Here is a 138,892-nt window from a genome sequence, read left to right on the forward strand (position 1 = left end):
GGTTGCAGTGCCCCCGTGTCATGCATCTGCTGGTTCACTGCTCGGAGGTCATGCAATAATCGATATTTACCAGATTTCTTTTTGATAACAAAGATTAGGGTATTCCATGGGCTTGTTGAAAGCCTTAAATGTCCTTGGTTGAACTGTTCCTGCACCAGGGCATGTGCTTGTTCCAGACTTTCCCTTTTTAAGGGCCACTGCTCCACCTTTACCGGCTTGTCTGTCTTCCACCGGATCGGGATTGGGAAAGTCCAAGCAATGGCCACTCCTAAAAATGTGCATCGGTTGTGAGCACCATGCCCATCTGGGCTAGAATGTCCCGTCCCACCAGGGCTGCGACACCGATTGGCAGTGGGATGATAGATACACAGCAACTGATCACTTGCTCAGCTATAGTCCATTGCAGGAGAGGGGATTTGCGAGCAGTGGTGAGTCCCCCGACTCCTGTCACTGTAGCTCCGGAGTCAAAGGTGGGCCAGTGCTGAGGCCAGTGGTGGCTGCTGATGATGGAGACGTCAGCACCTGTATCCAGCAATGCTGTGATAGAAATGCTCTGTCCCTGGTATGATACTGCCACCGTGCAGCGTGGTCTGTGTTGCAGGCTGACTGTGAGCATTGCTGCAGGCCCTGTGGAACCGAAACCTCCCTCCCCCCTCGGGGTGGAGCTTTTTGGTTCTAGTTCTCTGGTAAGCGCAGGCAATGGGATTAATTGTGCAAATCGGGTGCCCTTTTCAATGAACATTGGTGGGAAAAGGGTCTGCACCATCATGTGTATTTCTCCGGTATAGTCCGCATCGATAACTCCGGTAAGTATTTGTAATCCGTTCATAGTGGCAGATGAACATCCAATCAAGAGTGCTCCAACTGCCTTCCCCTTTATAGTCAAAGGTCCTTTAATTCCTGTGGGGAGGCGTTGTGGCCGATTGTCTATAAGGGTACAGTCTATTGTGGTTGCCAGGTCCAAGCCGAGGCTCCCTCGGGTTGCAGGCTGGAGAAGAAAGGGTTGTTCAGCGGAGCGAGTGGCGAGTGGGCGTGGCTCCTCTGTGCTGCTGGATATGCTGCCGCTTTTGGTGTCATCGCGGGGCGGGCTTTCCCGCTCGGTTTCCCGTTTCCCGACTTTGCAGCGCGGCAGGCAGCAGTGGCATGGGTATCAGAGCGGCAATTCTGGCACCAGACTTTGCCAGAGTTACAGTCTCTTCTCATGTGGCCAGAAACGCCACAACGAAAGCACCGTAGCCGGGTGGCTTGTCGCAGGAGCCGCTGGCTTTGCAAAGGGGCAAGAGCAGCTAGAACCTGATTCTGGGACGCTTCAGCCTGCTTCTGGGATGCCTCAGCCTGCTTTTGAATCCCTGTCCCTAGTTCTTTTATGGCATTGACAAGCATTGCTTGTGGGCCTGCAGGGACTTGTGACATTCTCTCTAGGGCTTCTTCGATAGTCCAAGTCCCAGGTAAAGTGACTGGTATGCTACGCGCGGAGGAGTTGCAGTTTTGGATGGCACATTGTTTTAGCAAGGCACCATGCAGAGCTTCTGGAACCCCAGCTGCGATAATAGCGCTTGCTACTCGATCGATAAAGGTACCAAATGGTTCTTCCCGCCCTTGTCTAATGCCCATATATGATGGTATTCCCCCTGGTGGCTTTATCTGGCCTAACGCTAGCCGAGCTAGTCGCATTGCTTCCCGTACCTTGTCAGGTCCCATGCAAGCTTGTGCCTTTGTACGAGTATACGCTCCCAGCCCCATTAGCTCATCTAAAGTAACTCCATGCAGCGGGTCTCCTGCTCCTCGCTGAACTGCTACCGATTGTTGGCAAGCAGCCTGCCAATATGTTCCAAACAACATACACTGATGTTGCGTTAGTATCAGCTTGGTGATACTGCGAATATCGTTTGGCAACAGCAGCGTGGAGCCCCACATAAAGTCTAGCATTTGGCGAGTTGGTTCCCCCTTTATTCCCGACTCATTAACAGTGGCACGAAGTTGCGTGAGCAGTTTCCAACCTAAGGGTTGAACTGTAACAGTAACTTGACCTTGGGCAATAGGGGCTGAGTATGTAACCGGGAAGGCTTGTGCAAGCTCTCTAGCGGTATCTGGGTCTCCCTCAGTGGCAATATTTTTTGCAACTTCTCGCCAGAAGTCATCTCGCTCTTTTGCAAATCTTTGACCCTTCTGCAAAAACGGATTAGTCTCTGCACGGAGCTCAGCATTAGAATGCTCCGTTTGGGGTACAGGCAGCCAGCCTTCCTCCTGAGACTGTTGCTCTGATTGCTCTGGGGGGGCAGATGGCACTGGGTCAGGCTCTGGCGATGGAGGTCGCGCACGAACCACACTGGGGGAGGGGGGATGGTGTGCGGTTTCCAGTGGGGTAAAGCTCGATGTGGAGTTTCCTGTTTGCATTGTAAACGAGGTCACGGAAGGGGGCAGCGGGCAGCTGCTCTCTTCCCTGTCCCGTTCCCTATCCCGTGGCGCACCCAAACGCTATGAAGCTGCAACGGCAGCTTTTTGCTCTGCTTCATGCTGTGCTAAGGCATTTATGACCGCTCGCCACGGTTTCATTAGCTTTTTGGCTGTTTTATCATCTTGGACAACTGCGTCAAAAAGCTTATCCCCAAATGCTCTCCACTTCTCCTTCTCAAAGACTTCATTAGCATCAATAAAGCAACTCTTAGCAACTGCATATGTTAATAGTCCAGGGAGATCCTTTTTGCAATCTATCCCTGGCGTGCTCCGCTTTTCTAAAAAGCATTTGAGCAAATCATACACCGCTTGTCTATTAGCCATACCTAAACGTCAGCGCTGTTGCAGCCTTTGCAAGACCTCGGCGGTGCGTGACCAGCAGGACCCTCTGTAGGTGCTCCTGGGCTCGGAGAAACAGCCTCTTTCAGCCTCCCAAGCTGCTCTGGGACCAACGCGGGATCCGTCGCGCCGTGGCCGCAGGATTTCCCTCTTTAGGGTCCCTGTTGTTCAGGCACCATTATGTCGTGACCGAGGGAAGGCCCGGACGCTCAATATGAGTGATCAACAAGCTTCCGTTTATTGATCAGTCGTGGATTACAGATGTAGTGTGACTAATGAGGCTTATGCATATTCCAAAAGGCGCAAGCTGAGTGGTTTACGGCACTGCCGCCGACCCCTCCCTCTAGTTCTACCTTTGTGGTCAGCAAGTTCCTCTTTCCCATGCCTAAGTCCCTCTTTTTCCCATGCCCCGACCATAAGCTGTCTATTGTTAACTGTACTGCTCACCAAGGCCAGCATGTCCTCGCTGTATCAGCATAAGGCCTTGGTCAGCTGCAGAGGGTCTATGCATCCTTTCTCACGTAGCTCAGCTATTATACAAGATGAGTGCGATATTCTGCTAAATCATGCTCTGTAAGCTGCAAAGGGTCTACGTGTCCTCGGTCACGTAGCCAATTCTCCACATCCTCTGTCCTCGTCCCACACTGGGAGATGTCTGTCCTCCTTGTCCCGTGCTGCTGGAGCCTCGCTGTCCTCGTCCCACACCGGGTGATGTCCACCATCCTCGCCCCACACCACAGGAGCTTCACCGTTGTATTCCCAAACCGTGGGATGTTTGCCCTCATCTCCCGGGACAGAGGGAGGTTCACCATCATCCCCTAGAAGAGCGGAATTTCACTGCTGTCTTCCTCCTCTTTGGCCTCCTCTTTGGAAGCAGAGGGAGCCAGAGGAGGAGCTGATGCTGCTTTTGTGCCCTGTGGACAGATGGTAGCGTGAGGGACGGGAAGTTCTCTCTCAGTTATTGCCTTATTTATCCTCAGCTACACATCCAGCTGCACTAAGCAGGAATGGGATTCGGAGCTGTTCAAACTAGGAATGGGCTAAAGTCGACATTGCCACTTATTGCTGGGCATTCCATATTCCACCGTGGCTAAAGCCAGCAAGCAATCTTCTGCCTGCAAAACCAGACCTGCAGCTCTTCACAAGCTCTTCAGCAGAGAAGGAGAAAAGTGCCAGGGATCCCTTTGCTGCTGCTGCTGCTGCAAAGACACTGGCAGGAACTTTCCTTCAGCCTCCCAGGCTGGCGCTCGACTGCCACACGCCAAGCTCACAACTCTCTGCACAATTCCGACCACCAAAGGTTCCTTTCCCACTCACTGAAGGAGGAGCTGCTCGGGATCCACGCGTGAGGTGCCCTGCAACGGGACAGGGAACACGAACCAGATGCTGTTAGGAAAAACCTGCCCGTGGTGGGAACTCCCACGGAGCAAGGCAACCCCGAGAGAGCATTTTGCTTCCACAACATCCCTCCAGGAGCCACAGTCCCTTTGCACAGCAAGCAAGAGAACAGCACAGAATCCTGGGCTGTGTCAGCTCTTGGCTGGAGCAGCCACCGGAGGGAGTTGCAGGCTCCGCTGGCACAGACTCTGCGCTTGAGGGAACAGAACCCCCCCGGCTCCATTGCAAATGCTGTGCACGCCCCGCTGGCTGCAGACACCCCCTTTTTCAGCTGCAGCTGCTGGCAGGAGCTCTCCCAAACCAACGGTGTCTTAATGGCAATTTGGTTACAAAGGCAGCTCAGTTCCAGTGGGAGAACAGAAAGCACCCAGCAAGCCCGAAGGCACCGATGCTGCACCCAGGGAAAACCTCGACTTACGTGCCAAGTGGGCTAAAAAATAGCCCGAATAAGCCACAGAGTACAGAGTGCAAACTGCAGCAACCGCTTGCTGGATCATTTTGGCCGTGCTGCACACGTCGCAGACTGTACCCCTGCAGGCACAGAAGGACACCCGTCAGGGGCTGGGCTGGCTGCTGAGAATGCCTCGGGCAGGAGGATCCTCCGGCAACCAGCGGGCGCCCAGAGCCGCTCTGGACACTGAGGGCTCCGTGCCCCGCAGCAACGGGAACACGGCGAGGACGCGGCAGCGTTCCCGTGACATCACAGCAGCAGCTCACGCAAGAACCGCCTGGAAGGTTCTCCTCTGTCCCAAAGGAGCACAAAGGATCCTCCCGGGGCACAGCCTGTTGCTCAAAGGATCCAAGAGGAACCCAGAAAATCCAGCACACAAGGACAGCCCATAGCCAAGCCTGAACACTGAGGAGGAACGAGGACAGGACCAAACCAAAGGAATCACGGCCTTTAGTCACTGATGCTGCTGACTAAAACCAGCAAGGATTGTTCCGTCTGGGATCTCTGTTCTAGTTCTAGAAACAAGCAAAGTTCTCCACTCTAAATATACAGAAAGCAGGAACTGGGGAGGAGGCGGGATGAGGAAGGAGGAGAACAGCAGGAGGTGGAGGAGAGAGGAAAAGGAGGAGCAGGAGGAGGAGGAGCAGGAACAGGAATGGAAGGAGAAGCAGGAGGTTCCAGTGCCCGCTGTGTCCGCAGCACTCCCGGCCCCGGGAGCGTCCCCCCACGGCATCCTGCAGGTGGCTGGGGAGGGGGAGCTCGTCCCGAATCTATCAGGGGGTCCCTGAGAGGGTTTTTTTACTGGGGAGTGTTTGGAGCTGGCAGATTCCAGAACCCAAATATCTTTTAGTGTCCTGGGAGAGTTTTTTTGTGTGTGTGTGTATGTTTGGATCTTTCAGGACCCCAAAGCTGAGCCCCTTGGGGGGATCATGTCCCCTTACATCAGCCAATACACACAGAGGAGAGGCCCTTCCGCTGCCCTGAGTGTGGGAAGGGTTTCAACCACAGCTCAACACCACCGGAGGCACCGCTAAGGGAAGCCCTGCGAGTGCCCCGAGTGCGGGAAGAGCTTCGTGTGCTGCTCCAGCTCCATCCCCCGTGGGAGGATCGGCGTTGGATGATCCCCAGTGACCCCCGTTGGGCAGAGCCCTGGTGACCCCCGTTCCGGGTGATCCGCGCTGGGTGGGGGGAAGGTGTTGGAGAGATTTCTTTGCCTTCTCCTTGTGCTGCTGGGATTTGGTTGGGAATAAATTCCCTCCCTGTGCCCAGGCTGGCTCTGTTGTGCCCGTGCCGGTGCTCGGGGCGGGATCTCTCCCGGTCCTTCTCTCAGCTCCTGGGCCTTTCCTTGTATTTCCTGTCCCTGTGCAGTAGCAGAGGGCAGGGACAGAGCGGTTTTGGTGTCTCCCGGCATCCAGGCAGGGCCAGCCCAGCCCCGGGGGTTGGGAGGAGCTTGTGGGGGTCCCCCGTTTTTGGGACATTCCCGCTCGAGGAGGTAGAACTGGGAGGAGGGAGGCCTGGAGGGAAGTTGTTTTTAAGGGTCTTCTTCTCATTTTTCTGCTCGGAGTTTGTTAGCAATAAATTCAATTCATATCTCCAGTTTCGAGCCTGTTTTGCCTGTAACTGTGTTTGATGAGGGATCTCTCCCGGTCCTCATCTCAGCTCATGAGCCCTTGGTTAAATTTTCTGTCCCCTGTCCAGCTGTGGAGGGCAGGGAGAGAGCGGCTGTGGTGGGTACCTGACATCGGGCCAGCATCACCCCACTCCAATGGGACATGTTCCTGTGTGGCCCTGGGCTATGGTGCCACTGTTGCTGTTGCTTTTGTCTTCCTTATGATTTTATCTTTTGCATGAAATGCTTGTGAAGTGCCCCCGCTGTCCCTTGTGTCCCCTGGGCACCGACAGCCCCGGCCCTTGCCCTGCTCCCCCTCCCACGTTCCATCCCGGCTGGCGGAGCCCTGGAGCTGCCGTGGGGCCGTGGGGCTGCCCCGGGGGCTGCGGCCCGAGCCGGGGCCCCTTCCCAGTGCTCCCAGTCTGCCCATCCAGCCTGGAGCAGCCAGCGAGGGCTTCAGCTGGGGCGGCAGAGAGGCGCTGCTGGGGGGTCCCAGCTCCGCTTGGCTTGGGCTGTTCTTCCCAAGCTGGGCATAAACGACTTTGGGAGTTTTCTGCCACAAGTCTCTCCCCTCGTGCACTCAGCCAAAGGGGTTTGGGGCGGTTTTCCCTTTCTCGGGGAAATCAAAGCCATGCACTGATGCTCCGAATTAGGGGCGGCAGTAGCGAGGCTGCAGGGCTTCCCAAGGAGCCGGAGGCACCCGACACGCAGGGCTGGGCAGGTCGGGCCGGGAGCAGCGGAGAGCTTTGTTTCTCTTCTCAGCTGAATGGCGGCTCGGGCCGGGCCCGTTCCAGGGCTGCTCCTCAGCTGCGGCTTTCCCCTCACGCAGCCCGGGGGGCGCTGGGAGCGCGGGGCGGGGCTGGGCCGTGTGCAGAGCCCGCCCCTCGCTCCGATTGGGCGGTGCTGCCGTCAGTCGTGGTTCTGGCGCGCTGATTGGTCGGAGCGGGGAGCAGCCCGGGCCCGGAGCCGCCGGCAGGGCGGCCGTGGCGCAGCAGAGGCGCCATTGGCGGAGCGTCTGTGCGGGCCCGGGAGCGGCGGCGGCGGCCGGAGCCCGGTGAGGCGGCGGCGGAGCTCGGAGGCGGCCCCAGCGCAGGTGGGAGCCGCGCTCGGTTCTGGCGGGGCTCGGGGCTGGCTGCGGGCGGAGGGGGCGGCAGGGGGCTGTGGCGGGTTCGTTGTGCCGTGTGGGCGCCGTGTTCGCCCTGGCGTGAGGGCGCTGCGGGAGCGGCTGCCCGCGGTCTCCTTCCCGCTGCTGCCTCGGCAGGAGCCGGTGCCGGAGCAGCGCTGGCTCGTCCCGGCTGCTGTGGGTAGGACAGAGGTGGCTGCCCCGTGGCCGGCAGTGTGCGGGAAAGTTCCCGTGGCCAGAGGTTTGTGTCCCCAGAGGAGCCGGAGGAGTCGTGTAAAAGTAACGTTATTCCCGGACAAAGGGAGAGGCCACGGGGCATTTCCCGTGGGGTCTGTCCAAGTGTTGGAGGACGCAGCCTCCTTTTTATGCCGATTTGCCCGGCCGCATCTCCGTGTCCCTTTCCGCAGTGGCTGAGGTCCTTGGAAGGTACAGACTTCCCGATCCGCCTGCTGCATGTGCCCCTTAATGTGCACCCCCACTTTGTATAACATCCGATATTCATGGCTCTGTGAAGTCTTTGTTCTTCTTCGGGAAGTTCAGGAATTCAGCAGGACCTCGGCTGAGCAGCAGTTCGTGTCAATTAGTAACATTTTCTAAAACTGATGGTTTTCTGTTTTCTTTCTTTACTTCCTTATCTCCAAGTTCCTTTCCCTATCTCCAATGGGATTCACACCATCTGTTTGTAAAGACTCGTTCATTTTTTTCCTTTTAATCCCCCCTTTTCTTATTTTTTCAGTACTTCTCTTTAGAATCTTTAAAAATGCCTTCATCTATTCTTTCTGGGCCTTCTTTGGTTTTGGGGTTATTCTCAGTGACCTCATTCTGTGTCCTTTTGTAGCCGTTTCTGGGTCAGGAGGCCTGGCTGCCACCTGCATGCCCTTGATCCCCTGCTGAATGAGCTGCACTGAGCAAGGTGTGGTGCATGGTAAAAAGATGAGAGTTGCTGCAGCACCTGAGAGGAGAAACAGCATTGGTTTAACCCATGGTCTGCCAGGGAACCATGAAAACGTGTCCCATTCCCATCCTTTCCACATTTGGACCGGTACATGAGCTGCTTTCTTATTTCCTTTGTTCTCTGTTTCACCACTTTGCCATCTCTTTGCCAAGAACACTTTGAGTCATTTAATTTTCCACAACCTCCTGGTCCTTCTGCTGGAAGAGAATCTGATGGCATCCCAGGGTGAAATGTGGCGCTGCTCATGGGAGTGGATTGGTGGGTGAGAAGGTCAGGAGCTGGAGCTGTGTGCTTGGTTATGATTTGGAGGACAGCTTGTAATCTAATGATGCATTGAAATGATCAGTGGGTTCTCTGGCACCTGGTATGAATTTGTTTGGGTTCCCAGGGGCTGCTCCATGGTGTTGTAGGATTTGTTCTGGTGGCCGTTCATCTTGTCCCCATTTTTGGGCGCTCCCAAAAAGGCCAGGGATGCATCACTTGGCCGCTTTTCTCTGATTAAATCATCACATCCTTGGATTCCCAAGTGATTTCGCTGACCTTGTGTCAGCAAAAGCAGCCCAGTGGTCAAACCCACCCTGTATAACACAGAGAGTGCCAGCAGATGTTGGAGTGGGGAGAGGGATGATTCCCCCCCGCTTTTTGGAGTGAAGTTCTCCCAACATTCTCCGTTTGCTGTTTTCCTTTGCAGCTTCAGGGATTTCTGTGTCAGAGTCAGAGATGCTCAGTGTGGGCTCTGCCTTTAGCGATGCAAATTCCGTCAGTGCAGGGAGGCAGAGCTTGGGGTGAGGGGCAGAGGGAATCAGCCCAATTCCTGTGGCAGGCAAGGAGAGCCTGGGACATTGTGCACACTTCCCCCGGCAGAGTTAATTTGCATTTCTAAAGCTCCTCTGCTGGCTGCCTGGAAGGAAGCTTCTCTTGCAGGGCAGCCATCCCAGGAGGTGCATGTGCCCCTCCCCCCTCCGCTCCCTTTTTTTTTCCCCCTTTTTTAAAATGGTGTTTCATTAACTCTTTATGAGTTAAAGGGTCACCTTTAAAGCTCTTCCAGTTTTGCAAAACGCAACCTAAATGTGAACCTCGAAAAACCCATTCTAAAATTCTGCCATCATTAACAGCCACGCACACACACACACACAAAAATCCAAACCAATAAAGATTTTTCTACTTCTTCCCCTATGACAAAAAATATATTCTCACACCCCTGGCCCAAACCCAGCTGACAGTGTCACAGTAGGATTATGAAAAAAACATTTTAATTGTGTAGTCTTGTCACTGAAACTGTAGGAAGAACAAAAACTCTCCAGTGACCTTTTTAGTGTTAAGGGTCAAGGCATTACTTTATTCTGGCCAGGATGTGCAACAGAAATCATTTCATGCACACAGAGCCCGGGTGTGCAGAGAAAATCATTCCATGGCACACGAGTTGTACCAGATTTTTCCTCAACTTTATACAGTCTAAACCCATAGAAATCCGTCGGTTTAATGTTCATTGGTTCCAAGTTGGGTAGTTCTTAGTATTTGGTTTCCTATTGGCCCCGGATTGTTTGGCCTCTGATGTTAATTAGGTGCACACTCCTTGATTTCCTTCTCAGCCTTTTCCAGAGCAGGGGTCTCCAGCTGTGCCGGGGGCAGTGTCTGGGGTAGCTGTTCCTTGATGTTTGCTGATGGGCGTTGATGTTTTGTTGATGGGCGTTATCTTTTGGGTATCTTTTGGGCTGTTCCCAGTCTGTTGAGATGTTAAGCTCATCTCTGTTGAGTGGTGTAACATCCCTTAACAAACACTTTCAAATTCCTTTCCCCAAGGCAGAGGCAAACCAAGCCTGAGTAGAGAAATAAAATTTTAAAGCAATTCTGAACTTGGTATATTTTCCATCAATCGAATCCCGCCCAGCCCAGAGTGTGAGTGTAACTGAGAGCCAGAGTGGAATTCTCCCGCTGTCTCGCGCAGCAGCTGTGGCGAGTGCAGGCACAGAAAGCTCTGAAGGTCGCCCGGTGCCAGCGAGGATTGGCCCCCAGTGCCTGGAGATGCCAGAGGAGGTGCCCAGCCAGACTATTTCAGCAGAGGATCTGTGGGCAGCCCCCGGGGCTTCCCCCGCTGTGGAGCCCTGGCTGCTGCTGCGGCCCCTTCTGTGCAGGGTCAGTGGCGGCCTCGCATGGTCCTCCTGCAGCCGGGGAGTGCAAATCCGCGGGGCTTCAGAGAGCTTGAGGCGAGGGTGAGGGGTCCCCCCGTGTTCAGCTGTGCTGGCGGCTGTTTCTGTGCTCGGGGACACTTGGAATGGGCCACGCCCTTGGCCACCAGTGGTGCTTCTTTGCGCTCCTCAGGCAGGACCCGATGTCCTGGTTGGATGTTGTGGGCAGCAAAGTGCCAAGGCAGGGTCTGTGCCAGCCGAGCTTCCTGTGGAAGAGATTTCACAAGAGACAGGATTGTGGCCACAGACTGCTTGAAACAGACATCCCTGGTCTCCACCCCCCACTAGGTCGGGAACTCCCAGTTTGAGGAATTGAAAACCTCAATTCCAGGGGAGGTAATTGAATATCTGCCCTGGGTCTGGCTCTTCTTCTTGCCAAAGCCAATGGCAGCAGCCGTAGCCGTGGCATCTTGGTTTCTCTCAGCAGCTTCAGAAGGTGTTTCTTTAATTCCCCATTTATTCTTTCTACCCGACCTGAGCTCTGGGGTTGCCAGGGTGTTTGGAGGTGCCACTGTGTTCCTAAAGCAGCCAGAACGGCCTGAAGGATCTTTCCTGTAAAATGAGTTCCCCTGTCTGAGTCTATTTTCTGAGAGGGCCAGGGCAGGAGGCTCAGTTAATCTGCTTTTGAAGCCTTGAAACTTGTGCTTTCCTTCTGGTGTCCATGATGGGGTTTCTTGGCTGGCAGGAGAGGAGTGTTGTAGGGAGAGATGCCTGGCTCCAGAAGCGCTGCCTTTAGCAGGGCCTCAGTAAGAGGCTGTAACCCCTTCCTTGCCTCCCTTGGAACAGGGTATTGCTTTTAGACACCACTTGTCCTGGATGCTTCAGAGGAATTTGGAGAGGCTCCATATCTAATTTTCCCTGTTTCCCTGGGGCTGCCCACACTTCTGGGTTCCCCTCAGCAGAGGCCTTGGCAGACATTTGACACCAAGGTACAGCAGCATTAGCCTGTGTATCTCCTTTTACAATATGAATTTGTATTCCCACTTCAGCCACCAAATCCCTTCCCAGTAAATTACAATCACAATTAGGAACAAACTGAAATTGATGGGTTTCAAACCGATCTCCCACAGCTACTAGTAGTGGTTGAATAAAACACCCCTGCTCCTCTTTCCCACTTATTGCCTGAATAATCAAGGAACTTCTTGACAATTTCCCCCCTTAGGTCTCAGATTCGGAGTGGATCGAGAGGCCCCTGTGTCCATCAGGAGCGGCCTCGTCTCGATGCAGAGGCGCCCTGAATGTTCTCAAGGGCTCTGGTGCGGTGGGTCCCTGGTGTGCTGGGAGCTCTGAGAGCCCTGCCAATCCATGTCCATCAGGGGTGGACTTGCTGGTGCTGAGGGTGCTGCTGTCTGTGCTTGCAGTGTCCTTGTGGCCTGCAGCTGGAGCCCTGATTCCTTGGCAGGGGCTGTTTGGGTGGGCTCTGCCGTGCCGAGGAGGGCAATGCCTGTGCCAGGTGCTTGTGGCCGCCGCCGTCCCCTGGGTGCTGGGGCCCCCTTGGGCCCTGCGGTTCATCCCTGGGGGGCTGTAGAAACTCTGCCATGGCCTTTGCCTTCACCTTGGCCTTTTGCTCATCCCTTCTTGCATTCCCCTGCTGAGCCTTTCTGGCCAAGTGCTGCAGGGGCTTCTTGTGCCTCTCCTGCAGCCCCCTCAGTGCCTGTGGGTGCTCATCCTCTGACAGCTGCTGAGCTTTCTGCACAATCATTCGTTTCTCCAGTGACCCAAACAAGATCGATGAAAGAAAATCCTGATCCTTCCACATCCCGCAGCCTCCTGGGGGCCGGGGGCCAGTGCCGGCCCTGCCCGGGGGGTGTTGGGGTCAGGCAGTGCCCGGCGCTGAGCCCCGGCTGCCCCACAGCCCCGGCCCGGCCCCGCAGCTCCCCACAGGCCCCCAGCCCGTGCTGCCCTGTCCTGCTGCTCCCCACCACAGAGAAACACCCTGAAATCCTGACCTCCTTGTTTTCCTGTCCTGGAAAGCAGGGATACAAAGGAGGTGGAGCTGGCCCTGAGGATAAGAGGGTTTTGGCCCCTTTTGAGGATAAGATTGTGGAAGGTGCTGGGAAACATAGCAATTCTCACTATTTTTCTCTTCCTCCTCTTTTCCATCTTCCTTTTCCTTTCTTCCCACATAGATTCCTCCTGCTGCTGTTTGCCTTAACCATATTCCTGCACACTCCCTTCAACCAATCCTTTCCCAGCACACCAACACCATCCATCCCCTGCTGCTGAGACCCCTTGTCGACTTCCCTTTTTACCCCTGCTGGGTGTCCATGTCCTTAATTAGCTCTGGGAGAATGTGCAAACTGCCTCCACCTTGTCCCCTTTTGCATGGGAAACGATGTCCATGGTTGTGTTCCGGCTTTGTTGTTGTTCTGGAAGTTGAGGAATTGAGCAGGAGCTTGGCTGAGCAGCAGTGTGTGTCAGTCAGTACCATTTTGTGGAGCTGATGGTTTGTGGTGTCACTTGCTGGTGTCCAAGTCGGTGTGGCTGTGTCCGAGCAGATTGAGAGCATGTGTTTGTAGGGAGGCGTTGCTGTTGTTCCTTGGCTGGGGGTGCCCGGTTTTCGGGCCATCCCCCCTGGAGCAGGGTGTCCCCCCTTGGTGCAGGCGCGGCCCTCAGGCAGCGCTCAGCCAATCAGAAGGCGCGGCGCTGGTGAGTCAGCAGTTGCCAGGCAGAGCCGCAGCGCCCGGCGCTCCCCAGCTGGAGCCCCCGTGTGGCCCGGCCTTGGCGCCCCCCGCGAGGGGAATTTGGGGAGGTGGGAGGGGGGGAGCGCCAAGGCCGGGCCGGCCCGTGCTGTGCTGGCAGAAGTGGCTGCGGCGGGGGCCGAGTGCGGGCAGGAGCGGCCGAGAGCCCAGCGCTGCCGCAGCCCGAGCTGCCGCAGCTGCATCCCTGCTGGTGCTGTGGGATGCGAGAGCTCTGGGGGGCAGAGCGAGCCAGGGGTGGGTGCTGGGCCTGGGGGGAGGAGGAGAAAGGCTGGAGGAGCAGGGCTGGAGACCAGAATGGTGAAAGGATGGACGTGGGAGCAGCAGGTGGGATTCTGCAGGAGAAGGAGTAGTGTGAGGAAGAGGAGTGTGAGGAAGAATAGGGATACAGGAGGAGGAGGAGGAGGAGCAGGAAGAGGAGGCACCGCAGGGTTCCAGCACTCGCTGTATCTGCAGCCTCCCCCCAGCCCCAGGAGCGTTGCCCCCCCCATCCAGCCGGTGATCAGGGAGGGGGATCCACGATTTTCCCGGGGGTGAATCTTGGTGTTTCTGAGGTTTCTTGGGCTCCATGTTGGTGGTTTGGTTTTTTTGTGGGGGCTGAATTTTTATATTTTGGAGGGGGTTTTGTCTGAAACTTGATGTTTTGGGAGTTTTGGGTCTGTGTCTTGATGTTTGTGGTACTTTTGGGCTGAATCTTGGTGTTTTGGAGTTTTTTACAGACACAAGATGCCTGGTGATGGCCTTGGGCAGGAGAAACCACAAGCCCAAGGCGCTCACCCCTTGTTTCTCCCCCCAAACCAGGATTTGTCATTCCCAAGGCGTGGCCGGATGGAGGAGGAGGAAAAGCCCCGGAGATGCCGCACGAGGAGGGGCTGCAAACGCAGCCCAGAGAGATCCAAGGAGGAAAGAGCCCCCCTGTGCCGGGAAGGCGGCCGGAGATCCAGGGGGAGCTCGGAGCTGGGGGAGAAGCCTCAGGGTGGGGAGAAGCCCCACAAGTGCTTGGAATGTGGGAAGGGCTTCAGGTGGAACTCCAGCCTTAGGGTACATGAGAGGATTCACACTGGGGAAAAGCCCTATGAGTGTGGGGAATGTGGGAAGGGCTTCAGTCGGAGCTCCCACCTGATCCAGCACCAGGTGGTCCACACCCGGGAACAGCCCTATGGGTGTAGGGAATGTGGGAAGAAATTCAAGCAGAACTCCACCCTGAGGGTACACCAGCGCACCCACACTGGGGAGAGGCCCTATGAGTGTTCTGAGTGTGGGAAGAGGTTTCACAGGAGCTCCGATCTCCTCGTACATCAGCGCATTCACACGGATGAGAGGCCCTTCTGCTGCTCCGACTGTGGGAACGGCTTCAAACGCAACTCCAACCTCATCAGCCACCAGCGCATCCACACCAGGGAGAGGCCCTATGAGTGTGGGGAGTGTGGGAAGAGCTTCTCACACAGCTCTAACTTGACCAAACACCACCGGAGGCACCGCTAAGGGAAGCCCTGCGAGTGCCCCGAGTGCGGGAAGAGCTTCGTGCGCTGCTCCAGCTCCATCCCCCGTGGGAGGATCGGCGTTGGATGATCCCCAGTGACCCCCATGGGGCAGAGCCCTGGTGATCCGTGGTCCTGGTGATCCATGTTGGGAAGATGCATGGTTGAGGGGCTCCACATCTTCCTGGCTCCCCGTGGGCACCTGGATGAACCTAGGGGCAGGAATTTCTCTCGGGACGCAGACTGACATTGGGAATTCATTGGGGAGAGTGGATTTGTTGACTTTTGACCCCCAAAAATCTTTTCCATTCAATCCTATCTTCTGGTGGCATCCAGGAATACTGGACTGTCTTGGAAGTCTTTTCCAACCTCAGTAATTCCACGATTACAATTTTCCTTGGGTGTCTTCCACAGCCAAATGGTGATGGATTGGGGCAAGGACCAAGATTTTTGAGAAAATGGGGTGGAAACCCCTCCAAAAAATGTTCTTTGCTCCAACCCAAGCACGAGGATCCTCAGCCGGCACGGAAACAAAAATCCTTTTCTTTTGGCCTTGGTTTTCTTTTCATTTATCTTCATCACTTCAATACACTTGAAACAACGGAAAAAATAAGGGCATTGAACCAAGAGATGGGTGGAGACGTGGGGGACAATGACATGGATTGAAAAGTGGTGGGGACACAGCCATGGGTGAGGACATGGTGGGACAGGGCCAGGGACATGTGGGGATGTGGCCATGGCCGGTGCCATGGGGGGAACTTGCAGGGGATGTGGGGGGATGCTGGGTTTGAGGGAGTTGAGGGTTCCTGGGAGGGATTTGGGGCTTGCTGAGGGCTTTGGGGCCCCCAGGCCGAGCGGCTCCGGCTGCGCTGGGAGACCCTGGCAGAGGTTCTGGGGCAGCTGCTCAAGGACCCCCTGAGCTGGACCCCCAGCCAGCATTGGGCTCCTGGAAGGGAATGAAGGTCCTTGTCCCCAGGAAGGAAAACCCAGCACCCCCAGGGTGTCAGGGGCAGCTGAGAGGCCACAAGAGGGAGGAGAAGGCGAGACACAGCTGTCCACCTCCGAAGCTAAACCTCAAAAATTCCGAAAATCAGCAATTCCTCCCAGAAAAAGCTGCCAGGAGCTGCCCAAACTGAGGGAAAGAGGGGTCTGGGACTCTTAAATTGAGTTGGGAGGGATCCCACTCCTCCTCCTTCGTCATCCTGCCTGCTTCTCTCTGGCCCTTCTCCTGCTTCTTCCTCTTAGGGGATTCCTGATGCCTTTTGGGGTTCGCTGGGGGCTGTGTTGGGGTTCAGGTGCCCACCACCCCCCCCAGAGCGGGGTGACATGGGGGGTACACACAGGGATCCCCATTCCCAATCCATCCCCACGTTCTTTCCCCCCCCAATTGCGGTGCTCCCAAGTCCATCCCCAGTGCCCCCCAATAAACGGGACCGGGGTGAACTGGGAAGCTTTATTGGGAACACTGGGAGCAGCCGGGCAGGGGCAGAGTGACAGCGGGGCTGGGGGGGACACACGACCCCCCAAAATCAGCGTGGGGATGGAGTGGGGGGTCCCGGCCGGGCCCGAGGCCACGGGGAGGGGCTGCGGCCGCCGGCGGCTCAGGAGCTCTGTGGGCAGAGCAAAGGGGGTGACACCGGGCTGGGGGCCCGGGGGGGAACACACGCTCTGGGGGAGGGGGGACACGACCCCCGGCCCCTCCCGTCACCTGCTTGCGCAGGTAGAAGCCGAGCCCCAGCGCCAGGAAGATGAAGCCCCCGATCCTCGTCAGCATCCCTCTGCAGGCAGCGTCCAGCGGCATGTCTGGGGGTCTGCAGGGGTCAGCACCCCCAAAATCTTCTCAAAACACCCCAAGCCCCTCGAAGCACCCTCCCAGTCACCCCCAGCCCACCCAGGCCCCCCTGAAACCTCCTCGCAATCCCTTCCCAACCTCCACAGGACCCACCAAAGCCCCTCCCATCACTCCCAGTTGCCCCCCACTGCCCCAGGACCCCCAGACACTCTCCCAGTCCCACCAGGACTCACCAAGACCCCTCCCAGTCTCCTCCCAGAGAATCACCCAGACCGGGCCAAGAGACACTTCAGAGGCAGAGGCAGAGCAGTGAGTTTCTGCTTTATTCAGCGCCGGGTGCGTGGGGGATCTCTCCTCGTAACACACACACCCAGCACTCCATACATTCCAGCATTGTGGGTGAAATGCATGAATATTCATCACATTCCTTGGGATAGGAGTGGTTATACAAATTAGTTCTCCGAAATCATTAATATCATTAGCATATGTGTCACACATGAGTGGTGTGTGCTGGTGGTCGCACTGAGGAAGGCTCCTCTTCTTCCTCGCGGGTCTTTCCAATGAAGATCCGTACTCTTCATCACAATGCCCTTTTCACCTTTCTTTCTGGAGCACGGGCAGTCCTTTGTGGGGTGACTCAGCAGTTTCTGTGCTGGTTTCAAACAGATTCTTGTTCCTCTTATCTTGACAAGATTAGGGCGAGTCCTGCTTCTCAGGTTTTGTGATTAACATTTGCTGTCTCCCAATAGTTAACTGTGCTTACATGAGTTAAGTATTGATCACCCGTTTCTCAATCCCCCCTTTTTCTTTGGTCATTTGTAATTCTTTACAAATCTCGCATGTCTTGAAAGTAAGTACCCTTTTCTGCCTTGCTTCCGGGTTTGTGCTTTTGCCACTGAGCATAAGCACGGCGATTCCAAGTACATAACTGTCGCTGCTGGAGCTGCCCGGTCACTCGCAGTGACGGGTCTGATGCGCTCCGAAGACCAAGATGAAGCTGGTCTCGCCGCAAGAGGCAAAGCTCTCAGGGTGCTGAATGGTTTGCACTCGCAGGCAGAGGCAAGAAGGAAGGAGGGGACTCCAGTAGAGTATCCAGAGCTTTGTTGTCCTCAGGGGGACCAGGGACCGAAGACCCCAGAAAAGGGGTTGCACAGCTTTTTAAAGGGGGGTTGGACAAAGGGCGGCAACAACCTCAGGACCAGTCGGGAAGGAGAAGGGGAGGGTTCACAGGTGGAGTGACATACAATTAGCCAATGAGGGAAAACAAGGGGAGGGGAGAAATTCAAAGGGACCAAGGGGGTATCGAGGGGAGAAGAACTTTCTAGCAGGGCGAGGGGAAAGGGGTGGTGTACATCAAGGATTGGCAGCTAAGGCAAGGCGTATACAATGCAGCAAGGGGAGGGGAAACTACAAACTGATTGACAATGAAATGAACTGGGACAGACCAAGTATGGGGGGAAAGGTTCACAGCAACATCTCCCCCGTTTTTGTTTAAAAAAATAAAGGAAACTTAAACCTTAAACTGGGGGGCTTTGGGTATCATCCCAGCAAGATGTTTCTCTGGTAGCCACGGCTACGGCTGCCTGGGTAGATCTTGTACCACTGGTACTCTTTAACGAGAAGGTTTTCTCTACTGCTGTGAGTAGGAGTCTTTTGATGCACCCAAAGAGTAAGAATAGAAGAAAGATGTTGTTAAGACCTTGAGGTTTATAAATATAAGGGGGAGTAATTGCAAGGCGCTGTACTGTATGTATGTTGGTGTTCTAATAAGTAATAAGTCATTTAATAAGTAATAAAGTAATAAAATTACAGATGGACCATGACAGGAAAATAACTTGCTGCCGGAAAAATTCCTCAGGACAGCTGGTTATTCCCAATATCTACCGCTGTAACTGAGTAAGGAGAAATGGACAACAAGCCATGTCTTATTACCAACATGCTGATGTTGTGCTCTCTTCCCCAGTCTGCTCTCCAAAGATCTGGGACTGACAAAGATGAAGGAATTTGAAGAGCTATTCTGGTTATTTCAGAGAAAGTTTAAAATGGAGAAGGGATTGGGGTGATTAGGAGGCTCTCATTACCCATCATTTTCAGTGCTGCCTTTTGTAGCAAAAGTGACAAATGTGCCCTGTTGGTGTTGTGTTGGTGTTTAGATTTTCTGAGTCCCTCAGCCCTGAGCTGGGTTCCCATCCTGGTGGAACTGTCCTGCCTGGTGCTTGCAGGATGCCCTGGAACAAACCCTCTGCCCCATCATCCACAACGAGCAGAAGGGCATGAGGACAGTGCTGCGAGGATGGGCAAGGAGGGGCACTTTGCTTGGAGAGAGTGGGGCAGGAGAGGCCTTCAGTGGCCTGGCAGAGATACTCCGAGTTTTTGTTGGTTTCCATACAACAAAAGGTTTCCCCTTCCCTCAGAGATCCGGAGTGATGCTCTTGGCCGGGTCCTCCTTTCTCTCCTGCCTTCCTTTGCCTGCTCTTTTTCCCTCCCAGTGTCTCCCTTTGCCCAGGGCAGCTCCCAGCCAAAGACCCTCCCCTGATGGTTTTTTTTCCCCAATCCAGGAGCTAAAGCAGCCCTGGATGAAGTTATGGAGGCTGGCAGTGAAATGTCACTGTAAGATCTTGCTCCACTTGGGTTTCAGCCCCTTCAGAGCTTTGCCTTGAAGGGCAGGAACATCTTTTCCTCACTGGGAACTGGAATTCCAGCTCATTGCAGTGTGTGCCATGGATCCCAGAGGGGCATTCCCGAGGCTCCCACGCTGCTGGTCCTGCTGTGCCTCCCAAGGGAGCTGTGCAGGGCCAGGGGACAAGGTCCAGCAGCTGGGAGGGCTCCCAGAGCAGACAGCAAAGGCTGCTTTGCTGCACATTTTCCAGCTGGAAGCAGAGGGAAGAAGAGAAGGGAGTCCCTGACAGAATCCTGGCATGCTTGTGGTGGGAAGGGACCCTGCCCATGGGTTAGGATGCCAAGAGGGAGAGACGCCTGTGCCCCAGGGAAGGTGCAAGTGAGACCATATGAGGACAACAAACGGATTTTATTGGACATGCATTTTATTGTAACAACAAATGGGAGGGATGGGATTCTAGAGGATGTGTGGATGTGTATTTTAATTTGATATTCTTATTATTATTACTATTTCCTATTTCTTCTTCTTCATCTAAGTCTTCTTTGCCTTCTTCTTTTTAATTACTTCTACTACTCCTGCTTCTTCTTCTTCATCTTACTCTTATTCTTCTTATTCCTATTTTAATTTTTCTTCTTATTTACTACTACTGTTTTTTCTTCTTTATCATATTCTTCTTATTCTAATTAATCTTATTCACTTGTTATGCTTATTCTTTTCTTTTTCATATTCTTATTACTTACTACTATTTCTTCTTCTTCTTCTTCTTATTCCTATGTTCTTCTTATTCAACTTACTATTTTTATTAATATTCTATTCCTTTTTCTTCTTCCTCCTATTTAGTACTGCTATTTCTTCATCATCACAATATTCCTATTCCTATTCCTATTCCTACTCCTATTCTTTTTTCCTGTATGAGGAGGTTTTTTTTAATTTCTGGTTTTTTTTTTTAAACTATTACTATTTCTTAAAGTCAGCTTCCACTTGTTGAGTCAAAGTCCTGCAGTCATGTCCGTGGCCTTTGATGCCACCAGGGGAGGTTCAGATTCAAGATCTGAAGCAGTTTTTCCTTGGCAGAGGCGTGAGGCACTGGAAGAAGTTGCCCAGGGCAGTGGTGGAGTCCTTGTCTCTGCAGCGTTCAGGAGCTGTGCAGATGTGGCCCTTGGGGACGTGGTTTCGGGGCGACGCTGGCGCTGCCCGGGTGCCAGTGGCACCGGGTGCCCGGCAGGGTCTCTGGGCACCTCGGTGACTCTCTGGGCTTCCCCGCCGAGCGCGCCGGCACCGAGCGCGCTCCACGGGCGCTGTTTGGGGCCGGCCACGCCGGTGACTTTGGGCGTCGGGGAGACGCCCCCGGCACGGCCCAAAGCAGCCGGGGCAGCTCAGGCTGCGGGGCCCGGCCAGGCCGAGGCCGCCCGTGCGGCTCCCGGGGGCCCGCGCAGGCCCCGGCCCGGCCGCCATCGGCAGCCCCGGGCCGGGCGGGCGCTACTCCCGCGTCCGCGGCGCCAGGCAGCGGCAGCGGAACAGCGCCCGCAGCGCCCGCAGCGCCCGCCTGAGGCGGCCGGGCCGCTTGCTGGGGGCAGCCGGCTGGGCAGCCGAGGGGCCGCGGGGGCTGTGCGGGGCAGGCCCCGGCTCCTGCCAGGCCAGCACAGGAGAAGCTGCGGGTCCCGTGGCGGCTCGGCCTCGCACGGGGGGAAGCGAGGCCCAGAGCGGCTCCCGTGCCGGGCGCTCGGCCCAGGCCTCCCGAGGGACGGGCGCCGGGAGCCCGTCTGCCGCAAGAGCTGCCAGGCTTCGGCGCCCGCCTTCTTCGCGCAGCTCGAGGACGCTGAGTGCGTCCCAGGCGGCATCCTTCGGCAGCGAGGGCGGGACCCCGAAGCTGAAGATGCACGTGTATTGCCAGGTGCTCTGTGTGAGGTCTCTGTCGCTGCCATCTTCCTCTATGCAAACCTCTCGGTAGATGTACTCTTCCCCCTCATTGAGCTCTGCGTGGCACGGCTCTGGCTCGATGCTGTTATCCCTGTCAGAGGGGTCTTGGGAGCTGCTGACCTCTCCTTGGGACAGCTCTGGCTTTGCCGCACCTTGGCACTCTTGGGACAGCTCAAGCTGGGTGTGGTATTGGCAGTCTTCATTGTCTCCAGCTGAGGTGCCCTCCTCGCTCCCTTTCTCTGCCAGGAGTGACCCCCTGTCTGCCTCCTGGCCCCTCACCCTTCCTTCGACCTGCTGGAACAGCTTTGGGTCATTCCCCTCTTCTTCCCCTTGGGGCAGCTCCTGGACTTTCACTCTTTGTTCCCTCTGGTAGAGCTGTTGCTGTGCCCCGTCTCCCCACTGCACACTCACACCCATCTTCCACGGGTTCAGCCCTTGGTGACTCCACACTCCACACAGGGACACTTCCTGCACTGGCACTGCTGGTACCCACTGGGACAACTCACGGCCTGTTGCCTCTTCCCACAGGCGAATCTCTTGGGGCCGAGTGTCTCTCCCCTGGCAACGCTCCTCATCCATGCCAGGTTTCCTCTCTGCCTCCTTGATGACAAAGGGCCCCTGCTCCTCTTCAGTGTCTGTCTGTGGCCTGACTGAGGCACTCTCTGCCCCCACCAAGTGCCAGCTGAGGGTCTGGTCTTGCAGCTCGCTGCGCACAGGGGTGGGTGGCTGGGAGGAGCTGGGGTTTGCCTTGTCCTCTTCCATCTCTGAGGTCCTGTAGCACAGAAGGATTGCGGGAGCTGCTTCCTTCTGCGACAGTGGCTCTCAGCGGACTGGGCACTCCAAGGTTCTGCGCCCCTTAGATACCCTCGGCCAGGGCGGGGCTCTCTGATGTCACAAGGGTCTCTGGGCACCCCCAGGTCCCACATGGCCAAGGGCCCTGACACCACGCGCCTGTGTCACAAAGGGCCGTAGCCGGTGCCCCTTCAGCAGCCGAGCCTGCTGGAAGTAGCACTGAGCAGGCCCTGGACTTGGGCACTTGTAGCCCTTGGCCTCTGTGAGGCTTTGGCCACAGTCCCACTCAACAGCCCAATCTCCACACACTGGCTTTGGCGGGTGGGCTACTCAGGGCACGAGCCATTGGCCAGATGGCCGCAGTCAGGGACTTGGGGGCATTGGCTCCATGTGCAGCTGCAGGCCGGGGACGAGGGGTGTCCCTCAGGGCTCTGCCTTGGCCCTGGGGCTCTTTAGTGGCGTCCCCAATGACACAGGCAGGGGCTCGAGCTCCCCCTCAGCATGTTTGCAGGGGACAGGCAGCTGAGCGTGGCAGGGGCACCATGGCAGGATTTGGCTGTGCACAGGGGCCTGGGCAAGCTTGAGAAGTGGCACGACAAGAACCTTACGAGGCCTCACAAGGCCAAGTGCCAGGTGCTGCACCTGGCCCGGGGTGATCCCCGAGTCCTGGATTCATCCAGGCCGGAAGAGACCTTCCTATCCCTCAGTTTGGGGCTGCCTCCCTGGCCGCTCCCAGCACCTCCAGAAGCAGCACTGGCTGGGCCTTGGGGTTTCTGGTGCCCTTGCCCACTTCCAGCAGAGCTGGTGGAGTGGGTTGACCCTGAGTTGATGGACAGTCTTTTAGACTAATGATGCTTCTCACAGTTTACACATTTAAACCACTCGGAAACGCAGGAATTCCTTTTGTTCCAGCTCTCCTGCCGGAAGGTGGGGGGGCCTTGGAGCCTCCGGGCCCCGCCGGGCCAGGGCCCCTGCACCCCCTCCTTTCCCAACGCCGCGGCACAGAGCCTGTGTCACTGCTGGGGGGAACTGTCCCAGAGCCGCAGGCAGCTAAAGCCAGCCATGGACTGCTCACAGCTAAACCCATCCGGCGCGGCTCCCTGGGACCGGCGGGTCCCTCTCCTCTCCACGCGGAGCCGGCGGAGCCAGCGGGAGCCGGCGGAGCCTCCTGTCTGCAGCCAGCACACTCCGCGCTGAACTGAAGAGGACACCACGCAGCCAGCAGCACAAAGGGAGCGAGGCTTTCTCCACCGTAAAGCCCGAACAAGAACACTCTTCAACGTGGCGGCTTCGGAGTCAGAGAGAAGAGAAAGCGAGTCCTGTGGGACGGAGCTGGAAATGGAGATGGGAGAAAAGAGGGCGGTGCCGCGATTCTCGTGCGTATCTTAAAAAACTTCTGCAGGCCGTGGTAAGAAACTGTAATATCACAAACTGTTTGTCTCTTGGATCCATTTGGAGTACATGGCGGGATGAAAAGTTCACCCGTGGCCCGTGAAAATTATGAAAAGTGCCTATGCCGGGCTATATAGAAGTATTGAAAGGCTTTTAGAGACTTCCTTTCACAAAAAACCCCAAAACCCTTTGTGTTCAGGCCAAAGTAATTAATCCTTAAAAAGATTAATAACCCCATGTGATGGCCCCTGTCTGGCAGTGTGAAGGAACTCTGAGATTTTTCAGGGCAGAGATTATTACAGCTGGTGATGGGGTCAGTGGCTCTGACCCAGGAAGAGGTGCCCGGTCCGGGGAGATGGTCCCGAAAGGAATCGCCTTCCCGAGGCTCGATGTCTTACCTCAGCTGCTGGCAGGAGGGCCTGTGCAGAGACTGTCAGCTCTTTAGTGATTATCAGCTCGTGATTCCAGCTCAGCTCTGCAGGGCAGCCTCCAGGCCAAGCCAGACCAGAGAGAGAGACAAGACACTCGTGTGGCTGGTTCCGCACAGAGTAGCTTTATTGCTGGTCCGTACTCGAGCGAAGGGGAAAGCCAGGGACGGCAGCAGCTCTCTCTCCTCGCAGGGGCAGAGGGCTGGCTTTATAGGGATACAGGGGATCGGTAAAGGCCAATGGGTTACAAAGGATCTGCATAGGGTCTCCTAAAGGACTGTGGGTCTGTCTTTTCTCGCTGTGACCAAAGAAGTGGTTGCCTTTCCAGCGAGTCCTGCTGGGCGATTACAAAATCTCTTCTCTCAGCAGAGATCCCTCCAGGGCAGGGGCTGGGCACGCCCAAGAGATGTTTTACACCACAGCAGATTGTTTCTTTCTGGGCGGGTCTGCTGTTGGTGGCACTTTGGGAACCACGTGATGCAGAAGAAAACCCTTTTTTCCTTAAGCATAACAAAGAGACTTTTCAAGAACTGCAGCACTGACTAAAATCCCATGTTCTGCTTCCTTTGTGTGAGTTGGGTAAAAGGAGGGAAGTGCTGGAAGAGAGGGGAGGTTTGCTTGAATTTCTTGTTATTTCCTTTAATTCTGTTGGTAATAAACTTTTTCTTTGTACAGCAACTGTTTAAGTTTGAACCTGTTTTGCCTCGCAGCTCTCCAGTTTTCCTCAATATTTTCTTATTTTCCCCTTATGAAAAATAACAGATTTCGTGTGCTTGACGCTCAGCTGCGTCAAAGCACGACAGGCAGAGCCCTGGTGCCCCCCGTCTGAGTGATCCATGTTTGGATCCAGTGTCCTGGGTTTGCATGGCCAGGCTTTGGAAATAGGGGGCCTCCAGGGGTGGCTTCCTTGAGCAGCTTCCAGAAGCTTCCCCCATGTCCCGCTCCTGTTCCAACCCGCCCCTGAAGGCGAGGGTAACCCAGGGTCTGGTTCATGGCTCCCCTGGGGCAGATTAGAGTGAAACAACACTGAAAGATCTGTGTTTATAAATATATCTCTGTAGGGTTTATTTCAGAACAGTTTGGTTGCTGTGTCTGGGGGGGGTTTGGAGCCCTTTTGGTTACCATCTCCAGTAATATTAAAAGCATAAAAGTAACACTTAGGAAATGTATAAGGGCAAAGAAAGTATGAGAGTAGAAGGATACAGAGTCAGCAGCCCTGGATCAGCAACAAAACTTTTGGTTTGGGTTGTTCCAATGTCCCTGTCCTTGGTGTAAGTGATGGTCCCAGGCTGGATCCCGTGGGGGCTGGGGAAGCGCAGGAAACTCCAAGTTCCATGGGTTAATACAGGTTCAGGTTTGGGTGAACACCCAGGCATCTCCCCCGGGGGAGTTTTGCAGTGTCCGATGTCACACTGTGGATCCCGGGGCACTTTGGGGGCTCTGATGGTTTATGGCCCCTTCTAAGACATGGCCCTGCCCCTCCCGGCAGCGCAGCTGAGCCAGGCATGGCCCATGCGAAGGGATGGAAACCTCCAGCCCTCTGTGTGCATGTCCCGGGCCTGCCCCGGGCGGGTTCCCAGAGCTGGGCCAGCTGTGTAAGGGAGGGCGCTGCCCTGCTCCAAAGCCCTGTCCCACCTGGCCGGATCTGCTTCCCATCGGCCTCTGCCCTTCCCTGGCTCCAGGCCTGGCTCGTCCCCTCCGGGCTGGGTGTTCCCCCCTGTGCCCCCAGGCGCTCCCTGTGCCCACGGCCAGCAAAGGCCCCGCTGCTGTTGCCGGTGGCCAATGGTTTGAGCCATTAACCATGAGGAACATTTCAGTCCCTCACAGCTCTGCACCCCAAAAGCCGAGAGGGATCAAAGGCGCCTCACAGCGACTCCATCCCACTGCAAACGGCTCAATTCCACCTCAGAACAACTCCATCTCACCTCCAAATTTTGGGGTATCCTCTGTGCCCAAATTGCTCCCAGTTGTAGATGTTCCTGTCCGTGAACTTCACCCAGTTGTTGTCATCAAGGAAGTGCCAGTGGGCTTTTCCCCAGGAATGGAACACACCTGTGTGCGAGACAGGTCAGGGGGTGCCCCCTCCAGCAGCCCCCAGCACCCCACAGCAGGTTGGGAGCTCAAGGGACCCCCCTGGACACCCCTTTCCCACCCCTCTCTGCCCCACGGCCGCCTCAGCACCGGGCGAGCCCCCCATGAGACCCCCAGGGAGGGACAGGGGTTTGGGGACCCCCCCTGTGAGATTCTGCTCCCCCAAGAGCCCCAGGGAACAGCTCAAGAGATCAAGTGATGGGGAAACAAAGGGACTCTCATGGGAAGCCCTTTCCCGCTGTCCCCCCAGCCCTTATCCCCCTCTCAGACACCTTTCCCATCGTCCCCGCGCCCCTCCCCACTCACCCAAGAGCTCCTCACCCGCAGCCGGGGGCTCCCAGCAGCCAGAGCGGGGTGACACGGGGGGGACACACGGGGGTCCCCATTCCTGATCCATCCCAGGGCCGGTTTTGCCCCCCAATCTCAGCTCCCCCGCGGGGTTCCCCAGAGTCCCTCCCACTGCCCCCCAATAAACGGCACTGGGCCGAACTGGGAAGTCTTACTGGGAGCACTGGGAGCAGCCGGCTGGGGGCAGAGTGACAGCGGGGCTGGGGGGACACACGACCCCCCCAAAATCAGCGCGGGGATGGAGCGGGGGGTCCCGGCCGGGCCCGAGGCCACGGGGGAGGGGCTGCGGCCGCCGGCGGCTCAGGAGCTCTGTGGGCAGAGCAAAGGGGGTGACACCGGGCTGGGGGCCCGGGGGGGCACACACGCTCTGGGGGAGGGGGGATGCGATCCCCAGGACCCCCCGTCACCTCCTCGAGCAAGTGAAAGCCGAGCCCCAGCGCCAGGAAGATGAAGCCCAACACGAAGTCCCCGATCCCCGTCAGAATCTGGCTGTGGGCAGTGTCCGTTGGCATCTGTGGGGGGTCCGCAGGGGTCAGGACTGCCTAATAAAACCCCCCAGAGAGCCATCAGGACCCCCCAAACCCCTCTTTTTTTCCTCCCAGATCTGTCCAGAACACCGTTAAACCTTCCAGCACATGCCAAACCCACTCTCATCTCCTCCAGGACTCCACAAACCCCATCCCAGTGTCTCCCTGCCTTCCGAGGATCCCCCAAACCCTCTCCCAGCCCCTTTGCCCAGGCTAAAAAGAAGGGTGGCTCTTGATGGAATGCCCAACACCGAGAAACAGGACAAGAGATCGGCCTAGAAGCATAGACAGCTTTGGGTCGGGATGTTCTGAGAGAAGTGAGCTGCCCTCGTGAGAGGGGAGTGGATTGAGGGCACTGGGGAGGCACTGGGAGGGCACTGGGGAGGCACTGGGAGGGCACTGGGAGCGACTGGGAACGGAGCGCGCGGCACTGGGAGGCCGAGTCCAGCACGGGGCAGTCGGCGCTGCGGGTCTGCCTGGCAACTGATGAGTCATCAGAGAGACGCGCTCTCATTGGCTGAGGGGCGCCAGCGCCACGCACGGCTGGGATGGACACGCGCGGGGACACTGGGACACACTGGGATGGACTGGGAGGGACTGGGAGAGACTGGGAGAGCTCAGGGGAACCTGGGAGGACAAGAGGCCCCGGGGATGGGCTCCAGGGGGGCTGAGGGGCTCCAGGCTCATCCCCAGGGCAGGGCCCGAGGGGACTCGCTCTGCCCGACGTTCTGCACCTCTGCGCTCCGCCAGCAACGGGGCAACGATCTCGCGGTTGTGCCGGCAGAGCCTGTCCGCCAGAGCCCCTTTGTACCCCACTCTTGCTGCATGGCTGTTCCAGCACTGCGCCTGTTTCTCCCCACACGGGGTGTCCCCCACCAACAGCCCCACATCGCTGGCGAGTGCAGTTGCTGCTCCCGGTGTCAGATGCTCCTCTGCACCAACCTCACCCGCTCGCTGCCCTTCATGAAGTGACACTCGGACTTCATCATCCCCTGGAACACCCCTGTGTGTGCGGGACACAGCTCAGGGGGTGCCCCCCTGCAGCCCCCAGCACGCCCAGAGCTCCGGGAGCCACCCCGGATCCCCGCTCCGCACCCCCTGTGCCCCACGGCCGCCATGGGACCCTCCTGCCCGTGCTCCCACTTCCTCTTTTCCACCCTTCTCCCTATTTCACATCCCCTCCCCCGCCATTTCCAGCCGCTCCCCAGAGGAGTTTTGGAGTCCCATTCCCCCCTTTTCACCCTTGCCACCCTTTTCCCCCACAATCCCCCAATCCCCAGCCCACTCCCGCTCACTTTTAGGGTCCCATCCTCCACTTTTCCCCACCCCCTCCCACCCATTTCTCCCCCACTCTTCAGCCCCCTCCTGCTCTTCCTTTGAGGGTCCCCTCCACCTCTCACTCATTTTAGGGGTCCCATCACCCCTTCTTCCCCTTCTCCCCCCTTTCCCACCACCAGTGCCACCAGTACGGCCCCAGCTGCCACCACTCGCCCCATGGCCAGTGCTGGCCATGATTTTGATTGGCTGAGGGGCTTTAGGGACGCTGCAGCCTCGCGGTGGAGTTTTTTGGAGGGGGAACCTCGAGGTGCTGGGCAGGTGGGAGCTCAGCTGTGCCCAGAAATGTGTCCCCAGGGACGCGGGATCTCAGGGGTGCCCATGGCCTGGGGTGACGCTGGCCCGGTGCCAGGCACCCACCAAAGCCACTCTGTCCCTGCCCCCCGCAGCCGCACAGGGGAGAGAAAATGGAACCGAGGCTTCCCGGGTGGGGATAAGGACTGGGAGAGATCCCTCAGCAAACACCAGCACGGGCACAACAGGCTCTAATTAGAGATATTAATTAAATTGATGACACCGAAAAAATAAGAGCAGGAGAATGAGAAGGAAAAGAAGACCCTTAAAAACACCCTCCCCCCACCCCTCCCTCCTTCCCAGGGGCTGTGGGGGCATCTCTGCATCCAGCACTTCCATCTCTGGAGCCGCCAGGGATTGGCTCTGCCAGACATGGAGGAAGCTTCCAGATCCTTCTCTCAGAAGCCACCTCTGAACCAACCCCGCTACCAAAACCAGGCTGTGCAAGCCAAATAGAGCCCCAAAACTGGGAACCCAGGTATCCAGGAGCTCAGCTGCACCCCAAAATAGGGATGGAGATATCCAGGGCCTCAGTTGTGCCCAAAAACGAGGCCCCAGCTGAGGGTGTTCTCTGCTTGGCTGAGCGCTGCCTGAGGGCTGGGGCTGCAGCAAGGGGGGACACCCTCCTCCAGCGGGGATATCCCAAAAACAGGGGACCCCCACAAGCCCCTCACAACCCCCGGGGCTGGGCTGGCCCTGCCTGGATGCCGGGAGACACCAAAACCGCTCTGTCCCTGCCCTCTGCAGCTGCACAGGAAAGGCCCAGGAGCTGAGAGAAGGACTGGGAGAGATCCCGCCCTGAGCACTGGCACGGGCACAACAGAGCCAGCCTTGGCACTGGGAGGGAATTTATTACCAACCAAATCCCAGCAGCACAAGGAGAAGGCAAAGAAATCTCTCCAACACCTTCCCCCCACCCGGCACAGATCACCCGGAACGGGGGTCACCAGGGCTCTGCCCAACGGGGGTCACTGGGGATCATCCAATGCCGATCCTCCCACGGGGGATGGAGCTGGAGCAGCGCACGAAGCTCTTCCCGCACTCGGGGCACTCGCAGGGCTTCCCTTAGTGGTGCCTCCGTTGGTGTCGGGTCAAGTGAGAGCTGCTGGAGAAGCTCTTCCCACACTGGGGACACTCGTAGGGCCTCTCCCCGGTGTGGATGCGCCGGTGCTTGGTAAGGCTGGAGTTGCATTTGAAGCCCTTCTCGCAGTCGGGGCAGCGGAAGGGCCTCTCATCCGTGTGAATGCGCTGATGTACGAGGAGGTGGGAGCTCCTCTGAAACCTCTTCCCACACTCAGAACACTCATAGGGCCTCTCCCCAGTGTGGGTGCGCTGGTGTACCTTCAGTTCGGAGCTCTGGCCGAAGCTCTTCCAGCAATCCAAGCACTCGTAGGGCCGTTCCCTGGTGTGGACCACCTGGTGCCGGATCAGGTGGGAGATGCTGGAGAAGCCCTTCCCACATTCCCCACACTCATAGGGCCTCTCCCCAGTGTGGATCCTCTGGTGTTTAATCAGGCTGGAGTTCCACCTGAAGCCCTTCCCACATTCCAAGCACTTGTGGGGCTTCTCCCCACCCTGAGGCTTCTCCCCCAGCTCCGAGCTCCCCCTGGATCTCCGGCCGCCTTCCCGGCACAGGGGGGCTCTTTCCTCCTTGGATCTCTCTGGGCTGCGTTTGCAGCCCCTCCTCGTGCGGCATCTCCGGGGCTTTTCCTCCTCCTCCATCCGGCCACGCCTTGGGAATGACAAATCCTGGTTTGGGGGGAGAAACAAGGGGTGAGCGCCTTGGGCTTGTGGTTTCTCCTGCCCAAGGCCATCACCAGGCATCTTGTGTCTGTAAAAAACTCCAAAACACCAAGATTCAGCCCAAAAGTACCACAAACATCAAGACACAGACCCAAAACTCCCAAAACATCAAGTTTCAGACAAAACCCCCTCCAAAATATAAAAATTCAGCCCCCACAAAAAAACCAAACCACCAACATGGAGCCCAAGAAACCTCAGAAACACCAAGATTCACCCCCGGGAAAATCGTGGATCCCCCTCCCTGATCACCGGCTGGATGGGGGGGGCAACGCTCCTGGGGCTGGGGGGAGGCTGCAGATACAGCGAGTGCTGGAACCCTGCGGTGCCTCCTCTTCCTGCTCCTCCTCCTCCTCCTCCTGTATCCCTATTCTTCCTCACACTCCTCTTCCTCACACTACTCCTTCTCCTGCAGAATCCCACCTGCTGCTCCCACGTCCATCCTTTCACCATTCTGGTCTCCAGCCCTGCTCCTCCAGCCTTTCTCCTCCTCCCCCCAGGCCCAGCACCCACCCCTGGCTCGCTCTGCCCCCCAGAGCTCTCGCATCCCACAGCACCAGCAGGGATGCAGCTGCGGCAGCTCGGGCTGCGGCAGCGCTGGGCTCTCGGCCGCTCCTGCCCGCACTCGGCCCCCGCCGCAGCCACTTCTGCCAGCACAGCACGGGCCGGCCCGGCCTTGGCGCTCCCCCCTTCCCACCTCCCCAAATTCCCCTCGCGGGGGGCGCCAAGGCCGGGCCACACGGGGGCTCCAGCTGGGGAGCGCCGGGCGCTGCGGCTCTGCCTGGCAACTGCTGACTCACCAGCGCCGCGCCTTCTGATTGGCTGAGCGCTGCCTGAGGGCCGCGCCTGCACCAAGAGGGGACACCCTGCTCCAGGGGGGATGGCCCGAAAACCGGGCACCCCCAGCCAAGGAACAACAGCAACGCCTCCCTACAAACACATGCTCTCAATCTGCTCGGACACAGCCACACCGACTTGGACACAAGCAAGTGACACCACAAACCATCAGCTCCACAAAATGGCACTGATTGACACACACTGCTGCTCAGCCAAGCTCCTGCTCAATTCCTCAACTTCCAGAACAACAACAAAGCCTCAACACAACCATGGACATCGTGTCCTATACAAAAGGGGACAATGTTGAGGTAGTTTGCACATTCTCCCAGAGGTAATTAAGGACATGGACACCCAGCGGGGGTAAAAAGAGAAGTCGACAAGGGGTCTCAGCAACAGGGGATGGATGGTGTTGGTGTGCTGGGAAGGGATTGGTTGAAGGGAGGGTGCAGGAATATGGTTAAGGCAAACAGCAGCAGGAGGAATCTATGTGGGAAGAAAGGAAAAGGAAGATGGAAAAGAGGAGGAAGAGAAAAAAGTGAGGACTGGGATGTTTTTCAGCACCATCTTATCCTCAGAATTTGCCAGCTGATCCAGATCTTTTGTATCCCTGGTCTCCAGGACAGGAAAACAAAGAAGTTCAGGATTTCAGGGTGTTTCTCTGTGGGGGGGAGCAGCAGGACAGGGCAGCACGGGCTGGGGCCTGCGGGGAGCTGCGGGGCCGGGCCGGGGCTGTGGGGCAGCCGGGGCTCAGCGCCGGGCACTGCCTGACCCCAACACCCCCCGGGCAGGGCCGGCACTGGCCCCCGGCCCCCAGGAGGCTGCGGGATGTGGAAGGATCAGGATTTTCTTTCATCGATCTTGTTTGGGTCACTGGAGAAACGAATGATTGTGCAGAAAGCTCAGCAGCTGTCAGAGGATGAGCACCCACAGGCACTGAGGGGGCTGCAGGAGAGGCACAAGAAGCCCCTGCAGCACTTGGCCAGAAAGGCTCAGCAGGGGAATGCAAGAAGGGATGAGCAAAAGGCCAAGGTGAAGGCAAAGGCCATGGCAGAGTTTCTACAGCCCCCCAGGGATGAACCGCAGGGCCCAAGGGGGCCCCAGCACCCAGGGGACGGCGGCGGCCACAAGCACCTGGCACAGGCATTGCCCTCCTCGGCACGGCAGAGCCCACCCAAACAGCCCCTGCCAAGGAATCAGGGCTCCAGCTGCAGGCCACAAGGACACTGCAAGCACAGGCAGCAGCACCCTCAGCACCAGCAAGTCCACCCCTGATGGACATGGATTGTCAGGGCTCTCAGAGCTCCCAGCACACCAGGGACCCACCGCACCAGAGCCCTTGAGAACATTCAGGGTGCCTCTGGATCGAGACGAGGCTGCTCCTGATAGACACAGGGGCCTCTCGATCCACTCCGAATCTGAGACCTAAGGGGGGAAATTGTCAAGAAGTTCTTTCATCATTCAGGCAATAAGTGGGAAAGAGGAGCAGGGGTGTTTTATTCAACCACTATCAGTAGCTGTGGGGGATGGGTTTGAAATGCATCAATTTCTGTTTGTTCCTATTTTGTGATTTACTGGGAAGGGATTTGGTGGCTGAAGTGGGAATGCAAATTCATATTGTCAAAGGAGATACAGAGGCTAATGCTGCTGGACCTTGGTGTCAAATGTCTGCCAAGGCCTCTGCTGAAGGGAACCCAGAAGTGTGGGCAGCCCCAGGGAAATAGGCAAAATTAGATATGGAGCCTCTCCAAATTCCTCTGAAGCATCCAGGACAAGTGGTGTCTAAAAGCAATACCCTGTTCCAAGGGAGGCAAGGAAGGGGTTACAGCCTCTTACTGAGGCCCTGCTAAAGGCAGCGCTTCTGGAGCCAGGCATCTCTCCCTACAACACTCCTCTCCTGCCAGCCAAGAAACCCCATCATGGACACCAGAAGGAAAGCACAATTTTCAAGGCTTCAAAAGCAGATTAACTGAGCCTCCTGCCCTGGCCCTCCCAGACAGGGAAAAACCATTTGAATTGCATGGGGATGTTCATCGGGGCCATGCCAAAGGAATTCCTGGGCTCAAATGTTTAACCCAGTGGCCAGAGAGTGGCCTCATTGTCTGCAGAATTGTGCAGCCCCGGCTTTAATGGGAACTGAGGCCTGAAAACTGACAGCAGCACAATCTCTGATTGTTCCAGCCTGGCATCAAGGTAAAGCTTTGTTAACCAAAGGAGCCTCTAAATGGATGAGCAGCGCTCGGTTCTTACAGAATGAAACTTGTTGGATGGAACAGGAGGATTCAGAGTTGAGCACAGGGCAAGGGTTGAACCCAGCCTCCTGTTTGAACGGCCCTGGACACGGGGCTGGCAAGAAACCCATGGCTGCAGCCAAGTGACAGAGCTCCAGACCCGGGCTAGCAGAGATTTACCAGACATTCCCTGGCCTGAGGGAGAAAAGGTGTTTAGGGATGGCTCTGCAAGGGCAGCAGAAGGGAAAAGAGTGACAAGACACGCTACTCTGAAGGAAAGGGAATGAGACAAAGCGCAGCTCAGCACCCGCATGCTCAGCTCAAAGGGCCGAGCTGGGGGTGCTTGGAAGAGCCTGGCACTGAAATGCCCTGAGCAGGAAGGCTTCAATATCTTCTGCTAACAGCATGGCAGCTCACAGCGGGGCAGAAGCATTTCCAAATGCTTCAGCAATCCCTGCATCAGTTCTTAAGGCATGTTTGGAACAAACAATTCCAAGATATGGATTGTGGAAGCAATAGACTCAGACAGGGGAACTCATTTTACAGGAAAGATCCTTCAGGCCGCTCTGGCTGCTTTAGGAACACAGTGGCACCTCCAAATGCCCCAGCACCCCCAGAGTTCGGGTCGGGTGGAAAGAATGAATGGGGAAATAAAGAAACACCTTCTGAAGCTGCTGAGAGAAACCAAGATGCCACGGGTACGGCTGCTGCCATTGGCTTTGGCAAGAAGAAGAGCCAGACCCAGGGCAGATATTCAATTATCTCCCCTGGAATCCATGTCTGCAATTCCTTACCCTGGTGTGATAAATGAGTGAATGATAAATGTTGTCTTTCACATATATGATTCAAACATTTAGAAGTGATGATGGATTGTGTAGAAATAGTGTTAAGGTAAAATGTAGTTAAGTGGAAACGAGATTAAGGTAAATTGTAACTTCAAAATAGTTGTAATATGTTAAGAAATGTCTTAATAAACACAGGGTAATAAATGTCTTTTGAGCTGAGAAACTACAGAGCCAGGAACCAAGACATCTTAGAGAAACAAAGAAGATAAACCGCATGCATCCCAGGAAGATTGTTACCTCATCAGAACTCACACCGCCCAAGGGAACTGGCAGCTGCCAGTGAGGCTGGAGACTGCGGAGGCACCGGAGAGAGGGGGCCTGTCTGCAGTTCTGAAGCGATCCAGAGGACTGAGGCGGTGTCCTGCTGGGGGAAGGGGCAGAAACCGGAGAGGGGGAAAGGGGAGTGAAGTGTAAATTCCTTTCTGGGTTAATGAATATGTAACAGTTCAGGAGAGTACTTCAGTCCACAGTAAAATGAATGGAGGGCGCCTCTGGCAATATTGCCAAGCGCCCCAGAGCTGTGATTTGCCTTTGTTCTACTAATAAATGTTCAATATTATATTGCTAAAAATTTAGCTTTTGTATTCTTTTTCTTCAGCCTTAATCCTCTAACACTAAAAAGGTTGTTGGGGAGTTTTTGTCCTCCCCACAGTTTTGATAAGATTACAACATTAGAAGGCTTTTTCTTAATAATCCTACTTTGATATTGTCAGATGGGTCTGGGCCAGGGTGTGAGAGTCAATTTTTAGTCTTAGGACAAGAAGCAGCAAAAATCTTTATTGCTTTGGGGGTTTATTGTGTATGCATGTGGGTGTCTGTTAGTGATGGCAGAATTTTGGAATGGGTTTTTCAATGTTCACCTGTAGGTTGCATTTTGCAAAACTGGAAGAGCTTTAAAGGAGACCCTTTAACTCATAAACAGTTAAAAAAACATTAAAAAAAAAAAAGAAAGCTGCTTGTTGGGGGCCACTTGTGAGTCACCTGATGGCTGCCCTGCAAGAGAAGCTTCCTTCCAGGCAGCCAGCAGAGGAGCTTTAGAAATGCAAATTAACTCTGCTGCGGGAAGTGTGCACAATGTCCCAGGCTCTCCTTGCCTGCCACAGGAATTGGGCTGATTCCCTCTGCCCCTCACCCCAAGCTCTGCCTCCCTGCACTGACGGAATTTGCATCGCTAAAGGCAGAGCCCACACTGAGCATCTCTGACTCTGCAACAGAAATCCCCGAAGCTGCAAAGGAAAACAGCAAACGGAGAATGTTGGGAGAACTTCACTCACAAAAGCGGGGGGGAATCATCCCTCTCCCCACTCCAACATCTGCTGGCACTCTCTGTGTTATACAGGGTGGGTTTGACCACTGGGCTGCTTTTGCTGCCACAAGGTCAGTGAAATCACTTGGGAATGCAAGGATGTGATGATTTAATCAGAGAAAAGCAGTCAATTGATGCTTCCCTGGCCTTTCTGGGAGCGCCCAAAAATGGGGAAAAGATGAACGGCCACCAGAACAAATCCTACAACACCATGGAGCAGCCCCTGGGAACCCAAACAAATTCATACCAGGTGCCAGAGAACCCACTGATCATTTCAATGCATCATTAGATTACAAGCTGTCCTCCAAATCATAACCAAGCACACAGCTCCAGCTCCTGACCTTCTCACCCACCAATCCACTCCCATGAGCAGCGCCACATTTCACCCTGGGATGCCATCAGATTCTCTTCCAGCAGAAGGACCAGGAGGTTGTGGAAAATTAAATGACTCAAAGTGCTCTTGGCAAAGAGATGGCAAAGTGGGGAAACAGAGAACAAACAAAATAAGAAAGCAGCTCATGTACCGCTCCAAATGTGGAAAGGATGGGAATAGGACACGTTTCCGTGGTTCCCTGGCAGACCATGGGTTAAACCAATGCTGTTTCTCCTCTCAGGTGCTGCAGCAACTCTCATCTTTTTACCATGCACCACACCTTGCTCAGTGCAGCTCATTCAGCAGGGGATCAAGGGCATGCAGGTGGCAGCCAGGCCTCCTGACCCAGAAACGGCTGCAAAAGGACACAGAATGAGGTCACTGAGAATAACCCCAAAACTAAAGAAGGCCCAGGAAGTACAGATTAAGGCATTTTTAAAGTTTGCAAAGAGAAGTACTCAGAAAAGAAGAAGAGGAGGATTAAAAGGAAAAAAATGAACGTGTCTTTACAAATAGATGCTGTGAATCCCATTGGAGATAGGGCCAGGGACTTGGAGATAAGGAAGTAATGGGAGAAACCACATATTTCAGAAAATGTTACTAATTGACACGAACTGCTGCTCAGCCAAAGTCCTGCTAAATTCCTGAACTTCCAGAAGAACAAAGACTTCACAGAGCCATGAATATCGGATATTATACAAAGTGGGGGTGCACATTAACGGGCACATGCATCCCCCCCGAGCCGCCATTCAGCTGAGAAGAGAAACAAAGCTCTCCGCTGCTCCCGGCCCGACAGAGCATCAGTGCCTCGCTTTGTTTTCCCCGAAAAAGGGAAAACCGCCCCAAACCCCTTTGGCTGAGTGCACGGGGGGAGAGATTTGTGGCAGAAAACTCCCAAAGTCGTTTATGCCCAGCTTGGGAAGAACAGCCCAAGCCAAGCGGAGCTGGGACCCCCCCAGCAGCGCCTCTCTGCCGCCCCAGCTGAAGCCCTCGCTGGCTGCTCCAGGCTGGATGGGCAGACTGGGAGCACTGGGAAGGGGCCCCGGCTCGGGCCGCAGCCCCCGGCGCAGCCCCACGGCCCCACGGCAGCTCCAAGGCTCCGCCAGCCGGGATGGAACGTGGGAGGCGGAGCAGGGCAAGGCCCGGGGCTGTCGGTGCCCAGGGGACACAAGGGACAGCGGGGGCACTTCACAAGCATTTCATGCAAAAGATAAAATCATAACGAAGACAAAAGCAAGACCATCAGTGAGTCAAGATTATGAAGTTAAACTTTAGCTGGGAGTTAGAAGCAATTTGTACTGATTGAACCAAAAGACAAGTCAACGAAGAGTTAGAAATTTAGCCAAGAAGTTCAGTGCTATTCACCATTATGCACCTGTCTGCAACTTTGCTTATAGTAAATGAACTGCCATAAGGACAAAAGAAGCAGAATTATAGCCAGCACCTAGATTGCATGATCAAATACAGGCAGGAGGTACGGACCGTCTCCAGAAGGCTTCCCGAGGCTTGCCCACAATAGAAGGTAGAAAGTTCATGGTGATGAAGAGATCCTCGACTTCATCTTTCAAGACCACTGACTCAAGTCAAGACCACCGACCCAAATCAAGAAAAGAATTGCGCACGCGCAAAGGACTAATAACCGCATTTTAATAGGAAGCGGGGAATGGGAGGTGCTGGAGATATGTATAGGATTAATATCTAACACTTTGTGAAATCAATAGAGGGCAAATAAGCGGGTAAGTGGCTGGCACGTCCCTAGGAGGCGACTCCCGTGCCGCCCGCCGGCGTAATCAACACACCACTTTCTAACTTTAATTAGTTAGAGAGTTTCTGTCCGTGAATACCGGCTTTTTAATCATTCACTGGAAACGTCGAGCAGACGGAGATCTAGGAAGCAAAGGCAACACTGAGTCGCTTCCAGCGTGCCCTCAGCCCCGCCAGAGCCTCAGCACCCCCACAGCCTCCCCAGTCGCTCCAAAGCCTTCTCAGCCTTTGCAGCCCTTCCATCAGCCGCTCCCTCTCGCGGCGCTCCGCGGCCTCCCCTGCGCAGGGAGCAGCGGCGCAGGAAGCGGAGCAGCCGCGCCTCTGGGGCTCGGCGCGGGGCAGCGCTCAGGCACAGAGCCCGCAGCGCAGAGACACTCCCTGCACGGCGCCCGTTCGGCTCCGCGCCCAGAGCTTCGATGCCGGGCAGGCGGCTCGCTCGGGCTCCCTGGAGCCGGCACTGGGGCACGGCCCGGCCCCCACAGCGCCGGGAGGGGCTGGGAGGACAGGGACGGCATTTGGGGGTCCTGGGGTTCACTGGGAGACCCTCACTGGGAACCCCCTTCCCGCTGTCCCACCTCCCCTCATCCGCCCTCTCCCGCCCCTTTCCCACCGTCCCCCGAACCCCAGCTCCCCCCAGCTCGGTTTGGGGGGGACCCACCCCTTTCCCACCGTGTCCCGTCCCCGCCCCGCTCACCCGAGAGCTCCTCGCCAGCAGCCGGGGGGACGGAGGAGGAGGAGGAGGAGGAGCGGGAGGAAGAGGAGGGGCAGAGGAGGAGCGGGAGCAGGAAGGGGAGCAGCGAGAGGAGGCGCCGCGTGCGTCCAGCGCTCTCTGGATCTGCAGCCCCTTCGCGCCGGGAGCATCGCTGCCCCCGCATGCCGCAGGTGACCGGGAAGGGGGACCTCGCTCCGGATATCGTGGGCGGTCCTGGGAGGGTTTCTTTTGAAGGGGGGAGGGATATTTGGAGTTCAGCCGAAGTACCTTGGGGCTCCCTGATTCTTTTCTTCGGGTGGAGCGAGGTTTGGATCTCGCAGGACTCCAAAGCTGACCCGAAATGCCCTTTGGGTGGATACTGCGGGGTCCCCGGGAGGTGTTTTTTGGGGATGTCGCGGTGGCGGCTGCCGGCAGAGCGCCGGCGGTGGGTGGCGGGTGCGGGGTCCCGGGAGCCACGTGGCGATCGCCCGGTACCGGCGGGGGAGGAGGGGAGGAGCCTTGAGAGGGGGGAGAGAGAAAAGCGGGGAGCCCCGGGAGTCCCGGACCCTGAAATGGGGGCCTGGAGAGGGGGGACCCCGGCAGCCGGGAGTGGGGTGAGCTTGGAGAAGGGGGAACCCCGAGAAGGGATGAGCCTGGAGAGGGGGAACCCGTGGGACACCAAAGAGGGAACCCCAGAGAGGGGGGATCCCCGGCACCCCGAAGCAGAGAGCCAGGGGAGGAGGGACCCCTGGGACCCCAAAACCCTCGGCATCCCTTAGTGCAGCCCCAGAGAAGGGGGACTCCCTGAACCCCAGAGTGGGGAGACCAAAGAGGGGGCACCCCTGGGATTCCCTGGAAGTCTGGAGCGGGCAGAGACCCTGCAGAGGAGGGACCTCCAATATATGCAGGGCCCGCAGCATCCAGGACAAGGGGGACCCCCAGAACCCCGTAGTGGAGAGACCAGAGAGGGGGAACCTCAGTGAGGGATATTTTCCTCTGAGTCTTGATGTTTTGGAGGTTTTCATGGACACAAGATATGTGGTGACTCCTAGAGATGGACTTGGGCAGGAGAAACCCCCAAGCCAATGCGCTCACCCCTTGGTTTTCCCCCCAAAACAGGACTTCTCATTCCCAAGCCTTGGCCAAATGGAGGAGGCAGAGGCAGTGAGGAAGATGCCCCAGGAGCCCCAGGCAGGTGAGGAGGAAGTCAGTGCCCCTTTCCCTTCTCTCCTGCTCCATCTCCCAGCCCAGCATCGCCCCTGGCTGCAGGACAACCCCGCTGCCGACGCCGTCCTGCCGGGGACGGACTGGGGGGATCTCCTTCCCCTTCCCTGTGGCACGGAGGCAAATTGCATCCTCTCCTTGTCTTTCTTCTCGTTCCTTTTCCTTGCTTCCTTCCTTCCTTCCTTCCCCTCTCTCTACCTTTTCCTTCTACTTCTTGTTTCTTTTTCTTCTTTTTCCTTCCTTTTCCTTGTTCCTTCATCTTCATTCTCCCTTTTTTCTTCTTGTCTCTTCCTCTCCTTCTTCCTTCTCTACCCTTCTTCCTCTCCTTGTTCTTTCCTTCCTCCTTCCTTATTCCTTCCTCTTCCTGTCCCTTCCTCTCCTTGTCCTTGCTCCCCCAGGCACTGAGCTGCAGATGGAGACCAGGGAGGACAAATCCCCGTGGCAGAACCTCATGGAAGAGGCTGCTTTGAGTGGCTCAATGGCACAGGAATCACACGGGGAGGAAAAGCCAGAGGGATCCCCCACAAGGAGGGGCTCCAAAGCCAGCCCAGGGTGCTCTGAGGAGAAAAGGCCCCCCCTCTGCTTCATCCAGAGGTCCAACCTGGTGGTCCATGAGCAGCTGCACACTGGGGAGAAGCCCTACAAGTGCTTGGAATGTGGGAAGAGCTTCAGCCACACTTCCCACCTCTTCATCCACCACCAGATACACACAGGGGGATGGCCCTACAAGTGCTTGGAATGTGGGAAGAGCTTCAGCCACAGCTCCAGCCTGATCTGCCACTATAGGATCCACACTGGGGAACGGCCCTACAAGTGCTCGGAATGTGGGAAGAGCTTCAGCCACAGCTCCAGCCTGACCTGCCACCAGAGGATCCACACTGGGGAACGGCCCTACAAGTGCTTGCAGTGTGGGAAGAGCTTCTGCCAGAGCTCCAGCCTCACCTGCCACCAGGAGATGCACGCCAGGGGAGGGCCCTTTGAGTGTCCTGAGTGTGGGAAGATGTTTCAGTGGATCTCCTATCTCATTGTACATCAGCAAACACACACAGGGGAGAGGCCCTTCCGCTGCACAGACTGCGGGAAGAGCTTCAAGTGGAGCTCCCAACTCACCAGCCACCAGCGCATCCACACCAGGGAGAGGCCTTAGAGTGTCCCGAGTGTGGGAAGAGCTTCTCCTGGAGCTCGTCCTTGAGGAAACACCAGCAGAGGCACCAGTAAGGGAATCCCTGCGAGTGCCCCAAGTGTGGGAAGAGCTTCGGGCACTGCTCCAACTCCATCTTAAAACTCGAGGTGCTGCTGACTGAAAAGCTCTTCCAGAACCCTGTACTTCAGACACTTAGGAATCCTCTTCTCTTATTAAATGCCGTAAAATATTACCGTTTCCTGCAGCCATAGGGAGGAGGAGAGAAGAGCCAGCAGGCATAAATATGCAGCAAGATTGATTGATTGAATTATTTTACAAACTCTGTTATAGCCTTTTTTCTTCATAGTCTAACTGGAGAAAGGATCAGCCACCCCTTGGTGTGATTGGCTAAAATCCTAGAACATCCATTGTCAAAATATTTTTCTACTGTACTATAAACAAGGCTTCTCAAGGTTGCCTGTGTTTCATTGTTTATAGAACTCTGCTGCTATCTTCTGTGCGAGAGAAAAGTCTCTCACGGACTTAGAAAATAGCAAGAAAATTCTTGCTAGCAGCATTTTTGTGTCCACATTCTCTTTTCCATTCTTTGTCTTTTTCCTGGCCTATTTACTGACCTTTATTCTTGTACAAATTGTCTGTCCCAGTAAGTCCTTCTTTGCTGAACCGATGATTTCTTCTTCAATGCAAATCTGCAAAGCAGAAGGAAAGCAGCCCCTTGGAATGGCCTCAAAGTGGAGCAGCACTCACTGGCACAGCCTCTTCTCCTGCCCTCAGGCAAGGGACCAACAAGGCAGCACCAGCCTTGTCAGAGCTGGGCAAGGACAAGAGAGAGCAGATGCCAACAGGGGCTTTGTGCTGCACCAAGGGACATTTGGGTTGGGCATTAGGAAGAACTTTTTCCCAGAAAGGGGCATTAGATATTGGAATGGGCTGGCCAGGTGGGGGTGGAGCCACCATTGGGGAGGTGCTCAAGGAAAGCCTGGGTGGGGCACTCAGGGCCTGGTTGCCGTGGTGGGGATGGGGCACAGGTTGGAGTCGATGATCTCCCAGGGCTCTTCCAAGCCAATGCATTTGGTGATTCTGTGACATCACAGGCTCTGGGGACAGCGTGGTGGCTGTCAGCTGTCCCCAGCCCGTCGCTGTGCCCAGAGCCCAGGCAGCACTCGGCACGGAGCCACGGCCAGAGCCAGCGTGGAGGTGGCGGCTCATCCCACAGAGCACCATGGCCAGCCAGGGCTTCTCCTGGCTGCTGCAGTTCTGTGTGCTGCTGATGCTGGCCCATCCTCTCAACCCTTCCAGCCATCCTGAGGGGGACATGGGCACCTCGGCTCTGCTTCGCGAGGAGCTGGAGCCACAGGACTCCGTGGGGCCTGGGATGAACCCCTTGGTGGACGTGGTGCTGGTTTCTTGGACACGCTCGGCCCTGGAGCTGCTGATCATGGGCCTTGTCCTGGGATGGTTCTGGAGACGCTGGGGAGAGGTGAGGGAGGGGGGTCAGGCAGGCGGGACAGTGCCGGGGCCGGCAGCCACCAAAGCCTTGGGCCAAGCCAGTGTCGGGCGAGGCCTGAGAGCCCCCGTGGCGGAGCAAAGCCGGGTTGGATCAGAGGGTGCTGGGCCTCCCGGGCAGCCCTTTGGCCACGGCCCCTCAGCAGTGGGGGCTGAGCCCCTGGGCGGGAATCGGGCCCAGCCTGAGCCCCAGGGACACCAGGCAGAGGCGGCCGGAGCTCTTCTTGCTGCAGCCTCTGCCCGGGGCAGCCCAGCCAGGCCCGAGTCTCTCGCGGAGAGGCCAAGGGCAGCGCCAGAGGGCTCAGCCCCGCTCGGCCCCTCTGCCCCTTCCATCGGGCTCCCTGGGCCGGGCCGTGCAGGAGAAGCGCCGGAGCCCCTGGGGCTGTGCAGGACGCGCTGCAGGGACGTGGCTGCCCCAAGGAGCTGCTGCGGCTGCTGAGGCACAACCGCGCCCGGATGCGGCTGTGCCGGCGCCACCGCTCTCTGCAGAGGCCCAGAGCCAAGACACCAGCAAAAGGGGGCAGCTGCAGGAGGAGGAGACCCCGAGGCTCCCCTCAGCGCTGACTCTCCAGCTCCAGCTCGGCGCTCAGCTTGCAGGGCATCGCGGGGGATGCGTGACCAGTGCTCAGCCCGGGCACTGTGACATCCCCCAGCTTAGGGGTCAGTGAAGCCCCCCATCCTCAGCCGCAGAGCTCCCAGCCACCTTTTCCCCCAGAAGCTGAAGTTTCCATGACTGTTCCAGTTCCAAACTGTTGACCCTTTTTGGAGGCATAAGGTTCTCACCCTGTAATCTTCCAGTCACCCCCCAGCAGTCAAGTTAATCAAGTTCAGGTTTTGTGGACATTGCTGTGTCATTTCCTTGATATCCATGCGAGAGGGGACACGGTGATGGATGGGTTTGCACGGGAGCTGCAGAGCCCCGGAATGGAGAGCCTGAGTGTCCCAGCAGGAATTGCAGGAGTGTGGAGGGCAGCTGGAAAGAAGATCGTGGGCAATATTCTCCTGCCTCCATCTTCCAAGGAAGCTTTGATTTGACCCCTGTCTGCACCGTGCCACGGGGCCCCCAGAGGCCCAGGGAGGTGTCTGGGTGGCCCCAGAAGGACCCTGGCGCACCAGGGAAGGGGCAGGAGCATCCCTGTGGGGCTGGGAGAGACACCCAGAGGGGGCCAGCCCTGGGGCCCGGGCAAGAGCTGCATTCAGGCAGCCAAATTCATGCAGGGTCTGCCCGGGCTCTGCCCAGGATCAGTCCAGCGAGCTCCACTCCTGTCTCACCTCTTTGTATTTTCTTTGTATTTCTTTGTATTTATTTCTGCGTATTGATCCTGATGTCCCTCAAAATGCCATTAGAAATCGTTTTCCCTCAAAATAAATACTGACTTATTTTGGTTTTAGGAATTAACCACGGGTAGTCCCTGCTTAAATGACTTCTCTGTGACTTATTCTGCAGTTTGTTCCTTTACAGCACCATCAACCACCTCTCTTAAAATACAGATCCCTCACTGGAAGCAGGGAATTCACCTGGATCCCCTCCTGGAACCCCCCTGGATCCTCCTTGACCCCCCCCCCCCCGAGGACCCTCCACACCCACGCCCTGTGGGACCCCTGTGCCAGGCTGGGCTGAACTCCCGGGCCCTGCGGCCAAACTCTGCCTGGAACCTGCTGGGTTCGGCCCAAAGCGAGGAAAGCTCCGGGACCCGCAGATCCATTTTGTCCTGTGGCTGTGGGGCCCCACCCCCGAGGGAGCAGGACTGGGCACTGTGACTTCAATCCCTTATTCCGAATCTCCCTCTCCCTCTCCCTCTCCCTCTCCCTCTCGTCTCCCTTTCCTTTGGGTGATCACAAATCCCAGAGCAGCTGCAGAGCCCCGTGCCCAGTTCGGGTTTCCCAGCAAAGAGAGGCCTGGGGCTGAGGTGCCCTGGGATAGCCGGGAATGGGGGGTCCAGGGGTCCCCGGGGTCAGGGAAAAGGGGGATCCAGGGGCTGGGAAAGGTGGATACCCGGAAAGGGGGGTCAGGGGGGTGTTGGTGCGGGGTCAGGGGGTGCAGGGGGGTCCCGGAGCTGGGGAAGGAGATGCAGGGGGGTCCCAGTGCCCAGGAATGGGGCAGGGGGGAGCAGGATCTGGGAAATGGTGGCAGCTGCTGGGCAGGGACCACGACAGAGAGGGACAGGCTGGGATGGGCTGGGACAGACTGGGACACTGGGATACACTAGGACTGGGACCAGAATCCACTGGGAGCAGAACTGGGGCACCAGGGATCATACTGGGACATACTGGGACCACACTGAGGGCTACTGGGAGCAACTGGGAGCATGCTGAAGACAACTGGGGGCATGACTGGGACAACTGAGATGTACTGGGAGAGACTGGGAGTGGTTTTGATCATCCTGGGACTGACTGGAACAATACTGGGAGTGACCAGATCCGTAGTAGGGGTGAATAGGAGAAAGTGGAACAATGCAGGGAGTAACTGGGATCATAACGGGCCTGACAAGGCCAAACTTAGAGGGGCTGTAATAATACTGGGAATGACTGCGATCATACTGGGGGTGACTGTGATCAAACTGGACCCATATTGGGAGAGTCTGGAAGTTACTGGGCTCATACTGGGTGTTGGGGTTTTAGGAGTTCTTCTGTTTTCTTTTTCTCTTAAAGAATTTTCCCCATACATGTTGCCAGGGGGAAAAATTACTGGGTGCTTAAGAAAAACAAAAGACCCGGCCACAGGAGGAGGGGTCCATCTGGCTACTCTCTTTCACCTGGGCTTGTGGGCTGTTAGTTCTCTGTGTTCTGACAGAGAGAGAGGCTGGAAGGAATTCATCAGCACTGGAGACTTCTGCTTTTTCAGCTGCCTCCCTTCTACCTGAGAAACCCTGGGATTCCCAAGCCCACCTTCCCTGCCCCGCTGGGAGCTGGGCCATGGCCATCCTGCCCCCGCCGTTGCTTCGAGCCTTCGCTGCTCTGTAGCCCTGCACGCCCTGCCTGTAGAGACCTCCGGGGGTTCACACCGCAGCTCCGGAGTTCGATACATCTCGTCTGCCGCCTGGGATTTGTGCTCGTCCCTGCTGTTCCAGCGTGCTGTTCCCGAGGGTCCGGCCGGACACCGGGATCGGCTGCCCAGGGGGTTTTTGAAACCTTTGTTCCATCCCTTCCCGGGATCCCAGGCCGCCAGTGCCGCGTGCTCCCCGAGCTCGCTCCGGAGCGCCCCCTGCAGCCGCGGAGGAACCATCGCACCTGCCCTGCTCACCGGGAGCCGCCAGCGCCCCTGCCGGCTGCGAGCGGAACTGCACCCGAGGGGAAAGGGCCTGACAGCCGAGAAGGCTGGCACTGGGTTTGTGATTGTTTGCTGTTACTGCCAGAGTTATTGCTGTTTGTTTGCCTTGTTATACACATATAGATATATAATAGTAAAGAACTGTTATTCCTATTTTCCCATTTCTTTGCCTGAAAGCTCCTTGATTTCAAAATTGTAATAATTCGGAGGGAAGGGGTGTTGCATCTGCCATTCCGAGGGAGGTTCCTGCCTTCCTTGGCAGACACCTGTCTTTCAAACCAAGACAGATCTTGGTGCCCAACCGTGGGGCCTGAGGGCATTAAGAGAAAGTTGTGAAAAAGGAATAAAAGTTTGTGGATTACTTAATTTTGTGTGCTGGATATAGGGACCTTGTTAGGCAGCACTATGTGGTCTAGTTTACCCTGGTTTGGGTGGCATGTGGCCGTGGCTATATTCTTCCCCTTTGCAGCTCCTTACCTAAACATGGGTCCTCTGACTAAGGCTACCATTGCTGTTGTCCACTTTGCACTATGGGTCGAGAAGGTGAGGAATTTGTGGGCTTTTAACTTCCTCCAGAATGTGGGCACGTGGATAAAGGGCTATCACACACTAAGTGTATGTTTTTGGGGTTATGTTAAAAATGGTACCTTCTGTGAGGAAATGACACCAGGGGAAGTTTTCTCCCAACCCCTCAACCAGTTCTTTGGGCCCACCTCACCCATTTTCGAAGGGTTTAGATTTCCTCTGGGTACTAACCAACTGGTGCTGGTAGGCCTACTCTATCTAGCCCTCGGGGATAAGCTGAGATTGGCCTGGATAACTACCCAGATACCAGCCCCAGACACTAGAGATGCTACCCCAGAGCCTGATCCAGCCCCAGAACCTGACATGGCCCCAGACACCAGAGATCTAGCCCCAGAGCCTGACACAGCCCCACAGCCTGATACCACCCAACAGCTCGCCTCAGAAATGGACTACTCAAACTGGGTGAGGGTACTGGTGAAGGGGATGTAGGAGATGTGCCAGGAGATATGCCAGATGCTGACGGAATACACCTCCTCAGCTAGTGAAAAACCCTCTCCCTGCCCCAAAGAGGGTGAGTCTGATGGTGCAGCAGTGGAACCCACGGATGTTTCAACCGTTCAGGCTCCAGCTGAATCACAAGGACAATCACAGCCAGCAGCAGTCACCCCTGTGCAGAGGAGGAAGTATAAGACCAAGTATAAGACCCAGTACGACCAGTTAATGATGATGGGGAACCAGGGCCCTCACAACCAGCAGGAGAGTCAGAGCCGGAAATCATCAATGAGTCCCTGTCTCACGACAGTCTCCGTGGTATGCGAAAAGACATTGTGCGAAGGGGGCGTGAGCCTTATACCACCTGGCTGCTTTGGGTTTGGGACCTTATGGGCACAGGTGTGCAACTGGATAGTGGTGAGGCAAGGTATCTGGGATCGTTGACCCAGGACCCAGGCGTGGACCAGATATTTGTGAGGGAGCCAGGGCCCCTTTCTCTCTGGGAGTGGCTCTTAATGAGTGTGAGAAAAGGTTCATTCACAAAGACAGAATGCAGGAGTACCATCATAGAATGCAGTGGAAGATACTCGAGGAAGGGATCCAACAGCTAAGAGAGGTGGCAGTATTAGAGGTACTCTTTGGGAGGGATGGACAGCCTGATAATGACCCCGATAAGGTCAGGTGCACAGGACAGATGATGTGGAACCTGGCAAAGCTAGGGCGACCGCAATACACCACCTTCATTGCAACGACTGATGCTGACAATAATTGAGAAACAGTGGGCTCTGTTGCCAACAAGCTCAGGAATTATGACAGTATGGTCAATGGTCCGCTGAAAGCTCATGTCTCTGCTGTGGTTAAAGACCTCAAAGAGGAGATGAAGGAGATGAAGGAAGAGATGAGGAAGGTAAGGCACCAGTGCAAGTCACAGGCCCCCAAGTCAGAGCTAGAGAGAGAGAGGGTACACCCCACGAGCTGAGCTGTGGTTTTTTCTGTGCGAGCATGGGGAAGACATGAGAAGGTGGGATGGGAAACCCACTTCTCTCCTGGCAGCGCGGGTGCGTGAACTCAAGGAGGGAGGCACTAACCGAGGGGGTTCCACTAAGGTGAAAGTAGCCTCAGCCTCCCGTGACCGAGCTGCCAGGTATTACAGAAGGGAGGATGATATGTTGGATCCCCTTGAAGGGACATCTGGCATGTATGCCCAGGGAAGGAATGATAACCAGGGCTAGAGGGGCCCTGCCCCTAGCCAGGAGGAGGCACGGGAGAACCGGGTTTTCTGGACGGTGTGGATTCGATGGCCTGGCACATCAGAGCCACAACAATATGATGCATTGGTTGATACTGGGGCACAGTGTACTTTAATGCCATTGGGACATGTGGGGGCAGAACCTGTCTCCATCGCTGGGGTGACCGGGGGATCACACGATTTGATGCTATTGGAAGCTGAGGTGAGCCTGACTTGGAAGGAGTGGCAAAAGTATCCGATTGTGACCGGCCCAGAGGCCCCGTGTATTCTGGGCAGACTTCCTCTGGAATGGCTATTACAAAGACCCAAAAGGACTCAGGTGGGCATTTGGGATTGCTGCTGTGGAGGCAGAGGGCATTAGGCAATTGAACACCCTGCCTGGACTATCAGAAAATCCTTCTGCAATTGGGCTCCTGAAAGTGGAAGAGCAACGAGTGCCAATTGCTACCTCAACAGTGCACCGTCAGCAGTATCGGACAAATCGAGATGCTGTGATTCCCATCCACAAGATGATCCATGAGTTGGAGAGTCAAGGGGTGGTCAGCAAGACCCACTCACCCTTCAACAGCCCCATCTGGCCTGTGCGCAAGTCTGACGGGGAATGGAGATTGACTGTGGACTATCGTGCCTTGAATGAAGTGACTCCACCATTGAGTGCTGCTGTGCCGGACATGTTGGAGCTCCAGTACAAGCTGGAGTCCAAAGCAGCAAAGTGGTACGCCACTATTGACATTGCTAATGCATTTTTCTCCATTCCTCTGGCAGCGGAGTGCAGGCCTCAATTTGCCTTCACCTGGAGGGATGTGCAGTACACCTGGAACCGACTGCCCCAGGGGTGGAAGCACAGTCCCACCATCTGCCATGGACTGATCCAGGCTGCACTGGAAAAGGGTGAGGCCCCAGAACATCTGCAGTACATTGATGACATCATTGTGTGGGGGAACATGGCATCGGAGGTATTTGAGAAGGGAGAGAGAATCATCCAGATTCTCCTGGAAGCTGGATTTGCCATCAAGAAGAGCAAAGTCAAGGGACCTGCCCGAGACATTCAGTTCCTGGGAGTAAAGTGGCAAGATGGATGACTGTCGCAGCGGGGATTACTGCAACAAGTATATTTCAAACCAGGAGTCTTGTAGAAATGAAGTATATATGGACAGATTCGTGGTAGATGTTTCAGAGATGTTTATTTCTCCAGCCGCATGGCCGGGGCTCAGCTCAGGAACTCCGCAGTCATGGGACCCCAGGGTCCTTGGCGTTATCAGGGAACCCAAACCAACCAATGGGGAATGAAGCTGAGCAGGGGCAGGGAAACCCCGTGCCTCCCCCCCAGGACCCCTCTGCCAGGGCCCATGGCAGGGGGAAGGGACCTCAATATCTCACCCGTTTTATTTTAATAAAAGGAGAATGAAAATAACTGGATAAACATAACAACAACAGTTTCAAGACAAAACAAGCCACCCTCCTGAGTCTTTAAATGTCCAAACAGATTCTGTGGAACATCTTAGGGCTGACAGAAGGGAGACAGAACTCTCCGGGCATGCTTTGTGGGGAAACTGAGGCAGGAGAGGGTTTAATTTCCTCCCTCCCCCTTTTCATCCCCCACTCGGCATCGGAGAGGAATTGTAGGGAAATGGAATTGTATAGGGAAGCCATGGGGTGAAAAACAGATTAGGAATAAACTGGGGATAGGGTAAACTTAGGAAGGGGTTCATATTGGGTATAGGGTAAAAGGGGGAAGTAGGCTGTGGATAGGGAAATTGCTGGGATGGATATTGTTTATAATTTTGTGCATAACAGCTGCCTTTGACTGGAATACCCCCAGGCCCAGTAACATTTGCTGCTTGTAAACCCTTCTTTCCTTGCACTATATCAAATTGTACAACTTCTCCATCTCCTACACTTTGCAGGTAATTTTTAGGGTTATTCCTTTTAATGGCAGTTCTATGGATGAATAGATCTTCCCCTGTATCATCTCGTGTTATAAATCCATAGTTGTTTTTTACATTGTACCATTTCACAGTTCCTGTAACTTTCGTGGCTATAACTCCTCCTATCACGTGCTTGCGTGTTCGTCGTGACTGCTGGTCCCGCGTGGCCGCCGCCTCGCTGACTCCGACGTCTTGGCCAGGCCCCTGCGTTGCGGCTGCTCCGCGCTCTCTGAGCGGCGCTGCTCCGGCGCGTGTCTGGGCTCTGCACGGCCCCGCGTTGCCATCGCTGCTGGCCCCATGCCCTGTGAGCGGTTCTGCTCCGCCAACTCCACGCTGCTTTGAGTGCGGCCCTGTTTCGGCTCGGTGCTGCGCTGCGCGGCCTCTCGTGTCGCTGTGGAAACCGCCACTTCTCCCTCCGCAGGGCTCTCCAAGCCGTGTGCTCAGAGCGGCCTGCCACGCCGATGCCCGGTTCCTGGCTGCTCGTGGCCCACGGCACCCGCGGCGCCTGCGGCATCGCTCCCTCACTCGCGGCCGCGTGGCCAGGGACCCCGAGACAGGGATGGGGTCCGCCATAAGGCGCACGCTCCCGAGGGGGCCGGGCGCATCCAGCGCAGGCACCTCCGCCGGCGTGTGCCACAGGGATGGCAGCCGCGCGGCCTCGGCCGCGGGACTATGGCCATCCTTTGCTTTAGGGGTAATAAGACCATATAAATGCTCTTGAATAGCTCCACTGACCACCATGGATCCACACAAGGGTTCAATCACTAATACATGTTCTGTTTGATCTTTCATCTCCCACAAGATCTCGTCCCAAAAACACCCCTGACAAGATCCAGGAGGTTCAATATCTAACTCTCGAGAAATATAGGAGAAATTTTTGAAAAGCCAGTTGAAAAAAAGTTCTAGATCTCCCGGTTCCATCACTTTTTTGTTTTGTTGTTCAAGGATTCCTTTAACTTCTAGGTACATTTTTTTCTGTGGCTCAGAGAGCCCCATTTCCCACGATTCTTCCATAGTCCAGAGAGAATATCCAAACCAAGATGAGAAGAGAGAGGTCTGGAGTGGTTATTTTACTCACGAATTTTCCTCAGGGATCTGTATCTTGCTCGCATTCCTCCACCAGTTTGTCGCAGTGGGGATTACGGCAACAAGTATATTTCAAACCAGGAGTCTTGTAGAAACAAAGTAGATGACATCAGATTCCCACCAAGGTCATCAATAAGATCACAGCAATGTCTCCACCGACCAACAAGAAAGAAACACAAGCTTTCCTAAACACCATAGGTTTTTGGAAAATGCACATTCCCGAGTACAGTCAGATCGTGAGCCCTCTCTACCTGGTTACCCGCAAGAAGAATGATTTCCACTGGGGCCCTGAACAGCAGCAAGCCTTTGCCCAGATCAAGCAGGAAATCGCTCACGCCGTAGCCCTTGGCCCAGTCAGGACAGGAGCGGAGGTGAAAAACGTGCTCTATTCTGCAGCTGGGAACAATGGTCTGTCCTGGAGCTTCTGGCAGAAGGTGCCTGGTGAGACTCGGGGCCGACCACTGGGATTCTGGAGCCGAAGTTATAGAGGGACCAAAGCCAACTACACTCCCACAGAGAAAGAGATCTTGGCAGCTTATGAAGGAGTCCAAGCTGCATCAGAAGTAATCGGCACAGAGGCACAACTCCTCCTGGCACCCCGACTGCTGGTGCTGGGGTGGATGTTCAAAGGAAAGGTTCCTTCCACGCATCACGCCACTGACGCTACTTGGAGCAAATGGATCGCCCTCATCATGCAGCGCACCTGCATTGGAAACCCAAGTCGCCCTGGGATCTTGGAAATAATTACAAACTGGCCAGAAGGTGAGATTTTTGGGTTATCTTCTGAAGAAGAAGAGGAGCAAGTGACACATGCCCAAGAAGCCCCACCATATAACAAGCTACCAGAGAGTGAAAGACAATACGCCCTCTTCACTGATGCTTCCTGCCGAATTGTAGGCGCTGGCTGGAAATGGAAAGCCGCTGTATGGAGCCCCACACGACAAGTTGCACAAGCTACTGAAGGAGAAGGGGGATTGAGCCAATTTGCCGCATTCAAAGCTGTCCAATTAGGTCCTGACATTACTGAAAGAGAGAAGTGGCCAAAGCTCTACCTCTACACTGATTCATGGATGGTAGCCAATGCTCTGTGGGGTTGGCTGGAAAGGTGGAATAAGGCAAACTGGCAGCACAGTGGAAAACCAATCTGGGCTGCTGAGGAGTGGAAAGGCATTGCCACTCGGGTAGAGAAGCTATCCTTGAAAGTCCGCTATGTAGATGCTCACATTCCCAAGAGCCGGGCTAACGAAGAACATCGTAACAACAAACAGGTAGATCAGGCTGCAAAAATAGAGGTGTCCCAGATAGACTTGGATTGGCAACATAAAGGAGAGTTGTTCCTAGCTCGATGGGCCCATGATGCCTCAGGTCATCAGGGCAGAGATGCCACCTATAGGTGGGCACGAGATCGAGGGGTGGATCTGACCATGGACAGTATCTCCCAGGTTATCCATGATTGTGAGACATGCACTGTGATCAAGCAGGCCAAGCGGGTGAAGCCTCTGTGGTATGGCGGGCGATGGTCCAAATACAAGTATGGGGAGGCCTGGCAGATTGATTATATCACACTGCCTCAAACTCGCCAAGGCAAGTGCTATGTGCTCACAATGGTAGAAGCCATCACAGGATGGCTGGAGACCTACCCTGTGCCTCACGCTACTGCCCGGAGCACCATCCTTGGCCTTGAAAAGCAAGTCCTTTGGAGGCATGGTACCCCTGAGAGAATCGAGTCTGATAATGGGACTCATTTCAAGAGCAGCCTTATAAACACCTGGGCTAGAGAACATGGCATTGAGTGGGTGTACCACATCCCTTACCATGCACCAGCAGCTGGGAAGGTTGAGCGGTGTAGTGGATTGCTTAAAACCACCTTGAAGGCACTGGGTGGGGGGACTTTCAAAAACTGGAAGGTGCGTTTAGCAAGAGCCACCTGGTTAGTTAACACCCGAGGCTCCACCGGTTGAGCAGGCCCTGCCCAATCCGAGCCCCTACAAACAACATACGGGGATAAGGTTCCAGTGGTGCACATAAAAGGTATGCTTGGAAAAACTGTTTGGGTTAGTTCTGCCTTAAGCAATGACAAACCCATCTGTGGGGTTGTTTTTGCTCAGGGACCAGGTTGTACCTGGTGGGTGATGCAAAAGGATGGAGAGACCCGATGCATACCTCAAGGGGACCTCTTTTTAAGGTGAACTACCCATGGCTCTGTTCTTGTATCAGTATCAGCATGTATATATGTATATAATTTGGGTGATGCAGGAATTTATATGGTTAAAAGGGTTCAGTTTCATGTAACATGCTAGTATGGGAAAAATTTGGGGTGGATAATACTGGGGTTTTAGGAGTTCTCTTTGTTTTTTTTTTCTGTTAAAGGAATTTTCCCCATACATGTTGCTAGGGGGACAAATTACTGGGGGCTTAAGGAAAACAAAGACCTACCCATTGAGGGTGGGGTGCATCGAGGTACTCTTTTTGTTTCACCTGGGTGTGGGGACAGTTGGTCTCTGGTCTTTGGACAAAGAGTGAGGCTGCTTACTTTGGCTGCTTTTCCTTCTGCTGGAAAAGCCCCAGGATCCCAAGCCCGCTTTCCCTGCCCCGCTGGAGCTGGGCTGTGGCCGCCCTGCCCCACCGTTGCTTCGAGCCTTCGCTATGTTGTAGCCCTGCTCTCCCTGCCTGCCCAGACCTCCGGAGGGTTCTCCGTTTGGATACCTCTCATCTGCCACCCGGGATTTGTGCTCGTCCCTGCTGTTCCAGCCTGCCGTTCCAGCCTGCTGTTCCCGAGGGTCTGGCTGGACACCGGGATCGGTTGCCCAGCGGTTTGTGAAGCTTTTATTCCATCCCTGCCCGGGTTTGGCGGGCCATCGGAGCTGCGCGCTCCCCGAGCTCGCTCCGGAGCGCCCCCTGCAGCCGCGGGGGAACCATCGCACCTGCCCTGCTCACCGGGAGCCGCCAGCGCCCCTGCCGGCTGCGAGCGGAACTGCACCCGAGGGGAAAGGGCCTGACAGCCGAGAAGGCTGGCACTGGGTTTGTGATTGTTTGCTGTTACTGCCATAGTTATTGCTGTTTGTTTGCCTTGTTATACACATATAGATATATAATAGTAAAGAACTGTTATTCCTATTTTCCCACTTCTTTGCCTAAAAGCCCCTTGATTTCAAAATTGTAATAATTCGGAGGGAAAGGGAGAGTTGCAATTTTTTCTTCCATTTCAGGAGAGGCTCCTGCCTTCCTTGGCAGACACCTGTCTTTCAAACCAAGACAGATTCTAAATTTACCCTGTGGGGAAGGGATGTCATGTCTCAATGGAGAGCGAAAGTCGACATCCCCCAAATTCCCCGGGATTTTTGATAGCGGCCACTGTAGAGCACCCAACCCAAGCACTGAATTGGAAAACACATTCACCAGTGTGAGTAGATCAGTGGCCACTAAATGAAGAAAAATTAGAGGCACTCAACGCACTCATTGATGAGCAGTTGGCAAAAGGCAGCATCGTACCAACCAACAGCCCCTGAAATTCCCCTGTGTTTGTCATCCCAAAGCCAGGGAAGAACAGGTGGCGGCTCCTCGACGATTTGCGAAAAATAAACAAAGTTATAGAAGATATGGGACCCATTCAACCAGGGATGCCCTCCCCTTCTATGCTCCCATGAAATTGGAAATTGGCTGTAGTTGACATAAAAGACGGCTTTTCTCAAATTCCCCTACACCCTGACAACACCCCACGGTTTGCCTTGTCGGTTCCCACCATCAAGTGAGAAGCTCCCATGCGGCGCTGCCATTGGTGTGTGTTGCCTCAGGGCATGGAGAACAGCCCTACCATATGCCAATGATATGTCACCCATATTCTGGCCCCAATCCATGCCAAAGCAAGAGAAGCCATCATCTTCCACTACATGAATGATGTGCTGGTGTGTACTCCCAACGACAGCCTGTTAGAAAAAGTACTGGATGTGACAATTAAAGCATTAGCCAATGAAAGCTTTGAGCTACAGGAAGAAAAGGTGTCTTGGTTTGAAAGACAGGTATCTGCTAAGGAAGGCAGGAGCCCCCCTTAGAATGCCAGATGCAACCCTCGTGCCTCCGAGTTATAATTTTGAAATCACGGGGCTTTTAGGCAAAGAAGTGGGAAAATAGGAATAACAGTTCTTTACTATTATATATGTGTATAACAAGGCAAACAAACAGCAATAACTCTGGCAGTAACAGCAAACAATCACAAACCCAGTGCCAGCCTTCTCGGCTGTCAGGCCCTTTCCCCTCGGGTGCAGTTCCGCTCGCAGCCGGCAGGGGCGCTGGCGGCTCCCGGTGAGCAGGGCAGGTGCGATGGTTCCCCCGCGGCTGCAGGGGGCGCTCCGGAGCGAGCTCGGGGAGCACGCGGCACTGGCGGCCTGGGATCCCGGGAAGGGATGGAACAAAGGCTCCACAAACCGCTGGGCAGCCGATCCCGGTGTCCGGCTGGACCCTCGGGAACAGCATGCTGGAACAGCAGGGACGAGCACAAATCCCAGGCGGCAGACGAGATGTATCGAACTCCGGAGCTGCGGTGTGAACCCCCGGAGGTCTCTACAGGCAGGGCGTGCAGGGCTACAGAGCAGCGAAGGCTCGAAGCAACGGCGGGGGCAGGATGGCCATGGCCCAGCTCCCAGCGGGGCAGGGAAGGTGGGCTTGGGAATCCCAGGGTTTCTCAGGTAGAAGGGAGGCAGCTGAAAAAGCAGAAGTCTCCAGTGCTGATGAATTCCTTCCAGCCTCTCTCTCTGTCAGAACACAGAGAACTAACAGCCCACAAGCCCAGGTGAAAGAGAGTAGCCAGATGGACCCCTCCTCCTGTGGCCGGGTCTTTTGTTTTTCTTAAGCACCCAGTAATTTTTCCCCCTGGCAACATGTATGGGGAAAATTCTTTAAGAGAAAAAGAAAACAGAAGAACTCCTAAAACCCCAACACCCAGTATGAGCCCAGTAACTTCCAGACTCTCCCAATATGGGTCCAGTTTGATCACAGTCACCCCCAGTATGATCGCAGTCATTCCCAGTATTATTACAGTCCCTCTAAGTTTGGCCTTGTCAGGCCCGTTATGATCCCAGTTACTCCCTGCATTGTTCCACTTTCTCCTATTCACCCCTACTACGGATCTGGTCACTCCCAGTATTGTTCCAGTCAGTCCCAGGATGATCAAAACCACTCCCAGTCTCTCCCAGTACATCTCAGTTGTCCCAGTCATGCCCCCAGTTGTCTTCAGCATGCTCCCAGTTGCTCCCAGTAGCCCTCAGTGTGGTCCCAGTATGTCCCAGTATGATCCCTGGTGCCCCAGTTCTGCTCCCAGTGGATTCTGGTCCCAGTCCTAGTGTATCCCAGTGTCCCAGTCTGTCCCAGCCCATCCCAGCCTGTCCCTCTCTGTCGTGGTCCCTGCCCAGCAGCTGCCACCATTTCCCAGATCCTGCTCCCCCCTGCCCCATTCCTGGGCACTGGGACCCCCCTGCATCTCCTTCCCCAGCTCCGGGACCCCCCTGCACCCCCTGACCCCGCACCAACACCCCCCTGACCCCCCTTTCCGGGTATCCACCTTTCCCAGCCCCTGGATCCCCCTTTTCCCTGACCCCGGGGACCCCTGGACCCCCCATTCCCGGCTATCCCAGGGCACCTCAGCCCCAGGCCTCTCTTTGCTGGGAAACTCGAACTGGGCACGGGGCTCTGCAGCTGCTCTGGGATTTGTGATCACCCAAAGGAAAGGGAGACGAGAGGGAGAGGGAGAGGGAGAGGGAGATTCGGAATAAGGGATTGGAGTCACAGTGCCCAGTCCTGCTCCCTCGGGGGTGGGGCCCCACAGCCACAGGACAAAATGGATCCACGTGTCCCGGAGCTTTCCTCGCTTTGGGCCGAACCCAGCAGGTTCCAGGCAGAGTTTGGCCGCAGGGCCCGGGAGTTCAGCCCAGCCTGGCACAGGGGTCCCACAGGACGTGGGTGTGGAGGGTCCTCGGGGGGGGTGGTCCAGGAGGATCCAGGGGGGTCCCAGGAGGGGATCCAGGTGAATTCCCTGCTTCCAATGAGAGATCTGTATTTTAAGAGAGGTGGTTGATGGTGCTGTAAAGGAACAAACTGCAGAATAAGTCACAGAGAAGTCATTTAAGCAGGGACTACCCGTGGTTAATTCCTAAAACCAAAATAAGTCAGTATTTATTTTGAGGGAAAACGATTTCTAATGGCATTTTGAGGGACATCAGGATCAATACACAGAAATAAATACAAAGAAATACAAAGAAAATACAAAGAGGTGTGGACTGATCCTTGGGAGAGCCCGGGCAGACCCTGCATGAATTTGGCTGCCTGAATGCAGCTCTTGCCCGGGCCCCAGGGCTGGCCCCCTCTGGGTGTCTCTCCCAGCACCACAGGGATGCTCCTGCCCCTTCCCTGGTGCGCCAGGGTCCTTCTGGGGCCACCCAGACACCTCCCTGGGCCTCTGGAGGCCCCGTGGCACGGTGCAGACAGGGGTCAAATCAAAGCTTCCTTGGAAGATGGGGGCAGGAGAATATTGCCCACGATCTTCTTTCCAGCTGCCCTCCACACTCCTGCAATTCCTGCTGGGACACTCAGGCTCTCCATTCCGGGGCTCTGCAGCTCCCGTGCAAACCCATCCATCACCGTGTCCCCTCTCGCATGGATATCAAGGAAATGACACAGCAATGTCCACAAAACCTGAACTTGATTAACTTGACTGCTGGGGGGTGACTGGAAGATTACAGGGTGAGAACCTTATGCCTCCAAAAAGGGTCAACAGTTTGGAACTGGAACAGTCATGGAAACTTCAGCTTCTGGGGGAAAAGGTGGCTGGGAGCTCTGCGGCTGAGGATGGGAGGCTTCACTGACCCCTAAGCTGGGGGATGTCACAGTGCCCGGGCTGAGCACTGGTCACGCATCCCCCGCGATGCCCTGCAAGCTGAGCGCCGAGCTGGAGCTGGAGAGTCAGCGCTGAGGGGAGCCTCGGGGTCTCCTCCTCCTGCAGCTGCCCCCTTTTGCTGGTGTCTTGGCTCTGGGCCTCTGCAGAGAGCGGTGGCGCCGGCACAGCCGCATCCGGGCGCGGTTGTGCCTCAGCAGCCGCAGCAGCTCCTTGGGGCAGCCACGTCCCTGCAGCGCGTCCTGCACAGCCCCAGGGGCTCCGGCGCTTCTCCTGCACGGCCCGGCCCAGGGAGCCCGATGGAAGGGGCAGAGGGGCCGAGCGGGGCTGAGCCCTCTGGCGCTGCCCTTGGCCTCTCCGCGAGAGACTCGGGCCTGGCTGGGCTGCCCCGGGCAGAGGCTGCAGCAAGAAGAGCTCCGGCCGCCTCTGCCTGGTGTCCCTGGGGCTCAGGCTGGGCCCGATTCCCGCCCAGGGGCTCAGCCCCCACTGCTGAGGGGCCGTGGCCAAAGGGCTGCCCGGGAGGCCCAGCACCCTCTGATCCAACCCGGCTTTGCTCCGCCACGGGGGCTCTCAGGCCTCGCCCGACACTGGCTTGGCCCAAGGCTTTGGTGGCTGCCGGCCCTGGCACTGTCCCGCCTGCCTGACCCCCCTCCCTCACCTCTCCCCAGCGTCTCCAGAACCATCCCAGGACAAGGCCCATGATCAGCAGCTCCAGGGCCGAGCGTGTCCAAGAAACCAGCACCACGTCCACCAAGGGGGGTCATCCCAGGCCCCACGGAGTCCTGCCGCTCCAGCTCCTCGCGAAGCAGAGCCGAGGTGCCCATGTCCCCCTCAGGATGGCTGGAAGGGTCGAGAGGATGGGCCAGCATCAGCAGCACACAGAACTGCAGCAGCCAGGAGAAGCCCTGGCTGGCCATGGTGCTCTGTGGAATGAGCCGCCACCTCCACGCTGGCTCTGGCCGTGGCTCCGTGCCGAGTGCTGCCTGGGCTCTGGGCACGGCGACGGGCTGGGGACAGCTGACAGCCACCACGCTGTCCCCAGAGCCTGTGATATCACAGAATCACCAAATGCATTGGCTTGGAAGAGCCCTGGGAGATCATCGACTCCAACCTGTGCCCCATCCCCACCACGGCAACCAGGCCCTGAGTGCCCCACCCAGGCTTTCCTTGAGCACCTCCCCAATGGTGGCTCCACCCCCACCTGGCCAGCCCATTCCAATATCTAATGCCCCTTTCTGGGAAAAAGTTCTTCCTAATGCCCAACCCAAACGTCCCTTGGTGCAGCACAAAGCCCCTGTTGGCATCTGCTCTCTCCTGTCCTTGCCCAGCTCTGACAAGGCTGGCCCTGCCTTGTCGGTCCCTTGCCTGAGGGCAGGAGAAGAGGCTGTGCCAGTGAGTGCTGCTCCACTTTGAGGCCATTCCAAGGGGCTGCTTTCCTTCTGCTTTGCAGATTTGCATTGAAGAAGAAAGCATTGGTTCAGCAAAGAAGGACTTACTGGGACAGACAATTTGTACAAGAATAAAGGTCAGTAAATAGGCCAGGAAAAAGACAAAGAATGGAAAAGAGAATGTGGATACAAAAATGCTGCTAGCAAGAATTTTCTTGCTATTTTCTAAGTCCGTGAGAGACTTTTCTCTCGCACAGAAGATAGCAGCAGAGTTCTATAAACAATGAAACACAGGCAACCTTGAGAAGCCTTGTCTATAGTACAGTAGAAAAATATCTTGACAATGGATGTTCTAGGATTTTAGCCAATCACACCAAGGGGTGGCTGATCCTTTCTCCAGTTAGACTATGAAGAAAAAAGGCTATAAAAGAGTTTGTAAAATAATTCAGTCAATCAATCTTACTGCATATTTATGCCTGCTGGCTCTTCTCTCCTCCTCCCTACGGCTGCAGGACACGGTAATATTTTACGGCATTTAATAAGAGAAGAGGATTCATAAGTGTCTGAAGTACAGGGTTCTGGAAGAGCTTTTCAGTCAGCAGCACCTCGAGTTTTAAGATGGAGTTGGAGCAGTGCCCGAAGCTCTTCCCACACTCGGGGCACTCGCAGGGATTCCCTTACTGGTGCCTCTGCTGGTGTTTCCTCAAGGACGAGCTCCAGGAGAAGCTCTTCCCGCACTCGGGACACTCTAAGGCCTCTCCCTGGTGTGGATGCGCTGGTGGCTGGTGAGTTGGGAGCTCCACTTGAAGCTCTTCCCGCAGTCTGTGCAGCGGAAGGGCCTCTCCCCTGTGTGTGTTTGCTGATGTACAATGAGATAGGAGATCCACTGAAACATCTTCCCACACTCAGGACACTCAAAGGGCCCTCCCCTGGCGTGCATCTCCTGGTGGCAGGTCAGGCTGGAGCTCTGGCAGAAGCTCTTCCCACACTGCAAGCACTTGTAGGGCCGTTCCCCAGTGTGGATCCTCTGGTGGCAGGTCAGGCTGGAGCTGTGGCAGAAGCTCTTCCCACATTCCGAGCACTTGTAGGGCCGTTCTCCAGTGTGGATCCTATAGTGGCAGATCAGGCTGGAGCTGTGGCTGAAGCTCTTCCCACATTCCAAGCACTTGTAGGGCCATCCCCCTGTGTGTATCTGGTGGTGGATGAAGAGGTGGGAAGTGTGGCTGAAGCTCTTCCCACATTCCAAGCACTTGTAGGGCTTCTCCCCAGTGTGAAGCTGCTCATGGACCACCAGGTTGGGCCTCTGGATGAAGCAGAGGGGGGGCCTTTTCTCCTCAGAGCACCCTGGGCTGGCTTTGGAGCCCCTCCTTGTGGGGGATCCCTCTGGCTTTTCCTCTCCGTGTGATTCCTGTGCCATTGAGCCACTCAAAGCAGCCTCTTCCATGAGGTTCTGCCACAGGGGTTTGTCCTCCCTGGTCTCCATCTGCAGCTCAGTGCCTGGGGGAGCAAGGACAAGGAGAGGAAGGGACAAGAAGAGGAAGGAACAAGGAAGGAGGAAGGAAAGAACAAGGAGAGGAAGAAGGGTAGAGAAGGAAGAAGGAGAGGAAGGGACAAGAAGAAAAAAGGGAGAATGAAGATGAAGGAACAAGGAAAAGGAAGGAAAAAGAAGAAAAAGAAACAAGAAGTAGAAGGAACAAGTAGAAAGAGGGGAATTCGGAAGGAAGGAAGGAAGGAAGGAAGGAAGGAAGGAAGGAAGGAAGGAAGGAAGGAAGGAAGGAAGGAAGGAAGGAATTCGGAAGGAAGGAAGGAAGGAAGGAAGGAAGGAAGGAAGGAAGGAAGGCAGGACGGAAGGAAGGAAAGAAAGGAAGGAAGGAAAGGAAGGAAAGAAAGGAAGGAAGGAAAGAAAGGAAGGAAAGAAGGAAGGAAGGAATTCGGAAGGAAGGAATTCGGAAGGAAGGAAGGAAGGAATTCGGAAGGAAGGAAGGAAGGACGGAAGGAAGGCAGGAAGGAAGGAAGGAAGGAAAGAAGGAAGGAAGGAAGGAAGGAATTCGGAAGGAAGGAAGGAAGGAAGGAAGGAATTCGGAAGGAATTCGGAAGGAAGGAAGGAAGGAAGGAAGGAAGGAAGGAAGGAAGGAAGGCAGGACGGAAGGAAGGAAAGAAAGGAAGGAAGGAAAGGAAGGAAAGAAAGGAAGGAAGGAAAGAAAGGAAGGAAAGAAGGAAGGAAGGAATTCGGAAGGAAGGAATTCGGAAGGAAGGAAGGAAGGAATTCGGAAGGAAGGAAGGAAGGACGGAAGGAAGGCAGGAAGGAAGGAAGGAAAGAAAGGAAGGAAGGAAAGAAAGGAAGGAAAGAAGGAAGGAAGGAATTCGGAAGGAAGGAATTCGGAAGGAATTCGGAAGGAATTCGGAAGGAAGGAAGGAAGGAAGGAAGGAAGGAAGGAAGGAAGGAAGGAAGGAAGGAAAGAAAGGAAGGAAAGAAAGGAAGAAAAGAAAGGAAGAAAAGAAAGGAAGAAAAGAAAAACAAGGAGAGGATGGGATTTGCCTCCGTGCCACAGGGAAGGGGAAGGAGATCCCCCCAGTCCGTCCCCGGCAGGACGGCGTCGGCAGCGGGGTTGTCCTGCAGCCAGGGGCGATGCTGGGCTGGGAGATGGAGCAGGAGAGAAGGGAAAGGGGCACTGACTTCCTCCTCACCTGCCTGGGGCTCCCGGGGCATCTTCCTCACTGCCTCCTCCTCCTCCATTCGGCCAAGGCTTGGGAATGAGAAGTCCTGTTTTGAGGGGAAAACCAAGGGGTGAGTGCATTGGCTTGGGGGTTTCTCCCACCCAAGTCCATCTCTAGAAGTCACCAGATACCTTGTGTGAGAATTTAAAGAGTTTAATATAAAGACAATAAGAGACACATAAAATAAAGCAAAGGGGTAACGGCCGGGTGCCTTGGCGCTCTGCCAAGAGCACACCTGATGCTCGAGGTGAGTCCCTTTTATATCATTTTTATTGTCCGTTCTCTATTAATATTAAAACTTTTCTCAGAGCTGTTCTGCATGGCCACTCCTTGGTTCCGCCTTTTTAGAGCATGCGTAGTCTTCTGCCTTGCGGTTTTATTTCTTTTGATTCTTGGGGTTGGGCCCGCTAAGTAAGAGTCGATGGTAGGGTGGATCTCTTAATTCTCCAGACAGTCAGGGCTGATTGCAGCTTTGGGCCTCTTTGCCCCCCGGCCAGAGCGGTGATAGCGGCTCTCGGACTCTCCTGGCAGAGCAGCCTTTGGGCCCTTTTGTTCTCTGGACAAAGTGTTGCTTAGCAGCTCCTTGGGCCTCATCCTGTGTTCACTTGGAGGTTCTCTTACTTGCTCACACTTGCTAACATTCTTGCTAAAAAGAGAGAAAATTACATCTACACAGCAAAAAAGCATTTCTAACATTATATAATATCTACTTTTATACTTTGCGAGAAGCCAATATTATATTATATGTTTATAACACTTGTGTCCATGAAAACCTCCAAAACATCAAGACTCAGAGGAAAATATCCCTCACTGAGGTTCCCCCTCTCTGGTCTCTCCACTATGGGGTTCTGGGGGTCCCCCTTGTCCTGGATGCTGCGGGCCCTGCATATATTGGAGGTCCCTCCTCTGCAGGGTCTCTGCCCGCTCCAGACTTCCAGGGAATCCCAGGGATGCCCCCTCTTTGGTCTCCCCACTCTGGGGTTCAGGGAGTCCCCCTTCTCTGGGGCTGCACTAAGGGATGCCGAGGGTTTTGGGGTCCCAGGGGTCCCTCCTCCCCTGGCTCTCTGCTTCGGGGTGCCGGGGGTCCCCCATCTCTGGGGTCCCCTCTTTGGTGTCCCAGGGGTTCCCCCTCTCCAGGCTCATCCCTTCTCGGGGCTGCCCCTTCTCCAAGCTCACCCCACTCCCGGCTGCCGGGGTCCCCCCTCTCCAGGCCCCCATTTCAGGGTCCGGGACTCCCGGGGCTCCCCGCTTTTCTCTCTCCCCCCTCTCAAGGCTCCTCCCCTCCTCCCCCGCCGGTACCGGGCGATCGCCACGTGGCTCCCGGGACCCCGCACCCGCCACCCACCGCCGGCGCTCTGCCGGCAGCCGCCACCGCGACATCCCCAAAAAACACCTCCCGGGGACCCCGCAGTATCCACCCAAAGGGCATTTCGGGTCAGCTTTGGAGTCCTGCAAGATCCAAACATCGCTCCACCCGCCCCGTCCCGAAGAAAAGAATCAGGGAGCCCCAAGGTACTTCGGCTGAACTCCAAATATCCCTCCCCCCTTCAAAAGAAACCCTCCCCGGACCGCCCACGATATCCGGAGCGAGGTCCCCCTTCCCGGTCACCTGCGGCATGCGGGGGCAGCGATGCTCCCGGCGCGAAGGGGCTGCAGATCCAGAGAGCGCTGGACGCACGCGGCGCCTCCTCTCGCTGCTCCCCTTCCTGCTCCCGCTCCTCCTCTGCCCCTCCTCTTCCTCCCGCTCCTCCTCCTCCTCCTCCTCCGTCCCCCCGGCTGCTGGCGAGGAGCTCTCGGGTGAGCGGGGCGGGGACGGGACACGGTGGGAAAGGGGTGGGTCCCCCCCAAACCGAGCTGGGGGGAGCTGGGGTTCGGGGGACGGTGGGAAAGGGGCGGGAGAGGGCGGATGAGGGGAGGTGGGACAGCGGGAAGGGGGTTCCCAGTGAGGGTCTCCCAGTGAACCCCAGGACCCCCAAATGCCGTCCCTGTCCTCCCAGCCCCTCCCGGCGCTGTGGGGGCCGGGCCGTGCCCCAGTGCCGGCTCCAGGGAGCCCGAGCGAGCCGCCTGCCCGGCATCGAAGCTCTGGGCGCGGAGCCGAACGGGCGCCGTGCAGGGAGTGTCTCTGCGCTGCGGGCTCTGTGCCTGAGCGCTGCCCCGCGCCGAGCCCCAGAGGCGCGGCTGCTCCGCTTCCTGCGCCGCTGCTCCCTGCGCAGGGGAGGCCGCGGAGCGCCGCGAGAGGGAGCGGCTGATGGAAGGGCTGCAAAGGCTGAGAAGGCTTTGGAGCGACTGGGGAGGCTGTGGGGGTGCTGAGGCTCTGGCGGGGCTGAGGGCACGCTGGAAGCGACTCAGTGTTGCCTTTGCTTCCTAGATCTCCGTCTGCTCGACGTTTCCAGTGAATGATTAAAAAGCCGGTATTCACGGACAGAAACTCTCTAACTAATTAAAGTGGTGTGTTGATTACGCCGGCGGGCGGCACGGGAGTCGCCTCCTAGGGACGTGCCAGCCACTTACCCGGTTATTTGCCCTCTATTGATTTCACAAAGTGTTAGATATTAATCCTATACATATCTCCAGCACCTCCCATTCCCCGCTTCCTATTAAAATGCAGTTATTAGTCCTTTGTGCGTGCGCAATTCTTTTCTTGATTTGGGTCGGTGGTCTTGACTTGAGTCAGTGGTCTTGAAAGATGAAGTCGGGGATCTCTTCATCACCATGAACTTTCTACCTTCTATTGTGGGCAAGCCTCGGGAAGCCTTCTGGAGACGGTCCGTACCTCCTGCCTGTATTTGATCATGCAATCTAGGTGCTGGCTATAATTCTATCTGCTTCTTTTGTCCTTATGGCAGTTCATTTACTATAAGCAAAGTTGCAGACAGGTGCATAATGGTGAATAGCACTGAACTTCTTGGCTAAATTTCTAACTCTTCGTTGACTTGTCTTTTGGTTCAATCAGTACAAATTGCTTCTAACTCCCAGCTAAAGTTTAACTTCATAATCTTGACTCACTGATGGTCTTGCTTTTGTCTTCGTTATGATTTTATCTTTTGCATGAAATGCTTGTGAAGTGCCCCCGCTGTCCCTTGTGTCCCCTGGGCACCGACAGCCCCGGGCCTTGCCCTGCTCCCCCTCCCACGTTCCATCCCGGCTGGCGGAGCCTTGGAGCTGCCGTGGGGCCGTGGGGCTGCGCCGAGGGCTGCGGCCCGAGCCGGGGCCCCTTCCCAGTGCTCCCAGTCTGCCCATCCAGCCTGGAGCAGCCAGCGAGGGCTTCAGCTGGGGCGGCAGAGAGGCGCTGCTGGGGGGGTCCCAGCTCCGCTTGGCTTGGGCTGTTCTTCCCAAGCTGGGCATAAACGACTTTGGGAGTTTTCTGCCACAAATCTCTCCCCTCGTGCACTCAGCCAAAGGGGTTTGGGGCGGTTTTCCCTTTTTGGGGGAAAACAAAGCGAGGCACTGATGCTCCCTCGGGCCGGGAGCAGCGGAGAGCTTTGTTTCTCTTCTCAGCTGAATCGCGGCTCGGGGGGATGCATGTGCCCCTTAATGTGCACCCCCACTTTGTATAATATCCGATATTCATGGCTCTGTGAAGTCTTTGTTCTTCTGGAAGTTCAGGAATTTAGCAGGAGCTTGGCTGAGCAGCAGTTCGTGTCAATTAGTAACATTTTCTGAAATATATGGTTTCTCCCATTACTTCCTTATCTCCAAGTCCCTGGCCCTATCTCCAATGGGATTCACACCATCTGTTTGTAAAGACACGTTCATTTTTTTCCTTTTAATCCTCCTCTTCTTCTTTTCTGAGTACTTCTCTTTGCAAACTTTAAAAATGCCTTAATCTGTACTTCCTGGGCCTTCTTTGGTTTTGGGGTTATTCTCAGTGACCTCATTCTGTGTCCTTTTGTAGCCATTTCTGGGTCAGGAGGCCTGGCTGCCACCTGCATGCCCTTGATCCCCTGCTGAATGAGCTGCACTGAGCAAGGTGTGGTGCATGGTAAAAAGATGAGAGTTGCTGCAGCACCTGAGAGGAGAAACAGCATTGGTTTAACCCATGGTCTGCCAGGGAACCACGAAAACGTGTCCCATTCCCATCCTTTCCACGTTTGGACTGGTACATGAGCTGCTTTCTTATTTTGTTTGTTCTCTGTTTCCCCACTTTGCCATCTCTTTGCCAAGAGCACTTTGAGTCATTTAATTTTCCACAACCTCCTGGTCCTTCTGCTGGAAGAGAATCTGATGGCATCCCAGGGTGAAATGTGGCGCTGCTCATGGGAGTGGATTGGTGGGTGAGAAGGTCAGGAGCTGGAGCTGTGTGCTTGGTTATGATTTGGAGGACAGCTTGTAATCTAATGATGCATTGAAATGATCAGTGGGTTCTCTGGCACCTGGTATGAATTTGTTTGGGTTCCCAGGGGCTGCTCCATGGTGTTGTAGGATTTGTTCTGGTGGCCGTTCATCTTTTCCCCATTTTTGGGCATTCTCTCCAGCCAGGGATGCATCAATTGACCGCTTTTCTCTGATTAAATCATCACATCCTTGCATTCCCAAGTGATTTCACTGACCTTGTGGCAGCAAAAGCAGCCCAGTGGTCAAACCCACCCTGTATAACACAGAGAGTGCCAGCAGATGTTGGAGTGGGGAGAGGGATGATTCCCCCCCGCTTTTGTGAGTGAAGTTCTCCCAACATTCTCCGTTTGCTGTTTTCCTTTGCAGCTTCAGGGATTTCTGTGTCAGAGTCAGAGATGCTCAGTGTGGGCTCTGCCTTTAGCGATGCAAATTCCGTCAGTGCAGGGAGGCAGAGCTTGGGGTGAGGGGCAGAGGGAATCAGCCCAATTCCTGTGGCAGGCAAGGAGAGCCTGGGACATTGTGCACACTTCCTGCAGCAGAGTTAATTTGCATTTCTAAAGCTCCTCTGCTGGCTGCCTGGAAGGAAGCTTCTCTTGCAGGGCAGCCATCAGGTGACTCACAAGTGGCCCCCAACAAGCAGCTTTCTTTTTTTTTTTTAATGTTTTTTTTAACTGTTTATGAGTTAAAGGGTCAGTTTTAAAGCTCTTCCAGTTTTGCAAAATGCAACCTACAGGTGAACATTGAAAAACCCATTCCAAAATTCTGCCATCACTAACAGACACCCACATGCATACACAAAAAACCCCCAAAGCAATAAAGATTTTTGCTGCTTCTTGTCCTAAGACTAAAAATTGACTCTCACACCCTGGCCCAGACCCATCTGACAATATCAAAGTAGGATTATTAAGAAAAACCATTCTAATGGTGTAATCTTATCAAAACTGTGGGAAGGACAAAAACTCCCCAACAACCTTTTTAGTGTTAGAGGATTAAGGCTGAAGAAAAGGAATACAGAAGCTAAATTTTTAGCAATATAATATTGAACATTTATTAGTAGAACAAAGGCAAATCACAGCTGTGGGGCGCTTGGCAATATTGCCAGAGGCGCCCTCCATTCATTTTACTGTGGACTGAAGTACTCTCCTGAACTGTTACATATTCATTAACCCAGAAAGGAATTTACACTTCACTCCCCTTTCCCCCGCTCCGGTTTCTGCCCCTTCCCCCAGCAGGACACCGCCTCAGTCCTCTGGATCGCTTCAGAACTGCAGACAGGCCCCCTCTCTCCGGTGCCTCCGCAGTCTCCAGCCTCATTGGCAGCTGCCAGTTCCCTTGGGCGGTGTGAGTTCTGATGAGGTAACAATCTTCCTGGGATGCATGCGGTTTATCTTCTTTGTTTCTCTAAGATGTCTTGGTTCCTGGCTCTGTAGTTTCTCAGCTCAAAAGACATTTATTACCATGTGTTTATTAATACATTTCTTAACATATTACAACTATTTTGAAGTTACAATTTACCTTAATCTCGTTTCCACTTAACTACATTTTACCTTAACACTATTTCTACACAATCCATCATCACTTCTAAATGTTTGAATCATATATGTGAAAGACAACATTTATCATTCACTCATTTATCACACCAGGGTAAGGAATTGCAGACATGGATTCCAGGGGAGATAATTGAATATCTGCCCTGGGTCTGGCTCTTCTTCTTGCCAAAGCCAATGGCAGCAGCCGTACCCGTGGCATCTTGGTTTCTCTCAGCAGCTTCAGAAGGTGTTTCTTTATTTCCCCATTCATTCTTTCCACCCGACCCGAACTCTGGGGGTGCTGGGGCATTTGGAGGTGCCACTGTGTTCCTAAAGCAGCCAGAGCGGCCTGAAGGATCTTTCCTGTAAAATGAGTTCCCCTGTCTGAGTCCATTGCTTCCACAATCCATATCTTGGAATTGTTTGTTCCCAACATGCCTTAAGAACTGATGCAGGGATTGCTGAAGCATTTGGAAATGCTTCTGCCCCGCTGTGAGCTGCCATGCTGTTAGCAGAAGATATTGAAGCCTTCCTGCTCAGGGCATTTCAGTGCCAGGCTCTTCCAAGCACCCCCAGCTCGGCCCTTTGAGCTGAGCATGCGGGCGCTGAGCTGCGCTTTGTCTCATTCCCTTTCCTTCAGAGCAGCGTGTCTTGTCACTCTTTTCCCTTCTGCTGCCCTTGCAGAGCCATCCCTAAACACCTTTTCTCCCTCAGGCCAGGGAATGTCTGGTAAATCTCTCCTAGCCCAGGTCTGGAGCTCTGTCACTTGGCTGCAGCCATGGGTTTCTTGCCAGCCCCGTGTCCAGGGCCGTTCAAACAGGAGGCTGGGTTCAACCCTTGCCCTGTGCTCAACTCTGAATCCTCCTGTTCCATCCAACAAGTTTCATTCTGTAAGAACCGAGCGCTGCTCATCCATTTAGAGGCTCCTTTGGTTAACAGAGCTTTACCTTGATGCCAGGCTGGAACAATCAGAGATTGTGCTGCTGTCAGTTTTCAGGCCTCAGTTCCCATTAACGCCGGGGCTGCACAATTCTGCAGACAATGAGGCCACTCTCTGGCCACTGGGTTAAACATTTGAGCCCAGGAATTCCTTTGGCATGGCCCTGATTAACATCCCCATGCGATTCAAATGGTTTTTCCCTGTCTGGGAGGGCCAGGGCAGGAGGCTCAGTTAATCTGCTTTTGAAGCCTTGAAACTTGTGCTTTCCTTCTGGTGTCCATGATGGGGTTTCTTGGCTGGCAGGAGAGGAGTGTTGTAGGGAGAGATGCCTGGCTCCAGAAGCGCTGCCTTTAGCAGGGCCTCAGTAAGAGGCTGTAACCCCTTCCTTGCCTCCCTTGGAACAGGGTATTGCTTTTAGACACCACTTGTCCTGGTTGCTTCAGAGGAATTTGGAGAGGCTCCATATCTGATTTTGCCTATTTCCCTGGGGCTGCCCACACTTCTGGGTTCCCTTCAGCAGAGGCCTTGGCAGACATTTGACACCAAGGTACAGCAGCATTAGCCTCTGTATCTCCTTTGACAATATGAATTTGCATTCCCACTTTAGCCACCAAATCCCTTCCCAGTAAATCACAAAATAGGAACAAACAGAAATTGATGTGTTTCAAACCCATCTCCCACATCTACTGATAGTGGTTGAATGAAACACCCCTGCTCCTCTTTCCCACTTATTGCCTGAATAATGAAAGAACTTCTTGACAATTTCCCCCCTTAGGTCTCAGATTCGGAGTGGATTGAGAGGTCCCTGTGTCTATCAGGAGCGGCCTCGTCTCGATCCAGAGGCGCCCTGAATGTTCTCAAGGGCTCTGGTGCGGTGGGTCCCTGGTGTGCTGGGAGCTCTGAGAGCCCTGACAATCCATGTCCATCAGGGGTGGACTTGCTGGTGCTGAGGGTGCTGCTGTCTGTGCTTGCAGTGTCCTTGTGGCCTGCAGCTGGAGCCCTGATTCCTTGGCAGGGGCTGTTTGGGTGGGCTCTGCCGTGCCGAGGAGGGCAATGCCTGTGCCAGGTGCTTGTGGCCGCCGCCGTCCCCTGGGTGCTGGGGCCCCCTTGGGCCCTGCGGTTCATCCCTGGGGGGCTGTAGAAACTCTGCCATGGCCTTTGCCTTCACCTTGGCCTTTTGCTCATCCCTTCTTGCATTCCCCTGCTGAGCCTTTCTGGCCAAGTGCTGCAGGGGCTTCTTGTGCCTCTCCTGCAGCCCCCTCAGTGCCTGTGGGTGCTCATCCTCTGACAGCTGCTGAGCTTTCTGCACAATCATTCGTTTCTCCAGTGACCCAAACAAGATCGATGAAAGAAAATCCTGATCCTTCCACATCCCGCAGCCTCCTGGGGGCCGGGGGCCAGTGCCGGCCCTGCCCGGGGGGTGTTGGGGTCAGGCAGTGCCCGGCGCTGAGCCCCGGCTGCCCCACAGCCCCGGCCCGGCCCCGCAGCTCCCCACAGGCCCCCAGCCCGTGCTGCCCTGTCCTGCTGCTCCCCACCACAGAGAAACACCCTGAAATCCTGAACTTCTTTGTTTTCCTGTCCTGGAGACCAGGGTTACAAAAGATCAGGATCAGCTGGCAAATTCTGAGGATAAGATGGTGCTGAGAAGCATCCCAGTCCTCACTTTTTTCTCTTCCTGCTCTTTTCCATCTTCCTTTTCCTTTCTTCCCACATAGATTCCTCCTGCTGCTGTTTGCCTTAACCATATTCCTGCACACTCCCTTCAACCAATCCCTTCCCAGCACACCAACACCATCCGTCCCCTGTTGCTGAGACCCCTTGTTGACTTCCCTTTTTACCCCGCTGGGTGTCCATGTCCTTAAATACCGCTGGGAGAATGTGCAAACTGCTTCAACATTGTCCCCTTTTGTATAGGACACGATGTCCATGGTTGTGTTGAGGCTTTGTTGTTGTTCTGGAAGTTGAGGAATTGAGCAGGAGCTTGGCTGAGCAGCAGTGTGTGTCAATCAGTGCCATTTTGTGGAGCTGATGGTTTCTGGTGTCACTTGCTGGTGTCCAAGTCGGTGTGGCTGTGTCCGAGCAGATTGAGAGCATGTGTTTGTAGGGAGGCATTGCTGTTGTTCCTTGGCTGGGGGTGCCCGGTTTTCGGGCCATCCCCCCTGGAGCAGGGTGTCCCCCCTTGGTGCAGGCGCGGCCCTCAGGCAGCGCTCAGCCAATCAGAAGGCGCGGCGCTGGTGAGTCAGCAGTTGCCAGGCAGAGCCGCAGCGCCCGGCGCTCCCCAGCTGGAGCCCCCGTGTGGCCCGGCCTTGGCGCCCCCCGCGAGGGGAATTTGGGGAGGTGGGAGGGGGGGAGCGCCAAGGCCGGGCCGGCCCGTGCTGTGCTGGCAGAAGTGGCTGCGGCGGGGGCCGAGTGCGGGCAGGAGCGGCCGAGAGCCCAGCGCTGCCGCAGCCCGAGCTGCCGCAGCTGCATCCCTGCTGGTGCTGTGGGATCCGAGAGCTCTGGGGGGCAGAGCGAGCCAGGGGTGGATGCTGGGCCTGGGGGGAGGAGGAGAAAGGCTGGAGGAGCAGGGATGGAGAGCAGAATGGTGAAAGGATGGACGTGGGAGCAGCAGGTGGGATTCAGCAGGAGAAGGAGTAGTGTGAGGAAGAGGAGTGTGAGGAAGAGTAGGGATACAGGAGGCGGAGGAGGAGGAGCAGGAAGAGGAGGCACCGCAAGGTTCCAGCACTCGCTGTATCTGCAGCCTCCCCCCAGCCCCAGGAGCGTTGCCCCCCCCCATCCAGCCGGTGATCAGGGAGGGGGATCCACGATTTTCCCGTGGGTGAATCTTGGTATTTCTGAGGTTTCTTGGTCTCAATGTTGGTGCTTTGGTTTTTTTGTGGGGGCTGAATGTTTATATTTTGGAGGGTGTTTTGTCTGAATCTTGATGTTTTGGGAGTTTTGGGTCTGTGTCTTGATGTTTGTGGGACTTTTGGTCTGAATCTTGGTGTTTTGGAGGTTTTAACAGACACAAGATGCCTGGTGATGGCCTTGGGCAGGAGAAACCGCAAGCCGAAGGCGCTCACCCCTTGTTTCTCCCCCCAAACCAGGATTTGTCATTCCCAAGGTGTGGCTGGATGGAGGAGGAGGAAAAGCCCCGGAGATGCCGCACGAGGAGGGGCTGCAAACGCAGCCCAGAGAGATCCAAGGAGGAAAGAGCCCCCCTGTGCCGGGAAGGCGGCCGGAGATCCAGGGGGAGCTCGGAGCTGGGGGAGAAGCCTCAGGGTGGGGAGAAGCCCCACAAGTGCTTGGAATGTGGGAAGGGCTTCAGCTACAGCTCCCATCTGAGGGTACACCAGAGGATCCACACTGGGGAGAGGCCCTATGGGTGTGGGGAATGTGGGAAGGGCTTCAGCCGGAGCTCTGAGCTGATCCGGCACCAGGTGGTCCACACAGGGGAACGGCCCTATGAGTGCTTGCAGTGTGGGAAGAGCTTCGGGTGGAGCTCCACCCTGAGGGCACACCAGCACACCCACACTGGGGAGAGGCTCTACCAGTGTTCTGAGTGTGGGAAGAGGTTTCAGAGGAGCTCCCATCTTCTCGTACATCAGCGCATTCACACGGATGAGAGGCCCTTCCGCTGCCCCGACTGCGGGAAGGGCTTCAAACACAACTCCCACCTCATCAGGCACCGGCGCATCCACACCGGGGAGAGGCCCTACGAGTGTCCTGAGTGTGGGAAGAGCTTCTCCAGCAGCTCTCACTTGACCCGACACCAACGGAGGCACCGCTAAGGGAAGCCCTGCGAGTGCCCCGAGTGCGGGAAGAGCTTCATGCGCTGCTCCAGCTCCATCCCCCGTGGGAGGATCGGCGTTGGATGATCCCCAGTGACCCCCGTTGGGCAGAGCCCTGGTGACCCCCGTTCCGGGTGATCCCCGCTGGGTGGGGGGAAGGTGGTGGAGAGATTTCTTTGCCTTCTCCTTGTGCTGCTGGGATTTGGTTGGTAATAAATTCCCTCCCTGTGCCCAGGCTGGCTCTGTTGTGCCCGTGCCCGTGCTCAGGGCGGGATCTCTCCCGGTCCTTCTCTTGACTCCTGGGCCTTTCCTTGTATTTCCTGTCCCTGTGCAGTAGCAGAGGGCAGGGACAGAGCGGTTTTGGTGTCTCCCAGCATCCAGGCAGGGCCAGCCCAGCCCCGGGGGTTATGAGGGGGTTGTGGGGGTCCCCCATTTTCGGGACACTCCCGCTGGAGGAGGGTGTCCCCCCTTGCTGCAGCCCCATCCCTCAGGCAGCGCTCAGCCAAGCAGGGAACACCCTCAGCTGGGGCCTCATTTTTGGGCACAGCTGAGTCCCTGGACCTCTCCATCCCCATTTTGGGGTGCAGCTGAGCTCCTGGAAACCTGAGTCCCCAGTTTTGGGGCTCTATTTGGCTTGCACAGCCTGGTTTTGGTAGCAAGGTTGGTTCAGAGGTGGCTTCTGAGAGAAGGATCTGGAAGCTTCCTCTATGTCTGGCGGCTCCAAAGATGGAGGTGCCGGATGCAGAGATTCCCCCACAGCCCCTGGGAAGGAGGGAGGGGTGGGGGGAGGGTGTTTTTAAGGGTCTTTTTTTCCTTCTCATTCTCCTGCTCTTATTTTTTTGGTGTCATCAATTTAATTAATATCTCTAATTAGAGCCTGATGTGCCCGTGCCAGTGTTTGCTGATGGATCTCTCCCGGTCCTTTTCCCCACCCAGGAAGCCTCGGTTCCATTTTCTCTCCCCTGTGCGGCTGCGGGGGGCAGGGACAGAGTGGCTTTGGTGGGTGCCTGGCACCGGGCCAGCGTCACCCCAGGCCATGGGCACCCCTGAGATCCCGTGTCCCTGGGGACACATTTCTGGGCACAGCTGAGCTCCCACCTGCCCCACACCTCAAGGTTCCCCCTCCAAAAAAACCCCACCGCGAGGCTGCAGTGTCCCTAAAGCCCCTCAGCCAATCAAAATCATGGCCAGCGCTGGCCATGGGGCGAGTGGTGGCAGCTGGGGCCGTACTGGTGGCACTGGTGGTGCTGGGAGCCCCCCGGCTGCGGGCACGAAGCTCTCGGGTGAGCGTGGGGGGGCGGGACGTGATGGGAAAGGGGGGGAGAAGGGGGAAAAGGGGTGATGGGACCCCTAAAATGAGTGAGAGGTGGAGGGGACCCTCAGAGGAAGAGCAGGAGGGGGCTGAAGAGTGGGGGAGAAACGGGTGGGAGGGGGTGGGAAGGTGGGGAAAAGTGGAGGATGGGACCCTAAAAGTGAGCGGGAGTGGGCTGGGGATTGGGGGATTGTGGGGAAAAGGGTGGCAAGGGTGAAAAGGGGGCAATGGGACTCCAAAACTCCTCTGGGGAGCGGCTGGAAATGGCGGGGGAGGGGATGTGAAATAGGGAGAAGGGTGGAAAAGAGGAAGTGGGAGCACGGGCAGGAGGGTCCCATGGCGGCCGTGGGGCACAGGGGGTGCGGAGCGGGGATCCGGGGTGGCTCCCGGAGCTCTGGGCGTGCTGGGGGCTGCAGGGGGGCACCCCCTGAGCTGTGTCCCGCACACACAGGGGTGTTCCAGGGGATGATGAAGTCCGAGTGTCACTTCATGAAGGGCAGCGAGCGGGTGAGGTTGGTGCAGAGGAGCATCTGACACCGGGAGCAGCAACTGCACTCGCCAGCGATGTGGGGCTGTTGGTGGGGGACACCCCGTGTGGGGAGAAACAGGCGCAGTGCTGGAACAGCCATGCAGCAAGAGTGGGGTACAAAGGGGCTCTGGCGGACAGGCTCTGCCGGCACAACCGCGAGATCGTTGCCCCGTTGCTGGCGGAGCGCAGAGGTGCAGAACGTCGGGCAGAGCGAGTCCCCTCGGGCCCTGCCCTGGGGATGAGCCTGGAGCCCCTCAGCCCCCCTGGAGCCCATCCCCGGGGCCTCTTGTCCTCCCAGGTTCCCCTGAGCTCTCCCAGTCTCTCCCAGTCCCTCCCAGTCCTTCCCAGTGTCTCCCAGTTTCCCTCCGCGTGTCCATCCCAGCCCTGCGTGGCGCTGACGCCCCTCAACCAATGAGAGCGCGTCTCTCTGATGACTCATCAGTTGCCAGGCAGACCCGCAGCGCCGACTGCCCCGTGCTGGACTCGGCCTCCCAGTGCCGCGCGCTCCATTCCCAGTCGCTCCCAGTGCCCTCCCAGTGCCTCCCCAGTGCCCTCAATCCACTCCCCTCTCACGAGGGCAGCTCACTTCTCTCAGAACACTCCAACCCAAAGCTGTCTATGCTTCTAGGCCGATCTCTTGTCCTGTTTCTCGGTGTTGGGCATTCCATCAAGAGCCACCCTTCTTTTTAGCCTGGGCAAAGGGGCTGGGAGAGGGTTCGGGGGATCCTCGGAAGGCAGGGAGGAACTGGGATGGGGCTTGTGGAGTCCTGGAGGAGATGAGTGGGTTTGGCATGTGCTGGAAGGTTTAACGGCGTTCTGGACAGTTGGGGACGAAAAAAAGAGGGGTTTAGGGGGTCCTGATGGCTCTCTGGGGGGGTTTTTGAGAGGTCTTGACCTCTGTGGACCCCCGACAGATGCCAGTGGACACTGCCCGCAGGAAGATTCTGACGGGGATCGGGGACTTCGTGTTGGGCTTCATCTTCCTGGCGCTGGGGCTCGGCTTTCACTTGCTCGAGGAGGTGATGGGGGGTCCTGGGGATCGCATCCCCCCTCCCCCAGAGCGTGTGTGCCCCCCCGGGCCCCCAGCCCGGTGTCACCCCCTTTGCTCTGCCCACAGAGCTCCTGAGCCGCCGGCGGCCGCAGCCCCTCCCTGTGGCCTCGGGCCCGGCCGGGACCCCCCGCTCCATCCCCGCGCTGATTTTGGGGGGGTCGTGTGTCCCCCCCAGCCCCGCTGTCACTCTGCCCCCAGCCGGCTGCTCCCAGTGCTCCCAGTAAGGCTTCCCAGTTCACCCCAGTGCCGTTTATTGGAGGACACTGGGGAGGGACTCTGGGGAACCCCGCGTGGGAGCCAAGACTGGAGGGGCAAAACCAGCCCTGGGATGGATCAGGAATGGGGACCCCCGTGTGTCCCCCCCGTGTCACCCCGCTCTGGGTGCTGGGAGCCCCCGGCTGCGGGTGAGGAGCTCTTGAGTGACTGGGGAGGGGCGTGGGGACGATGGGAAAGGTGTCTGAGAGGGGGATAAGGGCCGGGGGGACAGCGGGAAAGGGCTTCCCATGAGAGTCCCTTTGTTTCCCCATTGTTAGGGAAGATGAAACAGGAAAGCCTTATAAATATGATTGCCTGACAAAAGATTTTGGGAATATGAAAACTATAAGCGACATTGAAATGAAAGCCACTTTTTGAGATACCAGGTCTTAGTTACTGAACAACTGGAAAACAATGGTATGGCCGACTGAAGGTAATCCCCTCTTGATGGAACAATACCCTCTGCTTGCAGGCAGGTCCAAGGGTCAGAGCAGACCCTACTAGCTCAGCAGAAGGGGTCCAAAGAGTAGTTTTTAGAAGTTAAGATGTAACACTCTGTGGTAATATAAGAACTCTTATAGGCTGTATGTAAATGCTATAGGGTTTGTATCTTGTATTAGATTGGTTAGTGACAATTAGAATATTCAGTACAGAAGATGATTTATTGTATTGTAACCAGGACTTCAGACACTCTTACTCACACTCTCTTACTCTACTCACTTCTTCTTCTTCACTCTCATTCCTCTCGCTCTCTGTCTCTCTTTACTTACCCGCTCAATCTCTTGCTCTCTTGGGCCTGCTCAGAGCTGTCTGGCAGCTCTAAGCAGTGCCCCTGTACCCATGCCCTTTGCAATAAACCGCATGTTCCAAGATCTGACTTCAGAGATCTCTCGTCTCCGTCCGTCCCGACCGTCCGACCCACCAAAGCACCTACACCCATCATTTGATCTCTTGAGCTGTTCCCTGGGACTCTCGGGGGGGCAGAACCTCACGGGGGGCTCCCCAAACCCCTGTCCCTCCCTGGGGGTCTCATGGGGGGTTCCTCCCCACCCAGCAGCTGGTGCTGAGGCGGCCGTGGGGCAGAGAGGGGTGGGAAAGGGGTGTCCAGGGGGGTCCCTTGAGCTCCCAACCTGCTGTGGGGTGCTGGGGGCTGCTGGAGGGGGCACCCCCTGTCCTGTCTCCCACACAGGTGTGTTCCATTCCTGGGGAAAAGCCCACTGGCACTTCCTCGATGACAACAAGTGGGTGAAGTTCATGGACAGGAACATCTACAACTGGGAGCAATTTGGGCACAGAGGATACCCCAAAATTTGGAGGTGGGATGGAGTTGTTCTGAGGTGGAATTGAGCCGTTTGCAGTGGGATGGAGTCGCTTTGAGGCGCCTTTGATCCCTCTCGGCTTTTGGGGTGCAGAGCTGTGAGGGACTGAAATGTTCCGGGTTAATGGCTCAAACCATTGGCCACCGGCAACAGCAGCGGGGCCTTTGCTGGCCGTGGGCACAGGGAGCGCCCGGGGGCACAGGGGGGAACACCCAGCCCGGAGGGGACGAGCAGGGCCTGGAGCCAGGGAAGGGCAGAGGCCGATGGGAAGCAGATCCGGCCAGGTGGGACAGGGCTTTGGAGCAGGGCAGCGCCCTCCCTTACACAGCTGGCCCAGCTCTGGGAACCCGCCCGGGGCAGGCCCGGGACATGCACACAGAGGGCTGGAGGTTTCCATCCCTTCGCATGGGCCATGCCCGGCTCAGCTGCGCTGCCGGGAGGGGCAGGGCCATGTCTTAGAAGGGGCCATAAACCATCAGAGCCCCCAGAGTGCCCCGGGATCCACAGTGTGACATCGGACACTGCAAAACTCCCCCGGGGGAGGTGCCTGGGTGTTCACCCAAACCTGAACCTGTATTAACCCACGGAACTTGGAGTTTCCTGCGCTTCCCCAGCCCCCACGGGATCCAGCCTGGGACCATCACTTACACCAAGGACAGGGACATTGGAACAACCCAAACCAAAAGTTTTGTTGCTGATCCAGGGCTGCTGACTCTGTATCCTTCTACTCTCATACTTTCTTTGCCCTTATACATTTCCTAAGTGTTACTTTTATGCTTTTAATATTACTGGAGATGGTAACCAAAAGGGCTCCAAACCCCCTTCACACAGCAACCAAACTGTTCTGAAATAAACCCTACAGAGATATATTTATAAACACAGATCTTTCAGTGTTGTTTCACTCTAATCTGCCCCAGGGGAGCCATGAACCAGACCCTGGGTTACCCTCGCCTTCAGGGGCGGGGTGGAACAGGAGCCGGACACGGGGGAAGCTTCTGGAAGCTGCTCAAGGAAGCCACCCCTGGAGGCCCCCTATTTCCAAAGCCTGGCCATGCAAACCCAGGACACTGGATCCAAACATGGATCACTCAGACGGGGGGACCAGGGCTCTGCCTGTCGTGGTTTGACACAGCTGAGCGTCAAGCACACGAAATCTGTTATTTTTCATAAAGGGAAAATAAGAAAATATTGAGGAAAACTAGAGAGCTGCGAGGCAAAACAGGTTCAAACTTAAACAGTTGCTGTACAAAGAAAAAGTTTATTACCAACAGAATTAAAAGTAAAAGGAAATAACAAGAAATTCAAGCAAACCTCCCCTCTCTTCCAGCACTTCCCTCCTTTTACCCAACTCGCACAAAGGAAGCAGAACATGGGATTTTAGTCAGTGCTGCAGTTCTTGAAAAGTCTCTTTGTTATGCTTAAGGAAAAAAGGGTTTTCTTCTGCATCACGTGGTTCCCAAAGTGCCACCAACAGCAGACCCGCCCAGAAAGAAACAATCTGCTGTGGTGTAAAACATCTCTTGGGCGTGCCCAGCCCCTGCCTTGGAGGGATCTCTGCTGAGAGAAGAGATTTTGTAATCGCCCAGCAGGACTCGCTGGAAAGGCAACCACTTCTTTGGTCACGGCGAGAAAAGACAGACCCACAGTCCTTTAGGAGACCCTATGCAGATCCTTTGTAACCCATTGGCCTTTACCTATCCCAGATCCTTTGTAACCCATTGGCCTTTACCGATCCCCTGTATCCCTATAAAGCCAGCCCTCTGCCCCTGCAAGGAGAGAGAGCTGCTGCCGTCCCTGGCTTTCCCCTTCGCTGGAGTACGGACCAGCAATAAAGCTACTCTGTGCGGAACCAGCCACACGAGTGTCTTGTCTCTCTCTCTGGTCTGGCTTGGCCTGGAGGCTGCCCTGCAGAGCTGAGCTGGAATCACGAGCTGATAATCACTGAAGAGCTGACAGTCTCTGCACAGGCCCTCCTGCCAGCAGCTGAGGTAAGACATCGAGCCTCGGGAAGGCGATTCCTTTCGGGACCATCTCCCCGGACCGGGCACCTCTTCCTGGGTCAGAGCCACTGACCCCATCACCAGCTGTAATAATCTCTGCCCTGAAAAATCTCACAGTTCCTTCACACTGCCAGACAGGGGCCATCACATGGGGTTATTAATCTTTTTAAGGATTAATTACTTTGGCCTGAACACAAAGGGTTTTGGGGTTTTTTTTGTGAAAGGAAGTCTCTAAAAGCCTTTCAATACTTCTATATAGCCTGGCATAGGCACTTTTCATAATTTTCCTGGGCCACGGGTGAACTTTTCATCCCGCCATGTACTCCAAATGGATCCAAGAGACAAACAGTTTGTGATATTACAGTTTCTTACCACGGCCTGCAGGAAGGTTTTTCAGCTGCGCGCGAGAATCGCGGCACCGCCCTCTTTTCTCCCATCTCCATTTCCAGCCCCGTCCCACAGGACTCGCTTTCTCTTCTCTCTGACTCCGAAGCCGCCACGTTGAAGAGTGTTCTTGTTCGGGCTTTACGGTGGAGAAAGCCTCGCTCCCTTTGTGCTGCTGGCTGCGTGGTGTCCTCTTCAGTTCAGCGCGGAGTGTGCTGGCTGCAGACAGGAGGCTCCGCCGGCTCCCGCTGGCTCCGCCGGCTCCGCGTGGAGAGGAGAGGGACCCGCCGGTCCCAGGGAGCCGCGCCGGATGGGTTTAGCTGTGAGCAGTCCATGGCTGGCTTTAGCTGCCTGCGGCTCTGGGACAGTTCCCCCCCAGCAGTGACACAGGCTCTGTGCCGCGGCGTTGGGAAAGGAGGGGGTGCAGGGGCCCTGACCCGGCGGGGCCCGGAGGCTCCAAGGCCCCCCCACCTTCCGGCAGGAGAGCTGGAACAAAAGGAATTCCTGCGTTTCCGAGTGGTTTAAATGTGTAAACTGTGAGAAGCATCATTAGTCTAAAAGACTGTCCATCAACTCAGGATCAACCCACTACACCAGCTCTGCTGGAAGTGGGCAAGGGCACCAGAAACCCCAAGGCCCAGCCAGTGCTGCTTCTGGAGGTGCTGGGAGCGGCCAGGGAGGCAGCCCCAAACTGAGGGATAGGAAGGTCTCTTCCAGCCTGGATGAATCCGGGACTCGGGGATCGCCCCAGGCCAGGTGCAGCACCTGGCACTTGGCCTTGTGAGGCCTCGTAAGGTTCTTGTTGTGCCACTTCTCAAGCTTGCCCAGGTCCCTGTGCACAGCCAAATCCTGCCATGGTGCCCCTGCCACGCTCAGCTGCCCGTCCCCTGCAAACGTGCTGAGGGGGAGCTCGAGCCCCTGCCTGTGTCATTGGGGACGCCACTAAAGAGCCCCAGGGCCAAGGCAGAGCCCTGAGGGACACCCCTCATCCCTGGCCTGCAGCTGCACATGGAGCCAATGCCCCCAAGTCCCTGGCTGCGGCCATCTGGCCAATGGCTCGTGCCCTGAGTAGCCCACCCGCCAAAGCCAGTGTGTGGAGATTGGGCTGTTGAGTGGGACTGTGGCCAAAGCCTCACAGAGGCCAAGGGCTACAAGTGCCCAAGTCCAGGGCCTGCTCAGTGCTACTTCCAGCAGGCTCGGCTGCTGAAGGGGCACCGGCTACGGCCCTTTGTGACACAGGCGCGTGGTGTCAGGGCCCTTGGCCATGCGGAACATGGGGGTGCCCAGAGACCCTTGTGACATCAGAGAGCCCCGCCCTGGCCGAGGGTATCTAAGGGGCGCAGAACCTTGGAGTGCCCAGTCCGCTGAGAGCCACTGTCGCAGAAGGAAGCAGCTCCCGCAATCCTTCTGTGCTACAGGACCTCAGAGATGGAAGAGGACAAGGCAAACCCCAGCTCCTCCCAGCCACCCACCCCTGTGCCCAGCGAGCTGCAAGACCAGACCCTCAGCTGGCACTTGGTGGGGGCAGAGAGTGCCTCAGTCAGGCCACAGACAGACACTGAAGAGGAGCAGGGGCCCTTTGTCATCAAGGAGGCAGAGAGGAAACCTGGCATGGATGAGGAGCCTTGCCAGGGGAGAGACACTCGGCCCCAAGAGATTCGCCTGTGGGAAGAGGCAACAGGCCGTGAGTTGTCCCAGTGGGTACCAGCAGTGCCAGTGCAGGAAGTGTCCCTGTGCGGAGTGTGGAGTCACCAAGGGCTGAACCCGTGGAAGATGGGTGTGAGTGTGCAGTGGGGAGATGGGGCACAGCAACAGCTCTACCAGAGGGAACAAAGAGTGAAAGTCCAGGAGCTGCCCCAAGGGGAAGAAGAGGGGAATGACCCAAAGCTGTCCCAGCAGGGCGAAGGAAGGGTGAGGGGCCAGGAGGCAGACAGGGGGTCACTCCTGGCAGAGAAAGGGAGCGAGGAGGGCACCTCAGCTGGAGACAATGAAGACTGCCAATACCACACCCAGCTTGAGCTGTCCCAAGAGTGCCAAGGTGCGGCAAAGCCAGAGCTGTCCCAAGGAGAGGTCAGCAGCTCCCAAGACCCCTCTGACGGGGATAACGGCATCGAGCCAGAGCCGTGCCACGCAGAGCTCAGTGAGGGGGAAGAGTACATCTACCGAGAGGTTTGCATAGAGGAAGATGGCAGCGACAGAGACCTCACACAGAGCACCTGGCAATACACGTGCATCTTCAGCTTCGGGGTCCCGCCCTCGCTGCCGAAGGACGCCGCCTGGGACGGACTCAGCGTCCTCGAGCTGCGCGAAGAAGGCGGGCGCCGAAGCCTGGCAGCTCTTGCGGCAGACGGGCTCCCGGCGCCCGTCCCTCGGGAGGCCTGGGCCGAGCGCCCGGCACGGGAGCCGCTCTGGGCCTCGCTTCCCCCCGTGCGAGGCCGAGCCGCCACGGGACCCGCAGCTTCTCCTGTGCTGGCCTGGCAGGAGCCGGGGCCTGCCCCGCACAGCCCCCGCGGCCCCTCGGCTGCCCAGCCGGCTGCCCCCAGCAAGCGGCCCAGCCGCCTCAGGCGGGCGCTGCGGGCGCTGCGGGCGCTGTTCCGCTGCCGCTGCCTGGCGCCGCGGACGCGGGAGTAGCGCCCGCCCGGCCCGGGGCTGCCGATGGCGGCCGGGCCGGGGCCTGCGCGGGCCCCCGGGAGCCGCACGGGCGGCCTCGGCCTGGCCGGGCCCCGCAGCCTGAGCTGCCCCGGCTGCTTTGGGCCGTGCCGGGGGCGTCTCCCCGACGCCCAAAGTCACCGGCGTGGCCGGCCCCAAACAGCGCCCGTGGAGCGCGCTCGGTGCCGGCGCGCTCGGCGGGGAAGCCCAGAGAGTCACCGAGGTGCCCAGAGACCCTGCCGGGCACCCGGTGCCACTGGCACCCGGGCAGCGCCAGCGTCGCCCCGAAACCACGTCCCCAAGGGCCACATCTGCACAGCTCCTGAACGCTGCAGAGACAAGGACTCCACCACTGCCCTGGGCAGCTTCTTCCAGTGCCTCACGCCTCTGCCAAGGAAAAACTGCTTCAGATCTTGAATCTGAACCTCCCCTGGTGGCATCAAAGGCCACGGACATGACTGCAGGACTTTGACTCAACAAGTGGAAGCTGACTTTAAGAAATAGTAATAGTTTAAAAAAAAAACCCCGGAAATTAAAACAACCTCCTCATACAGGAAAAAAGAATAGGAATAGGAGTAGGAATAGGAATAGGAATATTGTGATGATGAAGAAATAGCAGTAGTAAATAGGAGGAAGAAGAAAAAGGAATAGAATATTAATAAAAATAGTAAGTTGAATAAGAATAAGAAGAGCATAGGAATAAGAAGAAGAAGAGGAAGAAGAAATAGTAGTAAGTAATAAGAATATGAAAAAGAAAAGAATAAGCATAACAAGTGAATAAGATTAATTAGAATAAGAAGAATATGATAAAGAAGAAAAAACAGTAGTAGTAAATAAGAAGAAAAATTAAAATAGGAATACGAAGAATAAGAGTAAGATGAAGAAGAAGAAGCAGGAGTAGTAGAAGTAATTAAAAAGAAGAAGGCAAAGAAGACTTAGATGAAGAAGAAGAAATAGGAAATAGTAATAATAAGAAGAATATCAAATTAAAATACACATCCACACATCCTCTAGAATCCCATCCCTCTCATTTGTTGTTACAATAAAATGCATGTCCAATAAAATCCGTTTGTTGTCCTCATATGGTCTCACTTGCACCTTCCCTGGGGCACAGGCGTCTCTCCCTCTTGGCATCCTAACCCATGGGCAGGGTCCCTTCCCGCCACAAGCATGCCAGGATTCTGTCAGGGACTCCCTTCCCTTCTTCCCTCTGCTTCCAGCTGGAAAATGTGCAGCAAAGCAGCCTTTGCTGTCTGCTCTGGGAGCCCTCCCAGCTGCTGGACCTTGTCCCCTGGCCCTGCACAGCTCCCTTGGGAGGCACGGCAGGACCAGCAGCATGGGAGCCTCGGGAATGCCCCTCTGGGATCCATGGCACACACTGCAATGAGCTGGAATTCCAGTTCCCAGTGAGGAAAAGATGTTCCTGCCCTTCAAGGCAAAGCTCTGAAGGGGCTGAAACCCAAGTGGAGCAAGATCTTACAGTGACATTTCACTGCCAGCCTCCATAACTTCATCCAGGGCTGCTTTAGCTCCTGGATTGGGGAAAAAAAACCATCAGGGGAGGGTCTTTGGCTGGGAGCTGCCCTGGGCAAAGGGAGACACTGGGAGGGAAAAGAGCAGGCAAAGGAAGGCAGGAGAGAAAGGAGGACCCGGCCAAGAGCATCACTCCGGATCTCTGAGGGAAGGGGAAACCTTTTGTTGTATGGAAACCAACAAAAACTCGGAGTATCTCTGCCAGGCCACTGAAGGCCTCTCCTGCCCCACTCTCTCCAAGCAAAGTGCCCCTCCTTGCCCATCCTCACAGCACTGTCCTCATGCCCTTCTGCTCGTTGTGGATGATGGGGCAGAGGGTTTGTTCCAGGGCATCCTGCAAGCACCAGGCAGGACAGTTCCACCAGGATGGGAACCCAGCTCAGGGCTGAGGGACTCAGAAAATCTAAACACCAACACAACACCAACAGGGCACATTTGTCACTTTTGCTACAAAAGGCAGCACTGAAAATGATGGGTAATGAGAGCCTCCTAATCACCTCAATCCCTTCTCCATTTTAAACTTTCTCTGAAATAACCAGAATAGCTCTTCAAATTCCTTCATCTTTGTCAGTCCTAGATCTTTGGAGAGCAGACTGGGGAAGAGAGCACAACATCAGCATGTTGGTAATCAGACATGGCTTGTTGTCCGTTTCTCCTTACTCAGTTACAGCGGTAGATATTGGGAATAACCAGCTGTCCTGAGGAATTTTTCCTGCAGCAAGTTATTTTCCTGTCATGGTCCATCTGTAATTTTATTACTTTATTACTTATTAAATGACTTATTACTTATTAAAACACCAACATACATACAGTACAGCGCTTTGCAATTACTCCCCCTTATATTTATAAACCTCAAAGTCTTCCAGGTCTTAACAACATCTTTCTTCTATTCTTACTCTTTCGGTGCATCAAAAGACTCCTACTCACAGCAGTAGAGAAAACCTTCTCGTTAAAGAGTACCAGTGGTACAAGATCTACCCAGGTAGCCGTAGCTGTGGCTACCAGAGAAACATCTTGCTGGGATGATACCCAAAGCACCCCAGTTTAAGGTTTAATTTTCCTTTATTTTTTTAAACAAAAACGGGAGAGATGTTGCCGTGCACCTTCCCCCCCATACTTGGTCTGTCCCTGTTCATTTCACTGTCAATCAGTTTGCAGTTTCCCCTCCCCTTGCTGCATTGTATACGCCTTGCCTTAGCTGCCAATCCTTGATGTACACCACCCCTTTCCCCTCGCCCTGCTAGAAAGTTCTTCTCCCCTCAATACCCCCTTGGTCCCTTTGAATTTCTCCCCTCCCCTTGTTTTCCCTCATTGGCTAATTGTATGTCACTCCACCTGTGAACCCTCCCCTTCTCCTTCCCGACTGGTCCTGAGATTGTTGCCGCCCTTTGTCCAACCCCCCTTTAAAAAGCTGTGCAACCCCTTTTCTGGGGTCTTCGGTCCCTGCTCCCCCTGAGGACAACAAAGCCCTGGATACTCTACTGGAGTCCCCTCCTTCCTTCTTGCCTCTGCCTGCGAGTGCAAACCATTCAGCACCCTGAGAGCTTTGCCTCTTGCGGCGAGACCAGCTTCATCTTGGTCTTCGGAGCGCATCAGACCCGTCACTGCGAGTGACCGGGCAGCTCCAGCAGCGACAGTTATGTACTTGGAATCGCCGTGCTTATGCTCAGTGGCAAAAGCACAAACCCAGAAGCAAGGCAGAAAAGGGTACTTACTTTCAAGACATGCGAGATTTTTAAATTACAAATGACCAAAGAAAAAGGGGGGATTGAGAAACGGGTGATCAGTACTTAATTCATGTAAGCACAGTTAACTATTGGGAGACAGCAAATGTTAATCACAAAAGCGGAGAAGCAGGATTCGCCCTAATCTTGTCAAGATAAGAGGAACAAGAATCTGTTTGAAACCAGCACAGAAACTGCTGAGTCACCCCACAAAGGACTGCCCGTGCTCCAGAAAGAAAGGTGAAAAGTGCATTGTGATGAAGAGTACGGATCTTCATTGGAAAGACCCGCGAGGAAGAAGAGGAGCCTTCCTCAGTGCGACCACCAGGACACACCACTCATGTGTGACACATATGCTAATGATATTAATGACGTCCAAGAACTGATTTGTATAACCACCCCTATCCCAAAGAATGTGATGAATATTCATGAATTTTACCCATAATATTGTGTTGTAGGAAGTGCCGTGTGTGTGTGTGTGTGTGTGTGTGTGTGTGTGTGTGTTTTTGGAGGAGAGACCCCCCACGTATCCGGCACTGAATAAAGCAAATACCCACTTATCTGACTGTCTCGGAAGTGCCTCTTGGCCCAGTTTGGGCGATTCGGGATCCCAAAAAGCTGCCAGGGATCCCAAAATCTCCAAAATCCTGTCAGGGATCCCAAAATTTCCAAAATCCTGTCAGGGATCCCAAAAACGCCATCAGGAACACCCCCAAACCTGCTGGGACATGTCCCGCATGGTGGCCAGGACTGCAGACCCCAAAATCCTGAAAGGGACCCTAAAAACCCCATCAGGGATCCCCTGCGGCACAGGTCCCGCATGCAACCCCAAAAACCCCCAAAAATTCATCAGGGGGTCCCATAAAGCCCTCAGGAACACCCCAGGGACCCCAAAACCTGGCTGTGACAGGTTCTGCATGGTGGCCAGAACTGCGGACCCCAAAATCCCATCAGGGACACCCCAAAATCCTGTCGGGGACCCCCTCCCGTGTTGGGGACAGTCCTGGGGTGTCCCCCCATCCCCTCCCGGTTTGTCCCTTGTCCCCCTCCCGTGTTGGGGACAATCCGGGGGTGTCCCCCCCATCCCCTCCCGGTGCATCCCGTGTCCCCTCCCGCCTTGGGGACATTTGGGGACACCCCCGTCACCCAGGTAGCCGCACGGCCACGTCCCGGCCAATGCCCGAGGAGCAGCGGTGACAGGGACAGTGCGCGCCGGGGGGCGGCCATGGCTGTCACCCCCCCACCCCGGGCAAAGGCTCTTAACGGGATCGGCGCTCACGTGGCACCGGGACCGGGATCAGGATCGGGATCGGGGTCAGGATCAGGGTCAGCCACCCCCGGGATCGGGGTCAGCCACCCCCGGGATCGGGATTGGGGTCCGAACCTTAGTCAGGATCGGGGTCAGGATCGGGATCAGCCGCCCCTGGGATAGAGATCGGGATCAGCCACTCCCGGGATCGGGATCGGGATCAGCCGCCCCCGGAATCGGGGTCAGCCACTCCCGGGATCGGAATCGGGACCGGGATTAGGATGGGGGTCCGCGCCCCCGGGATGGGGGGAGATTTGGGGACATTCTTGGAGACAGCACAAAGTGTGGGGGGAGCTCGGGGAGCGGCCCCCTCTCCTGGGGACCCTAAATCCCCCCCTCCCCACCCCAGGGGACGCTGGGGACCCCAAAACTTCCCCTCCTCGAGTGGCCAGAGCGAGCTCTGCGCTCCGGGACCGGACACCGGACACCCCCCGAACCGGGCTCCGCGCTCCGGGACCGGACACCGGACACCACGTCCAACACCTAAATGCGGACCGGCCTTCTTATTTGCATAACCCCGCCCACCAGACCGTCAAACCACTGGGCAATACCAGCGTAATTTGCATGACCACGCCCACAAGCCCACACGCCACACCGAGCAGGGCCCACCTATTTTACATAACCACGCCCACCCACGCCCACCAATCACACCGCGGTATTCCCCTTGCATTTTGCATAACCCCGCCCCCATCCTGGCCACGCCCAGCACCGGCTGCAGCCGCCGCCAGTCGCTGTTGCCTCCCAGTGCTCCCAGTAAGTGCCGTACTGGGAGGGATCGTGCTCCCAATTCCTTCCCGGTGCTCTCAGTATCGGTCCCAGTGCCGCGCGGGGCGGGGCCACTTTGGGAAACCCCCCAGGGCACAGCGCGGCTGCTTTGGGGTGTCGGAACCTGCCCGGGCCGGGGCGGGAGCGGAGGAGCAGCGGGAGGAAGAGGAAGGAGAGAGGAGGAGGAAGAGGAGGAGCAGGAAAAGGAGGAGGAGGAAGAGGAGGAGCAGGAAAAGGAGGAGGAGGAAGAGGAGGAGCAGCAGCAGAAGCGCGCGGTTCCCCCGCCCGCCCGCTGAGGCCGCAGCTCCCCCGGCTCCGGCAGCATCGCCCCCCCGCATCCCGAGGTGAGCGGGGAGGGGGAGCTCGCCCCAAATCCATCGGGGGTCTCCGGGAGGGTTTTTTGCGGGGCAGGCGATGTTCGGAGCTTGCAGGACCCCAAAGCTGAGCCGCAAATGCCTCTTGGGGGGGGTGTGGGGGCGATATCAGTTTTGGGGATCCCCGGGAGAGCCGGGGGGGAACGCGGGAGCCCCGGAGTGGGGAGAGCGGAGGGGGGCGATTCCGGAGCCGGGGGACCCCCTGCAGCCTGGAGGGGTGGGGGAGGCTGGAGATGAGTGGGGTCCGGGCCCCTCGACACTGAAAGGAGCGGCGACTTCTCGAGCTGGGCTCGGGCAGCGGAACCACCAAACCCAAGGCGCTCAGGCCTTGTTTTCCCCCAGAGCAGGATTTCCCATTGCCAAGCCGTGGCCGGATGGAGGAGGAGGAGGCCGCGAATAAGAGGAAGATGCCCCGGGAGCCCCAGGCAGGTGAGGAGGAAGTCAGTGCCCCTTTCCCTTCTCTCCTGCTCCATCTCCCAGCCCAGCATCGCCCCCGGCTGCAGGACAACCCCGCTGCCGACGCCGTCCTGCCGGGGATGGACTGGGGGGATCTCCTTCCCCTTCCCTGTGGCACAGAGGCAAATCCCATCCTCTCCTTGTCCTTCCTCCCCAGACAGGGAGCTGAGCACGGAGCCCAGAGAGAACAAATCCCCATGGCAGAAGCTGGTGGGAGAGGCCGTTTTGAGTGGCTCCACGGGGCAGGAATCTAAGGGGGAGGAAGAGCCCCAGAGATGCTGCACAAGGAGGGGCTGCAAACACAGCCCAAGGAGGTCCAAGGAGGAAGGTGGCCGGAGATCCAGCCAGAGCTTGGAGCTGGGGGTCCATGAACAGCTTCACAATGGGGAGAAGCCTCACAAGTGCTCAAAATGTGGGAAGGGCTTCAGGTGGAAGTCCAGACTGATTGTCCACCAGAGAATCCACACCGGAGAGAGGCCCTACGAGTGTGGGGAGTGTGGGAAGAGCTTCAGAGACAGCTCCAGTCTGATCTGCCACTGGAAAATCCACACAGGGGAGAGGCCCTACGAGTGTGGAGAGTGTGGGCAGAGCTTCAGCCAGAGCTCCAACCTGATTGTCCACCAGAGAAGCCACACAGGGGAGAGGCCCTACGAGTGTGGGGAGTGTGGGAAGAGCTTTGGCCGGAGATCCAGCCTGTGGGCACACCAGCGGACGCACACAGGGGAGAGGCCCTACGAGTGTGGGGAGTGTGGGAAGAGCTTTGGCCGGAGATCCAGCCTGTGGGCACACCAGCGGACGCACACAGGGGAGAGGCCCTACAAGTGTGGGGAGTGTGGGAAGAGGTTTCCAAGGAGCTGCAGTCTCCTCAAACATGAGCAGAGTCACACGGATGAGAGGCCCTTCCGCTGCCCCGACTGCGGGAAGGGCTTCCAGCGCAACTACACCCTCATCATCCACCGGCGCATCCACACCGGGGAGAGGCCCTACGAGTGTCCCCAGTGTAGGAAGAGTTTCTCACAGAGCTCTAACTTGACCCAACACCAACGGAGCCACCACTAAGGGAAGCCCTGCGAGTGCCCCGAGTGCGGGAAGAGCTTTGTGCGCTGCTCCAGCTCCATCCCCCGTGGGAGGATCGGCGTTGGATGATCCCCAGTGACCCCCGTTGGGCAGAGCCCCAGAGCTCCGTGGTGCTGGTGATCTGTGTGGGAAGACACCAGGCTGGGCGGCTCCGCCTCTTCCTGGCTCCCCGTGGCCTTGATTTTCTTTTCATTTCTCTTTGTCCTTTCAAAACACCCAAACCCAGGGTAAAAATAAAGATGTTGAACTAAGACATGGATGGGGACGTGGGGGGATCTTCCAGGGGATGTGGGAGATGCTGGCTTCAAGGGAGTTGAGGGTTCCTGGTGATTCATTAAATCTCGATATCCATGGACAAAGACCCTCTAACTAATTAAAGTTAGAAAGTGGTATGTTTATTCAGGCACCAGTGGGGGGGCATGGGAGTAGCCTCCTAAAGACATGCCAGCCAAGTACAAGGTTTCTCGTTCTCTATTTATTACTCAAAGTTTTACATCTTCTGCATATGTATGACCCCAGCACCTCCCATCCTCCGCTTTGTATTAAAATGAGATCATTGGTCTTTCACGCATGCGCAGTTTCTCTCTTGAATTGGGTCGGTGGTCCTGAAAGAGGAAGTCAGGAATGTCTTCCTCACAGTGACCTTTTTACCTCCTTGCTGTTGGCAGGCCTTCATGACCTCTTGGCGCAGCCCAAGATCTCCTACTTTTGATTAATTATTACGAAACCCAGGTGCTGTTCTTGGTTCTATTAGTTTCAATTTCTTTTGATGACAGTTCATTCATTTTGTTTCCTTCTATAAACGAAACAAAAATATAATGGCAAATAATACATCACTTAGCTCTAGCTTAGGCATCTACTAAGCATTAACTTATCTTTTGTTTTTCTACTTTGTGTCTTAATCAATACAAATTTTTTCTAACTCAGCTAAAATTTTAACTTTTCAGAACCTTGACTCACTTAAACACCTAAGAAAGCAGTATTTCTCTCAGGTTTGTTATAGCATATGCGCAGGGGCATGCACACAGACAGAAACAATCAGGCAAGGAAGGTTCCTGTGAAAAATTCCCCTCAGAGGTCAGTGAAATCCTCACTTTGGAAGCTTTTTCCTCTCCTGCTGGGCACAGGATCAGGCCTCGAGGAGTGAGGGTATCAGCCCAGGACACATCGTGGTTTGGCGATCTCCAGGTATAGCAAACCTGAAGGTTTGCTGGCTCTGAGAGGCCCCCTCAGAGGGAGATTGCTGGTCACAGCCCGCGGTGGTCCAGGAGAGCTCAAAGGGTCTCCTTTTGGGCCGCTGTTGAGAGGGTCCCAAGAGAGTGGGCTTCAGTCATAATGATGTTTCATCCCGGCCACAGTTTGGGTTGGCACTTTCTCTGAAAGTGGGAGAGCAGGAATGCTATGCCATTCAGGCAAGAGGAACCTTTTCCAGGGCTGGTCATAAGGAAAGCAGGAGCTCCTCAGCAATTCCTGGGAGCAGACAGTATTTCTGACAAGCTCGGAAAGAGCTGAGCCCAGGTGCTGTTTTCAAAGCCAAGGCCTAACAAGCATTTCTCAGATCACAGTGCAGCCTGGAAAGGAGGAGAGGGGAATGCACCAGCATACTGGGATCCCAGGGATGTCCATGGCCTGGGGGGATGCTGGAACAATGCCAGGCACCCACCAAAGCCACTCTGTCCCTGCCCCCCTGCAGCTGCACAGGGGAGAGAAAATGGAACCGAGTGTTCTTGGGATGGGATAAGACTGGGAGAGATCCCTCAGCAAACACCAGCACAGGCACAACAGACTCAGCCTGGGAATTTATTACCCGGGAGGGAATTTATTACCAACCAAATCCCAGCAGCACAAGGAGAAGGCAAAGAAATCTCTCCAACACCTTCCCCCCACCCAGCGGGGATCACCCGGAACGGGGGTCACCAGGGCTCTGCCCAACGGGGGTCACTGGGGATCATCCAATGCCGATCCTCCCACGGGGGATGGAACTGGAGCAGCGCACGAAGCTCTTCCCGCACTCGGGGCACTTGCAGGGCTTCCCTTAGTGGTGCCTCCGTTGGTGTTTGGTCAAGTTAGAGCTGCTGGAGAAGCTCTTCCCACACTGGGGACACTCGTAGGGCCTCTCCCCGGTGTGGATGCGCCGGTGGGTGACGAGGGTGCAATTTTGCTTGGAGCCCTTCCCGCAGTCGGGGCAGCGGAAGGGCCTCTCTTTTGTATGAATCCACTGATGTACGAGGAGATTGAAGGTGGTCTGGAACCTCTTCCCACACTCCCCACACTCATAGGGCCTCTCCCTGGTGTGGGTTCGCTGGTGCTTTCTCAGGGCAGAGCTCCAGCCGAAGCTCTTCCCACATTCCAAGCAGTCATAGGGCCATTCCCTGGTATGGATCATCTGGTGCCGGATCAGGTGGGAGCTCTGCCCAAAGCTCTTCCCACATTCCCCACACTCATAGGGCTTTTCCTCAGTGTGGATCCTCTGGTGTTCCCTCAGGCTGGAGTTCCATCTGAAGCCCTTCCCACATTCCAAGCACTTGTGGGGCTTCTCCTGTCTTGGTTTTGAAAGACAGGTGTCTGCTAAGGTAGGCGGAAGCCTCCCTTGAAATGGCAGATGTAACCCTTTTCCCTCCGAGTTATTATAATTTTGAAAATCAAGGGCCTTTAGGCAAAGGTGTGGGAAATAGGAATAACAGTTCTTTACTATTATGTATATAACCAGTCAAACAAAACAACAACAACTCTGGCAGTAACAGCAAACAATCACAAACCCAGTGCCAGCCTTCTCGGCTGTCAGGCCCTTTCCCCTCGGGTGCAGTTCCGCTCGCAGCCGGCAGGGGCGCTGGCGGCTCCCGGTGAGCAGGGCAGGTGCGATGGTTCCCCCGCGGCTGCAGGGGGCGCTCCGGAGCGAGCTCGGGGAGCACGCGGCACTGGCGGCCTGGGATCCTGGGAAGGGATGGAACAAAGGCTTCACAAACCCCTGGGCAGCCGATCCCGGACTCTCAGGAACAGCAGGCTGGAACGACAGGCTGGAGTGGCAGGCTGGAGCAGCAGGCACGAGCACAAATCCCGGGTGGCAGACGAGATGTATCCAGATGGGGAACCCCCCGGAGGTGCAGGCAGGCAGGGCAAGCACGGCTACAACGCAGCGAAAGCTCGAAGCAGCAGTGGGGCAGGGCGGCCACAGCCCGGCCTCCAGCAGGGCAAGGAAAGAGGCTTTGGGATCCCGGCGTTGTTTCCAGCAGAAAAGAAAAACGGCCGAAAAGAGGAACCAGCACCTCCTTTCTCTGCAGCTTCTCTCTCCAGACACTGAGAGCAAACTGCCCCCACACCCAGGTGAAAACAAAAGAGTAGCCAGGTCTTTTGTCTTCTCTTAAGTATGGCCATTTGTCCCCTCGCAACATGCATATGGGAAAAAAATTCCTTTAACAGGAGAAAAAAAAAAGACTAAACTAAAACCCCAACAGCTTGGCGTGAAGACAGGGCTTCCTGGACTTTGGTGATGGTATCTCGGGCTTCAGGTGTGAGGGCGCGTGGAGAGTCCAAGTCTCCGCTGCCGCGGAGGAGGTTGAAGAGGGGGGTGAGATCTTCTGTTGTGACTCCCAGTAGGGGACGTATCCAATTTATGGATCCGCACAGGCTGTGTAAGTCCCTTAGGGTTTTGGGATCCTCTTTGATGGCGAGTTGCTGGGGTACAATGGTTTTCTCATGGATCTGGAGGCCGAGGTAAGTCCATGGGCTGGAGTGATGCAGTTTGTCCTCATGAATCTCGAACCCTGCTTCTTCTATGGCTTCAATTGTCTTTTTAAGAGTTCTGTCCAAATAAGTTTTTTCTGATGCACAGATTAGGATGTCATCCATATAGTGGTAAATGATTGCTTCTGGGAATAGGCTCCTGATGGGGGATAGAACGTGAGCGACTTACCACTGGCAGATGGTCGGGCTGTTCTTCATGCCTTGTGGGAGGATGAGCCAATGGTATCTTCTGAGTGGGGCTTCATCGTTAAGAGAGGGGACAGAGAAGGCAAACCATGGTGTGTCTTGAGGATGGAGCGGGATGTTAAAGAAACAGTCTTTAATGTCAATGATGGCAAGCATCCAGTCTCGGGGCAGCATTGATGGTGATGGCAGGCCGGGGTTGGAGGGGGCCCATATCTTCAATGACCTCATTGATCTTTCATAGGTCATGGAGTAGTCTCCATTTGTCTGTGCCAGGCTTTTTCAGCACAAAGACAGGGGAATTCCAAGGGCTTGTGGTCTCGGTGATATGACCTTTGGCAAGTTGCTCTTCCACCAGGGCTTCCAGCACACTGAGTTTTTCTTCTTCAAGGGGCCACTGCCTTGTCCACTTTGGGTTGTCAGTCTTCCAGGTGAGCGGGGGAGTAGATGGCAGCGCGCGTTTCTCAGTGGCCCCAGTCAGAAATCCTGGCTGGGAATGGTAAGGGTGGCACCCCACTGGGATAGAAGGTCTCTGCCCCATAGGGTGATGGGGGCTCTTACCAGGAATGGTCGGGTGGTCGCTATCTTGCCCTTGGGTCCTTCGATGACAACATTTTGTTTGCTCCTCATGGATACTGCAACTCTACCAATCCCGGAGATCGTACCTGCCACTGGCTCCAGTTCCCAATTCCCTGGCCACTCGGAGCGGGCGATGATGGTCACGTCTGCTCCGGTGTCCAGCATCCCTGGGCAGTAGATCCTCTCTCCTGTACAGAACAAGCTGCACTCGATGGTCGGTTTGTTTGAGCCCACAATCTCTATCCACATTGCTGTAGGATTGAGAGGAAGCTGTTCTGGGCAGTTCTGTGGAAGTAAAAAAGCTTGAGCAGTTGGTGTTCCCTGTGGGAGAAAGAAAGGTGTGTCCGTGCAGCAAAGCTGGACAAGAATCTCTTGTCCAGGGTGCACTGTTTGCATCTCAGGTAGTACAAAGAGTTGTTCTGGACCATGGATGGTGTCACTTAGGATAAGAATGTCCCATGGGCCGTCATGCGGTCCATACTTTCCTGTGGGAATACGATAAAAACGCTTGTCAACAAAGTTAAGTGGCAGTGATGTTACCAGTTGGCGTCTGGTTCCGATCAGTAGCGCTCTGTGTGTTGGATCCTTCTCACGTGTTCTGGGATCGCCTGGGATGATGGTGCCGGGTGAGGTCCAGTTGTCTGCTCTCGGTGGTCCGATGTGGAGTTCGCAGCCGGGGCGGGGTAGTATGGCCTTTGATTTGTTGTCTGAGCGCGGGGCCTTGACACCGCGCTCCGATAGAAGTTTTCTGGACGCTGCTGGTGCTGTTGCTGTCTCTGGTGCCTTTGGTAGGTGGCACGATGGTCCTGGGTGGGTGACCTTTGTGGGCAGTCCTTTATAAAGCGTCCAAGTTCGCCACAGTAGAAACAGTGGGCATTCTCCTTGGAGACTGCTGCAGCAAATGCACCGGAAACTCCCTCTGTGATGCCCTTTACAACTGCTTGGGTCATTGTGTTTTCTGCGGATGTGTGTCGTGTACAGCTGTCATTTGTTCTATTGTGGGTTCTGTGTCCATGGGTAGGGCCCTCAAGATATTCTTACATTTTTCATTAGCATTTACCATGGCAAGTTTGCCCAAAAGTTCTTTTCGTCCATCTGGACTTTCTATCTGTTTCTCTAAGCTAACTTTTAAACAATCAACAAACTGAATGAAGCTTTCATTTGCTGACTGTTTGATGTTAGAGAAATACTGTGTGGGAACAGAATCATCAGGAGTAAGGAGCAGCGATGTTTTAGCTGCAATGGCTATGTCTTGTAATGCTACTTCAGGTAAGGTTGTAGCTTGATCTGAGGGTTTTTGGAGGTCACCTTCTCCAGCCAGTTGTCCTATTGTCCAATCTGTCTGATTTGCATCTTTAGCATAAGTGTCAGACAGTGTTTTTAAATGTCTTTTCCAATGCCTTTCCCATAACATATATTCGGCAGGGGAAAGGACGCAATTAATAATGTTTTTAATATCATGTGGTACTAACGTATAGGCAGAGAAAGTGGCTTCCAATAAGTTTCTAAAGAAATGTGACCCTCTCCCTGTCGCGACGGAGGGAGAGCCCGGACGCTCAATATGAGTGATCAACAAGCTTCCGTTTATTGATCAGTCGTGGATTACAGATGTAGTGTGACTAATGAGGCTTATGCATATTCCAAAAGGCGCAAGCTGAGTGGTTTACGGCACTGCCGCCGACCCCTCCCTCTAGTTCTACCTTTGTGGTCAGCAAGTTCCTCTTTCCCATGCCTAAGTCCCTCTTTTTCCCATGCCCCGACCATAAGCTGTCTATTGTTAACTGTACTGCTCACCAAGGCCAGCATGTCCCCGCTGTATCAGCATAAGGCCTTGGTCAGCTGCAGAGTCCATGCATCCTTTCTCACGTAGCTCAGCTATTATACAAGATGAGTGCGATATTCTGCTAAATCATGCTCTGTAAGCTGCAAAGGGTCTGCGTGTCCTCGGTCACGTAGCCAATTCTCTATAATTCCCCTGTTTCTATTAATTTGAGCGAGCAAAATGCCGTGTGTCACTTGCTCTATGTGCTTAACTAGGCAAGAGAATATTATGCGAGCAGCAAGTAAGAGCAGGAGTATAATGCATAGCCATCTAAACCCTTCTTTTATGAGTCCAAAGGCCCAGCCTCTTAAGTTCCCAAAAATTCCCTGTAACCAGCTGTCTCTTACACTATCTGTACGGTGAGCTTCTTAGTATGTTCATTAAGCCATTGCAACTGGGAATGTATTGATGAGCTGTGATCTGACAAGTTAAAGCAACACATTCCTTCAAATTCTTGGCAGCCATGGCCCTGAGCTAAGAGCAAGAAGTCGATGGCTGCACGATCTTGCAGCAAAGCGTGACGCAGACTATCTACATCTGTAGCGAGTTCGCCTAATACAATAGAAGTGGCATTTGCTTGTTTGCCTACCCAGCATGCAAGCTTTTTAAGTTGGGCGAGGGCATGTGCTGGTGTGGTTCCTGGGGCTAGGAGGGAAGCAAAAAAGACAGCAGGGCGTTCCCATAATTTTACATTGTCTTTGCAATCAGGGCCTAACTGACGAATACTTCGTTGTGATCGTCTGTGATGTTTGTGCGTGATGTTTAGGAGCTGTTGGATGCTAGGGGCAAACAACGTTAACTTCCCAAAATAGCAGGGCCCTCCCAGTGGTTTAGACGGTACCCCTGGCCATGCCCGGTCACCACAGATAAGAAAGATACCTACAGGGAGTGCTCTAGGTTTGACATGGCTTTCCTCAGGCCATATGGAATCATTACAGTAGGCTGTGCTGTTGGAATACCATGAAGTGCTCGGGCGTAGCCATGTGCTTTCGTTGATTGGCCGCCAGGGCCGCCAGGACATCCACGTATTGTTGCCTGGGAACCCACCGTGCCCAAACATAAGGCAATAGGGACCAGGCTGGGAGCCTAAGAGATCTAGCTCTTGCGGCTCGAGCACGGATGTATTAAGGCCTCGGGCGATCCTTTGCGCTTGGGCAGCTAAAGGATTCTGTTTGATTTGAAGGGTTTCGCAGATTTTAAGCACTACACGACCAGTTATCACAGTACAGAAAGCCGAGAGTGCAGCTTCTGGCTCCTGATATTCTGAGGTGTAGTTTTTAAGGCTACTGGCATCTGCTAATGGAACCCCAATAAGGCAGGTACGGAAAGGATCAGAAGGTGTAGCCAGCGACAAGCAAAAGGACTCTTGGCCTATCTGATTAGCCCACGTGACCCACATGTTCTTGCGATGATCTATTGTGATGTGAGCGTAAGCATCTACTGGCAATACTGCAAGCCCTAAAGCGATTACACATATATTCCCAATCAGAGGTTCGCACCATCCACTGTCGTGGTATTTTGATGCCATCTCGGCAGGCTTTTGGTTCCGATCACTGCGGATTGGAACTGCAGGTGGATGCGGTGCACTTCGTGGCTAACCCGCCAACGAAACTCTGCTATAACCTGTTGCTCTGCTGACTCATATAAGGTTAAGCCTTGAAAGCCAGGCAGGCCTGTCTCTTCTTGCAATGCCCTTTGCAGAGTATGTCGATTCCACTCGGCATCACATGTGAGACACCATAGGCTTCCTGTTAACTGTGCTTGGTGAACCCACCAGCTCTTGCTACACCCAGCGCACCAAATCAGTACCCACACCCTATGTCCCACCCTCCCGCACCAACAACAGCTCTGGTTTTGGAGTCCCCCCGGGTAGTACTGCCACAGTCCGTCTAGAAGGTGAGTAGCATCCTCAATAGACTGGAACTGAGCGAATCTACTCGGCGGGATCCCTCTCAAAGGTGCGAGGAGGGGGTCAATGGCTAGATGCAGGCATAGTAGAACCTGGTCGGATGGTCTGATTCGTTGAAGCTCCAGCTTTGCCTGGTACCGGTTTCACCCAACGGCTGGGTATCCACTGAGGACCTGTGGGGGCAAGCACACAGACATGACCAAAATACAGAATTTCAGCAGGGCCTTGCCACAAACCCGTGGCCGTATCCCTGTAAGTAACAAAACTCCCGGTTCCCCTTTTTTCTGCCGTGGCCCCCTCCCGATGTTTTATTGCAGGAGGCTCCTTTTCATCTCCAAATATACACAAGTGATTGAGCACAAAGAGGGCTTTTGCTACTCTTTCCTTTGGGTCAGCTATGTCTTTGAATTTGGCAAGGTATCTCTTAATAGTCCCGTTAGCTCTTTCAACGACAGCTTGGCCCGTAGGAGAATGTGGGATGCCCGTCGGGTGAGTGATGTTCCATGTCTGCAGAAATGTCTGGAGTGTCTTGCTGACATATGCGGGTCCATTATCTGTTTTGATCGTTTTGGGGACTCCCATGACGGCAAAACAGCTGGTTAGGTGTCTACGCACGTCTCTGGCCTTTTCTCCAGGTTGTGGTGTGGCCCAAATAAAGTGGCTATATGTGTCAATCGACACATGGAGGTATTTAAGCCTGCCGAGCTCTGGAACGTGAGTCACGTCCATTTGCCAGATCTCGTTGGCTTTCAAACCTCTGGGATTGATCCCGCACCCCACTCCCACTCCGTTGTTGTGGAAGCTGCATGTGGGGCAGGCCTTAACGATGGCCTGCACCTCTGCCACTGAAATTCCATAGCTTCGCGCGAGTCCTTTAGCATTTTGGTGGAACATGGCATGAGCTTCTCTTGCTTGCTGGTGGAGCGATAGTGGGGGCTGAGCGATTCCTGCAACGAGTTGGTCAGCTCAATCATTTCCTTCTCCAAGGCCATCTGTTCCCATGTGGCTTCTGATGTGCAGCACTGCATATTTCTCAGTCCGTTTTGAGATTGCGATTTGCATGCTTATTAGCAGCGCCATCAGTCTTTTGTTACGAATATCACGCAGTGCTGCGTCTTCTATGTGATTCGCTATCCCTACGACGTAAAGAGAGTCTGAAACCACATTGAGCCGTGTATTCGGCCAATGGCCTAAGGCCCATGCAACGGCATACAGTTCCAAGGTTTGTAGCGAATCCTCAGGTGTTGCTTCTAAGAGTTGATGCTTCCAACTCTTGGCATCTCTCCAGGTAATTGCTGCTCTCTGTGATTTCTTTCCAGCATCGGTGAAGACCGTGAGGGCGTCTTCCGAGGGGTCTTGTACTCTCTTTGGCTGTATTAGCCACCCTTGGTTGGACATCCATGCTAATGCAGGCACTGGCAGTGGCTTTACCATCAGGGCGGGTGCTCCGGTAAGGAGGGCTTGTTGCAACTCAGGTGAGTTGAACAGGAACCATTCTAAGTCCATGGGTGGTATGGGTATCCAAATGATCCTCGGGACCGTCCCGTCAATCTGCAGGATCCTGATGCGTGCCTTGCGGATCAAATCTGCTAGTGTTGCCACCTTTTCTTGTATAGTTCTGCGGGGTTGTAATGGTGGAGCGATCCATTCTAATACCTTAAAGTCCTTGGGTGGCTCCCCCATTTTTATTAATTTGCATTGGGTGATAGCAGCGAGTAAATGCTGTGGGCCACATAGGATGGTGACATCCAGCGGTAGGGCTGGGTTGCGGCGTGATGTGGCTCCTGTGGTGATGTTGTCTGCAATAGCTTGCAGGGTAGCCTTTTGTTTGGTAGACAGTGTGACAGATTGTGCAGCGTTGGTTCCCCGGAGAAGAGGCCGAAGTTCATTAAGCCATTCATTAGGGAAGCCGACCACGGGGCGAAGCCATTGTAGGTCTCCCATGAGCTTCTGTGCATTGTGCAGAGTACGGATGTCTGTGTGGATGGTCAGCTTCTGTGGGTGTATGGAGCTTTCTGTGATTCGCCACCCTGAATAGGTCCATGGGGCCGTGGACTGAATTTTTTCAGGTGCTATTTGCAGGCCCCGATCACTCAAGGCCTTATGCAGCATGTCTTTTTGTTGCATGGAGAATGGGGTGTCCTGGGCTAGCAGGATGTCGTCCATGTAGTGATAGATGACCATCTTGGAGAATGCCCTCCGGATAGGTTGTAGAGCAGAATCCACATAGAGTTGGCACAGCGTTGGTGAATTACGCATGCCCTGAGGAAGCACTGTCCATTCAAACCGCTGGGCAGGTGCCTCCCTGTTGATAGCTGGTAGCGTGAAGGCAAACCTTTGCTTATCGTTGTCATGCAGGGCAATAGTGAAGAAACAGTCTTTGAGGTTGACTATCAATAGCGACCATTCAACAGGTAGCATGGATGGGTTGGGCAGGCCTGGTTGCAGTGCCCCCGTGTCATGCATCTGCTGGTTCACTGCTCGGAGGTCATGCAATAATCGATATTTACCAGATTTCTTTTTGATAACAAAGATTAGGGTATTCCATGGGCTTGTTGAAAGCCTTAAATGTCCTTGGTTGAACTGTTCCTGCACCAGGGCATGTGCTTGTTCCAGACTTTCCCTTTTTAAGGGCCACTGCTCCACCTTTACCGGCTTGTCTGTCTTCCACCGGATCGGGATTGGGAAAGTCCAAGCAATGGCCACTCCTAAAAATGTGCATCGGTTGTGAGCACCATGCCCATCTGGGCTAGAATGTCCCGTCCCACCAGGGCTGCGACACCGATTGGCAGTGGGATGATAGATACACAGCAACTGATCACTTGCTCAGCTATAGTCCATTGCAGGAGAGGGGATTTGCGAGCAGTGGTGAGTCCCCCGACTCCTGTCACTGTAGCTCCGGAGTCAAAGGTGGGCCAGTGCTGAGGCCAGTGGTGGCTGCTGATGATGGAGACGTCAGCACCTGTATCCAGCAATGCTGTGATAGAAATGCTCTGTCCCTGGTATGATACTGCCACCGTGCAGCGTGGTCTGTGTTGCAGGCTGACTGTGAGCATTGCTGCAGGCCCTGTGGAACCGAAACCTCCCTCCCCCCTCGGGGTGGAGCTTTTTGGTTCTAGTTCTCTGGTAAGCGCAGGCAATGGGATTAATTGTGCAAATCGGGTGCCCTTTTCAATGAACATTGGTGGGAAAAGGGTCTGCACCATCATGTGTATTTCTCCGGTATAGTCCGCATCGATAACTCCGGTAAGTATTTGTAATCCGTTCATAGTGGCAGATGAACATCCAATCAAGAGTGCTCCAACTGCCTTCCCCTTTATAGTCAAAGGTCCTTTAATTCCTGTGGGGAGGCGTTGTGGCCGATTGTCTATAAGGGTACAGTCTATTGTGGTTGCCAGGTCCAAGCCGAGGCTCCCTCGGGTTGCAGGCTGGAGAAGAAAGGGTTGTTCAGCGGAGCGGGTGGCGAGTGGGCGTGGCTCCCCTGTGCTGCTGGATATGCTGCCGCTTTTGGTGTCATCGCGGGGCGGGCTTTCCCGCTCGGTTTCCCGTTTCCCGACTTTGCAGCGCGGCAGGCAGCAGTGGCATGGGTATCAGAGCGGCAATTCTGGCACCAGACTTTGCCAGAGTTACAGTCTCTTCTCATGTGGCCAGAAACGCCACAACGAAAGCACCGTAGCCGGGTGGCTTGTCGCAGGAGCCGCTGGCTTTGCAAAGGGGCAAGAGCAGCTAGAACCTGATTCTGGGACGCTTCAGCCTGCTTCTGGGATGCCTCAGCCTGCTTTTGAATCCCTGTCCCTAGTTCTTTTATGGCATTGACAAGCATTGCTTGTGGGCCTGCAGGGACTTGTGACATTCTCTCTAGGGCTTCTTCGATAGTCCAAGTCCCAGGTAAAGTGACTAGTACGCTACGCGCGGAGGAGTTGCAGTTTTGGATGGCACATTGTTTTAGCAAGGCACCATGCAGAGCTTCTGGAACCCCAGCTGCGATAATAGCGCTTGCTACTCGATCGATAAAGGTACCAAATGGTTCTTCCCGCCCTTGTCTAATGCCCATATATGATGGTATTCCCCCTGGTGGCTTTATCTGGTCTAACGCTAGCCGAGCTAGTCGCATTGCTTCCCGTACCTTGTCAGGTCCTATGCAAGCTTGTGCCTTTGTACGAGTATACGCTCCCAGCCCCATTAGCTCATCTAAAGTAACTCCATGCAGCGGGTCTCCTGCTCCTCGCTGAACTGCTACCGATTGTTGGCAAGCAGCCTGCCAATATGTTCCAAACAACATACACTGATGTTGCGTTAGTATCAGCTTGGTGATACTGCGAATATCGTTTGGCAACAGCAGCGTGGAGCCCCACATAAAGTCTAGCATTTGGCGAGTTGGTTCCCCCTTTATTCCCGACTCATTAACAGTGGCACGAAGTTGCGTGAGCAGTTTCCAACCTAAGGGTTGAACTGTAACAGTAACTTGACCTTGGGCAATAGGGGCTGAGTATGTAACCGGGAAGGCTTGTGCAAGCTCTCTAGCGGTATCTGGGTCTCCCTCAGTGGCAATATTTTTTGCAACTTCTCGCCAGAAGTCATCTCGCTCTTCTGCAAATCTTTGACCCTTCTGCAAAAACGGATTAGTCTCTGCACGGAGCTCAGCATTAGAATGCTCCGTTTGGGGTACAGGCAGCCAGCCTTCCTCCTGAGACTGTTGCTCTGATTGCTCTGGGGGGGCAGATGGCACTGGGTCAGGCTCTGGCGATGGAGGTCGCACACGAACCACACTGGGGGAGGGGGGATGGTGTGCGGTTTCCAGTGGGGTAAAGCTCGATGTGGAGTTTCCTGTTTGCATTGTAAACGAGGTCACGGAAGGGGGCAGCGGGCAGCTGCTCTCTTCCCTGTCCCGTTCCCTATCCCGTGGCGCACCCAAACGCTATGAAGCTGCAACGGCAGCTTTTTGCTCTGCTTCATGCTGTGCTAAGGCATTTATGACCGCTCGCCACGGTTTCATTAGCTTTTTGGCTGTTTTATCATCTTGGACAACTGCGTCAAAAAGCTTATCCCCAAATGCTCTCCACTTCTCCTTCTCAAAGACTTCATTAGCATCAATAAAGCAACTCTTAGCAACTGCATATGTTAATAGTCCAGGGAGATCCTTTTTGCAATCTATCCCTGGCGTGCTCCGCTTTTCTAAAAAGCATTTGAGCAAATCATACACCGCTTGTCTATTAGCCATACCTAAACGTCAGCGCTGTTGCAGCCTTTGCAAGACCTCGGCGGTGCGTGACCAGCAGGACCCTCTGTAGGTGCTCCTGGGCTCGGAGGAACAGCCTCTTTCAGCCTCCCAAGCTGCTCTGGGACCAACGCGGGATCCGTCGCGCCGTGGCCGCAGGATTTCCCTCTTTAGGGTCCCTGTTGTTCAGGCGCTATTATGTCGCGACCGAGGGAAGGCCCGGACGCTCAATATGAGTGATCAACAAGCTTCCGTTTATTGATCAGTCGTGGATTACAGATGTAGTGTGACTAATGAGGCTTATGCATATTCCAAAAGGCGCAAGCTGAGTGGTTTACGGCACTGCCGCCGACCCCTCCCTCTAGTTCTACCTTTGTGGTCAGCAAGTTCCTCTTTCCCATGCCTAAGTCCCTCTTTTTCCCATGCCCCGACCATAAGCTGTCTATTGTTAACTGTACTGCTCACCAAGGCCAGCATGTCCTCGCTGTATCAGCATAAGGCCTTGGTCAGCTGCAGAGGGTCTATGCATCCTTTCTCACGTAGCTCAGCTATTATACAAGATGAGTGCGATATTCTGCTAAATCATGCTCTGTAAGCTGCAAAGGGTCTACGTGTCCTCGGTCACGTAGCCAATTCTCCACATCCTCTGTCCTCGTCCCACACTGGGAGATGTCTGTCCTCCTTGTCCCGTGCTGCTGGAGCCTCGCTGTCCTCGTCCCACACCGGGTGATGTCCACCATCCTCGCCCCACACCACAGGAGCTTCACTGTTGTATTCCCAAACCGTGGGATGTTTGCCCTCATCTCCCGGGACAGAGGGAAGTTCACCATCATCCCCCAGAACACCGGGAAGTTCACTGCTGTCTTCCTCCTCTTTGGCCTCCTCTTTGGAAGCAGAGGGAGCCAGAGGAGGAGCTGATGCTGCTTTTGTGCCCTGTGGACAGATGGTAGCGTGAGGGACGGGAAGTTCTCTCTCAGTTATTGCCTTATTTATCCTCAGCTACACATCCAGCTGCACTAAGCAGGAATGGGATTCGGAGCTGTTCAAACTAGGAATGGGCTAAAGTCGACATTGCCACTTATTGCTGGGCATTCCATATTCCACCGTGGCTAAAGCCAGCAAGCAATCTTCTGCCTGCAAAACCAGACCTGCAGCTCTTCACAAGCTCTTCAGCAGAGAAGGAGAAAAGTGCCAGGGATCCCTTTGCTGCTGCTGCTGCTGCTGCAAAGACACTGGCAGGAACTTTCCTTCAGCCTCCCAGGCTGGCGCTCGACTGCCACACGCCAAGCTCACAACTCTCTGCACAATTCCGACCACCAAAGGTTCCTTTCCCGCTCACTGAAGGAGGAGCTGCTCGGGATCCACGCGTGAGGTGCCCTGCAACGGGACAGGGAACACGAACCAGATGCTGTTAGGAAAAACCTGCCCGTGGTGGGAACTCCCACGGAGCAAGGCAACCCCGAGAGAGCATTTTGCTTCCACAACATCCCTCCAGGAGCCACAGTCCCTTTGCACAGCAAGCAAGAGAACAGCACAGAATCCTGGGCTGTGTCAGCTCTTGGCTGGAGCAGCCACCGGAGGGAGTTGCAGGCTCCGCTGGCACAGACTCTGCGCTTGAGGGAACAGAACCCCCCCGGCTCCATTGCAAATGCTGTGCACGCCCCGCTGGCTGCAGACACCCCCTTTTTCAGCTGCAGCTGCTGGCAGGAGCTCTCCCAAACCAACGGTGTCTTAATGGCAATTTGGTTACAAAGGCAGCTCAGTTCCAGTGGGAGAACAGAAAGCACCCAGCAAGCCCGAAGGCACCGATGCTGCACCCAGGGAAAACCTCGACTTACGTGCCAAGTGGGCTAAAAAATAGCCCGAATAAGCCACAGAGTACAGAGTGCAAACTGCAGCAACCGCTTGCTGGATCATTTTGGCCGTGCTGCACACGTGGCAGACTGTACCCCTGCAGGCACAGAAGGACACCCGTCAGGGGCTGGGCTGGCTGCTGAGAATGCCTCGGGCAGGAGGATCCTCCGGCAACCAGCGGGCGCCCAGAGCCGCTCTGGACACTGAGGGCTCCGTGCCCCGCAGCAACGGGAACACGGCGAGGACGCGGCAGCGTTCCCGTGACATCACAGCAGCAGCTCACGCAAGAACCGCCTGGAAGGTTCTCCTCTGTCCCAAAGGAGCACAAAGGATCCTCCCGGGGCACAGCCTGTTGCTCAAAGGATCCAAGAGGAACCCAGAAAATGCAGCACACAAGGACAGCCCATAGCCAAGCCTGAACACTGAGGAGGAACGAGGACAGGACCAAACCAAAGGAATCACGGCCTTTAGTCACTGATGCTGCTGACTAAAACCAGCAAGGATTGTTCCGTCTGGGATCTCTGTTCTAGTTCTAGAAACAAGCAAAGTTCTCCACTCTAAATATACAGAAAGCAGGAACTGGGGAGGAGGCGGGATGAGGAAGGAGGAGAACAGCAGGAGGTGGAGGAGAGAGGAAAAGGAGGAGCAGGAGGAGGAGGAGCAGGAACAGCAATAGAAGGAGAAGCAGGAGGTTCCAGTGCCCGCTGTGTCCGCAGCACTCCCGGCCCCGGGAGCGTCCCCCCACGGCATCCTGCAGGTGGCTGGGGAGGGGGAGATCGCCCCGAATCTATCAGGGGGTCCCTGAGAGGGTTTTTTTACTGGGGAGTGTTTGGAGCTGGCAGATTCCAGAACCCAAATATCTTTTAGTGTCCTGGGAGAGTTTTTTTGTGTGTGTGTGTATGTTTGGATCTTTCAGGACCCCAAAGCTGAGCCCCTTGGGGGGATCATGTCCCCTTACATCAGCCAATACACACAGAGGAGAGGCCCTTCCGCTGCCCTGAGTGTGGGAAGGGTTTCAACCACAGCTCAACACCACCGGAGGCACCGCTAAGGGAAGCCCTGCGAGTGCCCCGAGTGCAGGAAGAGCTTCGTGCGCTGCTCCAGCTCCATCCCCCGTGGGAGGATCGGCGTTGGATGATCCCCAGTGACCCCCGTGGGGCAGAGCCCTGGTGACCCCCGTTCCGGGTGATCCGCGCTGGGTGGGGGGAAGGTGTTGGAGAGATTTCTTTGCCTTCTCCTTGTGCTGCTGGGATTTGGTTGGTAATAAATTCCCTCCCTGTGCCCAGGCTGGCTCTGTTGTGCCCGTGCCGGTGCTCGGGGCGGGATCTCTCCCGGTCCTTCTCTCAGCTCCTGGGCCTTTCCTTGTATTTCCTGTCCCTGTGCAGTAGCAGAGGGCAGGGACAGAGCGGTTTTGGTGTCTCCCGGCATCCAGGCAGGGCCAGCCCAGCCCCGGGGGTTGGGAGGAGCTTGTGGGGGTCCCCCGTTTTTGGGACATTCCCGCTCGAGGAGGTAGAACTGGGAGGAGGGAGGCCTGGAGGGAAGTTGTTTTTAAGGGTCTTCTTTTACTTCCCATTTTTCTGCTCGGAGTTTGTTAGCAATAAATTCAATTCATATCTCCAGTTTCGAGCCTGTTTTGCCTGTAACTGTGTTTGATGAGGGATCTCTCCCGGTCCTCATCTCAGCTCATGAGCCCTTGGTTAAATTTTCTGTCCCCTGTCCGGCTGTGGAGGGCAGGGAGAGAGCGGCTGTGGTGGGTACCTGACATCGGGCCAGCATCACCCCACTCCAATGGGACATGTTCCTGTGTGGCCCTGGGCTATGGTGCCACTGTTGCTGTTGCTTTTGTCTTCCTTATGATTTTATCTTTTGCATGAAATGCTTGTGAAGTGCCCCCGCTGTCCCTTGTGTCCCCTGGGCACCGACAGCCCCGGCCCTTGCCCTGCTCCCCCTCCCACGTTCCATCCCGGCTGGCGGAGCCTTGGAGCTGCCGTGGGGCCGTGGGGCTGCACCGAGGGCTGCGGCCCGAGCCGGGGCCCCTTCCCAGTGCTCCCAGTCTGCCCATCCAGCCTGGAGCAGCCAGCGAGGGCTTCAGCTGGGGCGGCAGAGAGGCGCTGCTGGGGGGTCCCACCTCTGCTTGGTTTGGGTTGTCCTTCCTAAGCTGGGGAAAAACGACTTTGGGAGTTTTCTACCAAAAATCTCCTCTCCTCCTGCACTCTGCCCAAGGGCTTTGGGGCCATTTTCCCTTTTTGGAGGAAATCAAAGCGATGCACAGAGCCCTGGCAGGACAGGGCAGCCCTGCAGCCCCTGAGCCTGTGCTGGCCTGTGCATAGTAGAGGAGCAAAGCAGCTCAGGGATAATTAAACAGTGATTAAGTAATAATTACTTAGCCAAATAAATTGCTCTGAATTAGGGGGTAGGAGAAATGAGGTCCCAGGGCTTCCCGCTGAGCCGGTGCCACTCCACACCCAGGGCTGGGAAAGCCTGGGCTGGGAGCTCCACAGAACAATTTGTGTCTATTTTTGGATACCTCTGGCTTTTCGTTGATCAACTCTCAACGTTTTATTTCTCCTTCAATGATATTTTATTGATTCTCACCTCTCAGAGATCAGGACCAACCTCCTGATCTTTTCAGCATTTTACGGGGTGAGGAGGGGTTTTTCTCTTGCAGTAGCTCCTGCCACAGCTCCTTCTCCTTTCCCCTGTGGGGAGCTGCCCCATATCCCGATTTTCCTTCCTCTGGAGACAAAATCCCACCACCCCCCAGCCCCTCGGTGTCCCTCCCCGGGGTGTCAGGGCTGCGGTGGGGGCAGGAAGCTCCGGTCCCGCTGCCACTCACCCCCCACCCCGGGCCAGCGCTCAGAGGTGCCGTGGCTTCGTGTCCCCTCCTGTGTGTCCCCACCCCGCGTCCCCACCCCGCGTCCCCAGCCTGTGCCCCCGGCTCCGCCGAGCCATGGAGGGCGAGGAGGGCTACACGGTCTTAGCCCGAGGGGCGAGCGGGGGCTGCGGGGAGCCCCCCACCCCTGCAGGGTGCAGGCACTGGGGGTCGTGTCCGCTGGACCCCCCCGATTGGTGGGGGACAGGAACTGGCGGGGGGTGGGTGCGGGGCTGGGATCCCGGCGGGGCTTTTGTGTTTGAGTTTCCTTGGTGCGCCGGGCACCGCTTCACTGCGGCTCAATTGAACGGGATGAATTCCTCAATTAATGCCCCCCAGCATTCCCCCGCGCAGGATTCCTCCCCGTGGGATACTCCCCTCGGGATTCCTCCCCCGGCATTCCTTCCCCCGGGATTCCTCCTCCAGGATCCCTTCCCTCGGGATTCCTCCCCCCGGGATTCCTTCCCCCGGGATTCCTCCCCCATGATTCCTCCCTCGGGAATTCTCCCCCGGGATTCCCTGCCCTGGGAACCGGGTGTGCTCACGTTCGCACTCGCTGCCGCGGGGTTAAACACCGGCTGCTCTCCCACCTCCCTCCTCCTCCTCCCCGTGCGGCCGCTTCGGCCCAGCCCTGCCGGGATCAAAGCTCGGCTTTGCAGGAAGACTTTTAAGCCCTGGCATCGCCCAGCGCGGCCCTTTGAGCCTCATCCCTGCGTGGAGAGGCTGAACTGGGAAAACTGAGCTCCACACCAAACGTGATTTCCAGGGGCTGGTTCTTCCAAAGGGTCCGTGCTCGGAGCAAAAGCCCCAAATCTGCCCCAATTCCGCTGTTCAAAGGAGAGCTGGGATGCTGAAGGGCTGTTGGTGCCTTCAGACACCCTGATCCGAGTCTCGATGCTCCTGGTCCATCTTCCCTGCGCTTGTGGGGGTTCCTGCTTTGTTTCCTTCCACTGCTCCTTGTGCCCTGTGCTTTTTCCTGCTGGCTCCAGTTTCGGTTTCCTTATGGAGAAAATCCAGTGGGAGAATCAGAACTGTTGAGGTTGGAAAAGACCTCGAAGATCACAAAGTCCAGCCACTGACTAAAATATTGGATTCCTGCGGCTGGGAAAATCCACCAACGTTTGAACCCTGGGGGCTGCCGGGCTCGGAGCTGCTTTTGGGGACAAACAGCCCAAATCTGCAGAGTTCCGGCCCGCTGGGTGCGGGGCTGGGCGATCTCCGGTCACCTCTGTCCCCTGCAGCTCCGGGCTGTCCTCGGTGGCACCGCGTGGCGCTCGGGGCCGGCTGGACCGGGACTCTCCTGCTCGGAGAGGCCGCGGTGACGCTGGGGCTGCTCGTGTGAGTGCGGCCATGGGGACACAGGGACAGCCCCGACAGCTGTGGGGGGACTCGTGCGGGGGAACAATCTCCCAGCTGTGGCACGGACAGGGTTTGGGAGGCCCGGGCCGAGCTCGGGGCCACCCAGAGCCCCGATAAAACGAGCCCCGTGCCCAGTGCTGGCACCCCCAGCACCCCCAAACCACCCGGGCAGGCGGGAGGGAGACTCCAATGTCTGCTGGATCTTGGGGAGACCCCTTAGAGGGGCAGAGCTGGGGGAAAATCCCCCCAGATAAACTGCTGCGACTGTCCCCGTGGTGGGCAGGGGGTGCTGAGCAGCCCCTCAGCCTGGGGCCGGGCCCCTCTGGGCCGCACAGCTCGGGGGGCACAGCTCGGGGTGCCGGAGGGGGAGCAGAGGCTCCGGCGCTCTCTGGGCTCCCGCTGCGATGTCACCTGAGATACGGTGACACCTCGGAGGGGCCACATCCTGTCAGCAGCGTGAAGCTGCAGTGGAGGGCGGGGGGGCAGCTCCGGGCGCTGGGGCAGCTCAGGGGTGCAGAGCCCGGCCCCCAGAAGGAGACGGGCTGGGGTCTGCTCTGGGTTGGGAGCCCGAGGCCAGTTCTCGCCCCTCACGAGCTGCTCAGGCCAAAGCTTGGGGTGAGCTGGGATGAGGGGAGGGCTGAGGGGAGGGGTCTGACCTCCCGCTTTATGTCAGAATCCACCCTGGGGCCGCGTGCAGGTGGATCTATCTCGGTGGGCAGCGTGCTGGGGGAGCCAGGTCCTGCTCCCTGCTCAGCCTTCCTTCCTCTGCAGCTCTCCACCAGCAGCCTTTTGGGGTTTGCTGGGTGCCGTGGTGGGGTTCAGTTGCCTCCCAAAGCCCCCCCAGAGTGGTGTGATATGGGGGGGACACACGGGGGGGGACACACGGGGGGGGACACACGGGGGTCCCCATTCCCAATCCATCCCCAGGTTCTGCCCCCACCAATCTCAGCCCCCCAGGTCCCTCCCCACTGCTCCCCAATAAACGGGACCGGGGCGAACTGGGAAGCTTTACTGGGAACACTGGAAGCAGCCAGGTGGGGGCAGAGTGACAGCGGGGCTGGGGGGACACACGACCCCCCCAAAATCAGCGCGGGGATGGAGCGGGGGGTCCCGGCCGGGCCCGAGGCCACGGGGAGGGGCTGTGGCCGCCGGCAGCTCAGGAGCTCTGTGAGCAGAGAAAAGGGGGTGACACCCCCGAGTAGGGCGGGGTTTCCTCCGGCCAGCAGCGCTCGGATTCAAAAAGGGCTCTGGGGAGCGCGGGGAACAGGAGCTGTGGCAGTCTCCGAGGGCACGGCTGCGGGTGTTCTCCTGCCCGTGGAGTTTTGAGTTTGTTTTTGTGTTGAGATTTGGTTGGTTGGGTTTTTTCAGCAATGGTCCTCACACGATCAAAAGCTCCAGCCAGTAAAAGTGTACCCAGGCAAACAGAACCCTCCCAGAAGGACGCGTCTGTCCAGCCCCCTTCCTGTGAGGAGTGTTTGAGCCTGGCAGTAGCACCGGGGGACACTGTCAAAGAGTCTGCCTGAGGTGTGAGCAGTGAACGAACTCCTTTCCCTGGTGGCCGAGCTTAAGGAGGAAGTGGAAAGACTAAGGAGCATTAGAGAAAGGGAAAGGGAAATAGACTGGTGGAGTTTCACGCTTCCAGCCCCGAGAGAAGCCCCCCAGCAGTCAGAGCACTCCCGGGCCTCTCAGCATCAGGCTGAGGGAGGAGACCTGGGGGATGAAGGGGAGTGGAAATGGGTTCCTACTCGGGGAGGCAATAAAAATTCCTCCTGACCCCCATCACCTCCCCAGGTGCCACAGTCTTCCTCGCTTTGCACTTTGCACCTTTCTTTCCTAGGCAGGCGCAGTCTCTTGTTGGCTGCTTCAGCAGTTTCTCACTCAGGTCTCAGCAAGTTTGTTTCTCATTTCTGCAACTTTTGTTCCCCATTTCTTGCCAAGTTACATTCTGTGCCTTAAGCTTGTGGCCAATATTTGCTAACTTTTACCCTGTATCTTATATTTGCACAGGTACAATGGCACACCAGACCCAGCCTGGGCACAGGGAGGGAATTTATTCCCAACCAAATCCCAGCAGCACAAGGAGAAGGCAAAGAAATCTCTCCAACACCTTCCCCCCACCCAGCGCGGATCACCCGGAACGGGGGTCACCAGGGCTCTGCCCCACGGGGGTCACTGGGGATCATCCAACGCCGATCCTCCCACGGGGGATGGAGCTGGAGCAGCGCACGAAGCTCTTCCCGCACTCGGGGCACTCGCAGGGCTTCCCTTAGCGGTGCTTCCGTTGGTGTTTGGTCAAGTTAGAGCTCTGTGAGAAGCTCTTCCCACATTCAGGACACTTGTAGGGCCTCTCCCCGGTGTGGATGCGCCGGTGCCTGATGAGGTTGGAGTTGCGTTTGAAGCCCTTCCCGCAGTCGGGGCAGCGGAAGGGCCTCTCATCCGTGTGAATGCGCTGATGTTCGAGGAGCTGGGAGCTGGTCAGAAACCTCTTCCCACACTCAGAACACTCGTAGGGCCTCTCCCCAGTGTGGGTGCGCTGGTGTGCCCTTAGGCTGGAGCTCTGTCCAAAGCTCTTCCAACAATCCAAGCACTCATAGGGCCTTTCCCCAGTGTGGACCACCTGGTGCCGGATCAGGTGGGAGATGCTGGAGAAGCCCTTCCCACATTCCCCACACTCATAGGGCCTCTCCCCAGTGTGGATCCTCTGGTGCCGGATCAGGCTGGAGCTCCACCTGAAGCCCATCCCACATTCCAAGCACTTGTGGGGCTTCTCCCCACCCTGAGGCTTCTCCCCCAGCTCCGAGCTCCCCCTGGATCTCTGGCCGCCTTCCCGGCACAGGGGGGCTCTTTCCTCCTTGGATCTCTCTGGGCTGCGTTTGCAGCCCCTCCTCGTGCGGCATCTCCGGGGCTTTTCCTCCTCCTCCATCCGGCCACGCCTTGGGAATGACAAATCCTGGATTGGGGGGAGAAATAAGGGGTGAGCACCATGGGCTGGGGGTTCCTCCTGACCGAGTCTATCACCAGACATCTTGTGTCTGTAAAAACCTCAAAAACACCAAGATTCAGAAAAAAACCCGCTCCAAAATATAAACATTCAGCCCCCACAAAAAAACCACAAAAACCCCACAAAAAAACCCCAAAGCACCAACATGGAGCCCAAGAAACCTCAGAAACACCAAGATTCACCCCCAGGAAAATCGTGGATCCCCCTCCCTGATCACCTGCTGGAGTGGGGGGCAACGCTCCTGGGGCTGGGGGGAGGCTGCAGATACAGCGAGTGCTGGAACCTTGCGGTGCCTCCTCTTCCTGTTCCTCCTCCTCCTGTATCCCTACTCTTCCTCACACTCCTCTTCCTCACACTACTCCTTCTCCTGCAGAATCCCACCTGCTGCTCCCACGTCCATCCTTTCACCATTCTGGTCTCCAGCCCTGCTCCTCCAGCCTTTCTCCTCCTCCCCCCAGGCCCAGCACCCACCCCTGGCTCGCTCTGCCCCCCAGAGCTCTCGCATCCCACAGCACCAGCAGGGATGCAGCTGCGGCAGCTCGGGCTGCGGCAGCGCTGGGCTCTCGGCCGCTCCTGCCCGCACTCGGCCCCCGCCGCAGCCACTTCTGCCAGCACAGCACGGGCCGGCCCGGCCTTGGCGCTCCCCCCCTCCCACCTCCCCAAATTCCCCTCGCGGGGGGCGCCAAGGCCGGGCCACACGGGGGCTCCAGCTGGGGAGCGCCGGGCGCTGCGGCTCTGCCTGGCAACTGCTGACTCACCAGCGCCGCGCCTTCTGATTGGCTGAGCGCTGCCTGAGGGCCGCGCCTGCACCAAGGGGGGACACCCTGCTCCAGGGGGGATGGCCCGAAAACCGGGCACCCCCAGCCAAGGAACAACAGCAACGCCTCCCTACAAACACATGCTCTCAATCTGCTCGGACACAGCCACACCGACTTGGACACAAGCAAGTGACACCACAAACCATCAGCTCCACAAAATGGCACTGATTGACACACACTGCTGCTCAGCCAAGCTCCTGCTCAATTCCTCAACTTCCAGAACAACAACAAAGCCTGAACACAACCACGGACATCGTGTCCTATACAAAAGGGGACAATGTTGAGGCAGTTTGCACATTCTCCCAGAGCTAATTAAGGACACGGACACCCAGCAGGGGTAAAAAGGGAAGTCGAGAAGGGGTCTCAGCAACAGGGGATGGATGGTGTTGGTGTGCTGGGAAAGGATTGGTTGAAGGGAGTGTGCAGGAATATGGTTAAGGCAAACAGCAGCAGGAGGAATCTATGTGGGAAGAAAGGAAAAGGAAGATGGAAAAGAGCAGGAAGAGAAAAATAGTGAGAATTGCTATGTTTCCCAGCACCTTCCACAATCTTATCCTCAAAAGGGGCCAAAACCCTCTTATCCTCAGGGCCAGCTCCACCTCCTTTGTATCCCTGCTTTCCAGGACAGGAAAACAAGGAGGTCAGGATTTCAGGGGGTTTCTCTGTGGTGGGGAGCAGCAGGACAGGGCAGCACGGGCTGGGGGCCTGTGGGGAGCTGCGGGGCCGGGCCGGGGCTGTGGGGCAGCCGGGGCTCAGCGCCGGGCACTGCCTGACCCCAACACCCCCCGGGCAGGGCCGGCACTGGCCCCCGGCCCCCAGGAGGCTGAGGGATGTGGAAGGATCAGGATTTTCTTTCATCGATCTTGTTTGGGTCACTGGAGAAACGAATGATTGTGCAGAAAGCTCAGCAGCTGTCAGAGGATGAGCACCCACAGGCACTGAGGGGGCTGCAGGAGAGGCACAAGAAGCCCCTGCAGCACTTGGCCAGAAAGGCTCAGCAGGGGAATGCAAGAAGGGATGAGCAAAAGGCCAAGGTGAAGGCAAAGGCCATGGCAGAGTTTCTACAGCCCCCCAGGGATGAACCGCAGGGCCCAAGGGGGCCCCAGCACCCAGGGGACGGCGGCGGCCACAAGCACCTGGCACAGGCATTGCCCTCCTCGGCACGGCAGAGCCCACCCAAACAGCCCCTGCCAAGGAATCAGGGCTCCAGCTGCAGGCCACAAGGACACTGCAAGCACAGACAGCAGCACCCTCAGCACCAGCAAGTCCACCCCTGATGGACATGGATTGTCAGGGCTCTCAGAGCTCCCAGCACACCAGGGACCCACCGCACCAGAGCCCTTGAGAACATTCAGGGCGCCTCTGCATCGAGACGAGGCCGCTCCTGATGGACACAGGGGCCTCTCGATCCACTCCAAATCTGAGACCTAAGGGGGGAAATTGTCAAGAAGTTCTTTCATTATTCAGGCAATAAGTGGGAAAGATGAGCAGGGGTGTTTTATTCAACCACTATCAGTAGCTGTGGGAGATCGGTTTGAAACCCATCAATTTCTGTTTGTTCCTAATTGTGATTGTAATTTACTGGGAAGGGATTCGGTGGCTGAAGTGGGAATACAAATTCATATTGTCAAAGGAGATACAGAGGCTAATGCTGCTGTACCTTGGTGTCAAATGTCTGCCAAGGCCTCTGCTGAGGGGAACCCAGAAGTGTGGGCAGCCCCAGGGAAACAGGGAAAATTAGATATGGAGCCTCTCCAAATTCCTCTGAAGCAACCAGGACAAGTGGTGTCTAAAAGCAATACCCTGTTCCAAGGGAGGCAAGGAAGGGGTTACAGCCTCTTACTGAGGCCCTGCTAAAGGCAGCGCTTCTGGAGCCAGGCATCTCTCCCTACAACACTCCTCTCCTGCCAGCCAAGAAACCCCATCATGGACACCAGAAGGAAAGCACAATTTTCAAGGCTTCAAAAGCAGATTAACTGAGCCTCCTGTCCTGGCCCTCTCAGAAAATAGACTCAGACAGGGGAACTCATTTTACAGGAAAGATCCTTCAGGCCATTCTGGCTGCTTTAGGAACACAGTGGCACCTCCAAACACCCTGGCAACCCCAGAGCTCAGGTCGGGTAGAAAGAATGAATGGGGAATTAAAGAAACACCTTCTGAAGCTGCTGAGAGAAACCAAGATGCCACGGCTACGGCTGCTGCCATTGGCTTTGGCACGAAGAAGAGCCAGACCCAGGGCAGATATTCAATTATCTCCCCTGGAATTGATGTTTCCAATTCCTCACCCCGGTAATTCCCGACCTAGTTGGGGGTGGAGATCAGGGATGTCTGTTTCAAGCAGTCTGTGGCCACAATCCTGTCTCTTGTGAAATCTCTTCCACAGGAAGCTCGGCTGGCACAGACCCTGCCTTGGCACTTTGCTGCCCACAACATCCAACCAGGACATCGGGTCCTGCCTGAGGAGCGCAAAGAAGCACCACTGGTGGCCAAGGGCGTGGCCCATTCCAAGTGTCCCCGAGCACAGAAACAGCCGCCAGCACAGCTGAACACGGGGGGACCCCTCACCCTCGCCTCAAGCTCTCTGAAGCCCCGCGGATTTGCACTCCCCGGCTGCAGGAGGACCATGCGAGGCCGCCACTGACCCTGCACAGAAGGGGCCGCAGCAGCAGCCAGGGCTCCACAGCGGGGGAAGCCCCGGGGGCTGCCCACAGATCCTCTGCTGAAATAGTCTGGCTGGGCACCTCCTCTGGCATCTCCAGGCACTGGGGACCAATCCTCGCTGGCACCGGGCGACCTTCAGAGCTTTCTGTGCCTGCACTCGCCACAGCTGCTGCGCGAGACAGCGGGAGAATTCCACTCTGGCTCTCAGTTACACTCACACTCTGGGCTGGGCGGGATTCGATTGCTGGAAAATACACCAAGTTCAGAATTGGTTTAAAATTTTATTTCGCTACTCAGGCTTGCTTTGCCTCTGCCTTGGGGAAAGGAATTTAAAGTGTTTGTTAAGGGATGTTACACCACTCAGCAGAGATGAGCTTAACATCTCAACAGACTGGGAACAGCCCAAAAGATACCCAAAAGATAACGCCCATCAACAAAACATCAACGCCCATCAGCAAACATCAAGGAACAGCTACCCCAGACACTGCCCCCGGCACAGCTGGAGACCCCTGCTCTGGAAAAGGCTGAGAAGGAAATCAAGGAGTGTGCACCTAATTAACATCAGAGGCCAAACAATCCGGGGCCAATAGGAAACCAAATACTAAGAACTACCCAACTTGGAACCAATGAACATTAAACCGACGGATTTCTATGGGTTTAGACTGTATAAAGTTGAGGAAAAATCTGGTACAACTCGTGTGCCATGGAATGATTTTCTCTGCACACCCGGGCTCTGTGTGCATGAAATGATTTCTGTTGCACATCCTGGCCAGAATAAAGTAATGCCTTGACCCTTAACACTAAAAAGGTCACTGGAGAGTTTTTGTTCTTCCCACAGTTTCAGTGACAAGACTACACAATTAAAATGTTTTTTTCATAATCCTACTGTGACACTGTCAGCTGGGTTTGGGCCAGGGGTGTGAGAATATATTTTTTGTCATAGGGGAAGAAGTAGAAAAATCTTTATTGCTTTGGGGTTTTTTGTGTATGTGTGTGCGTGGCTGTTAGCGATGGCAGAATTTTAGAATGGGTTTTTCGAGGTTCACATTTAGGTTGCGTTTTGCAAAACTGGAAGAGTTTTAAAGGTGACCCTTTAACTCATTAACAGTTAATGAAACACGATTTAAAAAAAGGGGGAAAAAAAAAAAGGGCGCGGAGGGGGGTGGGGCCAATGCAACTCCTGGGATGGCTGCCCTGCAAGAGAAGCTTCCTTCCAGGCAGCCAGCAGAGGAGCTTTAGAAATGCAAATTAACTCTGCTGCGGGAAGTGTGCACAATGTCCCAGGCTCTCCTTGCCTGCCACAGGAATTGGGCTGATTCCCTCTGCCCCTCACCCCAAGCTCTGCCTCCCTGCACTGACGGAATTTGCATCGCTAAAGGCAGAGCCCACACTGAGCATCTCTGACTCTGACACAGAAATCCCTGAAGCTGCAAAGGAAAACAGCAAACGGAGAATGTTGGGAGAACTTTACTCACAAAAGCGGGGAGGAATCATCCCTCTCCCCACTCCAACATCTGCTGGCACTCTCTGTGTTATACAGGGTGGGTTTGACCACTGGGCTGCTTTTGCTGCCACAAGGTCAGCGAAATCACTTGGGAATGCAAGGATGTGATGATTAATCACAGAAAAGCAGTCAATTGATGCATCCCTGGCATTTTTGGGAGCGCCCAAAAATGGGGAAAAGATGAACGGCCACCAGAACAAATCCTACAACACCATGGAGCAGCACCTGGGAACCCAAACAAATTCATACCAGGTGCCAGAGAACCCACTGATCATTTCAATGCATCATTAGATTACAAGCTGTCCTCCAAATCATAACCAAGCACACAGCTCCAGCTCCTGACCTTCTCACCCACCAATCCACTCCCATGAGCAACGCCACATTTCACCCTGGGATGCCATCAGATTCTCTTCCAGCAGAAGGACCAGGAGGTTGTGGAAAATTAAATGACTCAAACTGCTCTTGGCAAAGAGATGGCCAAGGAAAAGTGGGGAAACAGAGAACAAAGGAAATAAGAAAGCAGCTCATGTACCAGTCCAAATGTGGAAAGGATGGGAATAGGACACGTTTTCGTGGTTCCCTGGCAGACCATGGGTTAAACCAATGCTGTTTCTCCTCTCAGGTGCTGCAGCAACTCTCATCTTTTTACCATGCACCACACCTTGCTGAGTGCAGCTCATTCAGCAGGGGATCAAGGGCATGCAGGTGGTAGCCAGGCCTCCTGACCCAGAAACGGCCACAAAAGGACACAGAATGACGTCACTGAGAATAATCCCAAAACCAAAGAAGGCCCAGGAAATACAGATGAAGGCATTTTTAAAGTTTGTAAAGAAAAGTACTGAGAAAATAAGAAGAGGGGGAATTAAAAGGAAAAAAATGAACGTGTCTTTAAAAACAGATGCTGTGAATCCCATTGGAGATAGGGAAAGGAACTTGGAGATAAGGAAGTAACGAAAGAAAACAGAAAACCATCAGTTTTAGAAAATGTTACTAATTAACACGAACTGCTGCTCAGCCGAGGTCCTGCTAAATTCCCGAACTTCCCGAAGAAGAACAAAGACTTCACAGAGCCATGAATATCGGATGTTATACAAAGTGGGGGTGCACATTAAGGGGCACATGCAGCAGGCGGATCGGGAAGTCTGTACCTTCCAAGGACCTCAGCCACTGCGGAAAGGGACACGGAGATGCGGCCGGGCAAATCGGCATAAAAAGGAGGCTGCGTCCTCCAACACTTGGACAGACCCCACGGGAAATGCCCCGTGGCCTCTCCCTTTGTCCACGAATAAAGTTACTTTTACACGACTCCTCCGGCTCCTCTGGGGACACAAACCTCTGGCCACGGGAACTTTCCCGCACACTGCCGGCCACGGGGCAGCCACCTCTGTCCTACCCACAGCAGCCGGGACGAGCCAGCGCTGCTCCGGCACCGGCTCCTGCCGAGGCAGCAGCGGGAAGGAGACCGCGGGCAGCCGCTCCCGCAGCGCCCTCACGCCAGGGCGAACACGGCGCCCACACGGCACAACGAACCCGCCACAGCCCCCTGCCGCCCCCTCCGCCCGCAGCCAGCCCCGAGCCCCGCCAGAACCGAGCGCGGCTCCCACCTGCGCTGGGGCCGCCTCCGAGCTCCGCCGCCGCCTCACCGGGCTCCGGCCGCCGCCGCCGCTCCCGGGCCCGCACAGACGCTCCGCCAATGGCGCCTCTGCTGCGCCACGGCCGCCCTGCCGGCGGCTCCGGGCCCGGGCTGCTCCCCGCTCCGACCAATCAGCGCGCCAGAACCACGACTGACGGCAGCACCGCCCAATCGGAGAGAGGGGCGGGCTCTGCACACGGCCCAGCCCCGCCCCGCGCTCCCAGCGCCCCCCGGGCTGCGTGAGGGGAAAGCCGCAGCTGAGGAGCAGCCCTGGAACGGGCCCGGCCCGAGCCGCCATTCAGCTGAGAAGAGAAACAAAGCTCTCCGCTGCTCCCGGCCCGACCTGCCCAGCCCTGCGTGTCGGGTGCCTCCGGCTCCTTGGGAAGCCCTGCAGCCTCGTTACTCCCGCCCCTAATTCGGAGCATCAGTGCATGGCTTTGATTTCCCCGAGAAAGGGAAAACCGCCCCAAACCCCTTTGGCTGAGTGCACGAGGGGAGAGATTTCTGGCAGAAAACTCCCAAAGTCGTTTATGCCCAGCTTGGGAAGAACAGCCCAAGCCAAGCGGAGCTGGGACCCCCCAGCAGCGCCTCTCTGCCGCCCCAGCTGAAGCCCTCGCTGGCTGCTCCAGGCTGGATGGGCAGACTGGGAGCACTGGGAAGGGGCCCCGGCTCGGGCCGCAGCCCCCGGGGCAGCCCCACGGCCCCACGGCAGCTCCAAGGCTCCGGCAGCCGGGATGGAACGTGGGAGGGGGAGCAGGGCAAGGGCCGGGGCTGTCGGTGCCCAGGGGACACAAGGGACAGCGAGGGCACTTCACAAGCATTTCATGCAAAAGATAAAATCATAAGGAAGACAAAAGCAACAGCAACAGTGGCACCATAGCCCAGGGCCACACAGGAACATGTCCCATTGGAGTGGGGGGACGCTGGCCCGATGTCAGGTACCCACCACAGCCGCTCTCTCCCTGCCCTCCACAGCCGGACAGGGGACAGAAAATTTAACCAAGGGCTCATGAGCTGAGATGAGGACCGGGAGAGATCCCTCATCAAACACAGTTACAGGCAAAACAGGCTCGAAACTGGAGATATGAATTGAATTTATTGCTAACAAACTCCGAGCAGAAAAATGAGAAGTAAAAGAAGACCCTTAAAAACAACTTCCCTCCAGGCCTCCCTCCTCCCAGTTCTACCTCCTCGAGCGGGAATGTCCCAAAAACGGGGGACCCCCACAAGCTCCTCCCAACCCCCGGGTCTGGGCTGGCCCTGCCTGGATTCCGGGAGACACAAAAACCGCTCTGTCCCTGCCCTCTGCTACTGCACAGGGACAGGAAATACAAGGAAAGGCCCAGGAGCTGAGAGAAGGACCGGGAGAGATCCCGCCTCGAGCACGGGCACGGGCACAACAGAGCCAGCCTGGGCACAGGGAGGGAATTTATTCCCAACCAAATCCCAGCAGCACAAGGAGAAGGCAAAGAAATCTCTCCAACACCTTCCCCCCACCCAGCGCGGATCACCCGGAACGGGGGTCACCAGGGCTCTGCCCCACGGGGGTCACTGGGGATCATCCAACGCCGATCCTCCCACGGGGGATGGAGCTGGAGCAGCGCACGAAGCTCTTCCTGCACTCGGGGCACTCGCAGGGCTTCCCTTAGCGGTGCCTCCGGTGGTGTTGAGCTGTGGTTGAAACCCTTCCCACACTCAGGGCAGCGGAAGAGCCTCTCCTCTGTGTGTATTGGCTGATGTAAGGGGACATGATCCCCCCAAGGGGCTCAGCTTTGGGGTCCTGAAAGATCCAAACATACACACACACACAAAAAAACTCTCCCAGGACACTAAAAGATATTTGGGTTCTGGAATCTACCAGCTCCAAACACTCCCCAGTAAAAAAACCCTCTCAGGGACCCCCTGATAGATTCGGGACGAGCTCCCCCTCCCCAGCCACCTGCAGGATGCCGTGGGGGGACGCTCCCGGGGCCGGGAGTGCTGCGGACACAGCGGGCACTGGAACCTCCTGCTTCTCCTTCTATTGCTGTTCCTGCTCCTCCTCCTCCTGCTCCTCCTTTTCCTCTCTCCTCCACCTCCTGCTGTTCTCCTCCTTCCTCATCCCGCCTCCTCCCCAGTTCCTGCTTTCTGTATATTTAGAGTGGAGAACTTTGCTTGTTTCTAGAACTAGAACAGAGATCCCAGACGGAACAATCCTTGCTGGTTTTAGTCAGCAGCATCAGTGACTAAAGGCCGTGATTCCTTTGGTTTGGTCCTGTCCTCGTTCCTCCTCAGTGTTCAGGCTTGGCTATGGGCTGTCCTTGTGTGCTGCATTTTCTGGGCTCCTCTTGGATCCTTTGAGCAACAGGCTGTGCCCCGGGAGGATCCTTTGTGCTCCTTTGAGACAGAGGAGAACCTTCCAGGCGGTTCTTGCGTGAGCTGCTGCTGTGATGTCACGGGAACGCTGCCGCGTCCTCGCCGTGTTCCCGTTGCTGCGGGGCACGGAGCCCTCAGTGTCCAGAGCGGCTCTGGGCGCCCGCTGGTTGCCGGAGGATCCTCCTGCCCGAGGCATTCTCAGCAGCCAGCCCAGCCCCTGACGGGTGTCCTTCTGTGCCTGCAGGGGTACAGTCTGCCACGTGTGCAGCACGGCCAAAATGATCCAGCAAGCGGTTGCTGCAGTTTGCACTCTGTACTCTGTGGCTTATTCGGGCTATTTTTTAGCCCACTTGGCACGTAAGTCGAGGTTTTCCCTGGGTGCAGCATCGGTGCCTTCGGGCTTGCTGGGTGCCTTCTGTTCTCCCACTGGAACTGAGCTGCCTTTGTAACCAAATTGCCATTAAGACACCGTTGGTTTGGGAGAGCTCCTGCCAGCAGCTGCAGCTGAAAAAGGGGGTGTCTGCAGCCAGCGGGGCGTGCACAGCATTTGCAATGGAGCCGGGGGGGTTCTGTTCCCTCAAGCGCAGAGTCTGTGCCAGCGGAGCCTGCAACTCCCTCCGGTGGCTGCTCCAGCCAAGAGCTGACACAGCCCAGGATTCTGTGCTGTTCTCTTGCTTGCTGTGCAAAGGGACTGTGGCTCCTGGAGGGATGTTGTGGAAGCAAAATGCTCTCTCGGGGTTGCCTTGCTCCGTGGGAGTTCCCACCACGGGCAGGCTTTTCCTAACAGCATCTGGTTCGTGTTCCCTGTCCCATTGCAGGGCACCTCATGCGTGGATCCCGAGCAGCTCCTCCTTTGGTGAGTGGGAAAGGAACCTTTGGTGGTCAGAATTGTGCAGAGAGTTGTGAGCTTGGCGTGTGGCAGTCGAGCGCCAGCCTGGGAGGCTGAAGGAAAGTTCCTGCCAGTGTCTTTGCAGCAGCAGCAGCAGCAAAGGGATCCCTGGCACTTTTCTCCTTCTCTGCTGAAGAGCTTGTGAAGAGCTGCAGGTCTGGTTTTGCAGGCAGAAGATTGCTTGCTGGCTTTAGCCACGGTGGAATATGGAATGCCCAGCAATAAGTGGCAATGTCGACTTTAGCCCATTCCTAGTTTGAACAGCTCCGAATCCCATTCCTGCTTAGTGCAGCTGGATGTGTAGCTGAGGATAAATAAGGCAATAACTGAGAGAGAACTTCCCGTCCCTCACGCTACCATCTGTCCACAGGGCACAAAAGCAGCATCAGCTCCTCCTCTGGCTCCCTCTGCTTCCAAAGAGGAGGCCAAAGAGGAGGAAGACAGCAGTGAACTTCCCGGTGTTCTGGGGGATGATGGTGAACTTCCCTCTGTCCCGGGAGATGAGGGCAAACATCCCACGGTTTGGGAATACAACAGTGAAGCTCCTGTGGTGTGGGGCGAGGATGGTGGACATCACCCGGTGTGGGACGAGGACAGCGAGGCTCCAGCAGCATGGGACAAGGAGGATGGACATCTCCCAGTGTGGGACGAGGACAGAGGACATCCTGTGATTTGGGAAGAGGAGGGTGCAATTCTCCCGGCATGGGAAGAGGACGGCAAACATCCCGTGGCTTGCAAAGAAAACCAGGAACCCGCTGAATTTTGGGAAGAGGATGGGGAACCTCCCTCTGCTTGGGAAGAGGACACTGAAGCTCCCTCTGCTGCGGGATCCTGGGCTGAACATTCTGACAGCAGCAGAGCCCTGCAGCCAGAGGGCAGAGAGGAGTGGTGCCTGATGCAGCTGAGTACGTCTGCTCTGCTGCTGTGTGCCAGAGCAGGGTGCTGCGTGTGTGTCTCAGCATCAGCTGCACCCAGGCTTGCTCTGCAGCTGAATGTCACAGAGTCATTTATTGTCCTTGCCCAGCTGAGACCAAGGGGCTCCCGGCCCCAGGGAGTGGGGCTGCATTTTGGCCCTGCTGCAAGGCGGGGTCTCCATCTGGGAGGGAGCGTCTTCCATGTGGTTTCTTTCAGGGAGCGCCGTGAGCGTGGGGGAGCCTGCCGAGAAATACCTGGAACTGGAGCAGGTTGGCCAAGGGTAAGTGCACGGCAGTTACTTCTGCACAAGCAGGGGCCAGGTATTTGCTGGTGCAGGATCAAGTGAGAAGCCAGGCAAGCTGCAAACTGCTTCAGACACTGGGGCACGATGCTGCTGTCTCTCAGTGCTGATCAGAATTGGTAACTGTGGTCAGAAGGCAACATCAAAGGTCCCTGAGGCTGGCAGTGTCCTGCCTGCAGCAAGGAGCAGGACCTGGAAGATCTTCTGTCCCTGGAATTTGATTGCCTGAAAGAGCAGCTCACCATCTGGTGACTGCCAGAAAACAGTTCTCCAGAAGATTCCTTTCAAATATTTTGCTTCCAAAAATATCCACCGGTCAGGATTATCAACATAACGGTTTAGAAACAGAAACCAGAGATGAACTAATAAGTGCTCTTTTCAGCACAGGTAGTAAGCCCCGTACATTCAGTAACAGGCACAGAGCTGCTGCACTCGAGGGGAAAATGCATCAGCTGCCTGATGGCAGGGCCCTTGTGGATCCTGCAGCTCGTAGGCAGGAAATGGAAAAGGATGAAATACATTCTTTTCCAGTTCTTTAGACACCTGCTCCCACCCTAGGTTTTGGACTAAAGTAATTCAGCGCGGACATTTGGGATTTGCTCCAGCCCTTTTCCTTCGTGTTGGGCCTCAGTTTTCCCTCGCACACCTTGCGAGGCACAGGGCTGGTGGCTGCTGTGCTGCTGTTTGAAGGGTCGATGCACCCAGGTGTTTTGTAAAGGCTGCAGGCAGCAGAGATCTCCTGTCTGGGCTGGCTTTCACTCCCAGGGCCTAAAGCGCTGCTTCTTTCTTCTCTGCTGTTCTGTCTCCAGGGCTTTCGGAACCGTTTCTAAAGGATTCGACAGGGCCACTGGAGGAGAGGTCAGTGTCACCACGCCCAGCACGTCGGGCAGCTCTCGAGGGCTTTCCCCTCTGCTGGGAGCTGTGGCTGCAGCTTTGGGGGGCCAGCAGAGCTTTCCTGCACAGGCTGTTCCTCTGAAGGCACAGCAGTGTCAGCCTGCAGAGCACGGCTGGGACAGACTTGAGCCTTCTGAAGTGCCCAAAGGAATGCAAGGAGGGCAGCGGTGTCTGTCAGAGCAGGACACGCTGGCTTGGTCTTCATATCTGAAAGCATCAGTGCATCAGCTGGTGGAGGCTGAGGCCTAATTTATCTTCATCCCAGCCTCAGACAGGAACACCGTTTAGCAGTTTTTCCATCCTGTGCTTCATCTTCAAAGGATACCTCAAGACCTAATTAAGGAGCGATCCTGCTTGGCATCAGTTTGGGGTTTTAGTCCTACTGCAGCTGTTCCCAGAGAGAGGGAGAGGAATGAGAAGATGGATGTGCAGAGCAAAGCTCTCCCCTAAACCCTGCAGCTGTGTTTGGGTCTGGTGTCAGTGACAGCCCGTGACAGGGATCATCTGAGCAATGTTTGTGTGTGTTTGCTCTGTTGTGCAATCCCAAACAGAGCAGTTGCCTTTGAAATCATGACCAAATCCCACAGGATTGCTAAAGGGTTCCCGGCTGTTTTGCTCTGTTTTCACAGAACCAGAATTACTTCCTGCCTGCAAAATGTGTTTGAATGATAATGAGAGTGGTGGTAAACTAAGGCTGTTTGAGAAGACTGCAGGTGCAGAGAATGTTGTGAGAGCTTTGAGGCTGAGAGCTGAGGGACCATTTCTGCAGAGCTTCCAAGGCCAAATGTCTCTGGCCGTGTGTCCTGTAAGCGGCCCCACAGCGAGCAGAGAAATGGGCTGTGGGAATGTCACTTGCTGAGCCCGGGTGTCCCATCCCAAGGCAGTTTGGCCCAGCCCGGCTCCGTCGCTCCACAAAGACTCGCTCCGTGTTTGCTGCGGCCTCCTGCCCCAGACTCCTCCAGTTCAAGGGCTGCAATGTCCTTTCAGGTGGCCATAAAGAAAATGAGTCTCAGAGGGCAGAACGGGGAACGAGCTGTGAATGAGATCCTGGTCCTGAAGGACAAGAAGAACCCCAACATTGTCAGCTCTTGGGACAGGTGAGTGCTTCAGCTCTTATCCCGTGCACGGGCCCTGCGTTAATCCCTCCTGGCATCCGCAGTCTGTAGCCTGTTTTGAAAAAGCCTCACCCGGCCGTAGCTTCCCAAAACAACAGCCTGTCAGTTCACTCCCTCCGTGTGCTTTTGTTGCTTGGGTTTGGTTTTTCCTTCAAGCTGACCCCATTTTCTGGGTCTTATGACAAGTGCTGATAAACCCTGTCAGAAATTATTTCCCTTGGCTTCTCCTTCCCAACTCTTTTCCATTGCTGCGGATGCCAGGAAGACCAGGTTCTTGTTTCCAGAAACGCCTCATGTGCCCATTTTGCAATGGCCCTGCCTGTTTCTGAAGGGACTTTCTGCAAGGTTTTCCAAACATTTGACCACTTTTGTTCTAAGTGCTGCAGGGCCTCCTCCCCTGGATAACTCTGGAAGTTGTGTTGCCTTGTTCTGGAGGAAATGGTGGAACTGCTGAGTTCAGATGCTGAACCAGCTGGGGGCAAGTGTTGTGGTTCCACATTGATCTGGGCTGTTGCTAAACTGCATTTTTCACTTGCTTGCCGTCTAAGGCCTCTCCTTTCCCACAGGCGTCTCCTTCTCCTTTAGACAATGCAGATCCCAAGGACTGTGCAGCCTGGCAGGAATGTCTCTGCATCAGATTCTGTCCTCTTTTACAAGTGGCCTGGAAACAAAACTCCACTCAAGGCTTTTCCATCGGGGAATTGAGCAGTGCACGTTCATCTCCACGCCATTGTTTGCCTCTTCCAGCTTCCTTGTTGATGAAGATCTCTGGCTGGTGATGGAATACATGGATGGAGGAACTTTGCAGGACGTTGTCAGACAGACACGCATGGCTGAAGGAGAGATGGCAGCTGTCAGTCGGGAGGTGAGGGATCCTGCTCGTGCTTGCCATGGCTTGGACACAATGCTCCTTCCAAGCAGGGCCTGAGAACAGGAGTGGCTCCATGCTCAGAGCTTTGTTTCTGTGTTGTTTTTATGAGCTGGAGAAGAAAGAGCCTCTGAAGTGAACGGCCTGCCAGTGGCACTGCACTTCCACTCTGTTCTTGTCCTCTTTCCTGCTGTTGTGGGACTCTCTGTCTTTTTTGATTTGATTTGCTGTTCTCAGCTTTGCCTTGAACCATTTGCCCGGAGCTTGTCTGCACTGCACTCCTGGCCTGTCACAGCAAAGCTGCTGCTGGCAGAATTCTAAACTGTCCTTTCTTGTGTGATTGTGTATTCCGGCCATCGATTTCCACCCTCATGTTTCTTGCTCTCTCTCAGTGTCTGCAGGGCCTGGATTTCCTCCACTCGAACCGGGTGATCCACAGAGATCTGAAGAGCTCCAACATCCTTCTGGCAACGGACGGCTCTGTCAAGCTGGGTGGGTGTTCCTGGTCAGGCACGGCGCTCCCGGGCTGCGGGTGTGGGGCTGCTTCCCAGTGACGGCCAGAGCCCCACAAGTGCTGCTGGTGGCGGTGCCCGGCCCCTGCTGGCAGCTGAGAGCGGCTGCCTCATGCAGGGAGCTCAGGAGAGGAGCAGGGTGTCAGCAGTGGCTTTGCTCTGGGTATGGCCCTTGCAGAGGGGCGGCAGTTGGAATCTGAAGCTTCAAGGGAATCACTAAAAGCCACTGCATGAAAGCTGAGGGTTCCTTTAAGGGTCCACTTCCATCTTGCCTTGGCTACAGCCCTGAGGACTTTTCCAGCTGGATTCAGCACTGCATTCTCAGACTGAGAGTGGGCAATCTTTGTGCTTGCTTTCCTCATTCCAGCTGCCTTTGACAGTGTTTGTTTCTGTCCTCAGCTGATTTTGGCCTCTGCGCTCAGCTCAGCCCTGAGCAGGAGCAGCGCAGCTCCATGGTGGGCACTGCTCACTGGATGGCCCCAGAGGTTGTGACCAGTTCTCCTTATGGCCCCAAGGTGGACATCTGGTCCTTGGGCATTGTGACCATCGAGATGGTGGAAGGAGAACCTCCTTACTTTGAGCACACGGCGGCCATGGTAAGAGGCAAATTTCCCAGAGTTTGCAGAGGCCTGTGAGCACAGAGGGACCCGCCCTGGGAGGAGCAGCCGGAGGGCTCTGCCCATCGGGAAGGGAATTCCCAGAGGATTCGAGCCTGAGCACAGACCAATATTCTGCAGTCTCCAGAATTTGCTTTGGGTTTTAAGTTGTTGCAGCTCTTCTGTCTGTGAGGATGACCTGAAAACATGAAGCCAGAGCATCAGCTCTAATCTTATCTTGCAGAAAACCCCAGACCAACCCCAAAACCCACACCCAAACCCAACAAGTTTTCTGAAGGAGTTTCTGAAAGAGGTTCTGCGAGATGAACTCCCCCTGACTCTTCTCACTGGGAAACTTGTCTAAAACATGAAGATGATTGTTTAACATCCCCATAGTCTAACATATTTCTTTCCTAGCCCAAGCCCTTTCTCCATGTCACCAAGCCTGAGCTTTCAGCAACCCAAACCTCGGGTTCCTTGCCTGGCAGTTTCTGGGATGGAACATCATGAATGCATTTACTTGAGTGTCAGTGGCACTGCAGGGATGCATTTGATGTAAGAATCCTTGGAAATAACACAGGCAGACCACAGTGACTCTTGCAAATGGCCTGTAAAGCTGGTGTCCGTATTTGAAGAAACAAAATGGGCTATTTCTGATGGAGGTTCCAACTAACAAAGTCAGCCAATGACATTGGCTCTCAAGGCAAGATCATCTGGATGTTGGAATGGCTGTGGCTGCAGCAGCGTTTGGCTTTTTTGGTTGGCATAGAAAAATGAGCTCTGAGCAGCATCTCTGCCAGGGAGGAAAGTGCCCCTGGAGACTGGGGCTGAGAAACCAGGGTTGCTGTGAGCACTCGTGGGTGTGAAGGAAGCTGGCAGAGCTTTTTCAGAAGTGTTTGCTTTTCGCGCAGGCTCGCTGTCTGATCCGGCAGAACGGGACCCCGCAGCTGCAGGAGCCCAGGCGCCTGTCGGCTCTGCTGCGGGACTTCCTGGAGTGCAGCCTGGAGCCGGACGAGGAGCGGCGCTGGTCTGCCCAGGAGCTGCTGCAGGTGGATGCGAAGCGGCTGCAGGGGAAACAGCAGCGCGAGGGAGGGGTTTTCTCGTGGGGCCCCCCTCCAATAGTCTCCAGTCTCGCTGCTTTTCACATGCAAAGGCAGCAGAATCCTCGCCTGGTTTGGCTTGACAGGGTCCTTTGCAGGTCATCTGGACCAGGTGCCCCGCAAGGAGCAGGGACATCTTCAGCAGATCAGGTGGCTCAGAGCCCTGCCTGACCTGAGCCTGGATGTTTCCAGGGAGGAGGCACCTCCCGCATCTCTGGGCACCCTCGGCCAGTGTTTCCCCACTCTTCTGATCAAAAATTCTGCCTCAGATCTAATCTGAGCCTGCTTCCCTCTCCTGAGTTTCAAACCATTCCCCTTTGTCCTGGTGCAACAGAGTCTGTGAGGAACTTGACTTGGGAAAGTAACAGTTCATTTCTTTCTTTTTCATCCTTTGGGCAGCACCCATTTTTATCATCAGCCAAGCCTCTCTCCAGCCTGAGCCCTCTGATCGCTGCAGCAAAGCAACTGAGGGAGCAGCGGAGGACGTGAAGCACCTGGGGAGAGCTTTTTCTTACAGTAGTTAGGACGAGTGGATAGTTACCGTAGTTAGCACTGCTAGTGAGTTATGGTGGTTAGGACAGCCTGGTAGTTATGGCAGTTTTTTGAATAAAAACTCTGTTAAACTTCAAGTCCCTTGACGTGTCCCTTCCTTGTCCCCCCGTGAGTCAGCTGCCCAGAGCAATGCGAGGGGAGAGCAGGCCCAGCCTTGCCCAGAGCTGAGCCCCAGCAGAGCCCCGGCAGAGCCCAGAGCAGCCTCAGCATCGGCAGAGTCAGCCTGGAAGGAGGCGCCTGGAGCCTTCTCGACTGCAGCCGACTCTTGTTTACAAACCGCCTGGGGTGGGAAATGCCACTGGTTCTGCAAGAGGCCAGAGGGGGCCCGGGGAAGGCCCAAGTGCTCCATGCAAGGGAAAAACCTGCCCAGTGCTGAGAAAAACCACGCCTTTTTCCTCTCCCACGTCGGCCAAAACATTGAATCCTAAACCAAGTCAAACGGGGCAGGGGAGGAGCCCAGGCCCTTCCGCCCCTGCAAACCAAAGCGTCCCTTGCACGGCTCTGAGCCCCGGCGCCGGTGGCCCCGCGGGCGTTGGTTTCTGTCGGGCTCGCTGCCGCCAGCCCAGGCCCAGCCCGGGACAGGGCGGGCGCTGGAGGCTGCGGGCGGGGAGATGCGATCCCGGGACACGCATTCGGTGGCACCTGCGAGCGCAAGCAGGGGAGGGGCTCCGGCAGTGACGGGGGGGGGAAAGGAATAAGGTGAATGTGACTTAAACAAACAAAGCCCGTGAATCTGCGTTAGATAGGGCCAGGGAGCTGTAGGTAGGAAGGAATGAAAGAAACTATCACTTCCAGAAAATGTTACTGATTGCCATGGACTGCTGCTCAGCCAAGGCCGTGTTAAATTCCTGAACTTAGAGAAGAAGAACAAAGACTCAATGGAGTTATTAATATTGCTTTGTTTTACTAAAACAAACAAAACGGGTGTGTGCATCTTGGAGGGTGGATCAGGAAGTCTGAACCATCCAAGGAACAGTCCCGGGGATGGGGCAGCCACCTCTGTCCTACCCACAGCAGCCGGGACGAGCCAGCGCTGCTCCGGCACCGGCTCCTGCCGAGGCAGCAGCGGGAAGGAGACCGCGGGCAGCCGCTCCCGCAGCGCCCTCACGCCAGGGCGAACACGGCGCCCACACGGCACAACGAACCCGCCACAGCCCCCTGCCGCCCCCTCCGCCCGCAGCCAGCCCCGAGCCCCGCCAGAACCGAGCGCGGCTCCCACCTGCGCTGGGGCCGCCTCCGAGCTCCGCTGCCGCCTCAGCGGTGGTTCCCAGTCACCCCCAGTATGATCCCGGTCACTCCCAGCATCATCCAGTCGCTTACAGTCACTCCCACTGTGTTTTCAGTATAGTCCCAGGTGCTCCCAATAGATCCCAGTTGCCTGCAGCGTGGTCCCAGTGGCTCCCAGTCACACCCAGTATGGTTCATTTCACTCTCAGTAAGAGTCCAGTGTGGCTCCAGTCACTTCCAGTATGAACCCAGTCACGCCCTGTATGATAGCATTTGCCCCCACTGTGGTCCCAGTTGCTCCCAGTGTCTTGGTTTGAAAGACAGGTGTCTGCCAAGGAAGGCCGGAGTCTCTCCTGAAATGGAAGAAAAAAAATTGCAACCCCCTTCCCTCTGAATTATTATAATTTTGAAATTAAGGAGCTTTCAGGCAAAGATATGGGAAATAGGAATAACAGTTCTTCACTATTATATATCTATATGTGTATAACCAGTCAAACAAACAGCAATAACTCTGGCAGTAACAGCAAACAATCACAAACCCAGTGCCAGCCTTCTCGGCTGTCAGGCCCTTTCCCTTCGGGTGCAGTTCCGCTCGCAGCCGGCAGGGGCGCTGGCGGCTCCCGGTGAGCAGGGCAGGTGCGATGGTTCCCCCGCGGCTGCAGGGGGCGCTCCGGAGCGAGCTCGGGGAGCACGCGGCACTGGCGGCCTGGGATCCCGGGAAGGGATGGAACAAAGGCTTCACAAACCGCTGGGCAGCCGATCCCGGTGTCCGACTGGACCCTCAGGACCAGCAGGCTGGAACAGCAGGCACGAGCACAAATCCCAGGTGGCAGACAAGATGTATCAAAATTCTGGAGCTGTGGTGGGAACCCCCGGAGGTCTCGGCAGGCAGGGAGAGCGGGGCTAGAGAGTAGCAAAGGCTCGAAGCAATGGCAGGGGAAGGGCGGCTGCAGCCTGGCTCCCAGCAGGGCAGGGAAGGCAGGCTTGGGAATCCCGGTGTCTCTCTGGTAGAAGGAAGGCAGCCGAAGAAGCAGCCTCTCTCTCCGTCATCCAAAACGCCAGGGACTGACTGCCCACACACCCAGGTGAAAAAAAGAGTAGCAAGATGCACCCTCCCCCTATGGCCAGGTCTTTTGTTTTTCTTAAGCCCCCAGTAATTTGTCCCTGTGGCAACATCTATGGGAAAAATTCCTTTAACAGGAAAAAAAACAAGAACTCCTAAAACCCCAACATTCTGTTACGAGCTTCCTGCAGATTGTTCCATCTCTGCTGACCATATGGAAAGATACAAATATTCCTTTTGATTCACAGTTAAATGTCTGACAGGTCACACGGTGGTGCCTGTAGAGATACACGTCTGGAGAGAAAGCCAAACATCCATCGCACTCTCTCAACACCCACAGAGCCTGAACCAAACTCTACAAGGCCACGCAGCTTTACACAGAAATTCATACATCGATAAAACTGTACAACGGGATGCAGGTTTACACAGAAATTGATACACAGGAAAACACAACAATCTGTGCTGTGTGAATACACTGACTTCTGTATAAAAATGGCTCTGCACGGCGGGAACCGATACAGAACTGTGCGATTACCAAAGGACCCATCGACACTTCCACACCCTTGTAACTAATGACACAGGATTGTAGAGCTCTCCAGCTCCGTACATTCCTGTCTGGGGGTGACTTTATGATGTGTATCCCCTATGGCTGCTCTCTGCCCAGAAATCAGTCCTGTGCCTTTCTGTGCCTCTAAACTGAGCCCGACGGGGGAGAGAAAAAAAACCGAGCGAACTTTTCAAAGCGGTTGTTCAAGGACACAGACACACACTCCTCTGCGTTCTGCTGCAGCAGCGAGAAGAGCGGAGGGAGCGCCCTGCTTGCTTTGCAGCGCACTTTCGGCTCCTTTTCTCCGGAGGGAGACGGAGAGTTGAAGTTTGTTTTCCTGGGACTTGGGCTTTTTCACTTCTTCTCTTCTGGACTGTTTCAACGTCAGAACACACCGGGAGAATTTTCCACCGAGGCCCTGGAGGACACCAACCCAGCTCCAAGGAGGAGGAGAGAGAGCACACCTACAGAAGGACTCTGAAATCTTCCCAGGTTTCTCTCCACAGCGAGAGGTTTTAGTATTCAGCATTATTATCCTTTTCCTGTTTGTTTGTTAAATAAATAGGTTCTTTTTCTCTTTCGCTTTCCTCAGAGGAAAATATTTTTTCCCAGACCTGGTGGGAGAGGGCTGGTTGTAACCTGCCTTCTGTCAGAGGATATTTTCCTCCAAATTTGTCCAAAGCAGCACACTAAAATAAGTCAGTATTTATTTTGAGGGAAAATGATTTCTAATGGCATTTTGAGGATCAACAAATACAAAGATAATAATAAGGATAAATACAAAGAAATAAATACAAAGAAATACAAAGAAAATACAAAGAGGTTAAACAGGAGTGGAGCTCACTGGACTGGTCCTTGGCAGCGCCCGGGCAGACCCTGCATGAATTTGGCTGCCTGAATGCAGCTCTTGCCCGGGCCCCAGGGGTGGCCCCCTCTGGGTGTCTCTCCCAGCACCACAGGGATGCTCCTGCCCCTTCCCTGGTGCCCCAGGGTCCTGCAAGCACCTTCTGGGGCCACCCAGACACCTCCCTGGGCCTCTGGAGGCCCCATGGCATGTGCAGACAGGGATCAAATCAAAGCTTCCTTGCAAGATGGAGGCAGGAGAATATTGCCCACGATCTTCTTTCCAGCTGCCCTCCACACTCCTGCAAATCCTGCTGGGACACTCAGGCTCTCCATGCTGGGGCTCTGGAGCTCCCGTGCAAACCCATCCATCACTGTGTCCCCTCTCACATGGATATCAAGAAAATGACACAGCAATATCTAGAAAATGTGAACTTGATTAATTTGACTGCTCTAAAATTCTACAGCTGGGGTGTGACTGGAAGACTACGGGGTGAGAACCTTATGCCTCCAAAAAAGGTCAAGAGTTTGGAACTGGAACACTCAGGGAAACTTCAGCTTCTGGGGGAAAAGGTGCCCTTCCTCCTCTGTCCCTTTGCTTTATACATCTGATCTGGAGTCATATGGTTGGAACATCCCCTTGGCTGATTTGGGTCCGCTGGCCTGGCTGTGCCCCTGCCAGGATCCTGCCCACTCCCATCCCCTCTGCTGGGGGAAGGAATGGCAGAGGGACAGCGCTGCTGGGCAGTAGCCAGAACACCGCTCTGTTCTCAGCACCCGTCCAGCTACCAATGCAAAGCACAGCCCTGGAAGGCCCGTGAACTTTCCCTCAGGCAGACGCAACACACGGGACTTGAGCTGCCAGCAGCCCAGGTCACCCTCTGCCAGCCCCACTCCTTGCACCTTGTGTCCCCCTGGAGCAGAGGGAAGTGCTGAACGAGGAGCCTGCCAGCGCCGGGCAGAGGCAGCCCCGTGGGAGGGCAGAGCAGGCCATGAGCAGGGCGAAATGCAGCCCCTGCGGGCAGCGCTGCTCCCCGGCCGCTCGGCGCGGTGCCCTCGTCCCTGGGGCTGTTGCTGTTTTCTTGTCCGCTTCTAGGTGCAAATGGGAGACTGCTGCTAGGAGGATTACAATAAAAGAATGAAAACGCTCTTTTTGCCGAGTTTGGATGTCAGTCCAAGAGAGCAGCTCAGCTCTCAGCTGTCTGCCTCCTCCATCCCAAGCCAGCACTTTCAGCCTGAAGCAAAGGCCCTCTCTGCAAAGAAACTGCTGGCTGCTTTCTTTCTCCTGTTGTTCATTGACACAGGCAGAAAAGCAGCAACTTGCTTTGGATGCTGAGTCTGTCCAAACAGGTGAACTTTGCCATGGGAAGGCAGGACACGGAGTCTTGAGCCCTGCCCAGCGTCATAGCAATCGCCTTTGTTGCTGCCGTGTATTGTCACTGCCGAGGGTGAAACCCCACGGGAGCACATGCCCTGTCTCTAGAAGCCACAGCTGAGCAAAGCACTGTGCTCTACAATCTTCCATCGGCAGGTTTCTGGTGTCTCCAGCATTGCTTTCAATGCAAACCAGGGAGAAGGCAAACTGTGTGTAGCCAGTGCTACTGGAGAGGGTCTCAGACTTGCTGACTCCTGGGTCTTCGAGGTCAGATCAGTTTGGAATGAGTGTGATGTGGAACTCGTGCAAGGCAGAAAAGGGGAGCACAAAAGGAAAAGAATGAATAGTGGCTGTGAACATCTTGGCTTGTTTCTTTCCATTTTCATTTCACTTCTGGGAAGCTGTTTTGCTTTTGCAAGAATCTTCTCCACAGGGCTGTTTGCTCTTTTCAAGAGCCTTTCCTGGAGAACTTTGTAGAAGATAAGAATAAGAATCGTTTTTACCTTTGTTAAATATGTTAAAACTGTTCAATTCTGTTCCCAGAAAGGCACTCTGGGAAGGGCTCAGCTGCAGATGCGGCAGGCGGCTGAGTGTTGCTTGATAGTGAGGCAGTGACTGGCTGGGGAGATGCGAGGACCATGTGAACAGAAAGCTGATTGCAGGCAGGGGCACATGAGCAGTGAGCCTGCAGCTGCAGCACCCAGTGAGTGCTTTTCTCGGATAGGTTTCAGTTCAGTTCTGTTAAAGTTCGGTTCAGTCCTGTTGAGTTCAGAGTATAAAAAGACTCAGTTTGCTACAATAAACTGATCTTCTCCAGAGGTATAAGGCTTTGTTGCCCATTGCTACAGAACTGGCTTGAGCTCCTTGTCACAATCCGCTAATGCGAGCGGGGGTCGTGATGGTTCGTTCATCGATCTCAGAGTGTAAAAGGACACAAGAGATTTCAGTTTTAATCAGAACAGTGCACCTTTATTAAGTGCCCACAACACAGTAATGTGATAGAGGAGAGAAAGAGAGAGAGAGATAAAGAAAAACAAAGTAGAGAGGAAGAAAAAGAGGGGGGCAATAGCTACCAATGGATGAGATGAAGTCCTCGTGGTCTTCTGCCAATAGATTCGTCTTCTTTCCTTGGGGAGATCTCAGGCTCAGTTATTTCAGAAAGTCCCTTTATAGTCCTTTTCAGAAGTGAGGGGCAACTGGCCAAGAGGTTGGGAAATCTACAGCCATTGTTATGGGGCCTGTTGCTTTGGAAACAGGTACAGGACAGACGTACAGGACAGGTGTACCGGAGAGGTGTACAGGACAGACGTACAGGAGAGGTGTACCGGAGAGGTGTACAGGACAGACGTACAGGACAGGTGTACAGGACAGGACATTCCTTTCCGCTTCAGCGTCGTCCTTCCCGCCTGGGCAGCAAGAACGGCACAGTCCATTGTGACCTGCACTAATTTCCTCAGGAATGCGTACCAGTTCCCAGCGGGCACACCCGTAGGCAACACTTGGCCAACATCCCACCTCAGCCAGGCCAGGACTGCTGTGTTCAGTCTCTGTCCTCGGCGATGATCGTGAGGCAGATGAGGGATCTTCGGACCATCTCTTACACTCCTGTCACAGGATGTGCCGCCACTTGCAGCTTCTCTTGGCCTTGCACACTGCGTGCAGCTCAACTCTTGCAGCAAAGCAGCACCAAGGTTTTGAGACCTTGACCACTTGTCCTTTCTTCTCCTGGTGGACGAGAGAGTTGTGCCATGGCTGAGGGATTCATTGCTGCTGTTCTACTCTAAGGAAACATGAGGGGCTACCAGGAATTGTTAGGGAATACAGGGCTGGGGGAATTCAGAGAAAGAATCTGCAGAGCCTGCAGCCAGAAGTGGAGAGTTGATTGCCAATCCTTCCAAGCTCTCGGTGGACATCTTGCAAGTGATGTGGAATGTGAAAATAGTCTGACAGAGGCAATTGTTTTCTGAGTTCAGTGTAGATGATTGCACATCTGGTGCATTGGTGCACAAATCGAGAGTGCAATCAGTTCCTTGGAAGCAGCAGAACAAGCTGGAGCTCTCCGAGCAGATGACTGAAGGAATCTGCAAAGGAGAAATGCAGGAAATGACTTCATCAGCCTTGCCTGGAAGAAGGGTAATTTTCTCTAAGAATTACTAATCCTTTCCCTTGGCTTTCGACTTTCTTCACAAAGCCATTTGCATCCCAGCTTCAGCACGATGTGAGAAGCCCGAGCTCCCAGAACTGCGTGAAAGATTCCTCCGCAGCAACACTCGGGTGGAAAGGGGAGCGGGGCGCCCGAGCACCCTCTGGGGAAGCCTCCCGCCAGGTGGAATTTGTGCCGTGCCAGGAGAGGAGGAGGGGGGAAGGATGGGCTCTGTGTGGCAGCAGCAGGAAGTCTGGGCCGCAGGACATTCCACCTGCGCCGCTGCCCCGCAATCGGCGGCCGTGTCCCCGGGGCTGCGGCCCTGGCACCGCGTCCGCTGAGCTGCCGACGCTGCGGGAGCTCCCCGGGCTGGGCTCAGGCTCCCGCTGGCACCGGGCAGCAGGCTGTGCTCTCGCTGTGCTCAGCAGCAGCGGAAAATGCCTCTGGACGTGCACGTCTCCTGCTGCTGGGAAGAAGCAAGGAAGCGAGTCGAGAAGTTCTGGTTTCTCTTTGTCCTGCTGGATTTTTTAATTTCATTCCACGCTCCAGAGGCAATTGCTGTGCTGGCCTCTGTCAGCTGGTTCTATTTCAAGAGCAGCAGCAACAGGACTGTGTTTGAGCGCTGGCAGTGGGGCCTGTATGGCTTTCATTCTCCTCGCCTTCGTGCTCGGGGGCTGGTGGGCATTCCAGTGTGTGCTGATCCTTACGCCTGTGACAAAAAGACTGACTTCAGTGCCATGAAAGCACGGTGGGTAGCCCTGACTGAAAGAGGCAATTGCAGTTTGGCTGAAGAACTTCAGGCGGCAGCCAGAAGGGCACAACAGCAGCCGTGATCTCCAACTCACAAGGCAAAGGCAACAGCAGCATCCCGATGGCGCATCACGGTGAGTGAAACGGTGCGGAAACGCGATCATTTCTTCCTCTGAAGTTTGGTGCAGGGCAGCCCAGGCAGGCTCTGAGGAATCAGGGGTGTTTGTGGGTGACTGCTGTTCTGCTGGAGAGATTCAATTAGAAAAAGAAGGTGTTCTGCCATTGGAGTCTTGACATCAGTGCTTCGTCAGCAAGACCCGGCTGCTCCGTTCTGCGCTGGGTCCAGTGCAGGCAAAGGGCTGAGTGTGTGAAGTGAGTCCTGTTTTTCAGCCATACAGCTCTGTCCTGTGCCACTCTCTGCTGACATGAAACAGGAGGGAGCAGGCTGACCTCGGCTGGGTGCCAGGTGCCCACTAAGTGGCTCTATCAGTCCCTTTCCCAATGGCCCAGGGCAGAGAATAAGATGGAGAACAACCAGCAGGGTGAGATCAGGCAGTTTTATTACAGAGAAAGAAAAGAAAAGAAAAGAAAAGAAAAGAAAAGAAAAGAAAAGAAAAGAAAAGAAAAGAAAAGAAAAGAAAAGAAAAGAAAAGAAAAGAAAAGAAAAGAAAAGAAAAGAAAAGAAAAGAAAAGAAAAGAAAAGAAAAGAAAAGAAAAGAAAAGAAAAGAAAAGAAAAGAAAAGAAAAGAAAAGAAAAGAAAAGAAAAGAAAAGAAAAGAAAAGAGAAAAGAGAAGAGAAGAGAGAAGAGAGAAGAGAGAAGAGAGAAGAGAGAAGAGAGAAGGGAAAAGGGAAAAGGGAAAAGAGGAAAGGAAAGGAAAGGAAAGGAAAGGAAAGGAAAGGAAAAGGAAAAGGAAAAGGAAAAGGAAAAGGAAAAGGAAAAGGAAAAGGAAAAGGAAAAGGAAAAGGAAAAGGAAAAGGAAAAGGAAAAGGAAAAGGAAAAGGAAAAGGAAAAGGAAAAGGAAAAGGAAAAGGAAAAGGAAAAGGAAAAGGAAAAGGAAAAGGAAAAGGAAAAGGAAAAGGAAAAGGAAAAGGAAAAGGAAAAGGAAAAGGAAAAGGAAAAGGAAAAGGAAAAGGAAAAGGAAAGGAGAAAGAAAGAAGACTCTGCATGTGCGCAGGCTAAGGAAAAAAAGCCAAGCTCTATTTGCCATTAGCAGCGATGTTTGGACACTTCCCAGCAAGCTGGGCTTCAGCACACGGAATGGTCTCCGGGAGGGAAACGTTGAGGAATCACGAAAGCTCCCCCTGCCCTTCCTCCTCTGTCCCTTTGCTTTATACATCTGATCTGGAGTCATATGGTTGGAACATCCCCTTGGCTGATTTGGGTCCGCTGGCCTGGCTGTGCCCCTGCCAGGATCCTGCCCACTCCCATCCCCTCTGCTGGGGGAAGGAATGGCAGAGGGACAGCGCTGCTGGGCAGCAGCCAGAACACCGCTCTGTTCTCAGCACCCGTCCAGCTACCAATGCAAAGCACAGCCCTGGAAGGCCCGTGAACTTTCCCTCAGGCAGACGCAACACACGGGACTTGAGCTGCCAGCAGCCCAGGTCACCCTCTGCCAGCCCCACTCCTTGCACCTTGTGTCCCCACAAGCAGACACCAAGTGTTTCTGCTGCTCCCCCTCCTGCACAAATCCACAGAGAGCTGGGATTTTTCCAAGTCTCGTGTCTCCGTTGTGCCGTATTCCCAAAGAAGCAGCAGCCCCTGCCGATGAACACGGCGAGTTACGCGGATGCTTGTCAGCTCCACTGCCTGCCTAGAAATCTGGGAACTGCTTCTAAATGCTGCTCCCTGCAGCTCTTGGGCACCGACTGACACAGAGCTGGGAAACAAATCCCCTGGCTGCTGGCTGCCAAGGTGAGTTCCGCCAGAGTCAGAGCTCTGTGGGAAATCTCTATCCACGCCTCTCCTTTGAATAGATCCGCAGCCGGGGTGCGCAGGGACGTGTCCTGTATGGAAAGGAAGGAGTGTGCCAGCACCGTGACTGACACTTTCCCTCTCCGTGTGCGTTGCAGAGCCACGGGTACACAGACGTGATGGAAACCCTCGCACAGCCAGAGCCTTCTGTCCCTGCAGAACGGAGCGCGGCGGGTGGGGGCGGTTGGTGGGCAGCGAGTCCCGGACAGCGGGCGAGATCCGGCTCCACAGCTGCCAGGCCCCGCTAAGGCTTAATGCCGCCTCCTTGGCAACAGGAAAGGCCTTCAGCCTCGTCCCTGCCCAGAGGGGCAGCGCTGGCCTGGCTGCACAGCTCGTTTTTCCCACAGGTCGCAGGAGATGAGATCACAACGCTTGCAAACACCGACTGCGAGCCACAGCTCTGGGTGCTCACCATGAACCTCAGCTCTGCGAGCGCTGTCTGCCCCAGGCTCCAGGGGATGCAGTGGGAGCCCGGCTGGGCTCTGCCCTGGGACCATCCTCCAGGGACAGCTGCACACAGGGAGCATTTGGTTGCCACAAAGAGCCAGGCCATGGCTGCAGGGAGCTGCTCCAGGTGCGGCCTGCACTGCTGTGTGCTGCGCTCTGGGGCTGCTGCTCCCCACAGAGGGGACTGCACTGGGGTGCCAGAGCAGACAGAGAAGCTCCATCTTAAGCCTGACTGGGCTGGGTGGCTGGGCTGGGAAGAGTGGCGAGAGTCAAGGGCATTCACAGAGCTCATCCTGCTCTGTGAAGAACGAGGAAAAGGGAGTGGGAACCCAGCAGTGAGCAGAGCTGAGGCCTGGAGAGCAGCTCGGAATGACACCCAAATCTCACCAGACCTCTGAGACATTGCTGTTCTTCAGCCAGTGACAACATGAGTCCCTAAACCTGGGGCTCACTCTTCC

The 138,892-nt window shown here is 55.5% G+C and overlaps 4 protein-coding genes, 1 long non-coding RNA gene and 1 pseudogene across 5 annotated transcripts; 4 read left to right on the forward strand and 2 right to left on the reverse strand.

The window, feature by feature from the left end:
• Nucleotides 1–14,201: 14,201 nt before the first annotated feature.
• On the forward strand, nt 14,202–15,155 carry LOC125318706 (zinc finger protein 664-like; the record flags this gene model as incomplete). Its single annotated transcript, XM_048289646.1, has 2 exons — nt 14,202–14,695; nt 15,116–15,155. Coding segments are annotated over 2 exons (534 nt in total), but the record flags the coding sequence as incomplete, so codon positions are not given.
• Nucleotides 15,156–39,705: 24,550 nt separating this feature from the next.
• Nucleotides 39,706–40,682, forward strand: LOC125318806 (gastrula zinc finger protein XlCGF49.1-like). Its single transcript, XM_048289740.1, is given in 2 exon segments — nt 39,706–40,450; nt 40,453–40,682. Coding segments are annotated over 2 exon segments (804 nt in total). The 5' UTR covers nt 39,706–39,720; the 3' UTR covers nt 40,527–40,682.
• An 18,487-nt stretch (nt 40,683–59,169) lies between these two features.
• Nucleotides 59,170–114,796, reverse strand: LOC125318707 (annotated as a pseudogene).
• On the reverse strand, nt 60,249–63,228 carry LOC125318835. The gene is made up of 3 exons (XR_007200505.1): nt 63,111–63,228; nt 61,472–61,547; nt 60,249–60,280 (listed from the first exon to the last, which is right to left on the reverse strand). It is a non-coding gene; the product is annotated as an uncharacterized LOC125318835 (long non-coding RNA).
• Nucleotides 87,132–89,379, forward strand: LOC125318792 (zinc finger protein 239-like). Its single transcript, XM_048289723.1, has 3 exons — nt 87,132–87,249; nt 87,622–87,708; nt 87,893–89,379. Exons 2-3 carry the CDS (start codon nt 87,654–87,656, stop codon nt 88,792–88,794), a joined length of 957 nt encoding a protein of 318 aa, XP_048145680.1. The 5' UTR covers nt 87,132–87,249; nt 87,622–87,653; the 3' UTR covers nt 88,795–89,379.
• A 5,947-nt stretch (nt 114,797–120,743) lies between the features above and the next one.
• LOC125318708 (serine/threonine-protein kinase PAK 1-like) lies at nt 120,744–127,685 on the forward strand. The gene is made up of 8 exons (XM_048289648.1): nt 120,744–122,118; nt 122,345–122,408; nt 123,239–123,287; nt 124,311–124,420; nt 125,186–125,303; nt 125,699–125,798; nt 126,218–126,414; nt 127,326–127,685. Exons 1-8 carry the CDS (start codon nt 122,109–122,111, stop codon nt 127,683–127,685), a joined length of 1,008 nt encoding a protein of 335 aa, XP_048145605.1. The 5' UTR covers nt 120,744–122,108.
• The last annotated feature ends 11,207 nt before the right edge of the window (nt 127,686–138,892 follow it).

This window comes from Corvus hawaiiensis, chromosome 31, assembly GCF_020740725.1.
Source record: "Corvus hawaiiensis isolate bCorHaw1 chromosome 31, bCorHaw1.pri.cur, whole genome shotgun sequence".
Classification (NCBI taxonomy): domain Eukaryota; kingdom Metazoa; phylum Chordata; class Aves; order Passeriformes; family Corvidae; genus Corvus; species Corvus hawaiiensis.

What these genes read in the sequence shown, in the direction of transcription:
- LOC125318792 (XM_048289723.1), top strand. Translation starts at nt 87,654, where the DNA reads ATGGAGGAGGAGGAGGCCGCGAATAAGAGGAAGATGCCCCGGGAGCCC. An exon ending in GCCCCGGGAGCCCCAGGCAG is followed by an intron (nt 87,709 to 87,892) that starts GTGAGGAGGAAG and finishes CTTCCTCCCCAG; the next exon opens with ACAGGGAGCTGAGCACGGAG.
- LOC125318708 (XM_048289648.1), top strand. An exon ending in ATTGTCAGCTCTTGGGACAG is followed by an intron (nt 124,421 to 125,185) that starts GTGAGTGCTTCA and finishes TGCCTCTTCCAG; the next exon opens with CTTCCTTGTTGATGAAGATC. An exon ending in GGACGGCTCTGTCAAGCTGG is followed by an intron (nt 125,799 to 126,217) that starts GTGGGTGTTCCT and finishes TTCTGTCCTCAG; the next exon opens with CTGATTTTGGCCTCTGCGCT.